Source organism: Oncorhynchus nerka, unplaced genomic scaffold (genome assembly GCF_034236695.1).
Source record: "Oncorhynchus nerka isolate Pitt River unplaced genomic scaffold, Oner_Uvic_2.0 unplaced_scaffold_885, whole genome shotgun sequence".
NCBI classification, from domain to species: domain Eukaryota; kingdom Metazoa; phylum Chordata; class Actinopteri; order Salmoniformes; family Salmonidae; genus Oncorhynchus; species Oncorhynchus nerka.
This window is the reverse complement of record NW_027040407.1, coordinates 144,568-288,746: the sequence shown is the minus strand read 5'-3', so window position 1 is coordinate 288,746 and position 144,179 is coordinate 144,568. Positions and strand designations below refer to the sequence as shown.

General features: G+C 46.5%; 1 protein-coding gene across 1 annotated transcript; it reads left to right on the top strand.

Annotated features, from left to right (window-relative positions):
- The first annotated feature begins 117,973 nt into the window (after positions 1-117,973).
- Positions 117,974-119,862, top strand: ntf3 (neurotrophin 3). The gene has a single exon (XM_029652565.2). The coding sequence runs from the start codon at positions 118,365-118,367 to the stop codon at positions 119,151-119,153; it is 789 nt and encodes a 262-aa protein (XP_029508425.1). The 5' UTR covers positions 117,974-118,364; the 3' UTR covers positions 119,154-119,862.
- The last annotated feature ends 24,317 nt before the right edge of the window (positions 119,863-144,179 follow it).

Sequence of the window (144,179 nt, the reverse complement as noted above, 5' to 3'; positions counted from 1 at the left end):
TGTCAAGGCCTTTAGGTCTATATATCACTGTGTCAAGGCCTTTAGGTCTATATATCACTGTGTCAAGGCCTTTAGGTCTATATATCACTGTGTCAAGGCCTTTAGGTCTATATATCACTGTGTCAAGGCCTTTAGGTCTATATATCACTGTGTCTCTGCCTTTAGGTCTATATATCACGGTGTCTCAGCCTTTAGGTCTATATATCACTGTGTCAAGGCCTTTAGGTCTATATATCACTGTGTCAAGGCCTTTAGGTCTATATATCACTGTGTCTCAGCCTTTAGGTCTATATATCACTGTGTCAAGGCCTTTAGGTCTATATATCACTGTGTCTCTGCCTTTAGGTCTATATATCACTGTGTCAAGGCCTTTAGGTCTATATATCACTGTGTCTCTGCCTTTAGGTCTATATATCACTGTGTCTCTGCCTTTAGGTCTATACATCACTGTGTCTCTGCCTTTAGGTCTATATATCACTGTGTCAAGGCCTTTAGGTCTATATATCACTGTGTCAAGGCCTTTAGGTCTATATATCAAGGCCTTTAGGTCTATATATCACTGTGTCAAGGCCTTTAGGTCTATATATCACGGTGTCAAGGCCTTTAGGTCTATATATCACTGTGTCAAGGCCTATAGGTCTATATATCACTGTGTCAAGTCCTTTAGGTCTATATATCACTGTGTCAAGTCCTTTAGGTCTATATATCACGGTGTCAAGGCCTTTAGGTCTATATATCAAGTCCTTTAGGTCTATATATCACTGTGTCAAGGCCTTTAGGTCTATATATCACGGTGTCAAGGCCTTTAGGTCTATATATCACTGTGTCAAGGCCTTTAGGTCTATATATCACTGTGTCAAGGCCTTTAGGTCTATATATCACTGTGTCAAGGCCTTTTAGGTCTATATATCACTGTGTCAAGGCCTTTAGGTCTATATATCACTGTGTCAAGGCCTTTAGGTCTATATATCACTGTGTCAAGGCCTTTAGGTCTATATATCACTGTGTCAAGGCCTTTAGGTCTATATATCACTGTGTCAAGGCCTTTAGGTCTATATATCACTATGTCTCTGCCTTTAGGTCTATATATCACTGTGTCAAGGCCTTTAGGTCTATATATCACTGTGTCAAGGCCTTTAGGTCTATATATCACTGTGTCAAGGCCTTTAGGTCTATATATCACTGTGTCAAGGCCTTTAGGTCTATATATCACTGTGTCAAGGCCTTTAGGTCTATATATCACTGTGTCAAGGCCTTTAGGTCTATATATCACTGTGTCAAGGCCTTTAGGTCTATATATCACTGTGTCAAGGCCTTTTTAGGTCTATATATCACTGTGTCAAGGCCTTTAGGTCTATATATCACTGTGTCAAGGCCTTTAGGTCTATATATCACTGTGTCAAGGCCTTTAGGTCTATATATCACTGTGTCAAGGCCTTTAGGTCTATATATCACTGTGTCAAGGCCTTTAGGTCTATATATCACTGTGTCAAGGCCTTTAGGTCTATATATCACTGTGTCTCTGCCTTTAGGTCTATACATCACGGTGTCTCAGCCTTTAGGTCTATATATCACTGTGTCAAGGCCTTTAGGTCTATATATCACTGTGTCAAGGCCTTTAGGTCTATATATCACTGTGTCTCTGCCTTTAGGTCTATATATCACTGTGTCTCTGCCTTTAGGTCTATATATCACTGTGTCAAGGCCTTTAGGTCTATATATCACTGTGTCAAGGCCTTTAGGTCTATATATCACTGTGTCAAGGCCTTTAGGTCTATATATCACTATGTCTCAGCCTTTAGGTCTATATATCACTATGTCTCTGCCTTTAGGTCTATATATCACTGTGTCAAGGCCTTTAGGTCTATATATCACTGTGTCAAGGCCTTTAGGTCTATATATCACTATGTCTCAGCCTTTAGGTCTATATATCACTGTGTCAAGGCCTTTAGGTCTATATATCACTGTGTCAAGGCCTTTAGGTCTATATATCACTGTGTCAAGACCTTTAGGTCTATATATCACTGTGTCAAGGCCTTTAGGTCTATATATCACTGTGTCAAGGCCTTTAGGTCTATATATCACTGTGTCTCAGCCTTTAGGTCTATATATCACTGTGTCAAGGCCTTTAGGTCTATATATCACTGTGTCTCTGCCTTTAGGTCTATATATCACTGTGTCAAGGCCTTTAGGTCTATATATCACTGTGTCTCTGCCTTTAGGTCTATATATCACTGTGTCAAGGCCTTTAGGTCTATATATCACTGTGTCAAGGCCTTTAGGTCTATATATCACTGTGTCTCAGCCTTTAGGTCTATATATCACTGTGTCTCAGCCTTTAGGTCTATATATCACTGTGTCAAGGCCTTTAGGTCTATATATCACTGTGTCAAGGCCTTTAGGTCTATATATCAAGGCCTTTAGGTCTATATATCACTGTGTCAAGGCCTTTAGGTCTATATATCAAGGCCTTTAGGTCTATATATCACTGTGTCTCTGCCTTTAGGTCTATATATCATGGTGTCAAGGCCTTTAGGTCTATATATCACTGTGTCAAGGCCTTTAGGTCTATACATCACTGTGTCTCAGCCTTTAGGTCTATATATCACTGTGTCAAGGCCTTTAGGTCTATATATCATGGTGTCTCTGCCTTTAGGTCTATATATCACTGTGTCTCTGCCTTTAGGTCTATATATCACTGTGTCAAGGCCTTTAGGTCTATATATCATGGTGTCAAGGCCTTTAGGTCTATATATCACTGTGTCAAGGCCTTTAGGTCTATATATCACTGTGTCTCAGCCTTTAGGTCTATATATCACTGTGTCAAGGCCTTTAGGTCTATATATCACGGTGTCAAGGCCTTTAGGTCTATATATCACGGTGTCAAGGCCTTTAGGTCTATATATCACTGTGTCTCAGCCTTTAGGTCTATATATCATGGATTTATGGATTTGAGTCCATGTTACAGCCCAGTCAGCTGTTCATTCCACCAATTAAAAACACATGACACATTTTTGACAGTATGACAGTTATTAAAAAAATATGTTCATTTAGACTGCCTATATGGGGCGGCAGGGTAGCCTAGTGGTTAGAACTTTGGACTAGTAACCGGAAGGTTAGACTGCCTATATGGGGCGGCAGGGTAGCCTAGTGGTTAGAACTTTGGACTAGTAACCGGAAGGTTAGACTGCCTATATGGGGCGGCAGGGTAGCCTAGTGGTTAGAACTTTGGACTAGTAACCGGAAGGTTAGACTGCCTATATGGGGCGGCAGGGTAGCCTAGTGGTTAGAACTTTGGACTAGTAACCGGAAGGTTAGACTGCCTTTATGTATGCATTTAGACTCTGCCTTTATGTATGCATTTAGACTGCCTTTATGTATGCATTTAGACTGCCTTTATGTATGCATTTAGACTCTGCCTTTATGTATGCATTTAGACTGCCTTTATGTATGCATTTAGACTGCCTTTATGTATGCATTTAGACTCTGCCTTTATGTATGCATTTAGACTGCCTTTATGTATGCATTTAGACTCTGCCTTTATGTATGCATTTAGACTGCCTTTATGTATGCATTTAGACTCTGCCTTTATGTATGCATTTAGACTGCCTTTATGTATGCATTTAGACTGCCTTTATATATGCATTTAGACTCTGCCTTTATGTATGCATTTAGACTGCCTTTATGTATGCATTTAGACTGCCTTTATGTATGCATTTAGACTGCCTTTATGTATGCATTTAGACTCTGCCTTTATGTATGCATTTAGACTCTGCCTTTATGTATGCATTTAGACTGCCTTTATGTATGCATTTAGACTCTGCCTTTATGTATGCATTTAGACTCTGCCTTTATGTATGCATTTAGACTGCCTTTATGTATGCATTTAGACTGCCTTTATGTATGCATTTAGACTCTGCCTTTATGTATGCATTTAGACTGCCTTTATGTATGCATTTAGACTCTGCCTTTATGTATGCATTTAGACTCTGCCTTTATGTATGCATTTAGACTCTGCCTTTATGTATGCATTTAGACTCTGCCTTTATGTATGCATTTAGACTGCCTTTATGTATGCATTTAGACTCTGCCTTTATGTATGCATTTAGACTCTGCCTTTATATATGCATTTAGACTCTGCCTTTATGTATGCATTTAGACTGCCTTTATGTATGCATTTAGACTGCCTTTATGTATGCATTTATGTATGCATTTAGACTCTGCCTTTATGTATGCATTTAGACTCTGCCTTTATATATGCATTTAGACTGCATTTATGTATGCATTTAGACTGCCTTTATGTATGCATTTAGACTGCCTTTATATATGCATTTAGACTGCCTTTATGTATGCATTTAGACTGCCTTTATGTATGCATTTAGACTGCCTTTATGTATGCATTTAGACTGCCTTTATGTATGCATTTAGACTGCCTTTATGTATGCATTTAGACTGCCTTTAGACTTTTATGTATGCATTTAGACTGCCTTTATGTATGCATTTAGACTGCCTTTATGTATGCATTTAGACTGCCTTTATGTATGCATTTAGACTGCCTTTATGTATGCATTTAGACTGCCTTTATGCATTTAGACTGCCTTTATGTATGCATTTAGACTGCCTTTATGTATGCATTTAGACTGCCTTTATGTATGCATTTAGACTGCCTTTATGTATGCATTTAGACTGCCTTTATGTATGCATTTAGACTGCCTTTATGTATGCATTTAGACTGCCTTTATGTATGCATTTAGACTGCCTTTATGTATGCATTTAGACTCTGCCTTTATGTATGCATTTAGACTGCCTTTATGTATGCATTTAGACTGCCTTTATGTATGCATTTAGACTGCCTTTATGTATGCATTTAGACTGCCTTTATGTATGCATTTAGACTGCCTTTATGTATGCATTTAGACTGCCTTTATATATGCATTTAGACTCTGCCTTTATGTATGCATTTAGACTGCCTTTATGTATGCATTTAGACTGCCTTTATATATGCATTTAGACTCTGCCTTTATGTATGCATTTAGACTCTGCCTTTATGTATGCATTTAGACTGCCTTTATGTATGCATTTAGACTGCCTTTATATATGCATGTGCTCGTGTACATGTGTATGTACACAGGTGAGTCACCTGCCCTCAGGTATCGAAACATTCAGCAGTAACTCCTGTGTAACGATCAGAATTCTGCCCTTCCCATTTCCACTTGACGGAGTGCCTCAGGGGAGGAGGGGGCAGAGCGCCACAGTGGAGGAGGGGGCAGAGCGCCTCAGGGGAGGAGGGGGCAGAGCGCCTCAGGGGAGGAGTGGGTGGAAGTCAGAATGCTGTATTAATCAGCTGAGCACCTGTTTTCCCATGTAGAGCAACCTAATGGCTGGAGCTGTTCCAGTACATGGGAGTGGTGGATATAGTCATTGGAGGCTGTGGTAATACCAGGTAGTACATTCCTACCTTCCAGTAGATCTTCATGGAACACATGGAATGGTTGGAACCAACCCAGCAAACCAAAAAGGGTTCTGTGAAAAAATCTACAACTGTCCAGTTGTGTGGATGATTTTACAATCTTGATTCCAGGGTGCAAAAAACATTCACCTGATGTTACAAGAACGTTCCCAGAACACATTTAATCTGTTCTCTAAAGGTTTTCAGTGTTTCATTAGGTTGTGGGAACATTGTGTTGACATGACAAGAGATAGGTTCCCAGAACACATTTAATCTGTTCTCTAAAGGTTTTCAGAGGGTTTCATTAGGTTGTGGGAACATTGAGGGGATATGACAAGAGACAAACATCCCGATTTGGTTTCTCTCCACGTTCTATGGCAATTCCCATTTCAGGACTATATTGTTGGTGATGTACTTAATAAAGACATCCTATCTGACAGTAGACTGTATCTGAGCCTCAATTTCTTTTTTTTATATTCTAAAGAAACATGTTTGAACAATGTGGGATGGAACCTGTAATCTTCATACCAGCAGCCAGATCATTAATCCTCTGCATCAAGGGATAGGATCAGAAACTGGAGAAACGTTGGAATCCATTTTTAATTTTTAATGTATTTTTTTTACCTTTATTTAACCAGGCAAGTCAGTTAAGAACAAATTCTTATTTTCAATGACGGCCTAGGAGCAGTGGGTTAACTGCCTGTGCAGGGGCAGAACGACAGATCTGTACCTTGTCAGCTCTGGGATTTGAACTTGCAACCTTCCGGTTACTAGTCCAACGATCTAACCACTAGGCTACCCTGCCGGAAGAGTGACGAAATGGCCACCGTTCTCATGCACTGATAGGTAAGTGTTGGGTTCTGTTTTTAGCTTACTAGCTAGCTGCTAACCTGAATGTCCAAGCTAGCGAACACAGATACTTAGCTAGCTAGCATCTTCTGAATTCGGACTGTTTTGTACAGAAACGAGTCTAACAATAGAATCATGTAGATACACTCCACCAGATTCCCAAAGCCTTTATTTCAACTAACTAACGTTAGCTAGTTAAAGCTAGATCTGCAGATTGTTGACATGTTAAGGTGTTTGGTTTGTAGACGATCATGCTAGCTAACTAGGTGGTCGACAGCATTTTCGGCCCACAAAAGCATCGAGCAATAAATGTGGTACAGTAACATCACACAGACATGTATTTGTCAGGGAAATACTGGTGGAGACAGTCTGATTTAGAGGGAACCTGAGATACTGGTGGAGACAGTCTGATCTAGAGGGAACCTGAGATACTGGTGGAGACAGTCTGATTTAGAGGGAACCTGAGATACTGGTGGAGACAGTCTGATTTAGAGTGAACCTGAGATACTGGTGGAGACAGTCTGATTTAGAGGGAACCTGAGATACTGGTGGAGACAGTCTGATTTAGAGTGAACCTGAGATACTGGTGGAGACAGTCTGATTTAGAGGGAACCTGAGATACTGGTGGAGACAGTCTGATTTAGAGGGAACCTGAGGTTTTACAAGTTGTGGTTGTGAAAACCCCAACACAGAAAGAGAGGTAAGAAAGGCTGTATGCCATTTTGTGTTATGCTTTGTGATTCAATAATGATTTTGTTGGTAAACGACCAAAATAGTTAGTTAGCTATGCTTTCCTGTTCAGAACATTGATGACTGATGAATAACCAGCCTGTCTATATACAGTATTGATTCCTATCTAGTGTTAACAGCCCACCAGGATGAATAACCAGCCTGTCTATATACAGTATTGATTCCTATCTAGTGTTAACAGCCCACCAGGATGAATAACCAGCCTGTCTATATACAGTATTGATTCCTATCTAGTGTTAACAGCCCACCAGGATGAATAACCAGCCTGTCTATATACAGTATTGATTCCTATCTAGTGTTAACAGCCCACCAGGATGAATAACCAGTCTGTCTATATACAGTATTGATTCCTATCTAGTCTTAACAGTATTGATTCCTATCTAGTCTTAACAGTATGGATTCCTATCTAGTGTTAACAGCCCACCAGGATGAATAACCAGTCTGTCTATATACAGTATTGATTCCTATCTAGTGTTAACAGCCCACCAGGATGAATAACCAGTCTGTCTATATACAGTATTGATTCCTATCTAGTGTTAACAGCCCACCAGGATGAATAACCAGTCTGTCTATATACAGTATTGATTCCTATCTAGTGTTAACAGCCCACCAGGACCACTGAATGAATAACCAGCCTGTCTATATACAGTATTGATTCCTATCTAGTGTTAACCGCCCACCAGGACCACTAAATGAATAACCAGCGTGGCCAGTCAAGTAAACAATGGCTCATCTGAATGACATATTGGTGAACTATGGTCCATCAAGTCATAGGATGGTTCATTAGCATGACACATGTGACACAGGTTACAACACAACACCACATCCTATTGGATGAAAATGAGACTGTTGTAACCCTGACTTATTCTGTGGTAACGTCTTCTCCTCCATTTAGCTGTAGTCAACAGAGCATTGATGGTGGTAATGTCTCCATTTAGCTGTACTCAACAGAGCATTGATGGTGGTAATGTCTCCATTTAGCTGTAGTCAACAGAGCATTGATGGTGGTAATGTCTCCATTTAGCTGTAGTCAACAGAGCATTGATGGTGGTAATGTCTCCATTTAGCTGTAGTCAACAGAGCATTGATGGTGGTAATGTCTCCATTTAGCTGTAGTCAACAGAGCATTGATGGTGGTAATGTCTCCATTTAGCTGTAGTCAACAGAGCATTGATGGTGGTAATGTCTCCATTTAGCTGTAGTCAACAGAGCATTGATGGTGGTAATGTCTCCATTTAGCTGTAGTCAACAGAGCATTGATGGTGATAATGTCTCCATTTAGCTGTAGTCAACAGGGCATTGATGGTGGTAATGTCTCCATTTAGCTGTAGTCAACAGAGCATTGATGGTGATAATGTCTCCATTTAGCTGTAGTCAACAGAGCATTGATGGTGATAATGTCTCCATTTAGCTGTAGTCAACAGAGCATTGATGGTGGTAATGTCTCCATTTAGCTGTAGTCAACAGAGCATTGATGGTGGTAATGTCTCCATTTAGCTGTAGTCAACAGAGCATTGATGGTGGTAATGTCTTCTCCTCCATTTAGCTGTAGTCAACAGAGCATTGATGGTGGTAATGTCTCCATTTAGCTGTAGTCAACAGGGCATTGATGGTGATAATGTCTCCATTTAGCTGTAGTCAACAGGGCATTGATGGTGGTAATGTCTCCATTTAGCTGTAGTCAACAGAGCATTGATGGTGGTAATGTCTCCATTTAGCTGTAGTCAACAGAGCATTGATGGTGGTAATGTCTCCATTTAGCTGTAGTCAACAGAGCATTGATGGTGATAATGTCTCCATTTAGCTGTAGTCAACAGAGCATTGATGGTGGTAATGTCTCCATTTAGCTGTAGTCAACAGAGCATTGATGGTGATAATGTCTTCTCCTCCATTTAGCTGTAGTCAACAGAGCATTGATGGTGGTAATGTCTCCATTTAGCTGTAGTCAACAGAGCATTGATGATGGTAATGTCTCCATTTAGCTGTAGTCAACAGAGCATTGATGGTGGTAATGTCTCCATTTAGCTGTAGTCAACAGAGCATTGATGGTGGTAATGTCTCCATTTAGCTGTAGTCAACAGAGCATTGATGGTGGTAATGTCTTCTCTCCCATTTAGCTGTAGTCAACAGAGCATTGATGGTGATAATGTCTCCATTTAGCTGTAGTCAACAGGGCATTGATGGTGGTAATGTCTCCATTTAGCTGTAGTCAACAGAGCATTGATGGTGGTAATGTCTCCATTTAGCTGTAGTCAACAGAGCATTGATGGTGGTAATGTCTCCATTTAGCTGTAGTCAACAGAGCATTGATGGTGGTAATGTCTCCATTTAGCTGTAGTCAACAGAGCATTGATGGTGGTAATGTCTCCATTTAGCTGTAGTCAACAGAGCATTGATGGTGGTAATGTCTCCATTTAGCTGTAGTCAACAGAGCATTGATGGTGGTAATGTCTCCATTTAGCTGTAGTCAACAGAGCATTGATGGTGGTAATGTCTTCTCCCCATTTAGCTGTAGTCAACAGAGCATTGATGGTGGTAATGTCTCCATTTAGCTGTAGTCAACAGAGCATTGATGGTGGTAATGTCTCCATTTAGCTGTAGTCAACAGAGCATTGATGGTGGTAATGTCTCCATTTAGCTGTAGTCAACAGAGCATTGATGGTGGTAATGTCTCCATTTAGCTGTAGTCAACAGAGCATTGATGGTGATAATGTCTCCATTTAGCTGTAGTCAACAGAGCATTGATGGTGATAATGTCTCCATTTAGCTGTAGTCAACAGAGCATTGATGGTGATAATGTCTCCATTTAGCTGTAGTCAACAGGGCATTGATGGTGGTAATGTCTCCATTTAGCTGTAGTCAACAGAGCATTGATGGTGGTAATGTCTCCATTTAGCTGTAGTCAACAGAGCATTGATGGTGATAATGTCTCCATTTAGCTGTAGTCAACAGAGCATTGATGGTGGTAATGTCTCCATTTAGCTGTAGTCAACAGAGCATTGATGGTGGTAATGTCTCCATTTAGCTGTAGTCAACAGAGCATTGATGGTGATAATGTCTTCTCCTCCATTTAGCTGTAGTCAACAGAGCATTGATGGTGGTAATGTCTCCATTTAGCTGTAGTCAACAGAGCATTGATGGTGGTAATGTCTCCATTTAGCTGTAGTCAACAGAGCATTGATGGTGGTAATGTCTCCATTTAGCTGTAGTCAACAGAGCATTGATGGTGGTAATGTCTCCATTTAGCTGTAGTCAACAGAGCATTGATGGTGGCTCCATTTAGCTGTAGTCAACAGAGCATTGATGGTGGTAATGTCTTCCTCCCATTTAGCTGTAGTCAACAGAGCATTGATGGTGATAATGTCTCCATTTAGCTGTAGTCAACAGAGCATTGATGGTGGTAATGTCTCCATTTAGCTGTAGTCAACAGAGCATTGATGGTGGTAATGTCTCCATTTAGCTGTAGTCAACAGAGCATTGATGGTGGTAATGTCTCCATTTAGCTGTAGTCAACAGAGCATTGATGGTGGTAATGTCTCCATTTAGCTGTAGTCAACAGAGCATTGATGGTGGTAATGTCTCTCCATTTAGCTGTAGTCAACAGAGCATTGATGGTGGTAATGTCTCCATTTAGCTGTAGTCAACAGAGCATTGATGGTGGTAATGTCTCCATTTAGCTGTAGTCAACAGAGCATTGATGGTGGTAATGTCTCCATTTAGCTGTAGTCAACAGAGCATTGATGGTGGTAATGTCTCCATTTAGCTGTAGTCAACAGAGCATTGATGGTGGTAATGTCTCCATTTAGCTGTAGTCAACAGAGCATTGATGGTGGTAATGTCTTCCATTTAGCTGTAGTCAACAGAGCATTGATGGTGGTAATGTCTCCATTTAGCTGTAGTCAACAGAGCATTGATGGTGGTAATGTCTCCATTTAGCTGTAGTCAACAGAGCATTTGGTGGTAATGTCTCCATTTAGCTGTAGTCAACAGAGCATTGATGGTGGTAATGTCTCCATTTAGCTGTAGTCAACAGAGCATTGATGGTGGTAATGTCTCCATTTAGCTGTAGTCAACAGAGCATTGATGGTGGTAATGTCTCCATTTAGCTGTAGTCAACAGAGCATTGATGGTGGTAATGTCTCCATTTAGCTGTAGTCAACAGAGCATTGATGGTGGTAATGTCTCCATTTAGCTGTAGTCAACAGAGCATTGATGGTGTAATGTCTCCATTTAGCTGTGTAGTCAACAGAGCATTGATGGTGGTAATGTCTCCATTTAGCTGTAGTCAACAGAGCATTGATGGTGATAATGTCTCCATTTAGCTGTAGTCAACAGAGCATTGATGGTGATAATGTCTCCATTTAGCTGTAGTCAACAGGGCATTGATGGTGATAATGTCTCCATTTAGCTGTAGTCAACAGGGCATTGATGGTGGTAATGTCTCCATGTAGCTGTAGTCAACAGAGCATTGATGGTGGTAATGTCTCCATTTAGATCAACAGGCATTGATGGTGGTAATGTCTCCATTTAGCTGTAGTCAACAGAGCATTGATGGTGATAATGTCTTCTCTCCCATTTAGCTGTAGTCAACAGAGCATTGATGGTGGTAATGTCTCCATTTAGCTGTAGTCAACAGAGCATTGATGGTGGTAATGTCTCCATTTAGCTGTAGTCAACAGAGCATTGATGGTGATAATGTCTTCTCCTCCATTTAGCTGTAGTCAACAGGGCATTGATGGTGGTAATGTCTCCTCCTCCATTTAGCTGTAGTCAACAGAGCATTGATGGTGGTAATGTCTCCATTTAGCTGTAGTCAACAGAGTATTGATGGTGGTAATGTCTCCATTTAGCTGTAGTCAACAGAGCATTGATGGTGGTAATGTCTCCATTTAGCTGTAGTCAACAGAGCATTGATGGTGGTAATGTCTTCTCTCCCATTTAGCTGTAGTCAACAGAGCATTGATGGTGGTAATGTCTCCATTTAGCTGTAGTCAACAGAGCATTGATGGTGGTAATGTCTCCATTTAGCTGTAGTCAACAGAGCATTGATGGTGGTAATGTCTCCATTTAGCTGTAGTCAACAGAGCATTGATGGTGGTAATGTCTCCATTTAGCTGTAGTCAACAGAGCATTGATGGTGGTAATGTCTCCATTTAGCTGTAGTCAACAGAGCATTGATGGTGGTAATGTCTCCATTTAGCTGTAGTCAACAGAGCATTGATGGTGGTAATGTCTTCTCATTTAGCTGTAGTCAACAGAGCATTGATGGTGGTAATGTCTCCATTTAGCTGTAGTCAACAGAGCATTGATGGTGGTAATGTCTCCATTTAGCTGTAGTCAACAGAGCATTGATGGTGGTAATGTCTCCATTTAGCTGTAGTCAACAGAGCATTGATGGTGGTAATGTCTCCATTTAGCTGTAGTCAACAGAGCATTGATGGTGGTAATGTCTTCATTTAGCTGTAGTCAACAGAGCATTGATGGTGGTAATGTCTCCATTTAGCTGTAGTCAACAGAGCATTGATGGTGGTAATGTCTCCATTTAGCTGTAGTCAACAGAGCATTGATGGTGGTAATGTCTCCATTTAGCTGTAGTCAACAGAGCATTGATGGTGATAATGTCATTTAGCTGTAGTCAACAGAGCATTGATGGTGGTAATGTCTCCATTTAGCTGTAGTCAACAGAGCATTGATGGTGGTAATGTCTCCATTTAGCTGTAGTCAACAGAGCATTGATGGTGGTAATGTCTCCATTTAGCTGTAGTCAACAGAGCATTGATGGTGGTAATGTCTCCATTTAGCTGTAGTCAACAGAGCATTGATGGTGGTAATGTCTCCATTTAGCTGTAGTCAACAGAGCATTGATGGTGGTAATGTCTCCATTTAGCTGTAGTCAACAGAGCATTGATGGTGGTAATGTCTCCATTTAGCTGTAGTCAACAGAGCATTGATGGTGGTAATGTCTCCATTTAGCTGTAGTCAACAGAGCATTGATGGTGGTAATGTCTCCATTTAGCTGTAGTCAACAGAGCATTGATGGTGGTAATGTCTCCATTTAGCTGTAGTCAACAGAGCATTGATGGTGGTAATGTCTTCTCCCCATTTAGCTGTAGTCAACAGAGCATTGATGGTGGTAATGTCTCCATTTAGCTGTAGTCAACAGAGCATTGATGGTGGTAATGTCTCCATTTAGCTGTAGTCAACAGAGCATTGATGGTGGTAATGTCTTCTCCTCCATTTAGCTGTAGTCAACAGGGCATTGATGGTGGTAATGTCTCCATTTAGCTGTAGTCAACAGAGCATTGATGGTGGTAATGTCTCCATTTAGCTGTAGTCAACAGAGCATTGATGGTGGTAATGTCTCCATTTAGCTGTAGTCAACAGAGCATTGATGGTGGTAATGTCTCCATTTAGCTGTAGTCAACAGAGCATTGATGGTGATAATGTCTCCATTTAGCTGTAGTCAACAGAGCATTGATGGTGATAATGTCTCCATTTAGCTGTAGTCAACAGGGCATTGATGGTGATAATGTCTCCATTTAGCTGTAGTCAACAGGGCATTGATGGTGGTAATGTCTCCATTTAGCTGTAGTCAACAGAGCATTGATGGTGGTAATGTCTCCATTTAGCTGTAGTCAACAGAGCATTGATGGTGGTAATGTCTTCTCCTCCATTTAGCTGTAGTCAACAGAGCATTGATGGTGGTAATGTCTCCATTTAGCTGTAGTCAACAGGGCATTGATGGTGGTAATGTCTCCTCCTCCATTTAGCTGTAGTCAACAGAGCATTGATGGTGGTAATGTCTCCATTTAGCTGTAGTCAACAGAGCATTGATGGTGGTAATGTCTCCATTTAGCTGTAGTCAACAGAGCATTGATGGTGGTAATGTCTCCATTTAGCTGTAGTCAACAGAGCATTGATGGTGGTAATGTCTCCATTTAGCTGTAGTCAACAGAGCATTGATGGTGGTAATGTCAACAGAGCATTGATGGTGGTAATGTCTCCTCCATTTAGCTGTAGTCAACAGAGCATTGATGGTGGTAATGTCTTCCATTTAGCTGTAGTCAACAGAGGCATTGATGGTGGTAATGTCTCCATTTAGCTGTAGTCAACAGAGCATTGATGGTGGTAATGTCTCCATTTAGCTGTAGTCAACAGAGCATTGATGGTGGTAATGTCTCCATTTAGCTGTAGTCAACAGAGCATTGATGGTGGTAATGTCTCCATTTAGCTGTAGTCAACAGAGCATTGATGGTGGTAATGTCTCCATTTAGCTGTAGTCAACAGAGCATTGATGGTGGTAATGTCTCCATTTAGCTGTAGTCAACAGAGCATTGATGGTGGTAATGTCTTCTCTCCCATTTAGCTGTAGTCAACAGAGCATTGATGGTGGTAATGTCTCCATTTAGCTGTAGTCAACAGAGCATTGATGGTGGTAATGTCTCCATTTAGCTGTAGTCAACAGAGCATTGATGGTGGTAATGTCTCCATTTAGCTGTAGTCAACAGAGCATTGATGGTGATAATGTCTCCATTTAGCTGTAGTCAACAGAGCATTGATGGTGATAATGTCTCCATTTAGCTGTAGTCAACAGAGCATTGATGGTGATAATGTCTCCATTTAGCTGTAGTCAACAGGGCATTGATGGTGGTAATGTCTCCATTTAGCTGTAGTCAACAGAGCATTGATGGTGGTAATGTCTCCATTTAGCTGTAGTCAACAGAGCATTGATGGTGGTAATGTCTCCATTTAGCTGTAGTCAACAGAGCATTGATGGTGATAATGTCTTCTCCCATTTAGCTGTAGTCAACAGAGCATTGATGGTGGTAATGTCTCCATTTAGCTGTAGTCAACAGAGCATTGATGGTGGTAATGTCTCCATTTAGCTGTAGTCAACAGAGCATTGATGGTGATAATGTCTTCTCTCCCATTTAGCTGTAGTCAACAGAGCATTGATGGTGGTAATGTCTCCATTTAGCTGTAGTCAACAGAGCATTGATGGTGGTAATGTCTCCATTTAGCTGTAGTCAACAGAGCATTGATGGTGGTAATGTCTCCATTTAGCTGTAGTCAACAGAGCATTGATGGTGGTAATGTCTCCATTTAGCTGTAGTCAACAGAGCATTGATGGTGGTAATGTCTCCATTTAGCTGTAGTCAACAGAGCATTGATGGTGGTAATGTCTCCATTTAGCTGTAGTCAACAGAGCATTGATGGTGGTAATGTCTCCATTTAGCTGTAGTCAACAGAGCATTGATGGTGGTAATGTCTCCATTTAGCTATAGTCAACAGAGCATTGATGGTGGTAATGTCTCCATTTAGCTGTAGTCAACAGGGCATTGATGGTGGTAATGTCTTCTCTCCCATTTAGCTGTAGTCAACAGGGCATTGATGGTGGTAATGTCTCCATTTAGCTATAGTCAACAGAGCATTGATGGTGGTAATGTCTCCATTTAGCTGTAGTCAACAGAGCATTGATGGTGGTAATGTCTCCATTTAGCTGTAGTCAACAGAGCATTGATGGTGGTAATGTCTTCTCCATTTAGCTGTAGTCAACAGAGCATTGATGGTGGTAATGTCTCCATTTAGCTGTAGTCAACAGAGCATTGATGGTGGTAATGTCTCCATTTAGCTGTAGTCAACAGAGCATTGATGGTGATAATGTCTCCATTTAGCTGTAGTCAACAGAGCATTGATGGTGGTAATGTCTCCATTTAGCTGTAGTCAACAGAGCATTGATGGTGGTAATGTCTCCATTTAGCTGTAGTCAACAGAGCATTGATGGTGGTAATGTCTCCATTTAGCTGTAGTCAACAGAGCATTGATGGTGGTAATGTCTCCATTTAGCTGTAGTCAACAGACATTGATGGTGGTAATGTCTCCATTTAGCTGTAGTCAACAGAGCATTGATGGTGGTAATGTCTTCCCTCCCATTTAGCTGTAGTCAACAGAGCATTGATGGTGGTAATGTCTCCATTTAGCTGTAGTCAACAGAGCATTGATGGTGGTAATGTCTCCATTTAGCTGTAGTCAACAGAGCATTGATGGTGATAATGTCTCCATTTAGCTGTAGTCAACAGAGCATTGATGGTGGTAATGTCTCCATTTAGCTGTAGTCAACAGAGCATTGATGGTGGTAATGTCTCCATTTAGCTGTAGTCAACAGAGCATTGATGGTGGTAATGTCTCCATTTAGCTGTAGTCAACAGAGCATTGATGGTGGTAATGTCTCCATTTAGCTGTAGTCAACAGAGCATTGATGGTGATAATGTCTTCTCCTCCATTTAGCTGTAGTCAACAGAGCATTGATGGTGGTAATGTCTCCATTTAGCTGTAGTCAACAGAGCATTGATGGTGGTAATGTCTCCATTTAGCTGTAGTCAACAGAGCATTGATGGTGGTAATGTCTCCATTTAGCTGTAGTCAACAGAGCATTGATGGTGGTAATGTCTTCTCATTTAGCTGTAGTCAGAGCATTGATGGTGGTAATGTCTCCATTTAGCTGTAGTCAACAGAGCATTGATGGTGGTAATGTCTCCATTTAGCTGTAGTCAACAGAGCATTGATGGTGATAATGTCTTCTCTCCCATTTAGCTGTAGTCAACAGAGCATTGATGGTGGTAATGTCTCCATTTAGCTGTAGTCAACAGAGCATTGATGGTGGTAATGTCTCCATTTAGCTGTAGTCAACAGAGCATTGATGGTGGTAATGTCTCCATTTAGCTGTAGTCAACAGAGCATTGATGGTGGTAATGTCTCCATTTAGCTGTAGTCAACAGAGCATTGATGGTGGTAATGTCTCCATTTAGCTGTAGTCAACAGAGCATTGATGGTGGTAATGTCTCTTTAGCTGTAGTCAACAGAGCATTGATGGTGGTAATGTCTCCATTTAGCTGTAGTCAACAGAGCATTGATGGTGGTAATGTCTCCATTTAGCTGTAGTCAACAGAGCATTGATGGTGGTAATGTCTCCATTTAGCTATAGTCAACAGAGCATTGATGGTGGTAATGTCTCCATTTAGCTGTAGTCAACAGAGCATTGATGGTGGTAATGTCTTCTCTCCCATTTAGCTGTAGTCAACAGAGCATTGATGGTGGTAATGTCTCCATTTAGCTGTAGTCAACAGAGCATTGATGGTGGTAATGTCTCCATTTAGCTGTAGTCAACAGAGCATTGATGGTGGTAATGTCTCCATTTAGCTGTAGTCAACAGAGCATTGATGGTGGTAATGTCTTCTCTCCCATTTAGCTGTAGTCAACAGAGCATTGATGGTGGTAATGTCTCCATTTAGCTGTAGTCAACAGAGCATTGATGGTGGTAATGTCTCCATTTAGCTGTAGTCAACAGAGCATTGATGGTGGTAATGTCTCCATTTAGCTGTAGTCAACAGAGCATTGATGGTGGTAATGTCTCCATTTAGCTGTAGTCAACAGGGCATTGATGGTGGTAATGTCTTCCATTTAGCTGTAGTCAACAGAGCATTGATGGTGGTAATGTCTCCATTTAGCTGTAGTCAACAGAGCATTGATGGTGGTAATGTCTCCATTTAGCTGTAGTCAACAGAGCATTGATGGTGATAATGTCTCCATTTAGCTGTAGTCAACAGAGCATTGATGGTGGTAATGTCTCCATTTAGCTGTAGTCAACAGAGCATTGATGGTGGTAATGTCTCCATTTAGCTGTAGTCAACAGAGCATTGATGGTGGTAATGTCTCCATTTAGCTGTAGTCAACAGAGCATTGATGGTGGTAATGTCTCCATTTAGCTGTAGTCAACAGAGCATTGATGGTGGTAATGTCTTCCATTTAGCTGTAGTCAACAGAGCATTGATGGTGGTAATGTCTCCATTTAGCTGTAGTCAACAGAGCATTGATGGTGGTAATGTCTTCCTCCATTTAGCTGTAGTCAACAGAGCATTGATGGTGGTAATGTCTCCATTTAGCTGTAGTCAACAGAGCATTGATGGTGGTAATGTCTCCATTTAGCTGTAGTCAACAGAGCATTGATGGTGGTAATGTCTCCATTTAGCTGTAGTCAACAGAGCATTGATGGTGGTAATGTCTCCATTTAGCTGTAGTCAACAGAGCATTGATGGTGGTAATGTCTCCATTTAGCTGTAGTCAACAGAGCATTGATGGTGGTAATGTCTCCATTTAGCTGTAGTCAACAGAGCATTGATGGTGGTAATGTCTCCATTTAGCTGTCAACAGAGCATTGATGGTGGTAATGTCTCCATTTAGCTGTAGTCAACAGAGCATTGATGGTGGTAATGTCTCCATTTAGCTGTAGTCAACAGAGCATTGATGGTGATAATGTCTTCTCTCCCATTTAGCTGTAGTCAACAGAGCATTGATGGTGGTAATGTCTCCATTTAGCTGTAGTCAACAGAGCATTGATGGTGGTAATGTCTCCATTTAGCTGTAGTCAACAGAGCATTGATGGTGGTAATGTCTCCATTTAGCTGTAGTCAACAGAGCATTGATGGTGGTAATGTCTCCATTTAGCTGTAGTCAACAGAGCATTGATGGTGGTAATGTCTCCATTTAGCTGTAGTCAACAGAGCATTGATGGTGGTAATGTCTCCATTTAGCTGTAGTCAACAGAGCATTGATGGTGGTAATGTCTCCATTTAGCTGTAGTCAACAGAGCATTGATGGTGGTAATGTCTCCATTTAGCTATAGTCAACAGAGCATTGATGGTGGTAATGTCTCCATTTAGCTGTAGTCAACAGGGCATTGATGGTGGTAATGTCTTCTCTCCCATTTAGCTGTAGTCAACAGGGCATTGATGGTGGTAATGTCTCCATTTAGCTATAGTCAACAGAGCATTGATGGTGGTAATGTCTCCATTTAGCTGTAGTCAACAGAGCATTGATGGTGGTAATGTCTCCATTTAGCTGTAGTCAACAGGGCATTGATGGTGGTAATGTCTTCTCCCCCATTTAGCTGTAGTCAACAGAGCATTGATGGTGGTAATGTCTCCATTTAGCTGTAGTCAACAGAGCATTGATGGTGGTAATGTCTCCATTTAGCTGTAGTCAACAGAGCATTGATGGTGATAATGTCTTCTCCTCCATTTAGCTGTAGTCAACAGAGCATTGATGGTGGTAATGTCTCCATTTAGCTGTAGTCAACAGAGCATTGATGGTGGTAATGTCTCCATTTAGCTGTAGTCAACAGAGCATTGATGGTGGTAATGTCTCCATTTAGCTGTAGTCAACAGAGCATTGATGGTGGTAATGTCTCCATTTAGCTGTAGTCAACAGAGCATTGATGGTGGTAATGTCTCCATTTAGCTGTAGTCAACAGAGCATTGATGGTGATAATGTCTTCTCCTCCATTTAGCTGTAGTCAACAGAGCATTGATGGTGGTAATGTCGTCTCTCCCATTTAGCTGTAGTCAACAGGGCATTGATGGTGGTAATGTCTCCTCCTCCATTTAGCTGTAGTCAACAGAGCATTGATGGTGATAATGTCTCCATTTAGCTGTAGTCAACAGAGTATTGATGGTGGTAATGTCTCCATTTAGCTGTAGTCAACAGAGCATTGATGGTGGTAATGTCTCCATTTAGCTGTAGTCAACAGAGCATTGATGGTGGTAATGTCTCCATTTAGCTGTAGTCAACAGAGCATTGATGGTGGTAATGTCTCCATTTAGCTGTAGTCAACAGAGCATTGATGGTGATAATGTCTTCTCCTCCATTTAGCTGTAGTCAACAGAGCATTGATGGTGGTAATGTCTCCATTTAGCTGTAGTCAACAGAGCATTGATGGTGGTAATGTCTCCATTTAGCTGTAGTCAACAGAGCATTGATGGTGGTAATGTCTCCATTTAGCTGTAGTCAACAGAGCATTGATGGTGGTAATGTCTTCTCATTTAGCTGTAGTCAACAGAGCATTGATGGTGGTAATGTCTCCATTTAGCTGTAGTCAACAGAGCATTGATGGTGGTAATGTCTCCATTTAGCTGTAGTCAACAGAGCATTGATGGTGGTAATGTCTTCTCTCCCATTTAGCTGTAGTCAACAGAGCATTGATGGTGGTAATGTCTCCATTTAGCTGTAGTCAACAGAGCATTGATGGTGGTAATGTCTCCATTTAGCTGTAGTCAACAGAGCATTGATGGTGGTAATGTCTCCATTTAGCTGTAGTCAACAGAGCATTGATGGTGGTAATGTCTCCATTTAGCTGTAGTCAACAGAGCATTGATGGTGTAATGTCTCCATTTAGCTGTAGTCAACAGAGCATTGATGGTGGTAATGTCTCCATTTAGCTGTAGTCAACAGAGCATTGATGGTGGTAATGTCTCCATTTAGCTGTAGTCAACAGAGCATTGATGGTGGTAATGTCTCCATTTAGCTGTAGTCAACAGGGCATTGATGGTGGTAATGTCTTCTCTCCCATTTAGCTGTAGTCAACAGGGCATTGATGGTGGTAATGTCTCCATTTAGCTATAGTCAACAGAGCATTGATGGTGGTAATGTCTCCATTTAGCTGTAGTCAACAGAGCATTGATGGTGGTAATGTCTCCATTTAGCTGTAGTCAACAGAGCATTGATGGTGGTAATGTCTTCTCCTCCATTTAGCTGTAGTCAACAGAGCATTGATGGTGGTAATGTCTCCATTTAGCTGTAGTCAACAGAGCATTGATGGTGGTAATGTCTCCATTTAGCTGTAGTCAACAGAGCATTGATGGTGGTAATGTCTCCATTTAGCTGTAGTCAACAGAGCATTGATGGTGATAATGTCTCCATTTAGCTGTAGTCAACAGAGCATTGATGGTGGTAATGTCTCCATTTAGCTGTAGTCAACAGGGCATTGATGGTGGTAATGTCTTCTCCCCCATTTAGCTGTAGTCAACAGAGCATTGATGGTGGTAATGTCTCCATTTAGCTGTAGTCAACAGAGCATTGATGGTGGTAATGTCTCCATTTAGCTGTAGTCAACAGAGCATTGATGGTGGTAATGTCTTCTCCTCCATTTAGCTGTAGTCAACAGAGCATTGATGGTGGTAATGTCTCCATTTAGCTGTAGTCAACAGAGCATTGATGGTGGTAATGTCTCCATTTAGCTGTAGTCAACAGAGCATTGATGGTGGTAATGTCTCCATTTAGCTGTAGTCAACAGAGCATTGATGGTGATAATGTCTCCATTTAGCTGTAGTCAACAGAGCATTGATGGTGATAATGTCTTCTCTCCCATTTAGCTGTAGTCAACAGAGCATTGATGGTGGTAATGTCTCCATTTAGCTGTAGTCAACAGAGCATTGATGGTGATAATGTCTTCTCTCCCATTTAGCTGTAGTCAACAGAGCATTGATGGTGGTAATGTCTCCATTTAGCTGTAGTCAACAGAGCATTGATGGTGGTAATGTCTCCATTTAGCTGTAGTCAACAGAGCATTGATGGTGGTAATGTCTCCATTTAGCTGTAGTCAACAGAGCATTGATGGTGGTAATGTCTCCATTTAGCTGTAGTCAACAGAGCATTGATGGTGGTAATGTCTCCATTTAGCTGTAGTCAACAGAGCATTGATGGTGGTAATGTCTTCCATTTAGCTGTAGTCAACAGAGCATTGATGGTGGTAATGTCTCCATTTAGCTGTAGTCAACAGAGCATTGATGGTGGTAATGTCTCCATTTAGCTGTAGTCAACAGAGCATTGATGGTGGTAATGTCTCCATTTAGCTGTAGTCAACAGAGCATTGATGGTGATAATGTCTTCCTCCCATTTAGCTGTAGTCAACAGAGCATTGATGGTGGTAATGTCTCCATTTAGCTGTAGTCAACAGAGCATTGATGGTGGTAATGTCTCCATTTAGCTGTAGTCAACAGAGCATTGATGGTGGTAATGTCTCCATTTGCTGTAGTCAACAGAGCATTGATGGTGGTAATGTCTCCATTTAGCTGTAGTCAACAGAGCATTGATGGTGGTAATGTCTCCATTTAGCTGTAGTCAACAGAGCATTGATGGTGGTAATGTCTCCATTTAGCTGTAGTCAACAGAGCATTGATGGTGGTAATGTCTCCATTTAGCTGTAGTCAACAGAGCATTGATGGTGGTAATGTCTCCATTTAGCTGTAGTCAACAGAGCATTGATGGTGGTAATGTCTTCTCCCCATTTAGCTGTAGTCAACAGAGCATTGATGGTGGTAATGTCTCCATTTAGCTGTAGTCAACAGAGCATTGATGGTGGTAATGTCTCCATTTAGCTGTAGTCAACAGAGCATTGATGGTGGTAATGTCTCCATTTAGCTGTAGTCAACAGAGCATTGATGGTGGTAATGTCTCCATTTAGCTGTAGTCAACAGAGCATTGATGGTGGTAATGTCTCCATTTAGCTGTAGTCAACAGAGCATTGATGGTGGTAATGTCTCCATTTAGCTGTAGTCAACAGAGCATTGATGGTGGTAATGTCTCCATTTAGCTGTAGTCAACAGAGCATTGATGGTGGTAATGTCTCCATTTAGCTGTAGTCAACAGAGCATTGATGGTGGTAATGTCTCCATTTAGCTGTAGTCAACAGGGCATTGATGGTGGTAATGTCTTCTCCCCCATTTAGCTGTAGTCAACAGAGCATTGATGGTGGTAATGTCTCCATTTAGCTGTAGTCAACAGAGCATTGATGGTGGTAATGTCTCCATTTAGCTGTAGTCAACAGAGCATTGATGGTGGTAATGTCTTCTCCTCCATTTAGCTGTAGTCAACAGGGCATTGATGGTGGTAATGTCTCCATTTAGCTGTAGTCAACAGAGCATTGATGGTGGTAATGTCTCCATTTAGCTGTAGTCAACAGAGCATTGATGGTGGTAATGTCTCCATTTAGCTGTAGTCAACAGAGCATTGATGGTGGTAATGTCTCCATTTAGCTGTAGTCAACAGAGCATTGATGGTGATAATGTCTCCATTTAGCTGTAGTCAACAGAGCATTGATGGTGATAATGTCTCCATTTAGCTGTAGTCAACAGGGCATTGATGGTGATAATGTCTCCATTTAGCTGTAGTCAACAGGGCATTGATGGTGGTAATGTCTCCATTTAGCTGTAGTCAACAGAGCATTGATGGTGGTAATGTCTCCATTTAGCTGTAGTCAACAGAGCATTGATGGTGGTAATGTCTTCTCCTCCATTTAGCTGTAGTCAACAGGGCATTGATGGTGGTAATGTCTCCATTTAGCTGTAGTCAACAGGGCATTGATGGTGATAATGTCTTCTCCTCCATTTAGCTGTAGTCAACAGAGCATTGATGGTGGTAATGTCTCCATTTATTTCAACAGAGCATTGATGGTGGTAATGCCATTTAGCTGTAGTCAACAGAGCATTGATGGTGGTAATGTCTCCATTTAGCTGTAGTCAACAGAGCATTGATGGTGGTAATGTCTCCATTTAGCTGTAGTCAACAGAGCATTGATGGTGGTAATGTCTCCATTTAGCTGTAGTCAACAGAGCATTGATGGTGGTAATGTCTCCATTTAGCTGTAGTCAACAGAGCATTGATGGTGATAATGTCTTCCATTTAGCTGTAGTCAACAGAGCATTGATGGTGGTAATGTCTCCATTTAGCTGTAGTCAACAGAGCATTGATGGTGGTAATGTCTCCATTTAGCTGTAGTCAACAGAGCATTGATGGTGGTAATGTCTTCTCTCCCATTTAGCTGTAGTCAACAGGGCATTGATGGTGGTAATGTCTCCATTTAGCTATAGTCAACAGAGCATTGATGGTGGTAATGTCTCCATTTAGCTGTAGTCAACAGGGCATTGATGGTGGTAATGTCTTCTCCCCCATTTAGCTGTAGTCAACAGGGCATTGATGGTGGTAATGTCTCCATTTAGCTGTAGTCAACAGAGCATTGATGGTGGTAATGTCTCCATTTAGCTGTAGTCAACAGAGCATTGATGGTGGTAATGTCTCCATTTAGCTGTAGTCAACAGAGCATTGATGGTGGTAATGTCTTCTCCTCCATTTAGCTGTAGTCAACAGGGCATTGATGGTGGTAATGTCTCCATTTAGCTGTAGTCAACAGAGCATTGATGGTGGTAATGTCTCCATTTAGCTGTAGTCAACAGAGCATTGATGGTGGTAATGTCTCCATTTAGCTGTAGTCAACAGAGCATTGATGGTGATAATGTCTCCATTTAGCTGTAGTCAACAGAGCATTGATGGTGATAATGTCTCCATTTAGCTGTAGTCAACAGGGCATTGATGGTGATAATGTCTCCATTTAGCTGTAGTCAACAGGGCATTGATGGTGGTAATGTCTCCATTTAGCTGTAGTCAACAGAGCATTGATGGTGGTAATGTCTCCATTTAGCTGTAGTCAACAGAGCATTGATGGTGGTAATGTCTCCATTTAGCTGTAGTCAACAGAGCATTGATGGTGATAATGTCTTCTCCTCCATTTAGCTGTAGTCAACAGAGCATTGATGGTGATAATGTCTTCTCTCCCATTTAGCTGTAGTCAACAGAGCATTGATGGTGGTAATGTCTCCATTTAGCTGTAGTCAACAGAGCATTGATGGTGATAATGTCTTCTCTCCCATTTAGCTGTAGTCAACAGAGCATTGATGGTGGTAATGTCTCCATTTAGCTGTAGTCAACAGAGCATTGATGGTGGTAATGTCTCCATTTAGCTGTAGTCAACAGAGCATTGATGGTGGTAATGTCTCCATTTAGCTGTAGTCAACAGAGCATTGATGGTGGTAATGTCTCCATTTAGCTGTAGTCAACAGAGCATTGATGGTGGTAATGTCTCCATTTAGCTGTAGTCAACAGAGCATTGATGGTGGTAATGTCTCCATTTAGCTGTAGTCAACAGAGCATTGATGGTGGTAATGTCTCCATTTAGCTGTAGTCAACAGAGCATTGATGGTGGTAATGTCTCCATTTAGCTGTAGTCAACAGAGCATTGATGGTGGTAATGTCTCCATTTAGCTGTAGTCAACAGAGCATTGATGGTGGTAATGTCTTCTCATTTAGCTGTAGTCAACAGGCATTGATGGTGGTAATGTCTCCATTTAGCTGTAGTCAACAGAGCATTGATGGTGGTAATGTCTCCATTTAGCTGTAGTCAACAGAGCATTGATGGTGGTAATGTCTCCATTTAGCTGTAGTCAACAGAGCATTGATGGTGGTAATGTCTCCATTTAGCTGTAGTCAACAGAGCATTGATGGTGATAATGTCTTCTCCTCCATTTAGCTGTAGTCAACAGAGCATTGATGGTGGTAATGTCTCCATTTAGCTGTAGTCAACAGAGCATTGATGGTGGTAATGTCTCCATTTAGCTGTAGTCAACAGAGCATTGATGGTGGTAATGTCTCCATTTAGCTGTAGTCAACAGAGCATTGATGGTGGTAATGTCTCCATTTAGCTGTAGTCAACAGAGCATTGATGGTGGTAATGTCTCCATTTAGCTGTAGTCAACAGAGCATTGATGGTGATAATGTCTTCTGTAGTCAACAGAGCATCTCCATTTAGCTGTAGTCAACAGAGCATTGATGGTGGTAATGTCTCCATTTAGCTGTAGTCAACAGGGCATTGATGGTGGTAATGTCTCCTCCTCCATTTAGCTGTAGTCAACAGAGCATTGATGGTGATAATGTCTCCATTTAGCTGTAGTCAACAGAGTATTGATGGTGGTAATGTCTCCATTTAGCTGTAGTCAACAGAGCATTGATGGTGGTAATGTCTCCATTTAGCTGTAGTCAACAGAGCATTGATGGTGGTAATGTCTCCATTTAGCTGTAGTCAACAGAGCATTGATGGTGGTAATGTCTTCTCCTCCATTTAGCTGTAGTCAACAGAGCATTGATGGTGGTAATGTCTCCATTTAGCTGTAGTCAACAGAGCATTGATGGTGGTAATGTCTCCATTTAGCTGTAGTCAACAGAGCATTGATGGTGATAATGTCTCTCATTTAGCTGTAGTCAACAGAGCATTGATGGTGGTAATGTCTCCATTTAGCTGTAGTCAACAGAGCATTGATGGTGGTAATGTCTCCATTTAGCTGTAGTCAACAGAGCATTGATGGTGGTAATGTCTCCATTTAGCTGTAGTCAACAGAGCATTGATGGTGGTAATGTCTCCATTTAGCTGTAGTCAACAGAGCATTGATGGTGGTAATGTCTCCATTTAGCTGTAGTCAACAGAGCATTGATGGTGGTAATGTCTCCATTTAGCTGTAGTCAACAGAGCATTGATGGTGGTAATGTCTCCATTTAGCTGTAGTCAACAGAGCATTGATGGTGGTAATGTCTCCATTTAGCTGTAGTCAACAGAGCATTGATGGTGGTAATGTCTCCATTTAGCTGTAGTCAACAGAGCATTGATGGTGGTAATGTCTCCATTTAGCTGTAGTCAACAGGGCATTGATGGTGGTAATGTCTTCTCCCCCATTTAGCTGTAGTCAACAGAGCATTGATGGTGGTAATGTCTCCATTTAGCTGTAGTCAACAGAGCATTGATGGTGGTAATGTCTCCATTTAGCTGTAGTCAACAGAGCATTGATGGTGGTAATGTCTCCATTTAGCTGTAGTCAACAGAGCATTGATGGTGGTAATGTCTTCTCCCCATTTAGCTGTAGTCAACAGAGCATTGATGGTGGTAATGTCTCCATTTAGCTGTAGTCAACAGAGCATTGATGGTGGTAATGTCTCCATTTAGCTGTAGTCAACAGAGCATTGATGGTGGTAATGTCTCCATTTAGCTGTAGTCAACAGAGCATTGATGGTGATAATGTCTCCATTTAGCTGTAGTCAACAGAGCATTGATGGTGGTAATGTCTCCATTTAGCTGTAGTCAACAGAGCATTGATGGTGGTAATGTCTTCCCCCATTTAGCTGTAGTCAACAGAGCATTGATGGTGGTAATGTCTCCATTTAGCTGTAGTCAACAGAGCATTGATGGTGGTAATGTCTCCATTTAGCTGTAGTCAACAGAGCATTGATGGTGATAATGTCTTCTCCTCCATTTAGCTGTAGTCAACAGAGCATTGATGGTGGTAATGTCTCCATTTAGCTGTAGTCAACAGAGCATTGATGGTGGTAATGTCTCCATTTAGCTGTAGTCAACAGAGCATTGATGGTGGTAATGTCTCCATTTAGCTGTAGTCAACAGAGCATTGATGGTGGTAATGTCTCCATTTAGCTGTAGTCAACAGAGCATTGATGGTGGTAATGTCTCCATTTAGCTGTAGTCAACAGAGCATTGATGGTGGTAATGTCTTCCATTTAGCTGTAGTCAACAGGGCATTGATGGTGATAATGTCTTCTCCTCCATTTAGCTGTAGTCAACAGAGCATTGATGGTGGTAATGTCTCCATTTAGCTATAGTCAACAGAGCATTGATGGTGGTAATGTCGTCTCTCCCATTTAGCTGTAGTCAACAGGGCATTGATGGTGGTAATGTCTCCTCCTCCATTTAGCTGTAGTCAACAGAGCATTGATGGTGATAATGTCTCCATTTAGCTGTAGTCAACAGAGCATTGATGGTGGTAATGTCTCCATTTAGCTGTAGTCAACAGAGCATTGATGGTGGTAATGTCTCCATTTAGCTGTAGTCAACAGAGCATTGATGGTGGTAATGTCTCCATTTAGCTGTAGTCAACAGAGCATTGATGGTGGTAATGTCTCCATTTAGCTGTAGTCAACAGAGCATTGATGGTGGTAATGTCTCCATTTAGCTGTAGTCAACAGAGCATTGATGGTGGTAATGTCTCCATTTAGCTGTAGTCAACAGAGCATTGATGGTGATAATGTCTCCATTTAGCTGTAGTCAACAGAGCATTGATGGTGGTAATGTCTCAACAGAGCATTGATGGTGGTAATGTCTCCATTTAGCTGTAGTCAACAGAGCATTGATGGTGATAATGTCTCCATTTAGCTGTAGTCAACAGAGCATTGATGGTGGTAATGTCTCCATTTAGCTGTAGTCAACAGAGCATTGATGGTGGTAATGTCTCCATTTAGCTGTAGTCAACAGAGCATTGATGGTGGTAATGTCTCCATTTAGCTGTAGTCAACAGAGCATTGATGGTGATAATGTCTTCTCTCCCATTTAGCTGTAGTCAACAGAGCATTGATGGTGGTAATGTCTCCATTTAGCTGTAGTCAACAGAGCATTGATGGTGGTAATGTCTCCATTTAGCTGTAGTCAACAGAGCATTGATGGTGATAATGTCTCCATTTAGCTGTAGTCAACAGAGCATTGATGGTGGTAATGTCTCCATTTAGCTGTAGTCAACAGAGCATTGATGGTGATAATGTCTCCATTTAGCTGTAGTCAACAGAGCATTGATGGTGGTAATGTCTCCATTTAGCTGTAGTCAACAGAGCATTGATGGTGGTAATGTCTCCATTTAGCTGTAGTCAACAGAGCATTGATGGTGGTAATGTCTCCATTTAGCTGTAGTCAACAGAGCATTGATGGTGGTAATGTCTTCTCCTCCATTTAGCTGTAGTCAACATGAATATACAATTATATTGAGTTAGAATATTACCTACCTCCTCTCTCTCAGGTGAGACCATGGCCAGTATATTACCTACCTCCTCTCTCTCAGGTGAGACCATGGCCAGTATATTACCTACCTCCTCTCTCTCAGGTGAGACCATGGCCAGTATATTACCTACCTCCTCTCTCTCAGATGAAACCATGGCCAGTATATTACCTACCTCCTCTCTCTCAGGTGAGACCATGGCCAGTATATTACCTACCTCCTCTCTCTCAGGTGAGACCATGGCCAGTATATTACCTACCTCCTCTCTCTCAGGTGAGACCATGGCCAGTATATTACCTAGTTCCTGTCTCTCTCAGGTGAGACCATGGCCAGTATATTACCTACCTCCTCTCTCTCAGGTGAGACCATGGCCAGTATATTACCTACCTCCTCTCTCTCAGGTGAGACCATGGCCAGTATATTACCTAGCTCCTCTCTCTCAGGTGAGACCATGGCCAGTATATTACCTACCTCCTCTCTCTCAGGTGAGACCATGGCCAGTATATTACCTAGTTCCTGTCTCTCTCAGGTGACCATGGCCAGTATATTACCTACCTCCTCTCTCTCAGGTGAGACCATGGCCAGTATATTACCTACCTCCTCTCTCTCAGGTGAGACCATGGCCAGTATATTACCTAGCTCCTGTCTCTCTCAGGTGAGACCATGGCCAGTATATTACCTAGATCCTGTCTCTCTCAGGTGAGACCATGGCCAGTATATTACCTACCTCCTCTCTCTCAGGTGAGACCATGGCCAGTATATTACCTACCTCATCTCTCTCAGGTGAGACCATGGCCAGTATATTACCTAGCTCCTGTCTCTCTCAGGTGACCACGGCCAGTATATTACCTACCTCCTCTCTCTCAGGTGACCACGGCCAGTATATTACCTACCTCCTCTCTCTCAGGTGACCACGGCCAGTATATTACCTACCTCCTCTCTCTCAGGTGAGACCATGGCCAGTATATTACCTACCTCCTCTCTCTCAGGTGAGACCATGGCCAGTATATTACCTACCTCCTCTCTCTCAGGTGAGACCATGGCCAGTATATTACCTACCTCCTCTCTCTCAGGTGAGACCATGGCCAGTATATTACCTACCTCCTCTCTCTCAGGTGAGACCATGGCCAGTATATTACCTACCTCCTCTCTCTCAGGTGAGACCATGGCCAGTATATTACCTACCTCCTCTCTCTCAGGTGAGACCATGTCCAGTATATTACCTACCTCCTCTCTCTCTCAGGTGACCACGGCCAGTATATTACCTACCTCCTCTCTCTCAGGTGACCACGGCCAGTATATTACCTACCTCCTCTCTCTCAGGTGAGACCATGGCCAGTATATTACCCACCTCCCCTCTCTCAGGTGAGACCATGGCCAGTATATTACCTACCTCCTCTCTCTCAGGTGAGACCATGGCCAGTATATTACCTACCTCCTCTCTCTCAGGTGACCACGGCCAGTATATTACCTACCTCCTCTCTCTCAGGTGAGACCATGGCCAGTATGTTACCTACCTCCTCTCTCTCAGGTGAGACCATGGCCAGTATGTTACCAACTATCAATTAATTGATGGTGAGTTGATTGCTGAATTCATAAGCAATAATATGTTATCAAACCAAAATGGATGTTTATTTGGCGTATGTACAGGATAAGGTGGGGTATATACAGGAATATTTTTTATTTCACCTTTATTTAACCAGGTAGGCTAGTTGAGAACACCTTTATTTAACCAGGTAGGCTAGTTGGGAACAAATTCTCATTTGCAACTACGACCTGGAATATGACATTGTCTCCTGTCCCACTACCAACCAAGCCAGAGTTTGATGTTTTCCCACACAGTGCCAACATTCCCCACAGACTCAGACTCTCCTGTCCCACTACCAACCAAGCCAGAGTTTGATGTTTTCCCACACAGTGCCAACATTCCCCACAGACTCAGACTCTCCTGTCCCACTACCAACCAAGCCAGAGTTTGATGTTTTCCCCCCACACAGTGCCAACATTCCCCACAGACTCAGACTCTCCTGTCCCACTACCAACCAAGCCAGAGTTTCTTCAGGAACTTGGTTGGTAGGAAACAGAACTGGTGCTCATACAGAACTGGTGCTCATACAGAACTGGTGCTCATACAGAACTGGTGCTCATACAGAACTGGTGCTCATACAGAACTGGTGCTCATACAGAACTGGTGCTCATACAGAACTGGTGCTCATACAACTACTACGAAAACTTGGTTTGGAAAGTCCTTTGACACAGTGATTTTATTACATTTCAGTGATATGATTTGTTTTTTCCCATCAGCATTAACACTGTCAGAGTAACAGAACCATGGAGGACTGGACCACTGTCAGAGTAACAGAACCATGGAGGACTGGTCTACTGTCAGAGTAACAGAACCATGGAGGACTGGTCTACTGTCAGAGTAACAGAACCATGGAAGACTGGTCTACTGTCAGAGTAACAGAACCATGGAGGACTGGACCACTGTCAGAGTAACAGAACCATGGAGGACTGGTCTACTGTCAGAGTAACAGAACCATGGAGGACTACTGTCAGAGTAACAGAACCATGAAAGACTGGTCTACTGTCAGAGTAACAGAACCATGGAAGACTGGTCTACTGTCAGAGTAACAGAACCATGGAGGACTGGACCACTCTCAGAGTAACAGAACCATGGAGGACTACTGTCAGAGTAACAGAACCATGGAGGACTGGTCTACTGTCAGAGTAACAGAACCATGGAGGACTACTGTCAGAGTAACAGAACCATGGAGGACCACTGTCAGAGTAACAGAACCATGGAGGACTACTGTCAGAGTAACAGAACCATGGAGGACTGGTCTACTGTCAGAGTAACAGAACCATGGAGGAATACTGTCAGAGTAACAGAACCATGGAGGACTACTGTCAGAGTAACAGAACCATGGAGGACTGGACCACTGTCAGAGTAACAGAACCATGGAGGACTGGTCCACTGTCAGAGTAACAGAACCATGGAGGACTACTGTCAGAGTAACAGAACCATGGAGGACTGGACCACTGTCAGAGTAACAGAACCATGGAGGACTGGACCACTGTCAGAGTAACAGAACCATGGAGGACTGGACTACTGTCAGAGTAACAGAACCATGGAGGACTGGACCACTGTCAGAGTAACAGAACCATGGAGGACTACTGTCAGAGTAACAGAACCATGGAGGACTGGTCTACTGTCAGAGTAACAGAACCATGGAGGACTGGACCACTGTCAGAGTAACAGAACCATGGAGGACTACTGTCAGAGTAACAGAACCATGGAGGACTGGTCTACTGTCAGAGTAACAGAACCATGGAGGACTGGTCTACTGTCAGAGTAACAGAACCATGGAGGACTGGTCTACTGTCAGAGTAACAGAACCATGGAGGACTGGACCACTGTCAGAGTAACAGAACCATGGAGGACTACTGTCAGAGTAACAGAACCATGGAGGACTGGTCTACTGTCAGAGTAACAGAACCATGGAGGACTGGTCTACTGTCAGAGTAACAGAACCATGGAGGGCTGGTCTACTGTCAGAGTAACAGAACCATGGAGGACTACTGTCAGAGTAACAGAACCATGGAGGACTGGTCTACTGTCAGAGTAACAGAACCATGGAGGACTACTGTCAGAGTAACAGAACCATGGAGGACTGGTCTACTGTCAGAGTAATAGAACCATGGAGGACTGGTCTACTGTCAGAGTAACAGAACCATGGAGGACTGGTCTACTGTCAGAGTAACAGAACCATGGAGGACTGGTCTACTGTCAGAGTAACAGAACCATGGAGGACTACTGTCAGAGTAACAGAACCATGGAGGACTACTGTCAGAGTAACAGAACCATGGAGGACTGGTCTACTGTCAGAGTAACAGAACCATGGAGGACTGGTCTACTGTCAGAGTAACAGAACCATGGAGGACTGGTCTACTGTCAGAGTAACAGAACCATGGAGGGCTGGTCTACTGTCAGAGTAACAGAACCATGGAGGACTGGACTACTGTCAGAGTAACAGAACCATGGAGGACTGGACTACTGTCAGAGTAACAGAACCATGGAGGACTGGACTACTGTCAGAGTAACAGAACCATGGAGGACTGGACTACTGTCAGAGTAACAGAACCATGGAGGACTGGACTACTGTCAGAGTAACAGCACCATGGAGGACTGGACTACTGTCAGAGTAACAGAACCACGGAGGTCTACTGTCAGAGTAACAGAACCATCGAGTACTGGACCACTGTCAGAGTAACAGAACCATGGAGGACTACTGTCAGAGTAACAGAACCATGGTGGACTGGACTACTCTCAGAGTAACAGAACCATGGAGGTCTACTGTCAGAGTAACAGAACCATGGAGGACTGGACCACTGTCAGAGTAACAGAACCATGGAGGACTGGACTACTGTCAGAGTAACAGAACCATGGAGGACTGGACTACTGTCAGAGTAACAGAACCATGGAGGACTACTGTCAGAGTAACAGAACCATGGAGGACTGGTCTACTGTCAGAGTAACAGAACCATGGAGGACTACTGTCAGAGTAACAGAACCATGGAGGACTGGTCTACTGTCAGAGTAACAGAACCATGGAGGACTGGTCTACTGTCAGAGTAACAGAACCATGGAGGACTGGTCTACTGTCAGAGTAACAGAACCATGGAGGACTGGTCTACTGTCAGAGTAACAGAACCATGGAGGACTACTGTCAGAGTAACAGAACCATGGAGGACTACTGTCAGAGTAACAGAACCATGGAGGACTGGACTACTGATAATGATTGACGCTCTTGTGAATTGAAATCAAGTTGATTTGGTTGGTTTCTGGTGTAGCAGGTACAACGTCACATCGACACAATGCTGATGGCGACTCATGTAGTGTAGCTGAAAAGTTAGCATGTTCCTCATCATGTAGCTGAAGGGTTAGGATGTTTCTCATAATGTAGTGTAGCTGAAGGGTTAGAATGTTCCTCATCATGTAGTATAGCTGAATGGTTGGGATGTTCCTCATCATGTAGTGTAGCTGAAGGGTTAGGATGTTCCTCATCATGTAGTATAGCTGAATGGTTGGGATGTTCCTCATCATGTAGCTGAATGGTTGGGATGTTCCTCATCATGTAGCTGAATGGTTGGGATGTTCCTCATCATGTAGCTGAAGGTTAGGATGTTCCTCATCATGTAGCTGAATGGTTAGGATGTTCCTCATCATGTAGCTGAATGGTTAGGATGTTCCTCATCATGTAGCTGAATGGTTAGGATGTTCCTCATCATGTAGCTGAATGGTTAGGATGTTCCTCATCATCATGTAGCTGTTCCTCATCATGTAGTGTATGGGTTAGGATGTTCCTCATCATGTAGCTGAATGGTTAGGATGTTCCTCATCATGTAGCTGAATGGTTGGGATGTTCCTCATCATGTTGCTAGCTTAGGATGTTCCTCATCATGTTGCTGAATGGTTGGGTTGTTCCTCATCATGTAGCTGAAGGGTTGGGATGTTCCTCATCATGTAGCTGAACGGTTAGGATGTTCCTCATCATGTAGTGTAGCTGAATGGTTAGGATGTTCCTCATCATGTTGCTGAACGGTTAGGATGTTCCTCATCATGTAGCTGAATGGTTGGGATGTTCCTCATCATGTAGCTGAATGGTTAGGATGTTCCTCATCATGTAGCTGAATGGTTAGGATGTTCCTCATCATGTAGCTGAATGGTTAGGATGTTCCTCATCATGTAGCTGAATGGTTAGGATGTTCCTCATCATGTAGTATAGCTGAACGGTTAGGATGTTCCTCATCATGTAGTATAGCTGAATGGTTGGGATGTTCCTCATCATGTAGCTGAATGGTTGGGATGTTCCTCATCATGTAGCTGAACGGTTAGGATGTTCCTCATCATGTAGCTGAATGGTTGGGATGTTCCTCATCATGTAGCTGAATGGTTGGGATGTTCCTCATCATGTAGTATAGCTGAATGGTTGGGATGTTCCTCATCATGTAGCTGAATGGTTGGGATGTTCCTCATCATGTAGTATAGCTGAATGGTTAGGATGTTCCTCATCATGTAGTATAGCTGAATGGTTAGGATGTTCCTCATCATGTAGTATAGCTGAATGGTTAGGATGTTCCTCATCATGTAGTGTAGCTGAATGGTTAGGATGTTCCTCATCATGTAGTGTAGCTGAATGGTTAGGATGTTCCTCATCATGTAGTGTAGCTGAATGGTTGGGATGTTCCTCATCATGTAGTGTAGCTGAATAGTTGGGATGTTCCTCATCATGTAGCTGAATGGTTAGGATGTTCCCCATCATGTAGTATAGCTGAACGGTTAGGATGTTCCTCATCATGTAGCTGAATGGTTAGGATGTTCCTCATCATGTAGCTGAATGGTTGGGATGTTCCTCATCATGTAGTATAGCTGAATGGTTAGGATGTTCCTCATCATGTAGCTGAATGGTTAGGATGTTCCTCATCATGTAGTGTAGCTGAATGGTTGGGATGTTCATCATCATGTAGTATAGCTGAATGGTTGGGATGTTCCTCATCATGTAGCTGAATGGTTGGGATGTTCCTCACCATGTAGTATAGCTGAACGGTTAGGATGTTCCTCATCATGTAGTATAGCTGAATGGTTGGGATGTTCCTCATCATGTAGTATAGCTGAATGGTTAGGATGTTCCTCATCATGTAGTGTAGCTGAATGGTTAGGATGTTCCTCATCATGTAGTGTAGCTGAATGGTTGGGATGTTCCTCATCATGTAGTGTAGCTGAATGGTTGGGATGTTCCTCATCATGTAGTATAGCTGAACGGTTAGGATGTTCCTCATCATGTAGTATAGCTGAATGGTTAGGATGTTCCTCATCATGTAGTGTAGCTGAATGGTTAGGATGTTCCTCATCATGTAGTGTAGCTGAATGGTTAGGATGTTCCTCATCATGTAGTGTAGCTGAATGGTTGGGATGTTCCTCATCGTGTAGTGTAGCTGAATGGTTGGGATGTTCCTCATCATGTAGCTGAATGGTTAGGATGTTCCTCATCATGTAGTATAGCTGAACGGTTAGGATGTTCCTCATCATGTAGCTGAATGGTTAGGATGTTCCTCATCATGTAGCTGAATGGTTGGGATGTTCCTCATCATGTAGTATAGCTGAATGGTTAGGATGTTCCTCATCATGTAGCTGAATGGTTGGGATGTTCCTCATCATGTAGTATAGCTGAATGGTTGGGATGTTCCTCATCATGTAGCTGAATGGTTAGGATGTTCCTCATCATGTAGCTGAATGGTTGGGATGTTCCTCATCATGTAGCTGAATGGTTGGGATGTTCCTCATCATGTAGCTGAATGTTTGGGATGTTCCTCATCATGTAGCTGAATGGTTAGGATGTTCCTCATCATGTAGTATAGCTGAATGGTTAGGATGTTCCTCATCATGTAGTATAGCTGAATGGTTAGGATGTTCCTCATCATGTAGTGTAGCTGAATGGTTGGGATGTGTTCCTCATCATGTAGCTGAATGTTTGGGATGTTCTTCATCATGTAGTGTAGCTGAATGGTTGGGATGTTCCTCATCATGTAGCTGAATGTTTGGGATGTTCCTCATCATGTAGCTGAATGGTTAGGATGTTCCTCATCATGTAGTGTAGCTGAATGGTTAGGATGTTCCTCATCATGTAGTGTAGCTGAATGGTTAGGATGTTCCTCATCATGTAGTGTAGCTGAATGGTTGGGATGTTCCTCATCATGTAGCTGAATGGTTAGGATGTTCCTCATCATGTAGCTGAATGGTTGGGATGTTCCTCATCATGTAGCTGAATGTTTGGGATGTTCCTCATCATGTAGTATAGCTGAATGGTTAGGATGTTCCTCATCATGTAGCTGAATGGTTGGGATGTTCCTCATCATGTAGCTGAATGTTTGGGATGTTCCTCATCATGTAGCTGAATGGTTAGGATGTTCCTCATCATGTAGTGTAGCTGAATGGTTAGGATGTTCCTCATCATGTAGTGTAGCTGAATGTTTGGGATGTTCCTCATCATGTAGCTGAATGGTTAGGATGTTCCTCATCATGTAGCTGAATGGTTGGGATGTTCCTCATCATGTAGCTGAATGGTTGGGATGTTCCTCATCATGTAGCTGAATGGTTGGGATGTTCCTCATCATGTAGTATAGCTGAACGGTTAGGATGTTCCTCATCATGTAGCTGAATGGTTGGGATGTTCCTCATCATGTAGCTGAATGTTTGGGATGTTCCTCATAGTTTATGGCTGATATGGTTTCCTCCTCCAACAGGTCCAGGAGATCCTCTGCATTATAGGTTGACGTGGGAAAACATGAAACATTTTGTTACAGAACAACTCAATGTCATCTTCCTGTACAGCAAATAAACATTAGTTTGGTTTGATAAGTGTCACGACCTTAGAGAGCCTTTTAATGTCTATATTTGCTTTGGTCAGGGTGTGATATGGGGGTGGGCATTATTCTATGTTTAGATTTTCTATGATTTTCTATTTCTATGTTTTGGTTGGGTATGGTTCTCATTCAGGGACAGCTGTCTATCGTTGTCTCTGATTGGGAACCATACTTAGGTAGCCCTTTCCCCTCCTTTCTTTGTGGGAAGTTGACTTTTTTTATGAGCCTTTAGCTTCACAGTTTGTTTGTTAGTGTTTATTGTTTTGTTCGGCGTCTTTTCTAAATAAAATAATATGAACGCTCACCACGCTGTCGTCTTCATTCAACGGCCGTGACAATAACCCAATGTTGACGGAATAGGAGGAGATTATCCTGAGAATTTACACACCGTTTATGAATTCAACCACCTCATCTTCTTCAACGCTCTCCAGGGTTGTTGACTACAGCTAAATGGGAGAGAAGACATTACCACCATCAATGCTCTGTTGACTACAGCTAAATGAGGGAGAATACATTACCACCATCAATGCTCTGTTGACTATAGCTAAATGGAGGAGACATTACCACCATCAATGCTCTGTTGACTACAGCTAAATGGAGACATTACCACCATCAATGCTCTGTTGACTACAGCTAAATGGAGACATTACCACCATCAATGCTCTGTTGACTACAGCTAAATGGAGACATTACCACCATCAATGCTCTGTTGACTACAGCTTATTACCACCATCAATGCTCTGTTGACTACAGCTAAATGGAGACATTATCACCATCAATGCATTACCACCATTGACTACAGCTAAATGGAGACATTACCACCATCAATGCCCTGTTGACTGTTGACTACAGCTAAATGGAGGAGAAGACATTACCACCATCAATGCTCTGTTGACTACAGCTAAATGGAGACATTACCACCATCAATGCTCTGTTGACTACAGCTAAATGGAGGAGAAGACATTACCACCATCAATGCTCTGTTGACTACAGCTAAATGGAGACATTACCACCATCAATGCTCTGTTGACTACAGCTAAATGGAGACATTACCACCATCAATGCTCTGTTGAGAAGACATTACCACCATCAATGCTCTGTTGACTACAGCTAAATGGAGACATTACCACCATCAATGCTCTGTTGACTACAGCTAAATGGAGGAGAAGACATTACCACCATCAATGCTCTGTTGACTACAGCTAAATGGAGACATTACCACCATCAATGCTCTGTTGACTACAGCTAAATGGAGACATTACCACCATCAATGCTCTGTTGACTACAGCTAAATGGAGACATTAGACATTACACCATCAATGCTCTGTTGACTACAGCTAAATGGAGACATTACCACCATCAATGCTCTGTTGACTACAGCTAAATGGAGACATTACCACCATCAATGCTCTGTTGACTACAGCTAAATGGAGACATTACCACCATCAATGCTCTGTTGACTACAGCTAAATGGAGACATTACCACCATCAATGCTCTGTTGACTACAGCTAAATGGAGACATTACCACCATCAATGCTCTGTTGACTACAGCTAAATGGAGACATTATCACCATCAATGCTCTGTTGACTACAGCTAAATGGAGACATTACCACCACCAATGCTCTGTTGAGTACAGCTAAATGGAGACATTACCACCATCAATGCTCTGTTGACTACAGCTAAATGGAGGAGAAGACGTTACCACAGAATAAGTCAGGGTTACAACAGTCTCATTTTCATCCAATAGGATGTGGTGTTGTGTTGTAACCTGTGTCACATGTGTCATGCTAATGAACCATCCTATGACTTGATGGACCATAGTTCACCAATATGTCATTCAGATGAGCCATTGTTTACTTGACTGGCCACGCTGGTTATTCATTTAGTGGTCCTGGTGGGCGGTTAACACTAGATAGGAATCAATACTGTATATAGAGAGACAATGTTCTGAATAGGAAAACTGACTTACTATTTTGGTCAATTACCAACAAAATCATTATTGAATCACAAAGCATAACACAAAATGTATACAGCCTTTCTTACCTCTCTTTCTGTGTTGGGGTTTTCACAACCACAACTTGTACAACCTCAGGTTCCCTCTAAATCAGACTGTCTCCACCAGCATCTCAGGTTCCCTCTAAATCAGACTGTCTCCACCAGTATCTCAGGTTCCCTCTAAATCAGACTGTCTCCACCAGTATCTCAGGTTCCCTCTAAATCAGACTGTCTCCACCAGTATCTCAGGTTCCCTCTAAATCAGACTGTCTCCACCAGTATCTCAGGTTCCCTCTAAATCAGACTGTCTCCACCAGTATCTCAGGTTCCCTCTAAATCAGACTGTCTCCACCAGTATCTCAGGTTCCCTCTAAATCAGACTGTCTCCACAGTTAAGAACAAATGTATTTTTATTTTTTATTTTTTTAACCTTTATTTAACTAGGCAAGTCAGTTAAGAACAAATTCTTATTTTCAATGACGGCCTAGGAACAGTGGGTTAACTGCCTGTTCAGGGGCAGAACGACAGATTTGAACCTTGTCAGCTTGGGGATTTGAACTTGCAACCTTCCGGTTACTAGTCCAACACTCTAACCACTAGGCTACCCTGCCGCCCCAGATCAGACTGTCTCCACCAGTCCCTGACAAATACATGTCTGTGTGATGTTACTGCTCAATGCTTTTGTTGGGTGGTCCTGGGTGGTCCTGGGTGGTCCTGGGCTGAAAATGCTGTCCACCACCTAGTTAGCTGCATGATGCTTGTTTCTTTTGTCCCTGCTACAGTCGGCAAACAAGTTGGATTGTTGGCTTCATTTTCTCTGTGTTTCTGGCTGCTGTAGCGTTAGCTAGTTTGTTGGCTTCGTTTGCTCTGTGTTTGTTTCTGGCTGCTGTAGCGTTAGCTAGTTTGTTGGCTTCGTTTGCTCTGTGTTTCTGGCTGCTGTAGCGTTAGCTAGTTTGTTGGCTTCGTTTGCTCTGTGTTTCTGGCTGCTGTAGCGTTAGCTAGTTTGTTGGCTTCGTTTGCTCTGTGTTTGTTTCTGGCTGCTGTAGCGTTAGCTAGTTTGTTGGCTTCGTTTGCTCTGTGTTTGTTTATGGCTGCTGTAGCGTTAGCTAGTTTGCAAGTGACTTTTATTTCTCCTTTATTTCTCCTCCGGGTTCATGGCAGCAGGGTCATTTGAGTAGGTGGGATTTAACTCGAAGACACACTTTACCCAGAAGGCCAGCCCGAGGAGGCTTGGGGTCAACCTCCTGGTGTTTGTTCAACGTGAAAACACTACACAACAAATGGGGCGGCAAAGGGTCGCCCAAGACCTGCAGATTCCTGCTTTATAGATTACATTGGATTCCTGCTTTATAGACATTGGATTCCTGCTTTATAGATTACATTGGATTCCTGCTTTATAGACATTGGATTCCTGCTTTATAGACATTGGATTCCTGCTTTATAGACATTGGATTCCTGCTTTATAGACATTCTGGCTGCTTTATAGATTCCTGCTTTATAGACATTGGATTCCTGCTTTATAGACATTGGATTCCTGCTTTATAGACATTGGATTCCTGCTTTATAGACATTGGATTCCTGCTTTATAGACATTGGATTGGAATTGGAATCTCCACTATGTTTCTCTCTCAGATTTAACGGAAATTCTCATTTCAGACAATTGTTAATTGCTCAGGTCTCAACCTCCTGGTTTTCTTTCAAAGTGAAAAACACTACACAAGAAGTAGGGCATCATATAAGACCTCACCCCCAAGACACTACACAAGAAGTAGGGCATCATATAAGACCTCACCCCCAAGACACTACACAAGAAGTAGGGCATCATATAAGACCTCACCCCCAAGACACTACACAAGAAGTAGGGCATCATATAAGACCTCACCCCCAAGACACTACACAAGAAGTAGGGCATCATATAAGACCTCACCCCCAAGACACTCATATAAGACCTCACAAGACAGTAGTAGGGCATCATATAAGACCTCACCCCCAAGACACTACACAAGAAGTAGGGCATCATATAAGACCTCACCCCCAAGACACTACACAAGAAGTAGGGCATCATATAAGACCTCACCCCCAAGACACTACACAAGAAGTAGGGCATCATATAAGACCTCACCCCCAAGACACTGGCTGCTGCACAAGAAGTAGGGCATCATATAAGACCTCACCCCCAAGACACTACACAAGAAGTAGGGCATCATATAAGACCTCACCCCCAAGACACTACACAAGAAGTAGGGCATCATATAAGACCTCACCCCCAAGACCTGTGGATTCCTGCTTTGTATTTGTATTTATTATGGATCCCCATTCCTGGGGTCCAGCAAAATTAAGGCAGTTTTATACCATTTTAAAAACATTACAATACATTCACAGATTTCACAAGACACTGTGTCCCCTCAGGCCCCCTACTCCACCACTACCACATATCTACAGTACTACATCCATGTGTGTGTGTGTGTGTGTGTGCATGTTATCGTGTGTGTTAGTGTCTCTTCACAGTCCCCGCTGTTCCATAAGGTCTTTTATCTGTTTTTTTAAATCTAATTGTACTGCTGGCATGAGTTACATGATGTGGAAGAAGTTAGTAGTTTAGACCGACAGCTCGGTGCATGTCAATACCTCTCATAAATACAAGTAGTGATGAAGTCAATCTCTCCTCCACTTTCAGCATACTATTCATGTTAACTCTCTGTGTACATCTGTGTACATCCCTGCTGCCCTGTTCTGAGACAATTGCAATTTTCCTAAGTCCTTTTTTTGTGACACCTGACCACACGACTGAACAGTAGTCCAGGTGTGACAAAACTAGGGCCTGTAGGACCTGCCTTGTTGATAGTGTTGTTAAGAAGGTAGAAACTAGGACCTGTAGGACCTGCCTTGTTGATAGTGTTGTTAAGAAGGTAGAAACTAGGGCCTGTAGGACCTGCCTTGTTGATAGTGTTGTTAAGAAGGTAGAAACTAGGGCTGTAGGACCTGCCTTGTTGATAGTGTTGTTAAGAAGGTAGAAACTAGGGCCTGTAGGACCTGCCTTGTTGATAGTGTTGTTAAGAAGGTAGAAACTAGGGCCTGTAGGACCTGCCTTGTTGATAGTGTTGTTAAGAAGGTAGAAACTAGGACCTGTAGGACCTGCCTTGTTGATAGTGTTGTTAAGAAGGTAGAAACTAGGGCCTGTAGGACCTGCCTTGTTGATAGTGTTGTTAAGAAGGTAGAAACTAGGACCTGTAGGACCTGCCTTGTTGATAGTGTTGTTAAGAAGGTAGAAACGAAGGCCTGTAGGACCTGCCTTGTTGATAGTGTTGTTAAGAAGGTAGAAACTAGGGCCTGTAGGACCTGCCTTGTTGATAGTGTTGTTAAGAAGGTAGAAACTAGGGCCTGTAGGACCTGCCTTGTTGATAGTGTTGTTAAGAAGGTAGAAACTAGGGCCTGTAGGACCTGCCTTGTTGATAGTGTTGTTAAGAAGGTAGAAACTAGGGCCTGTAGGACCTGCCTTGTTGATAGTGTTGTTAAGAAGGTAGAAACTAGGGCCTGTAGGAACTGCCTTGTTCATAGTGTTGTTAAGAAGGTAGAGCAGGGCCTTACCATGGACAGACTTCTCCCCATCTGAGCTACTGTTGAATCAGTATGGCTACATTATCGATAACATTAATTTGCATGCTGGGAATATTAGGTCAAACTTAAATATTACATTTTCTAAATGTTCTGAAATGTTCTGAGCACCTGCAAGACAAGTCAAATGTACATTGTGGGAACATAAATGGAATATTACGTTAAACCTAAATGAAATAGGCTATGAACATAATACATACTGACTTATTTCATTCTTACAACATTAAGGGAACGTCCTGTGCAACCTAACTTAAACTTGTCAACACAAAACTGAGCATAATTTGCATTTTGGGAACCTATCTCTTGACATGTACCCCTACTGTTTCCACAACCTAATTACATTTTATGAGGACCTTTTATGCACCCTAAAATAAACAGAAACATCCACTCAGCAGGACAGTTTTTGCTGCTAGGAGAGCTGTCTGAAGGCTGTGGGAGCTGATTTTATGAGGACCTTTTATGCACCCTAAAATAAACAGAAACATCCACTCAGCAGGACAGTTTTTGTGTTATGAGAACATTTGCTGCGACCTAACGAATGTTCTCAGAACTTTCACAGAACCAATTTTGGTTTGCTGGGAAAACATTACATTGCGTTACTACATTACCTGGAAAACTAATGCGAACGTCTGGGGAATGTTCTGGTTGTTACAGAATTATCAAAAACATTCTTTGAATATTTTGGGAATGTTATCATCCTAATTTTAGATAAAACACTAGGAGAACTGTCTAAAGGCTAGGAGAACTGTCTAAAGGCTGTGGGAACTGTCTGACTGCTAGGAGAACTGTCTAAAGGCTGTCTGACTGCTAGGAGAACTGTCTAAAGGCTAGGAGAACTGTCTAAAGGCTAGGAGAACTGTCTAAAGGCTAGGAGAACTGTCTAAAGGCTAGGAGAACTGTCTAAAGGCTAGGAGAACTGTCTAAAGGCTAGGAGAACTGTCTAAAGGCTGTTAGCTGTCTAAAGGCTGTTAGCTGTCTGACTGCTAGGAGAACTGTCTAAAGGCTGTTAGCTGTCTAAAGGCTGTTAGCTGTCTGACTGATAAGAGAACTGTCTAAAGGCTGTTAGCTGTCTGACTGCTGTGGGTGCTGTCTGACTGCTAGGAGAACTGTCTAAAGGCTGTTAGCTGTCTGACTGCTAGGAGAACTGTCTGACTGCTAGGAGAACTGTCTAAAGGCTGTGGGAACTGTCTGACTGCTAGGAGAACTGTCTAAAGGCTGTTAGCTGTCTGACTGCTGTGGGAGCTGTCTGACTGCTAGGAGAACTGTCTAAAGGCTGTGGGAACTGTCTGACTGCTAGGAGAACTGTCTAAAGGCTGTTAGCTGTCTGACTGCTGTGGGTGCTGTCTGACTGCTAGGAGAACTGTCTAAAGGCTGTGTTAGCTGTCTGACTGCTAGGAGAACTGTCTAAAGGCTGTTAGCTGTCTGACTGCTGTGGGAGCTGTCTGACTGCTAGGAGAACTGTCTAAAGGCTGTTAGCTGTCTGACTGCTGTGGGTGCTGTCTGACTGCTAGGAGAACTGTCTAAAGGCTGTGTTAGCTGTCTGACTGCTAGGAGAGAAAGGCTGTCTAAAGGCTGTTAGCTGTCTGACTGCTAGGAGAACTGTCTAAAGGCTGTGTTAGCTGTCTGACTGCTAGGAGAACTGTCTAAAGGCTGTGTTAGCTGTCTGACTGCTAGGAGAACTGTCTAAAGGCTGTGTTAGCTGTCTGACTGCTAGGAGAACTGTCTGACTGCTAGGAGAACTGTCTAAAGGCTGTGTTAGCTGTCTGACTGCTAGGAGAACTGTCTAAAGGCTGTTAGCTGTCTAAAGGCTGTTAGCTGTCTGACTGCTAGGAGAACTGTCTAAAGGCTGTGTTAGCTGTCTGACTGCTAGGAGAACTGTCTAAAGGCTGTGTTAGCTGTCTGACTGCTAGGAGAACTGTCTAAAGGCTGTGTTAGCTGTCTGACTGCTAGGAGAACTGTCTAAAGGCTGTTAGCTGTCTGACTGCTAGGAGAACTGTCTAAAGGCTGTTAGCTGTCTGACTGCTAGGAGAACTGTCTAAAGGCTGTGTTAGCTGTCTGACTGCTAGGAGAACTGTCTAAAGGCTGTTAGCTGTCTGACTGCTAGGAGAACTGTCTAAAGGCTGTTAGCTGTCTGACTGCTGTGGGAGCTGTCTGACTGCTAGGAGAACTGTCTAAAGGCTGTTAGCTGTCTGACTGCTAGGAGAACTGCTAGTTTCTGAACTGTCTAAAGGCTGTGTAGCTGTCTGACTGCTAGGAGAACTGTCTAAAGGCTGTTAGCTGTCTGACTGCTAGGAGAACTGTCTAAAGGCTGTGTTAGCTGTCTGACTGCTAGGAGAACTGTCTAAAGGCTGTGTTAGCTGTCTGACTGCTAGGAGAACTGTCTAAAGGCTGTTAGCTGTCTGACTGCTAGGAGAACTGTCTAAAGGCTGTTAGCTGTCTAAAGGCTGTTAGCTGTCTGACTGCTAGGAGAACTGTCTAAAGGCTGTTAGCTGTCTGACTGCTAGGAGAACTGTCTAAAGGCTGTTAGCTGTCTGACTGCTGTGGGTGCTGTCTGAGTGCTGTTTAGCTGTCTGACTGCTAGGAGAACTGTCTAAAGGCTGTTTCTGAGCTGTCTGACTGCTAGGAGAACTGTCTAAAGGCTGTTCTGACTGCTGAGCTGTCTGACTGCTAGGAGAACTGTCTAAAGGCTGTTAGCTGTCTGACTGCTAGGAGAACTGTCTAAAGGCTGTGTTAGCTGTCTGACTGCTAGGAGAACTGTCTAAAGGCTGTTAGCTGTCTAAAGGCTGTTAGCTGTCTGACTGCTAGGAGAACTGTCTAAAGGCTGTTAGCTGTCTGACTGCTAGGAGAACTGTCTAAAGGCTGTGTTAGCTGTCTGACTGCTAGGAGAACTGTCTAAAGGCTGTTAGCTGTCTGACTGCTAGGAGAACTGTCTAAAGGCTGTTAGCTGTCTGACTGCTAGGAGAACTGTCTAAAGGCTGTTAGCTGTCTGACTGCTAGGAGAACTGTCTAAAGGCTGTTAGCTGTCTGACTGCTAGGAGAACTGTCTAAAGGCTGTTAGCTGTCTGACTGCTAGGAGAACTGTCTAAAGGCTGTTAGCTGTCTGACTGCTAGGAGAACTGTCTAAAGGCTGTTAGCTGTCTGACTGCTAGGAGAGAACTGTCTAAAGGCTGTCGTTAGCTGTCTGACTGCTAGGAGAACTGTCTAAAGGCTGTTAGCTGTCTGACTGCTAGGAGAACTGTCTAAAGGCTGTTAGCTGTTGACTGCTGTTTGGAGCTGTCTGACTGCTAGGAGAACTGTCTAAAGGCTGTTAGCTGTCTGACTGCTAGGAGAACTGTCTAAAGGCTGTTAGCTGTCTGAGCTGTCTGACTGCTAGGAGAACTGTCTAAAGGCTGTTAGCTGTCTGACTGCTAGGAGAACTGTCTAAAGGCTGTTAGCTGTCTGACTGCTAGGAGAACTGTCTAAAGGCTGTCTAAAGGCTGTTAGCTGTCTGACTGCTGTGGGAACTGTCTGAAAGGCTGTTAGCTGTCTGACTGCTGGAGAACTGTCTGAAGGCTGTTAGCTGTCTGACTGCTAGGAGAACTGTCTAAAGGCTGTTTAGCTGTCTGACTGCTAGGAGAACTGTCTAAAGGCTGTTAGCTGTCTGACTGCTAGGAGAACTGTCTAAAGGCTGTTAGCTGTCTGACTGCTAGGAGAACTGTCTAAAGGCTGTGGGAACTGTCTAAAGGCTGTTAGCTGTCTGACTGCTGTGGGTGCTGTCTGACTGCTAGGAGAACTGTCTAAAGGCTGTTAGCTGTCTGACTGCTGTGGGTGCTGTCTGACTGCTAGGAGAACTGTCTAAAGGCTGTTAGCTGTCTGACTGCTAGGAGAACTGTCTAAAGGCTGTTAGCTGTCTGACTGCTAGGAGAACTGTCTAAAGGCTGTTAGCTGTCTGACTGCTAGGAGAACTGTCTAAAGGCTGTTAGCTGTCTGACTGCTAGGAGAACTGTCTAAAGGCTGTGGGAGCTGTCTGACTGCTCGGAGAACTGTCTAAAGGCTGTTAGCTGTCTAAAGGCTGTTAGCTGTCTGACTGCTGTGGGTGCTGTCTGACTGCTAGGAGAACTGTCTAAAGGCTGTTAGCTGTCTGACTGCTGTGGGTGCTGTCTGACTGCTAGGAGAACTGTCTAAAGGCTGTTAGCTGTCTGACTGCTGTGGGTGCTGTCTGACTGCTAGGAGAACTGTCTAAAGGCTGTTAGCTGTCTGACTGCTGTGGGTGCTGTCTGAAGGCTGTTAGCTGTCTGACTGCTGTGGGTGCTGTCTGACTGCTAGGATAACTGTCTAAAGGCTGTTAGCTGTCTGACTGCTGTGGGTGCTGTCTGACTGCTAGGATAACTGTCTAAAGGCTGTGGGAACTGTCTGACTGCTAGGAGAACTGTCTAAAGGCTGTTAGCTGTCTGACTGCTAGGAGAACTGTCTAAAGGCTGTTAGCTGTCTGACTGCTGTGGGAGCTGTCTGACTGCTAGGAGAACTGTCTAAAGGCTGTTAGCTGTCTGACTGCTAGGAGAACTGTCTAAAGGCTGTGGGAGCTGTCTGACTGCTAGGAGAACTGTCTAAAGGCTGTTAGCTGTCTGACTGCTAGGAGAACTGTCTAAAGGCTGTTAGCTGTCTGACTGCTGTGGGAGCTGTCTGAAGGCTGTTAGCTGTCTGACTGCTAGGAGAACTGTCTAAAGGCTGTTAGCTGTCTGACTGCTAGGAGAACTGTCTAAAGGCTGTTAGCTGTCTGACTGCTAGGAGAACTGTCTAAAGGCTGTGGGAACTGTCTAAAGGCTGTTAGCTGTCTGACTGCTAGGAGAACTGTCTAAAGGCTGTTAGCTGTCTGACTGCTAGGAGAACTGTCTAAAGGCTGTTAGCTGTCTGACTGCTGTGGGTGCTGTCTGACTGCTAGGAGAACTGTCTAAAGGCTGTTAGCTGTCTGACTGCTAGGAGAACTGTCTAAAGGCTGTTAGCTGTCTGACTGCTAGGAGAACTGTCTAAAGGCTGTTAGCTGTCTGACTGCTAGGAGAACTGTCTAAAGGCTGTTAGCTGTCTGACTGCTAGGAGAACTGTCTAAAGGCTGTGGGAGCTGTCTGACTGCTAGGAGAACTGTCTAAAGGCTGTTAGCTGTCTAAAGGCTGTTAGCTGTCTAAAGGCTGTTAGCTGTCTGACTGCTGTGGGTGCTGTCTGACTGCTAGGAGAACTGTCTAAAGGCTGTTAGCTGTCTGACTGCTGTGGGTGCTGTCTGACTGCTAGGAGAACTGTCTAAAGGCTGTTAGCTGTCTGACTGCTGTGGGTGCTGTCTGACTGCTAGGAGAACTGTCTAAAGGCTGTTAGCTGTCTGACTGCTGTGGGTGCTGTCTGAAGGCTGTTAGCTGTCTGACTGCTGTGGGTGCTGTCTGACTGCTAGGATAACTGTCTAAAGGCTGTTAGCTGTCTGACTGCTGTGGGTGCTGTCTGACTGCTAGGATAACTGTCTAAAGGCTGTGGGAACTGTCTGACTGCTAGGAGAACTGTCTAAAGGCTGTTAGCTGTCTGACTGCTGTGGGAGCTGTCTGACTGCTAGGAGAACTGTCTAAAGGCTGTTAGCTGTCTGACTGCTGTGGGAGCTGTCTGACTGCTAGGAGAACTGTCTAAAGGCTGTTAGCTGTCTGACTGCTGTGGGAGCTGTCTGAAGGCTGTGGGTGCTGTCTGACTGCTAGGAGAACTGTCTAAAGGCTGTTAGCTGTCTGACTGCTAGGAGAACTGTCTGACTGCTAGGAGAACTGTCTAAAGGCTGTTAGCTGTCTGACTGCTAGGAGAACTGTCTAAAGGCTGTGGGAGCTGTCTGACTGCTAGGAGAACTGTCTAAAGGCTGTTAGCTGTCTGACTGCTGTGGGTGCTGTCTGACTGCTAGGAGAACTGTCTGACTGCTAGGAGAACTGTCTAAAGGCTGTTAGCTGTCTAAAGGCTGTGGGTGCTGTCTGAAGGCTGTGGGAACTGTCTAAAGGCTGTTAGCTGTCTAAAGGCTGTTAGCTGTCTGACTGCTAGGAGAACTGTCTAAAGGCTGTGGGAGCTGTCTGACTGCTAGGAGAACTGTCTAAAGGCTGTGGGAGCTGTCTGACTGCTAGGAGAACTGTCTAAAGGCTGTTAGCTGTCTGACTGCTGTGGGTGCTGTCTGACTGCTAGGAGAACTGTCTAAAGGCTGTGGGAACTGTCTGACTGCTAGGAGAACTGTCTAAAGGCTGTGTTAGCTGTCTGACTGCTAGGAGAACTGTCTAAAGGCTAGGAGAACTGTCTAAAGGCTGTTAGCTGTCTGACTGCTGTGGGAGCTGTCTGAAGGCTGTGGGTGCTGTCTGACTGCTAGGAGAACTGTCTAAAGGCTAGGAGAACTGTCTAAAGGCTAGGAGAACTGTCTAGAGGCTAGGAGAACTGTCTAAAGGCTGTGTTAGCTGTCTGACTGCTAGGAGAACTGTCTAAAGGCTGTGGGAGCTGTCTGACTGCTAGGAGAACTGTCTAAAGGCTGTGTTAGCTGTCTGACTGCTAGGATAACTGTCTAAAGGCTGTGGGAGCTGTCTGACTGCTAGGAGAACTGTCTAAAGGCTGTTAGCTGTCTGACTGCTGTGGGTGCTGTCTGACTGCTAGGAGAACTGTCTAAATGCTGTGGGAACTGTCTGACTGCTAGGAGAACTGTCTAAAGGCTGTGTTAGCTGTCTGACTGCTAGGAGAACTGTCTAAAGGCTAGGAGAACTGTCTAAAGGCTGTTAGCTGTCTGACTGCTGTGGGAGCTGTCTGACTGCTAGGAGAACTGTCTAAAGGCTGTTAGCTGTCTGACTGCTGTGGGAGCTGTCTGACTGCTAGGAGAACTGTCTAAAGGCTGTTAGCTGTCTGACTGCTGTGGGAGCTGTCTGAAGGCTGTGGGTGCTGTCTGACTGCTAGGAGAACTGTCTAAAGGCTGTTAGCTGTCTGACTGCTAGGAGAACTGTCTGACTGCTAGGAGAACTGTCTAAAGGCTGTTAGCTGTCTGACTGCTAGGAGAACTGTCTAAAGGCTGTGGGAGCTGTCTGACTGCTAGGAGAACTGTCTAAAGGCTGTTAGCTGTCTGACTGCTGTGGGTGCTGTCTGAGTGCTAGGAGAACTGTCTGACTGCTAGGAGAACTGTCTAAAGGCTGTTAGCTGTCTAAAGGCTGTGGGAACTGTCTAAAGGCTGTGTTAGCTGTCTGACTGCTAGGAGAACTGTCTAAAGGCTGTGGGAGCTGTCTGACTGCTAGGAGAACTGTCTAAAGGCTGTGGGAGCTGTCTGACTGCTAGGAGAACTGTCTAAAGGCTGTTAGCTGTCTGACTGCTGTGGGTGCTGTCTGACTGCTAGGAGAACTGTCTAAAGGCTGTGGGAACTGTCTGACTGCTAGGAGAACTGTCTAAAGGCTGTGTTAGCTGTCTGACTGCTAGGAGAACTGTCTAAAGGCTAGGACTGAAGAACTGTCTAAAGGCTGTTAGCTGTCTGACTGCTGTGGGAGCTGTCTGAAGGCTGTGGGTGCTGTCTGACTGCTAGGAGAACTGTCTAAAGGCTAGCTGTCTGAGAACTGTCTAAAGGCTAGGAGAACTGTCTGAGGCTAGGAGAACTGTCTAAAGGCTGTGTTAGCTGTCTGACTGCTAGGAGAACTGTCTAAAGGCTGTGTGAGCTGTCTGACTGCTAGGAGAACTGTCTAAAGGCTGTGTTAGCTGTCTGACTGCTAGGAGAACTGTCTAAAGGCTGTGGGAGCTGTCTGACTGCTAGGAGAACTGTCTAAAGGCTGTTAGCTGTCTGACTGCTGTGGGTGCTGTCTGACTGCTAGGAGAACTGTCTAAAGGCTGTGGGAACTGTCTGACTGCTAGGAGAACTGTCTAAAGGCTGTGTTAGCTGTCTGACTGCTAGGAGAACTGTCTAAAGGCTGGAGAACTGTCTAAAGGCTGTTAGCTGTCTGACTGCTGTGAGCTGTCTAAAGGCTGTGGGTGCTGTCTGACTGCTAGGAGAACTGTCTAAAGGCTAGGAGAACTGTCTAAAGGCTAGGAGAACTGTCTAAAGGCTAGGAGAACTGTCTAAAGGCTGTGTTAGCTGTCTGACTGCTAGGAGAACTGTCTAAAGGCTGTGGGAACTGTCTAAAGGCTGTGGGAGCTGTCTGACTGCTAGGAGAACTGTCTAAAGGCTGTGTTAGCTGTCTGACTGCTAGGAGAACTGTCTAAAGGCTGTGTTAGCTGTCTGACTGCTAGGAGAACTGTCTGACTGCTGACTGCTAGGAGAACTGTCTAAAGGCTGTGTTAGCTGTCTGACTGCTAGGAGAACTGTCTAAAGGCTGTGTTAGCTGTCTGACTGCTAGGAGAACTGTCTGACTGCTAGGAGAACTGTCTAAATGCTGTGTTAGCTGTCTGACTGCTAGGAGAACTGTCTAAATGCTGTGTTAGCTGTCTGACTGCTAGGAGAACTGTCTAAATGCTGTGTTAGCTGTCTGACTGCTAGGAGAACTGTCTAAAGGCTGTGTTAGCTGTCTGACTGCTAGGAGAACTGTCTAAAGGCTGTGTTAGCTGTCTGACTGCTAGGAGAACTGTCTAAAGGCTGTGGGAGCTGTCTGACTGCTAGGAGAACTGTCTAAAGGCTGTGGGAGCTGTCTGACTGCTAGGAGAACTGTCTAAAGGCTGTGTTAGCTGTCTGACTGCTAGGAGAACTGTCTAAAGGCTGTGTTAGCTGTCTGACTGCTAGGAGAACTGTCTAAAGGCTGTGGGAGCTGTCTAAAGGCTGTGTTAGCTGTCTGACTGCTAGGAGAACTGTCTAAAGGCTGTGTTAGCTGTCTGACTGCTAGGAGAACTGTCTAAAGGCTGTGTTAGCTGTCTGACTGCTAGGAGAACTGTCTAAAGGCTGTGTTAGCTGTCTGACTGCTAGGAGAACTGTCTAAAGGCTGTGTTAGCTGTCTGACTGCTAGGAGAACTGTCTAAAGGCTGTGTTAGCTGTCTGACTGCTAGGAGAACTGTCTAAAGGCTGTGTTAGCTGTCTGACTGCTAGGAGAACTGTCTAAAGGCTGTGTTAGCTGTCTGACTGCTAGGAGAACTGTCTAAAGGCTGTGTTAGCTGTCTGACTGCTAGGAGAACTGTCTAAAGGCTGTGTTAGCTGTCTGACTGCTAGGAGAACTGTCTAAAGGCTGTGTTAGCTGTCTGACTGCTAGGAGAACTGTCTAAAGGCTGTGTTAGCTGTCTGACTGCTAGGAGAACTGTCTAAAGGCTGTGGGAGCTGTCTGACTGCTAGGAGAACTGTCTGACTGCTAGGAGAACTGTCTAAAGGCTGTGTTAGCTGTCTGACTGCTAGGAGAACTGTCTAAAGGCTGTGTTAGCTGTCTGACTGCTAGGAGAACTGTCTAAAGGCTGTGGGAGCTGTCTGACTGCTAGGAGAACTGTCTAAAGGCTGTGGGTGCTGTCTGACTGCTAGGAGAACTGTCTAAAGGCTGTGTTAGCTGTCTGACTGCTAGGAGAACTGTCTAAAGGCTGTGGGAGCTGTCTGACTGCTAGGAGAACTGTCTAAAGGCTGTGTTAGCTGTCTGACTGCTAGGAGAACTGTCTAAAGGCTGTGGGAGCTGTCTGACTGCTAGGAGAACTGTCTAAAGGCTGTGGGAACTGTCTGACTGCTAGGAGAACTGTCTAAAGGCTGTGTTAGCTGTCTGACTGCTAGGAGAACTGTCTAAAGGCTGTGGGAGCTGTCTGACTGCTAGGAGAACTGTCTAAAGGCTAGGAGAACTGTCTAAAGGCTGTGTTAGCTGTCTGACTGCTAGGAGAACTGTCTAAAGGCTGTGTTAGCTGTCTGACTGCTAGGAGAACTGTCTAAAGGCTGTGTTAGCTGTCTGACTGCTAGGAGAACTGTCTAAAGGCTGTGTTAGCTGTCTGACTGCTAGGAGAACTGTCTAAAGGCTGTGTTAGCTGTCTGACTGCTAGGAGAACTGTCTAAAGGCTGTGGGAGCTGTCTGACTGCTAGGAGAACTGTCTAAAGGCTGTGTTAGCTGTCTGACTGCTAGGAGAACTGTCTAAAGGCTGTGGGAACTGTCTGACTGCTAGGAGAACTGTCTGAAGGCTGTGTTAGCTGTCTGACTGCTAGGAGAACTGTCTAAAGGCTGTGTTAGCTGTCTGACTGCTAGGAGAACTGTCTAAAGGCTGTGTTAGCTGTCTGACTGCTAGGAGAACTGTCTAAAGGCTGTGTTAGCTGTCTGACTGCTAGGAGAACTGTCTAAAGGCTGTGTTAGCTGTCTGACTGCTAGGAGAACTGTCTAAAGGCTGTGTTAGCTGTCTGACTGCTAGGAGAACTGTCTGACTGCTAGGAGAACTGCTGTGGCTGTGTTAGCTGTCTGACTGCTAGGAGAACTGTCTAAAGGCTGTGTTAGCTGTCTGACTGCTAGGAGAACTGTCTAACTGTCTGTCTGACTGCTAGGAGGCTGGCTGTTAGCTGTCTGACTGCTAGGAGAACTGTCTAAAGGCTGTGTTAGCTGTCTGACTGCTAGGAGAACTGTCTAAAGGCTGTGTTAGCTGTCTGACTGCTAGGAGAACTGTCTAAAGGCTGTGTTAGCTGTCTGACTGCTAGGAGAACTGTCTAAAGGCTGTGTTAGCTGTCTGACTGCTAGGAGAACTGTCTAAAGGCTGTGTTAGCTGTCTGACTGCTAGGAGAACTGTCTAAAGGCTGTGTTAGCTGTCTGACTGCTAGGAGAACTGTCTAAAGGCTGTGTTAGCTGTCTGACTGCTAGGAGAACTGTCTAAAGGCTGTGTTAGCTGTCTGACTGCTAGGAGAACTGTCTAAAGGCTGTGTTAGCTGTCTGACTGCTAGGAGAACTGTCTAAAGGCTGTGTTAGCTGTCTGACTGCTAGGAGAACTGTCTAAAGGCTGTGTTAGCTGTCTGACTGCTAGGAGAACTGTCTAAAGGCTGTGTTAGCTGTCTGACTGCTAGGAGAACTGTCTAAAGGCTGTGTTAGCTGTCTGACTGCTAGGAGAACTGTCTAAAGGCTGTGGGAGCTGTCTGACTGCTAGGAGAACTGTCTAAAGGCTGTGTTAGCTGTCTGACTGCTAGGAGAACTGTCTAAAGGCTGTGTTAGCTGTCTGACTGCTAGGAGAACTGTCTAAAGGCTGTGTTAGCTGTCTGACTGCTAGGAGAACTGTCTAAAGGCTGTGTTAGCTGTCTGACTGCTAGGAGAACTGTCTAAAGGCTGTGTTAGCTGTCTGACTGCTAGGAGAACTGTCTAAAGGCTGTGTTAGCTGTCTGACTGCTAGGAGAACTGTCTAAAGGCTGTGTTAGCTGTCTGACTGCTAGGAGAACTGTCTAAAGGCTGTGTTAGCTGTCTGACTGCTAGGAGAACTGTCTAAAGGCTGTGGGAGCTGTCTGACTGCTAGGAGAACTGTCTGACTGCTAGGAGAACTGTCTAAATGCTGTGTTAGCTGTCTGACTGCTAGGAGAACTGTCTAAAGGCTGTGTTAGCTGTCTGACTGCTAGGAGAACTGTCTAAAGGCTGTGTTAGCTGTCTGACTGCTAGGAGAACTGTCTAAAGGCTGTGTTAGCTGTCTGACTGCTAGGAGAACTGTCTAAAGGCTGTGTTAGCTGTCTGACTGCTAGGAGAACTGTCTAAAGGCTGTGTTAGCTGTCTGACTGCTAGGAGAACTGTCTAAAGGCTGTGTTAGCTGTCTGACTGCTAGGAGAACTGTCTAAAGGCTGTGTTAGCTGTCTGACTGCTAGGAGAACTGTCTAAAGGCTGTGTTAGCTGTCTGACTGCTAGGAGAACTGTCTAAAGGCTGTGTTAGCTGTCTGACTGCTAGGAGAACTGTCTAAAGGCTGTGTGCTGACTGCTGGAGAACTGTCTGAGAGAACTGTCTAAATGCTGTGTTAGCTGTCTGACTGCTAGGAGAACTGTCTAAATGCTGTGTTAGCTGTCTGACTGCTAGGAGAACTGTCTGAAGGCTGTGTTAGCTGTCTGACTGCTAGGAGAACTGTCTAAAGGCTGTGGGAGCTGTCTGACTGCTAGGAGAACTGTCTAAAGGCTGTGTTAGCTGTCTGACTGCTAGGAGAACTGTCTAAAGGCTGTGTTAGCTGTCTGACTGCTAGGAGAACTGTCTAAATGCTGTGTTAGCTGTCTGACTGCTAGGAGAACTGTCTAAAGGCTGTGTTAGCTGTCTGACTGCTAGGAGAACTGTCTAAAGGCTGTGTTAGCTGTCTGACTGCTAGGAGAACTGTCTAAATGCTGTGTTAGCTGTCTGACTGCTAGGAGAACTGTCTAAAGGCTGTGTTAGCTGTCTGACTGCTAGGAGAACTGTCTAAAGGCTGTGTTAGCTTTCTGACTGCTAGGAGAACTGTCTAAAGGCTGTGTTAGCTGTCTGACTGCTAGGAGAACTGTCTAAATGCTGTGTTAGCTGTCTGACTGCTAGGAGAACTGTCTAAAGGCTGTGTTAGCTGTCTGACTGCTAGGAGAACTGTCTAAAGGCTGTGGGTGCTGTCTGACTGCTAGGAGAACTGTCTAAAGGCTGTGTTAGCTGTCTGACTGCTAGGAGAACTGTCTAAAGGCTAGGAGAACTGTCTAAAGGCTAGGAGAACTGTCTAAAGGCTGTGTTGGCTGTCTGACTGCTAGGAGAACTGTCTAAAGGCTGTTAGCTGTCTGACTGCTAGGAGAACTGTCTAAAGGCTGTTAGCTGTCTGACTGCTAGGAGAACTGTCTAAAGGCTGTGTTAGCTGTCTGACTGCTAGGAGAACTGTCTAAAGGCTAGGAGAACCGTCTAAATACAACACACTGTGGACTGTACCACAACACAATGTGGACTGTACCACAACACAATGTGGACTGTACCACAACACAATGTGGACTGTACCACAACACAATGTGGACTGTACCACAACACAATGTGGACTGTACCACAACACACTGTGGACTGTACCACAACACAATGTGGACTGTACCACAACACAATGTGGACTGTACCACAACACAATGTGGACTGTACCACAACACAATGTGGACTGTACCACAACACACTGTGGACTGTACCACAACACAATGTGGACTGTACCACAACACAATGTGGACTGTACCACAACACAATGTGGACTGTACCACAACACAATGTGGACTGTACCACAACACAATGTGGACTGTACCACAACACAATGTGGACTGTACCACAACACACTGTGGACTGTACCACAACACAATGTGGACTGTACCACAACACAATGTGGACTGTACCACAACACAATGTGGACTGTACCACAACACACTGTGGACTGTACCACAACACAATGTGGACTGTACCACAACACACTGTGGACTGTACCACAACACAATGTGGACTGTACCACAACACACTGTGGACTGTACCACAACACAATGTGGACTGTACCACAACACACTGTGGACTGTACCACAACACAATGTGGACTGTACCACAACACACAAGGCCCTGTGCCCTACAGTGGAACATGGCGTCTTATACATGGTAATTAACCAGAGAGATTTCACTGTGAGGCCTGATTGGAACATGTGCATCCAGTTGATGTTGATGAGATTTCAAACAGTGAATGTTGAGACTGAGAACCCAGAGGAATGACTGAGCCCCTCAATGTAAACTCACTGCTGTGTGGAGGGGATTGCTGCTCCTCCTCCTAACTCTCCTCTTCCTCCCTGGCCTCTCTCTCCTCCTTCCTGCACCAGGCCAGATGGGAACAGCTCTACAAGGATGACAGAGACAGAGAGAGAGAGAGAGAGAGAGAGAGAAGAGAGAGAGAGAGAGAGAGAGAGAGAGAGGAGAGAGAGAGAGAGAGAGAGAGAGAGAGAGAGAGAGAGAGAGAGAGAGAGAGAGTGTGTGCGTAATATGAATAATCTCCTTTATAGAACATCTGGAGTCAGTTTGTCTGAATGAAGCATCTCTGCTTCTCGCTGATAGGCTGCCCCTGATAGGCTGCCCCTGATAGGCTGGCTGTGTTGGGTGTTAGAGTGGCTTAGTGGGCAGTGTGCCAAACCACCAGCCTCAGTCTGTCACCCTGAGACCGGGTTGGTCACAGCAACAACACCACACCATGACGTGTTCTGGGAACAGCAGGGCTGTGTATTTTACTGTGGTGTTAACTGTCTTTCTGTTACAGACCAGGGTCTGGTTAAAGACCATGCTGTTATCACATTAGTGTGGAACTGCAGTAGTCAGGGTTAGAGACCATGCTGTTATCACATTAGTGTGGAACTGCAGTAGTCAGGGTTAAAGACCATGCTGTTATCACATTAGTGTGGAACTGCAGTAGTCAGGGTTAAAGACCATGCTGTTATCACATTAGTGTGGAACTGCAGTAGTCAGGGTTAAAGACCATGCTGTTATCACATTAGTGTGGAACTGCAGTAGTCAGGGTTAAAGACCATGCTGTTATCACATTAGTGTGGAACTGCAGTAGTCAGGGTTAAAGACCATGCTGTTATCACATTAGTGTGGAACTGCAGTAGTCAGGGTTAGAGACCATGCTGTTATCACATTAGTGTGGAACTGCAGTAGTCAGGGTTAGAGACCATGCTGTTATCACATTAGTGTGGAACTGCAGTAGTCAGGGTTAGACACCGAGCTACTTTTATCATGTCAGCTCCTGCTGTAGAGGGTTGAGGTACGGCTGTAGAGGGTTGAGGTACGGCTGTAGAGGTCTGAGGTACGGCTGTAGAGGTCTGAGGTACTGCTGTAGAGGGTTGAGGTACGGCTGTAGAGGGTTGAGTTACTGCTGTAGAGGGTTGAGGTACGGCTGTAGAGGTCTGAGGTACGGCTGTAGAGGGTTGAGGTACTGCTGTAGAGGTCTGAGGTACTGCTGTAGAGGTCTGAGGTACTGCTGTAGAGGTCTGAGGTACTGCTGTAGAGGTCTGAGGTACTGCTGTAGAGGTCTGAGGTACTGCTGTAGAGGTCTGAGGTACTGCTGTATGTAGAGAGTTGAGGTACTGCTGTAGAGGTCTGAGGTACTGCTGTAGAGGGTTGAGTTACTGCTGTAGAGGGTTGAGGTACGGCTGTAGAGGTCTGAGGTACGGCTGTAGAGGGTTGAGGTACGGCTGTAGAGGTCTGAGATACTGCTGTAGAGGTCTGAGGTACTGCTGTAGAGGTCTGAGGTACTGCTGTAGAGGTCTGAGGTACTGCTGTAGAGGGTTGAGGTACTGCTGTAGAGGTCTGAGGTACTGCTGTAGAGGTCTGAGGTACTGCTGTAGAGGTCTGAGGTACTGCTGTAGAGGTCTGAGGTACTGCTGTAGAGGGTTGAGGTACTGCTGTAGAGGGTTGAGGTACTGCTGTAGAGGGTTGAGATACTGCTGTAGAGGGTTGAGGTACTGCTGTAGAGGTCTGAGGTACTGCTGTAGAGGTCTGAGGTACTGCTGTAGAGGTCTGAGGTACGGCTGTAGAGGTCTGAGGTACGGCTGTAGAGGTCTGAGGTACTGCTGTAGAGGGTTGAGGTACTGCTGTAGAGGTCTGAGGTACGGCTGTAGAGGTCTGAGGTACGGCTGTAGAGGTCTGAGGTACTGCTGTAGAGGGTTGAGGTACTGCTGTAGAGGGTTGAGGTACTGCTGTAGAGGTCTGAGGTACTGCTGTAGAGGTCTGAGGTACTGCTGTAGAGGTCTGAGGTACTGCTGTAGAGGTCTGAGGTACTGCTGTAGAGGTCTGAGGTACTGCTGTAGAGGTCTGAGGTACTGCTGTAGAGGTCTGAGGTACGGCTGTAGAGGGTTGAGGTACTGCTGTAGAGGGTTGAGGTACTGCTGTAGAGGTCTGAGGTACGGCTGTAGAGGGTTGAGGTACTGCTGTAGAGGTCTGAGGTACTGCTGTAGAGGGTTGAGGTACTGCTGTAGAGGGTTGAGGTACGGCTGTAGAGGTCTGAGGTACTGCTGTAGAGGTCTGAGGTACTGCTGTAGAGGTCTGAGGTACTGCTGTAGAGGGTTGAGGTACTGCTGTAGAGGGTTGAGGTACTGCTGTAGAGGGTTGAGATACTGCTGTAGAGGGTTGAGGTACTGCTGTAGAGGTCTGAGGTACTGCTGTAGAGGTCTGAGGTACTGCTGTAGAGGTCTGAGGTACGGCTGTAGAGGTCTGAGGTACGGCTGTAGAGGTCTGAGGTACTGCTGTAGAGGTCTGAGGTACTGCTGTAGAGGTCTGAGGTACTGCTGTAGAGGTCTGAGGTACTGCTGTAGAGGTCTGAGGTACTGCTGTAGAGGGTTGAGGTACTGCTGTAGAGGTCTGAGGTACGGCTGTAGAGGGTTGAGGTACTGCTGTAGAGGGTTGAGGTACTGCTGTAGAGGTCTGAGGTACGGCTGTAGAGGGTTGCGGTACTGCTGGTGGTGTAGTAGTGTAGTAGTGTAGTGGTGTAGTAGTGTAGTGGTGTAGTGGTGTAGTAGTGTAGTGGTGTAGTAGTGTAGTAGTGTAGTGGTGTAGTGGTGTAGTAGTGTAGTAGTGTAGTGGTGTAGTGGTGTAGTGTGTAGTGTGTAGTGGTGTAGTGTAGTGTGTAGTGGTAGTGGTGTAGTGTGTAGTAGTGTAGTGGTGTAGTAGTGTAGTGGTGTAGTAGTGTAGTGGTGTAGTGGTGTAGTGGTAGTGGTGTAGTAGTGTAGTGTGTAGTAGTGTAGTAGTGTAGTGGTGTGTAGTGGTGTAGTGGTGTAGTAGTGTAGTGGTGTAGTGGTGTAGTAGTGTAGTGGTGTAGTGGTGTAGTAGTGTAGTGGTGTAGTGTGTAGTGTGTAGTAGTGTAGTGGTGTAGTAGTGTAGTGGTGTAGTAGGTGTAGTAGTGTAGTGTGTAGTGGTGGTGTAGTAGGTGTAGTGGTGTAGTGGTGTAGTGGTGTAGTAGTGTAGTGGTGTAGTGGTGTAGTGGTGTAGTGGTGTAGTGGTGTAGTGGTGTAGTGGTGTAGTGGTGTAGTGGTAGTGGTGTAGTGTGTAGTGGTGTAGTGGTGTAGTGTAGTAGTGGTGTAGTGTGTAGTGGTGTAGTGGTGTAGTGGTGTAGTGGTGTAGTGGTGTAGTGGTGTAGTGGTGTAGTGGTGTAGTGGTGTAGTGGTGTAGTGGTGTAGTGGTGTAGTGTGTAGTGGTGTAGTAGTGTAGTGTAGTGTGTAGTAGTGTAGTGGTGTAGTGGTGTAGTGGTGTAGTGGTGTAGTGGTGTAGTGGTGTAGTGGTGTAGTGGTGTAGTGGTGTAGTGGTGTAGTGGTGTAGTGTAGTGGTGTAGTGGTGTAGTGTAGTGTGTAGTGGTGTAGTGGTGTAGTGGTGTAGTGGTGTAGTAGTGTGTAGTGGTGTAGTGGTGTAGTGGTGTAGTGGTGTAGTGTGTAGTAGTGTAGTAGTGTAGTGTGTAGTGGTGTAGTGGTGTAGTGGTGTAGTGTGTAGTGTGTAGTGGTGTAGTGGTGTAGTGGTGTAGTGGTGTAGTGGTGTAGTGGTGTAGTGGTGTAGTGGTGTAGTGGTGTAGTGGTGTAGTGGTGTAGTGTGTAGTGGTGTAGTGGTGTAGTGGTGTAGTGGTGTAGTGGTGTAGTGTAGTGTAGTAGTGTAGTGGTGTAGTGGTGTAGTGGTGTAGTAGTAGTGTAGTGTGTAGTGGTGTAGTGGTGTAGTAGTGTAGTGGTGTAGTGGTGTAGTGGTGTAGTGGTGTAGTGGTGTAGTGGTGTGTAGTGGTGTAGTGGTGTAGTAGTGTAGTGTAGTAGTGTAGTGGTGTAGTGGTGTAGTAGTGTAGTGGTGTAGTGGTGTAGTGGTGTAGTAGTGTAGTGGTGTAGTGGTGTAGTGGTGTAGTGGTGTAGTGGTGTAGTGGTGTAGTGGTGTAGTGTAGTGTGTAGTGGTGTGTAGTGTGTAGTAGTGTAGTAGTGTAGTAGTGTAGTGGTGTAGTGGTGTAGTGGTGTAGTGTAGTGTGTAGTGGTGTAGTAGTGGTGTAGTGGTGTAGTGGTGTAGTGGTGTGTAGTAGTGTAGTGGTGTAGTGGTGTAGTGGTGTAGTGGTGTAGTGGTGTAGTGGTGTAGTGGTGTAGTGGTGTAGTGTGTAGTAGTGTAGTGTGTAGTGGTGTAGTGGTGTAGTAGTGTAGTAGTGTAGTGTAGTAGTGTGTGTAGTGTAGTAGTGTAGTAGTGTAGTGGTGTAGTGGTGTAGTAGTGTAGTAGTGTAGTAGTGTAGTAGTGGTGTAGTAGTGTAGTAGTGTAGTAGTGTAGTGGTGTAGTGGTGTAGTGGTGTAGTGGTGTAGTGGTGTAGTAGTGTAGTAGTGTAGTAGTGTAGTAGTGTAGTGGTGTAGTGGTGTGTAGTGGTGTAGTGGTGTAGTGGTGTAGTGGTGTAGTGGTGTAGTAGTGTAGTAGTGTAGTAGTGTAGTAGTGTAGTAGTGTAGTAGTGTAGTGGTGTAGTGGTGTAGTGGTGTAGTGGTGTAGTGGTGTAGTGGTGTAGTGGTGTAGTGTGTAGTAGTGTAGTGGTGTAGTAGTGTAGTAGTGTAGTAGTGTAGTGGTGTAGTGGTGTAGTGGTGTAGTGGTGTAGTGTGTAGTGTGTAGTGGTGTAGTGGTGTAGTGGTGTAGTGGTGTAGTGGTGTAGTGGTGTAGTGTGTAGTAGTGTAGTAGTGTAGTGGTGTAGTGGTGTAGTAGTGTAGTGTAGTGTAGTGGTGTAGTAGTGTAGTAGTGTAGTAGTGTAGTAGTGTAGTAGTGTAGTGGTGTAGTAGTGTAGTAGTGTAGTAGTGTAGTAGTGTAGTAGTGTAGTGGTGTAGTAGTGTAGTGGTGTAGTGGTGTAGTGGTGTAGTGTAGTGGTGTAGTGGTGTAGTGGTGTAGTGGTGTAGTAGTGTAGTAGTGTAGTAGTGTAGTAGTGTAGTAGTGTAGTGTGTAGTGGTGTAGTGGTGTAGTGTGTAGTGGTGTAGTGGTGTAGTGGTGTAGTGGTGTAGTGGTGTAGTAGTGTAGTGTAGTGTGTAGTAGGTGTAGTAGTGTAGTAGTGTAGTAGTGTAGTAGTGTAGTAGTGTAGTAGTGTAGTAGTGTAGTAGGTGTAGTGGTGTAGTGGTGTAGTGTGTGTAGTGTAGTGTGTAGTGGTGTAGTGGTGTAGTGGTGTAGTGTGTAGTGGTAGTAGTAGTGTGTAGTAGTGTAGTGGTGTAGTGTAGTGTGTAGTGGTGTAGTGGTGTAGTAGTGTAGTGGTGTAGGATACAGCAGGCTGAGGTAGTCCAGACCAGACCAGTAGTAGTGTAGTAGTGTAGTAGTGTAGTAGTGTAGTAGTGTAGTAGTGTAGTAGTGTAGTAGTGTAGGATACAGCAGGCTGAGGTAGTCCAGACCAGACCAGTAGTAGTGTAGTAGTGTAGTAGTGTAGTAGTGTAGTAGTGTAGTAGTGTAGTAGTGTAGTAGTGTAGTAGTGTAGTAGTGTAGTGGTGTAGTAGTGTAGTGGTGTAGTAGTGTAGTAGTGTAGTAGTGTAGTGGTGTAGTAGTGTAGTAGTGTAGTAGTGTAGTAGTGTAGTAGTGTAGTGGTGTAGTAGTGTAGTAGTGTAGTAGTGTAGTAGTGTAGTAGTGTAGTGGTGTAGTAGTGTAGTGGTGTAGGATACAGCAGGCTGAGGTAGTCCAGACCAGACCAGTAGTAGTGTAGTAGTGTAGTAGTGTAGTAGTGTAGTGGTGTAGTAGTGTAGTAGTGTAGTAGTGTAGTAGTGTAGTGGTGTAGTGGTGTAGTGGTGTAGTAGTGTAGTAGTGTAGTAGTGTAGTAGTGTAGTAGTGTAGTAGTGTAGTAGTGTAGTAGTGTAGTAGTGTAGTAGTGTAGTGGTGTAGTGTAGTAGTGTAGTAGTGTAGTAGTGTAGTAGTGTAGTAGTGTAGTAGTGTAGTGGTGTAGTAGTGTAGTAGTGTAGTGGTGTAGTAGTGTGTGGTGTAGTGGTGTAGTGGTGTAGTGGTGTAGTGGTGTAGTGGTGTAGTAGTGTAGTGGTGTAGTAGTGTAGTGGTGTAGTAGTGTAGTAGTGTAGTAGTGTAGTAGTGTAGTAGTGTAGTAGTGTAGTGGTGTAGTGGTGTAGTAGTGTAGTAGTGTAGTAGTGTAGTAGTGTAGTAGTGTAGTGGTGTAGTGGTGTAGTAGTGTAGTAGTGTAGTAGTGTAGTGGTGTAGTAGTGTAGTAGTGTAGTAGTGTAGTACCAGTAGTGTAGTAGTGTAGTGGTGTAGTAGTGTAGTGGTGTAGTAGTGTAGTAGTGTAGTGGTGTAGTAGTGTAGTAGTGTAGTGGTGTAGTGGTGTAGTAGTGTAGTGGTGTAGTAGTGTAGTAGTGTAGTAGTGTAGTAGTGTAGTAGTGTAGTAGTGTGTAGTAGTGTAGTAGTGTAGTGGTGTAGTAGTGTAGTGGTGTAGTGGTGTAGTGGTGTAGTGGTGTAGTGGTGTAGTAGTGTAGTGGTGTAGTAGTGTAGTAGTGTAGTGGTGTAGTGGTGTAGTAGTGTAGTAGTGTAGTAGTGTAGTAGTGTAGTAGTGTAGTAGTGTAGTAGTGTAGTAGTGTAGTAGTGTAGTAGTGTAGTAGTGTAGTAGTGTAGTAGTGTAGTAGTGTAGTAGTGTAGTGGTGTAGTAGTGTAGTAGTGTAGTGGTGTAGGATACAGCAGGCTGAGGTAGTCCAGACCAGACCAGTAGTAGTGTAGTAGTGTAGTAGTGTAGTAGTGTAGTGGTGTAGTGGTGTAGGATACAGCAGGCTGAGGTAGTCCAGACCAGCAGGAGGTCTCCTTCTACTTGAACAGCAGCCCAGGGCTGTACTGACTCATACCTCTTTAATCTCTCTAGTAAAACCTCAAATCATGTAATGGTTTATTACCACAAATAAAGATCAGGGAAAACACACACACACCCACACAAACACGCACGCACACACACACACACACACACGCACACACGTAAACAATCCCACACACACTGGCAGGTATCTACACAGCACCACGGGCACACACACACCTCTCAGTATGCTCATTGGTCCACACACCTCTCAGTATGCTCATTGGTCCACACACCTCTCAGTATGCTCATTGGTCCACACGCCTCTCAGTATGCTCATTGGTCCACACACCTCTCAGTATGCTCATTGGTCCACACACCTCTCAGTATGCTCATTGGTCCACACACCTCTCAGTATGCTCATTGGCCCACACACCTCTCAGTATGCTCATTGGTCCACACACCTCTCAGTATGCTCATTGGTCCACACGCCTCTCAGTATGCTCATTGGTCCACACACCTCTCAGTATGCTCATTGGTCCACACGCCTCTCAGTGTGAGTCAGAGTATGCTCATTGGTCCACACACCTCTCAGTATGCTCATTGGCCCACACACCTCTCAGTATGCTCATTGGTCCACACACCTCTCAGTATGCTCATTGGTCCACACACCTCTCAGTATGCTCATTGGTCCACACACCTCTCAGTATGCTCATTGGTCCACACACCTCTCAGTATGCTCATTGGCCCACACACCTCTCAGTATGCTCATTGGTCCACACACCTCTCAGTATGCTCATTGGTCCACACGCCTCTCAGTGTGAGTCAGAGTATGCTCATTGGTCCACACACCTCTCAGTATGCTCATTGGTCCACATGCCTCTCAGTATGCTCATTGGTCCACACGCCTCTCAGTATGCTCATTGGTCCACACACCTCTCAGTATGCTCATTGGTCCACACGCCTCTCAGTATGCTCATTGGTCCACACACCTCTCAGTATGCTCATTGGTCCACACGCCTCTCAGTGTGAGTCAGAGTATGCTCATTGGCCCACACACCTCTCAGTATGCTCATTGGTCCACACGCCTCTCAGTGTGAGTCAGAGTATGCTCATTGGCCCACACACCTCTCAGTATGTTCATTGGTCCACACGCCTCTCAGTGTGAGTCAGAGTATGCTCATTGGTCCACACACCTCTCAGTATGCTCATTGGTCCACACGCCTCTCAGTGTGAGTCAGAGTATGCTCATTGGTCCACACACCTCTCAGTATGAGTCAGAGTATGCTCATTGGTCCACACGCCTCTCAGTGTGAGTCAGAGTATGCTCATTGGCCCACACACCTCTCAGTATGCTCATTGGTCCACACGCCTCTCAGTGTGAGTCAGAGTATGCTCATTGGTCCACACACCTCTCAGTATGAGTCAGTTTAATTGGTCCAGGTTGTGACGTCCTCTGCAACGACTGGGCTCAGCTGTAAACGTGTTCAGTCATCATGACTGTGTATTCAGTGTTCAGACATCATGACTGCTGCTGGGGAGTATTCAGTGTTCAGACATCATGACTGTGTATTCAGTGTATGTGTGTTAAGTTTACACTTCTCATGCTGGACCACATCACACACTGACACCGCTAACACACACACACACACACACACACACACACACACACACACACACACACACACACACACACACACACACACACACACACACACACACACACCGCTACACACTGACACCGCTAACACACACACACACACACTGACACCGCTAACACACACACACACACACCGCTAACACACACACACACACACTGACACCGCTAACACACACACACACACCGCTACACACACACACACACACACACCGCTAACACACACACACACACACTGACACCGCTAACACACACACACACACACACACACACTGACACCGCTAACACACACACACACACACACACGCTAAAACACACACACACACACACACACACACACACACACACACACACACACACACACACACCGCTAACACACACACACACACACACACACACAACACACACACACACACACGCACCGCTAACACACACACACACACACACACACACACACACACCGCTAACACACACACACACACACACACACACACACCGCTAACACACACACACACACACCGCTAACACACACACACAAACCGCTAACACACACACACACACACACACCGCTAACACACACACACACACACACTACCAGCTGCTGTTGATTTAACTGAGCCCCATGTGAACATGTGTGAAGTTTTATCAATGACCTTTTTCCAACCAGCAGCAGACTGAGTAGACTGGAGAGACAGGGAATACCAGGCTATGTAGAGACAGGGAATACCAGGCTATGTTGGAGAGACAGGGAATACCAGGCTATGTAGAGACAGGGAATACCAGGCTATGTAGAGACAGGGAATACCAGGCTATGTAGAGACAGGGAATACCAGGCTATGTTGGAGAGACAGGGAATACCAGGCTATGTTGGAGAGACAGGGAATACCAGGCTATGTAGAGACAGGGAATACCAGGCTATGTAGAGACAGGGAATACCAGGCTATGTAGAGACAGGGAATACCAGGCTATGAAGAGACAGGGAATACCAGGCTATGTAGAGACAGGGAATACCAGGCAATGTTGGAGAGACAGGGAATACCAGGCAATGTTGGAGAGACAGGGAATACCAGGCAACGTTGGAGAGACAGGGAAGACCAGGCAACGTTGGAGAGACAGGGAATACCAGGCTATGTAGAGACAGGGAATACCAGGCTATGTTGGAGAGACAGGGAATACCAGGCTATGTTGGAGAGACAGGGAATACCAGGATATGTTGGAGAGACAGGGAATACCAGGCTATGTAGAGACAGGGAATACCAGGCTATGAAGAGACAGGGAATACCAGGCTATGTAGAGACAGGGAATACCAGGCTATGAAGAGACAGGGAATACCAGGCTATGTAGAGACAGGGAATACCAGGCTATGTAGAGACAAGGAATATCAGGCTATGTTGTCCAACTGAAGAGATACTCTGTGTTGTGGATGTGTGGAGAGACAGGGAATACCAGGCTATGTTGTCCAACTAACACCTGAAGAGATACTCTGTGGTGTGGATGTGTGGAGAGACAGGGAATACCAGGCTATGTTGTCCAACTGAAGAGATACTCTGTGTTGTGGATGTGTGTAGAGACAGGGAATACCAGGCTATGTTGTCCAACTGAAGAGATACTCTGTGGTGTGGATGTGTGGAGAGACAGGGAATACCAGGCTATGTTGTTCAACTAACACCTGAAGAGATACTCTGTGGTGTGGATGTGTGGAGAGACAGGGAATACCAGGCTATGTTGTCCAACTGAAGAGGTACTCTGTCTTGTGGATGTGTGGAGAGACAGAGAAGGAGCTAACTAGACAGGGTTATGCAGGAAGGAGCTAACTAGACAGGGTTATGCAGGAAGGAGCTATCTAGACAGGGTTATGCATGAAGGAGCTAACCAGACAGGGTTATGCATCGAGGAGCTAACTAGACAGGGTTATGGATGAAGGAGCTAACCAGACAGGGTTATGCATGAAGGAGCTACTAGACAGGGTTATGTATGAAGGAGCTAACTAGACAGGGTTATGCATCGAGGAGCTAACTAGACAGGGTTATGCATGAAGGAGCTACTAGACAGGGTTATGTATGAAGGAGCTACTAGACAGGGTTATGTATGAAGGAGCTACTAGACAGGGTTATGTATGAAGGAGCTAACCAGACAGGGTTATGCATGAAGGAGCTACTAGACAGGGTTATGCATGAAGGAGCTACTAGACAGGGTTATGTATGAAGGAGCTACTAGACAGGGTTATGTATGAAGGAGCTAACCAGACAGGGTTATGCATGAAGGAGCTACTAGACAGGGTTATGTATGAAGGAGCTAACTAGACAGGGTTATGTATGAAGGAGCTAACTAGACAGGGTTATGCATCGAGGAGCAACTAGACAGGGTTATGTATGGAGGAGCTACTAGACAGGGTTATGTATGGAGGAGCTACTAGACAGGGTTATGCATGAAGGAGCTACTAGACAGGGTTATGCATGAAGGAGCTACTAGACAGGGTTATGCATGAAGGAGCTACTAGACAGGGTTATGCATGAAGGAGCTACTAGACAGGGTTATGCATGAAGGAGCTAACTAGACAGGGTTATGCATGAAGGAGCTAACTAGACAGGGTTATGTATGAAGGAGCTAACTAGACAGGGTTATGCATCGAGGAGCTAACTAGACAGGGTTATGTATGAAGGAGCTACTAGACAGGGTTATGTATGAAGGAGCTAACTAGACAGGGTTATGTATGAAGGAGCTAACTAGACAGGGTTATGTATGAAGGAGCTAACTAGACAGGGTTATGCATCGAGGAGCTAACTAGACAGGGTTATGTATGAAGGAGCTACTAGACAGGGTTATGCATGAAGGAGCTAACTAGACAGGGTTATGCATGAAGGAGCTAACCAGACAGGGTTATGGATGAAGGAGCTAACTAGACAGGGTTATGCATGAAGGAGCTACTAGACAGGGTTATGGATGAAGGAGCTAACTAGACAGGGTTATGGATGAAGGAGCTAACCAGACAGGGTTATGCATGAAGGAGCTAACTAGACAGGGTTATGCATCGAGGAGCTAACCAGACAGGGTTATGTATGAAGGAGCTAACTAGACAGGGTTATGCATCGAGGAGCTAACCAGACAGGGTTATGTATGAAGGAGCTAACTAGACAGGGTTATGCATCGAGGAGCTAACCAGACAGGGTTATGTATGAAGGAGCTATCTAGACAGGGTTATGCATGAAGGAGCTACTAGACAGGGTTATGTATGAAGGAGCTAACTAGACAGGGTTATGCATGAAGGAGCTAACTAGACAGGGTTATGGATGAAGGAGCTAACCAGACAGGGTTATGCATGAAGGAGCTACTAGACAGGGTTATGCATGAAGGAGCTAACTAGACAGGGTTATGGATGAAGGAGCTACTAGACAGGGTTATGTATGAAGGAGCTAACTAGACAGGGTTATGCATGAAGGAGCTAACTAGACAGGGTTATGGATGAAGGAGCTAACTAGACAGGGTTATGCATGAAGGAGCTAACTAGACAGGGTTATGGATGAAGGAGCTACTAGACAGGGTTATGTATGAAGGAGCTAACTAGACAGGGTTATGTATGAAGGAGCTACTAGACAGGGTTATGTATGAAGGAGCTAACTAGACAGGGTTATGTATGAAGGAGCTAACTAGACAGGGTTATGTATGAAGGAGCTAACTAGACAGGGTTATGTATGAAGGAGCTACTAGACAGGGTTATGTATGAAGGAGCTAACTAGACAGGGTTATGTATGAAGGAGCTACTAGACAGGGTTATGTATGAAGGAGCTAACTAGACAGGGTTATGTATGAAGGAGCTACTAGACAGGGTTATGTATGAAGGAGCTAACTAGACAGGGTTATGTATGAAGGAGCTACTAGACAGGGTTATGCATGAAGGAGCTAACTAGACAGGGTTATGTATGAAGGAGCTAACTAGACAGGGTTATGGATGAAGGAGCTAACTAGACAGGGGTTATGTATGAAAGAGGTATCTAACTAGACAGGGGTTATGTATGGAAGGTGTAACTAAAAGGACAGAGGTTATGTATGAAATAACTGGGCAGGGTTATGTATGGAAGAGGTAGATAACAGGACAGAACAGAGGTTATGTATGAAATAGTTAGCCAGCAGAACAGAGGTTATGTAGGAAATAGTTAGCCAACAGAACAGAGGTTATGTATGAAATAGTTAGCCAACAGAACAGAGGTTATGTATGAAATAGTTAGCCAACAGAACAGAGGTTATCTATGAAATAGTTAACCAACAGAACAGAGGTTATGTATGGAAGGTGTAACTAAAAGGACAGAGGTTATGTATGAAATAGTTAGCCAACAGAACAGAGGTTCTCTATTAAATAGTTAGCCAACAGAACAGAGGTTATGTATGGAAGCGGTTGGTAACGGGACAGAGGTTATCTATGAAAAAGCTAACAGGGCTAACATTTATGTATGAAATAACTGGACAGGGTTATGTATGGAAGAGGTAGATAACAGGACAGGGTTATGTATGGAATAGGTAGCTAACAGGACAGGGTTATGTATGGAATAGGTAGCTAACAGGATAGGGGTTATGTATGGAATAACAGGATAGGGGTTATGTATGGAATAACAGGATAGGGGTTATGTATGGAATAACAGGTTAGGGGTTATGTATGGAATAACAGGTTAGGGGTTATGTATGGAATAACAGGATAGGGGTTATGTATGGAATAACAGGTTAGGGGTTATGTATGGAATAACAGGTTAGGGGTTATGTATGGAATAACAGGTTAGGGGTTATGTATGGAATAACAGGTTAGGGGTTATGTATGGAATAACAGGATAGGGGTTATGTATGGAATAACAGGTTAGGGGTTATGTATGGAATAACAGGTTAGGGGTTATGTATGGAAGAGGTAGATAACAGGATAGGGGTTATGTATGGAAGAGGTAGATAACAGGATAGGGGTTATGTATGGAATAACAGGTTAGGGGTTATGTATGGAATAACAGGATAGGGGTTATGTATGGAATAACAGGTTAGGGGTTATGTATGGAATAACAGGTTAGGGGTTATGTATGGAATAACAGGTTAGGGGTTATGTATGGAATAACAGGTTAGGGGTTATGTATGGAATAACAGGTTAGGGGTTATGTATGGAATAACAGGATAGGGGTTATGTATGGAATAACAGGATAGGGGTTATGTATGGAATAACAGGTTAGGGGTTATGTATGGAATAACAGGTTAGGGGTTATGTATGGAAGAGGTAGATAACAGGATAGGGGTTATGTATGGAATAACAGGTTAGGGGTTATGTATGGAATAACAGGTTAGGGGTTATGTATGGAATAACAGGTTAGGGGTTATGTATGGAATAACAGGTTAGGGGTTATGTATGGAATAACAGGATAGGGGTTATGTATGGAATAACAGGATAGGGGTTATGTATGGAATAACAGGTTAGGGGTTATGTATGGAAGAGGTAGATAACAGGATAGGGGTTATGTATGGAATAACAGGTTAGGGGTTATGTATGGAATAACAGGTTAGGGGTTATGTATGGAATAACAGGATAGGGGTTATGTATGGAATAACAGGTTAGGGGTTATGTATGGAATAACAGGTTAGGGGTTATGTATGGAATAACAGGTTAGGGGTTATGTATGGAATAACAGGTTAGGGGTTAACAGGTTAGGGGTTATGTATGGAATAACAGGTTAGGGGTTATGTATGGAATAACAGGTTAGGGGTTATGAAATCTAATCAAATCAAATTGTATTTGTCACATGCCGTGAAATGTTTACTAACAAGCCATTAACTAACAACACAGTTCAAGAATCAAATGTAAATAAACTAGAGTTTAAAAAAGTGACTATGCAGGGGGGTGTTAGGTTCAATGTAAAGTGACTATGCAGGGGGGTGTTAGGTTCAATGTAAAGTGACTATGCAGGGGGGTGTTAGGTTCAATGTAAAGTGACTATGCAGGGGGTGTTAGGTTCAATGTAAAGTGACTATGCAGGGGGTGTTAGGTTCAATGTAAAGTGACTATGCAGGGGGTGTTAGGTTCAATGTAAAGTGACTATGCAGGGGGTGTTAGGTTCAATGTAAAGTGACTATGCAGGGGGTGTTAGGTTCAATGTAAAGTGACTATGCAGGGGGGTGTTAGGTTCAATGTAAAGTGACTATGCAGGGGGTGTTAGGTTCAATGTAAAGTGACTATGCAGGGGGTGTTTAGGTTCAATGTAAAGTGACTATGCAGGGGGTGTTAGGTTCAATGTTAAGTGACTATGCAGGGGGGTGTTTCAATGGTTCAATGTTAGGTTCAATGTGACTATGCAGGGGGGTGTTAGGTTCAATGTAAAGTGACTATGCAGGGGGGGGGTGTTAGGTTCAATGTAAAGTGACTATGCAGGGGGGGGTGTTAGGTTCAATGTAAAGTGACTATGCAGGGGGTGTTAGGTTCAATGTAGTGTGACTATGCAGGGGGGTGTTAGGTTCAATGTAAAGTGACTATGCAGGGGGTGTTAGGTTCAATGTAAAGTGACTATGCAGGGGGGTGTTAGGTTCAATGTAAAGTGACTATGCAGGGGGTGTTAGGTTCAATGTAAAGTGACTATGCGGGGGTGTTAGGTTCAATGTAAAGTGACTATGCAGGGGGGTGTTAGGTTCAATGTTAAGTGACTATGCAGGGGGGGGGGGGGTTAGGTTCAATGTAAAGTGACTATGCAGGGGGTGTTAGGTTCAATGTTAAGTGACTATGCAGGGTGGGGGGTGTTAGGTTCAATGTAAAGTGACTATGCAGGGAAGGGGGGGTGTTAGGTTCAATGTAAAGTGACTATGCAGGGGGTGTTAGGTTCAATGTAAAGTGACTATGCAGGGGGTGTTAGGTTCAATGTAAAGTGACTATGCAGGGGGTGTTAGGTTCAATGTAAAGTGACTATGCAGGGGGTGTTAGGTTCAATGTAAAGTGACTATGCAGGGGGGAGGGGGTGTTAGGTTCAATGTAAAGTGACTATGCAGGGGGTGTTAGGTTCAATGTAAAGTGACTATGCAGGGGGGACTGTTAGGTTCAATGTAAAGTGACTATGCAGGGGGAGGGGGGTGTTAGGTTCAATGTAAAGTGACTATGCAGGGGGTGTTAGGTTCAATGTAAAGTGACTATGCAGGGTGGGGGGTGTTAGGTTCAATGTAAAGTGACTATGCAGGGGGGGGGTGTTAATGGGGAACTGGAGTACAGCAGGGGACTAAGCACCTGATGTTAATGGGGAACTGGAGTACAGCAGGGGACTAAGCACCTGATGTTAACGGGGAACTGGAGTACAGCAGGGGACTAAGCACCTGATGTTAATGGGGAACTGGAGTACAGCAGGGGACTAAGCAAATCAAATCAAATCAAATGTATTTATATAGCCCTTCGTACATCAGCTGATATCTCAAAGTGCTGTACAGAAACCCAGCCTAAAACCCCAAACAGCAAACAATGCAGGTGTAAAAGCACGGTGGCTAGGAAAAACTCCCTAGAAAGGCCAAAACCTAGGAAGAAACCTAGAGAGGAACCAGGCTATGTGGGGTGGCCAGTCCTCTTCTGGCTGTGCCGGGTAGAGATTATAACAGAACATGACCAAGATGTTCAAATGTTCATAAATGACCAGCATGGTCGAATAATAATAAGGCAGAACAGTTGAAACTGGAGCAGCAGCACAGTCAGGTGGACTGGGGACAGCAAGGAGTCATCATGTCAGGGAGTCCTGGGGCACGGTCCTAGGGCTCAGGTCCTCCGAGAGAGAGAAAAGAAAGAGAGAATTAGAGAGAGCATATGTGGGGTGGCCAGTCCTCTTCTGGCTGTGCCGGGTGGAGATTATAACAGAACGTGGCCAAGATGTTCAAATGTTCATAAATGACCAGCATGGTTGAATAATAGTAAGGCAGAACAGTTGAAACTGGAGCAGCAGCATGGCCAGGTGGACTGGGGACAGCAAGGAGTCATCATGTCAGGTAGTCCTGGGACATGGTCCTAGGGCTCAGGTCCTCCGAGAGAGAGAAAGAAAGAGAGAAGGAGAGAATTAGAGAACGCACACTTAGATTCACACAGGACACCGAATAGGACAGGAGAAGTACTCCAGATATAACAAACTGACCCTAGCCCCCGACACATCAACTAATGCAGCATAAATACTGGAGGCTGAGACAGGAGGGGTCAGGAGACACTGTGGCCCCATCCGAGGACACCCCCGGACAGGGCCAAACAGGAAGGATATAACCCCACCCACTTTGCCAAAGCACAGCCCCCACACCACTAGAGGGATATCTTCAACCACCAACTTACCATCCTGAGACAAGGCCGAGTATAGCCCACAAAGATCTCCGCCACGGCACAACCCAAGGGGGGCGCCAACCCAGACAGGCCGACCACAACAGTGAATCAACCCACCCAGGTGACGCACCCCCCCAGGGACGGCATGAGAGAGCCCCAGTAAGCCAGTGACTCAGCCCCGTAACAGGGTAGAGGCAGAGAATCCCAGTGGAAAGAGGGGAATCGGCCAGGCAGAGACAGCAAGGGCGGTTCGTTGCTCCAGAGCCTTTCCGTTCACCTTCCCACTCCTGGGCCAGACTACACTCAATCATATGACCCACTGAAGAGATGAGTCTTCAGTAAAGACTTAAAGGTTGAGACCGAGTTTGCGTCTCTGACATGGGTAGGCAGACCGTTCCATAAAAATGGAGCTCTATAGGAGAAAGCCCTGCCTCCAGCTGTTTGCTTAGAAATTCTAGGGACAATTAGGAGGCCTGCGTCTTGTGACCGTAGCGTACGTGTAGGTATGTACGGCAGGACCAAATCAGAGAGATAGGTAGGAGCAAGCCCATGTAATGCTTTGTAGGTTAGCAGTAAAACCTTGAAATCAGCCCTTGCTTTGACAGGAAGCCAGTGTAGAGAGGCTAGCACTGGAGTAATATGATCAAATTTTTTGGTTCTAGTCAGGATTCTAGCAGCCGTATTCAGCACTAACTGAAGTTTATTTAGTGCTTTATCCGGGTAGCCGGAAAATAGAGCATTGCAGTAGTCTAACCTAGAAGTGACAAAAGCATGGATTAATTTTTCTGCATCATTTTTGGACAGAAAGTTTCTGATTTTTGCAATGTTACGTAGATGGAAAAAAGCTGTCCTCGAAATGGTCTTGATATGTTCTTCAAAAGAGAGATCAGGGTCCAGAGTAACGCCGAGGTCCTTCACAGTTTTATTTGAGACGACTGTACAACCATTAAGATTAATTGTCAGATTCAACAGAAGATCTCTTTGTTTCTTGGGACCTAGAACAAGCATCTCTGTTTTGTCCGAGTTTAATAGTAGAAAGTTTGCAGCCATCCACTTCCTTATGTCTGAAACACATGCTTCTAGCGAGGGCAATTTTGGGGCTTCACCATGTTTCATTGAAATGTACAGCTGTGTGTCATCCGCATAGCAGTGAAAGTTTACATGATGTTTTCGAATAACATCCCCAAGAGGTAAAATATATAGTGAAAACAATAGTGGTCCTAAAACAGAACCTTGAGGAACACCGAAATGTACAGTTGATTTGTCAGAGGACAAACCATTCACAGAGACAAACTGATATCTTTCCGACAGATAAGATCTAAACCAGGCCAGAACATGTCCGTGTAGACCAATTTGGGTTTCCAATCTCTCCAAAAGAATGTGGTGATCGATGGTATCAAAAGCAGCACTAAGGTCTAGGAGCACGAGGACAGATGCAGAGCCTCGGTCCGTTGCCATTAAAATGTCATTTACCACCTTCACAAGTGCCGTCTCAGTGCTATGATGGGGTCTAAAACCAGACTGAAGCATTTCGTATACATTGTTTGTCTTCAGGAAGGCAGTGAGTTGCTGCGCAACAGCCTTCTCTAAAATTTTTGAGAGGAATGGAAGATTCGATATAGGCCGATAGTTTTTTATATTTTCTGGGTCAAGGTTTGGCTTTTTCAAGAGAGGCTTTATTACTGCCACTTTTAGTGAGTTTGGTACACATCCAGTGGATAGAGAGCCGTTTATTATGTTCAACATAGGAGGGCCAAGCACAGGAAGCAGCTCTTTCAGTAATTTAGTTGGAATAGGGTCCAGTATGCAGCTTGAAGGTTTAGAGGCCATGATTATTTTCATCATTGTGTCAAGAGATATAGTACTAAAAGACTTGAGCGTCTCTCTTGATCCTAGGTCCTGGCAGAGTTGTGCAGACTCAGGACAACTGAGGTTTGGAGGAATACGCAGGTTTAAAGAGGAGTCCGTAATTTGCTTTCTAATAATCATAATCTTTTCCTCAAAGAAGTTCATGAATTTATCACTGCTAAAGTGAAAGTCATCCTCTCTTGGGGAATGCTGCTTTTTAGTTAGCTTTGCGACAGTATCAAAAAGGAATTTCGGATTGTTCTTATTTTCCTCAATTAAGTTAGAAAAATAGGATGATCGAGCAGCAGTAAGGGCTCTTCGGTACTGCACGGTACCGTCCTTCCAAGCTAGTCGGAAGACTTCCAGTTTGGTGTGGCGCCATTTCCGTTCCAATTTTCTGGAAGCTTGCTTCAGAGCTCGGGTATTTTCTGTACCAGGGAGCTAGTTTCTTATGAGACATTTTTTTAGTTTTTAGGGGTGCAACTGCATCTAGGGTATTGCGCAAGGTTAAATTGAGATACTCAGTTAGGTGGTTAACGGATTTTTGTCCTCTGGCGTCCTTGGGTAGGCAGAGGGAGTCTGGAAGGGCATCAAGGAATCTTTGTGTTGTCTGTGAATTTATAGCACGACTTTTGATGTTCCTTGGTTGGGGTCTGAGCAGATTATTTGTTGCAATTGCAAACGTAATAAAATGGTGGTCCGATAGTCCAGGATTATGAGGAAAAACATTAAGATCCACAACATTTATTCCATGGGACAAAACTAGGTCCAGCGTATGACTGTGACAGTGAGTGGGTCCAGAGACATGTTGGACAAAACCCACTGAGTCGATGATGGCTCCGAAAGCCTTTTGGAGTGGGTCTGTGGACTTTTCCATGTGAATATTAAAGTCACCAAAGATTAGAATATTATCTGCAATGACTACAAGGTCCGATAGGAATTCAGGGAACTCAGTGAGAAACGCTGTATATGGCCCAGGAGGCCTGTAAACAGTAGCTATAAAAAGTGATTGAGTAGGCTGCATAGATTTCATGACTAGAAGCTCAAAAGACGAAAACGTCATTTTTTTTTTGTAAATTGAAATTTGCTATCGTAAATGTTAGCAACACCTCCGCCTTTGCGGGATGCACGGGGATATGGTCACTAGTGTAGCCAGGAGGTGAGGCCTCATTTAACACAGTAAATTCATCAGGCTTAAGCCATGTTTCAGTCAGGCCAATCACATCAAGATTATGATCAGTGATTAGTTCATTGACTATAATTGCCTTTGAAGTAAGGGATCTAACATTAAGTAGCCCTATTTTGAGAAGTGAGGTATCATGATCTCTTTCAGTAATGACAGGAATGGAGGTGGTCTTTATCCTAGTGAGATTGCTAAGGCGAACACCGCCATGTTTAGTTTTGCCCAACCTAGGTCGAGGCACAGACACGGTCTCAATGGTGATAGCTGAGCTGACTACACTGACTATGCTAGTGGCAGACTCCACTATGCTGGCAGGCTGGCTAATAGCCTGCTGCCTGGCCTGCACCCTATTTCATTGTGGAGCTAGAGGAGTCAGAGCCCTGTCTATGTTGGTAGATAAGATGAGAGCACCCCTCCAGCTAGGATGGAGTCCGTCACTCCTCAGCAGGTCAGGCTTGGTCCTGTTTGTGGGTGAGTCCCAGAAAGAGGGCCAATTATCTACAAATTCTATCTTTTGGGAGGGGCAGAAAACAGTTTTCAACCAGCGATTGAGTTGTGAGACTCTGCTGTAGAGCTCATCACTCCCCCTAACTGGGAGGGGGCCAGAGACAATTACTCGATGCCGACACATCTTTCTAGCTGATATGCACGCAGAAGCTATGTTGCGCTTGGTGATCTCTGACTGTTTCATCCTAACATCGTTGGTGCCGACGTGGATAACAATATCTCTATACTCTCTACACTCGCCAGTTTTAGCTTTAGCCAGCACCATCTTCAGATTAGCCTTAACGTCGGTAGCCCTGCCCCGGGTAAACAGTGTATGATCGCTGGATGATTCGCTTTAAGTCTAATACTGCGGGTAATGGAGTCGCCAATGACTAGAGTTTTCAATTTGTCAGAGCTAATGGTGGGAAGCTTCGGCGTCTCAGACCCCGTAACGGGAGGAGTAGAGACCAGAGAAGACTCGGCCTCTGACACCGACCCGCTGCTTAATGGGGAAAACCGGTTGAAAGTTTCTGTCGGCTGAATGAGCGACACCGGTTGAGCGTTCCTACAGCATTTCCTTCCAGAAACCGTGAGAAAATTGTCCGGCTGCGGGGACTGTGCCAGGGGATTTATACTACTATCTGTACTTACTGGTGGCACAGACGCTGTTTCATCCTTTCCTACACTAAAATTACCCTTGCCTAACGATTGCGTCTGAAGCTGGGCTTGCAGTACAGCTATCCTCGCCGTAAGGCGAGCACAGCGGCTGCAATTAGAAGGCATCATGTTAATGTTACTACTTAGCTTCGGCTGTTGGAGGTCCTGACGAATCGTGTCCAGATAAAGCGTCCGGAGTGAAAAAGTTGAGGAAAAAATAAATAAATATATGAACGGTAATTAAAAAGTGAAAACCGTAAAGTTGTCAGGTAGCAAAATAGGCAAAATAGGTTGGCAACAAAACGCACAGCAACTCGAAAACAAGCCTGCAAGTTGTGACCGGAAGCACCTGATGTTAATGGGGAACTGGAGTACAGGAGGGGACTAAGCACCTGATGTTAATGGGGAACTGGAGTACAGGAGGGGACTAAGCACCTGATGTTAATGGGGAACTGGAGTACAGCAGGGGACTAAGCACCTGATGTTAATGGGGAACTGGAGTACAGCAGGGGACTAAGCACCTGATGTTAATGGGGAACTGGAGTACAGCAGGGGACTAAGCACCTGATGTTAATGGAGAACTGGAGTACAGCAGGGGACTAAGCACCTGATGTTAATGGGGAACTGGAGTACAGCAGGGGACTAAGCACCTGATGTTAATGGGGAACTGGAGTACAGCAGGGGACTAAGCACCTGATGTTAATGGGGAACTGGAGTACAGCAGGGGACTAAGCACCTGATGTTAACGGGGAACTGGAGTACAGCAGGGGACTAAGCACCTGAGGATCAGTGTAACACACGTGTTGTTGCCTACTCTTACCACCTTAGCTTAGTGATGAGCTTTGAGGACACTACGTTGTTGCCTACTCTTACCACCTTAGCTTAGTGATGAGCTTTGAGGACACTATGTTGTTGCCTACTCTTACCACCTTAGCTTAGTGATGAGCTTTGAGGACACTACGTTGTTGCCTACTCTTACCACCTTAGCTTAGTGATGAGCTTTGAGGACACTATGTTGTTGCCTACTCTTACCACCTTAGCTTAGTGATGAGCTTTGAGGACACTATGTTGTTGCCTACTCTTACCACCTTAGCTTAGTGATGAGCTTTGAGGACACTCTGTTGTTGCCTACTCTTACCACCTTAGCTTAGTGATGAGCTTTGAGGACACTACGTTGTTGCCTACTCTTACCACCTTAGCTTAGTGATGAGCTTTGATGACACTATGTTGTTGCCTACTCTTACCACCTTAGCTTAGTGATGAGCTTTGAGGACACTATGTTGTTGCCTACTCTTACCACCTTAGCTTAGTGATGAGCTTTGAGGACACTATGTTGTTGCCTACTCTTACCACCTTAGCTTAGTGATGAGCTTTGAGGACACTATGTTGTTGCCTACTCTTACCACCTTAGCTTAGTGATGAGCTTTGAGGACACTATGTTGTTGCCTACTCTTACCACCTTAGCTTAGTGATGAGCTTTGAGGACACTATGTTGTTGCCTACTCTTACCACCTTAGCTTAGTGATGAGCTTTGAGGACACTATGTTGTTGCCTACTCTTACCACCTTAGCTTAGTGATGAGCTTTGAGGACACTATGTTGTTGCCTACTCTTACCACCTTAGCTTAGTGATGAGCTTTGAGGACACTATGTTGTTGAACGCTGAGCTGTAGTCAATCAACAGCATTCTCACATAGGTGTTCCTTTTGGTGTGCAGCTGAGATTGCGTCATATGTGGATCTGTTGGGGCGGTATGCAAATTGGAGTGGGTCTAGGGTTTCTGGCATAAGGGTGTTGGTGTGAACCATGACCAGCCTTTCAAAACACTTTCATGGCTACAGACGTGAGTGCTACAGGGCGGTAATCATTTAAGCAGGTTACCTTCGCTATCTTGTGCACAGGGACGATGGTGGTCGGTTTGAAACATGTTGGTATTACAGACTCGATCAGGGACAGGTTGAAAATGTCAGTGAAGACACTTGACAGTTGGTCCGCGCATGCTTTGAGTACACATCCTGGTAATCCGTCTGGCCCAACGGCTTTGTTAATATTGACTTGTTTAAAGGTCTTGCTCACATCGGCAACGGAGAGCATGATCACACAGTTGTCTGGAACAGCTGGGGCTCTCAAGCCCTGCCACATACGATGAGTGTCAGAGCCGGTGTAGTAGGATTCATTCTCAGTCCTGTAGTGTCAGAGCCGGTGTAGTAGGATTCATTCTCAGTCCTGTAGTGTCAGAGCCGGTGTAGTAGGATTCATTCTCAGTCCTGTAGTGTCAGAGCCGGTGTAGTAGGATTCATTCTCAGTCCTGTAGTGTCAGAGCCGGTGTAGTAGGATTCATTCTCAGAGCCGGTGTAGTAGGATTCATTCTCAGTCCTGTAGTGTCAGAGCCGGTGTAGTAGGATTCATTCTCAGTCCTGTAGTGTCAGAGCCGGTGTAGTAGGATTCATTCTCAGAGCCGGTGTAGTAGGATTCATTCTCAGTCCTGTAGTGTCAGAGCCGGTGTAGTAGGATTCATTCTCAGTCCTGTATTGACGCTTTCCCTGTTTGATGGTTCGTCTGAGGGCGTAGCGGGACTTTTTATAAGCGTCCGGATTAGTGTGACGCTCCTTGAAAGCAGAAGCTCTGGCCTTTAGCTCGGTGCGGATGTTGCCTGTAATCCATTGCTTCTGGTTGGGAAATGTACGTTCTATCACTGAGGGGACGATGTTGTCGATGCACTTATTGATGAAGCCGATGACTGACGTGATATACTCCTCAATGCCATTGGATGAATCCAGGAACATATTCCAGTCTGCTAGAGGCAGCAGCTACTCTTCCTGGAGTCCAGCAACAATAAGGCAGTTATACAGTTTTTAAAACATTACAATACATTCACAACAGATTAAGTGTGTGCCCTAAGGCCCCTACCACATATCTACAACACCAAATCCTGTGTCTGTGCCTATGTTTGTGTTGCTTCACAGTCCCTGCTGTTCCATAACGTGTGTTTTTATCAGTTTTTTTTATATAATTTTACTGCTATCATGTGTTACTTTATGTGAATATTATGTGAGTTGTGGCTCTATGTAGTACTGTGCGCCTCTCGTAATTTGTTCTGGACTTGGGGACTGTGAAGAGACCTCTGGTGACATGTCTTGTTGGGGTAGTCATGGGTTTCTGAGCTCTGTGTTAGTAGTTTAAACAGACAGCTCGGTGCATTCAACATGTCAATACCTCTCACATAATACCAGTAGTGATGAAGTGAATCTCTCCTCCACTTTGAGCCAGGAGACATTGACTTCCATATTATTAATGTTAGATCTCGTTGTACATCCAGGGGCCAGCCGTGCTGCTCTTTCTGAGCCAATTGCAATTTTCCTGAGTCCGTCTTTGTGGTACCTGACCACACGGCTGAACAGTAGTCCCGGTGCGACAAATCTAGGGCCTTGTAGGACCTGCCTTGTTGACAGTGTTGTTAAGAAGGCAGAGCAGCGCTTTATTATGGACAGACTTCTCCCCATCTTAGCTACTGTTGTATCAATATGTTTTGACCATGACAGTCTCCTCAACTCGATCAGGGGCCTAGACAGCTGCCCTGGGGAATTCCTGATTCTACCTCAATTTTGTTGTAGAGGCTTCCATTAAATAACACCCTCTGTGTTCTGTTAGACAGGTAACTCTTCATCCACAATATAGCAGGGGGTGTAAAGCCATAACACCCTCTGTGTTCTGTTAGACAGGTAACTCTTTATCCACATTATAGCAGGGGGTGTAAAGCCATAACACCCTCTGTGTTCTGTTAGACAGGTAACTCTTCATCCACAATATAGCAGGGTGTGTAAAGCCACAACACATATGTTTTTCCAGCAACAGACTATGATCAGTAATGTCAAAAGCCACACTGAAGTCCAACATAACAGCCCCCACAATATTTTATCATCAATTCCTCTCAGTCATTTGTGTAAGTGCTGTGCTTGTTGAATGTCCTTCTCTATAAGCTGAAAGTCTGTTGACAATTTGTTTACTGTGAAACAGCATTGTATCTGGTCAAACACCATTTCTTCCAAAGGTTTAAGGTTTGGTAACAGGCTTATTGTTGGGCTATTTGAGCCAGAAAAGGGGGCTTTACTATCGTTAGGCAGGGGAAAACTTTAGCTTGCCTCCAAGCCTGAGGGCTCACACTGTCTAGTAGGCTTACATTGAAGATATGGCAAATAGAGGAGTGGAAATATCGTCTGCTATCATCCTCAGTATTTTACCATCCAAGTTGTCAGACCCCGGTGGCTTGTCATTGTTGATAGACAACAATAATTTTTTAACCTCTTCCACACTCACTTTACGGAATTCTACATTTCAATGCTTGTCATAATTAGAATGTCTTTCATAATATGGTATATATCCGATATACTTGGATGTGTAGTGTCAGCTTTTGTTGCTGTCATGTCATGCCTAAGTTTGCTAATCTTGCCATTGAAAAAAATCATTAAAGCAGTTCGCAATATCAGTGGGTTTAGTGATGAACGAGGCATCTGATTCAATGAATGATGGAGCAGAGTTTGCCTTTTTCCCAAAAATGTAATTAAAGCTTTTTAATATCATTATTTATGTAATAGTATAGTTTCTTCTTTTTATTCAGTTTAGTCACATGATTTCTCAATTTACAGTAGGTTTGCCAATCAGTTGGGTTGCCAGACCTATTTGCCATTTATTTTGCCTCATCCCTCTCAACCATATACTTTTTCAAGGGGATTTAACAGTTTTTACAGTCATTTTCTTAGTGGGTGCGTGCTTATTAGTAACTGGGTTAGGCAATTTCATAAATGTGTCAAGTGCAGCATCTGGTTGCTCCTCATTACACACCACAGACCAGCAGCGTCTGGTTGCTCCTCATTACACACCACAGACCAGCAGCGTCTGGTTGCTCCTCATTACACACCACAGACCAGCAGCGTCTGGTTGCTCCTCATTACACACCACAGACCAGCAGCATCTGGTTGCTCCTCATTACACACCACAGACCAGCAGCATCTGGTTGCTCCTCATTACACACCACAGACCAGCAGCATCTGGTTGCTCCTCATTACACACCACAGACCAGCAAATCATCTTTACATTTCCAGGAATCACTACAAAACTTCTTGGTTTTTCTAGATATGGCTACTATGTTGTGATCACTACATCTTGTGGATTTGGATACTACTTTAAAGCAGATTTCTGCAGTATTAGTCAATATGTGATCAATACATGTTGATGATTTCCTTCCTGTGCTTTGTAACTAACCTGGTATGTTGATTGATAACCTGAACCAGGTTGCAGGCACTGGTTACAGTTTGAAGCTCTGTCTTGAGTGGGAAGCCTAATGAAAGCCAGTGAATATTTAAATCCCCCAGAAAATATACCTCTCTGTTGGTATCACATACATTATCAAGCATTTCACACATGTTATCCAGATACTGACTGTTAGCACTTGGTCAATAGCAGCTTCCCACCAGAATGGGCTTTAGGTGAGGCAGATGAACCTGTAGCCATATTACTTCAACAGTATTTAACATTATTCAGATACTGACTGTTAGCGCTTGGTGGTCTATAGCAGCTTCCCACCAGAATGGGCTTTAGGTGAGGCAGATGAACCTGTAGCCATATTACTTCAACAGTATTTAACATTATCCAGATACTGACTGTCTATAGCAGCTTCCCACCAGAATGGGCTTTAAGATGAGGCAGATGAACCTGTAGCCATATTACTTCAACAGTATTTAACATTATCCAGATACTGACTGGTCATATGAACCTGTAGCCATATTACTTCAACAGTATTTAACATTACAGATACTGATTCAATAGCAGCTTCCCACCAGAATGGGCTTTAGGTGAGGCAGATGAACCTGTAGATATTACTGAACTATTTAACATTACCCAGATACTGACTGGTCAATAGCAGCTTCCCAAGAATGGGCTTTAGCAGATGAACCTTCCCACAACAGTATTTAACATTATCCAGATACTGGCTTTATAGGCTTCCCTCCAGAATGGGCTTTATGATGAACCTGTAGCCATATTACTTCAACAGTATTTAACATTACCCAGATACTGACTGGTCAATAGCAGCTTCCCACCAGAATGGGCTTTAGGTGAGGCAGATGAACCTGTAGCCATATTACTGCAACAGTATTTAACATTACCCAGATACTGACTGGTCAATAGCAGCTTCCCACCAGAATGGGCTTTAGGGGAGGCAGATGAACCTGTAGCCATATTACTACAACAGTATTTAACATTATCCAGATACTGACTGTTAACACTTCCCACCAGAATGGGCTGGTCTATAGCAGCTTCCCTCCAGAATGGGCTTTAGGTGAGACAGATGAACCTGTAGCCATATTACTACAACAGTATTTAACATTATCAGTATTTCTAACATTACCAGAATGGGCTTCAGGTGAGAGATGAACCTGACTGGTCACTGGTCTATAGCAGCTTCCCACCAGAATGGGCTTTAGGTGAGGCAGATGAACCTGTAGCCATATTACTACAACAGTATTTAACATTATCCAGATACTGACTGGTCTATAGCAGCTTCCCACCAGAATGGGCTTTAGGTGAGGCAGATGAACCTGTAGCCATATTACTACAACAGTATTTAACATTATCCAGATACTGACTGGTCTATAGCAGCTTCCCACCAGAATGGGCTTTAAGATGAGGCAGATGAACCTGTAGCCATATTACTACAACAGTATTTAACATTATCCAGATACTGACTGGTCTATAGCAGCTTCCCACCAGAATGGGCTTTAGGTGAGGCAGATGAACCTGTAGCCATATTACTACAACAGTATTTAACATTATCCAGATACTGACTGGTCTATAGCAGCTTCCCACCAGAATGGGCTTTAGGTGAGGCAGATGAACCTGTAGCCATATTACTACAACAGTATTTAACATTATCCAGATACTGACTGGTCTATAGCAGCTTCCCACCAGAATGGGCTTTAGGTGAGGCAGATGAACCTGTAGCCATATTACTACAACAGTATTTAACATTATCCAGATACTGACTGGTCTATAGCAGCTTCCCACCAGAATGGGCTTTAGGTGATACTGACTGGTCATAGCATTCCCACCAGAACTTTAGGTGAGGCAGATGAACCTAGCCATATTACTACAACAGTATTTAACATTATCCAGATACTGACTGGTCTATAGCAGCTTCCCTGTAGCCAGAATGGGCTTTAGGTGGGCTTTAGGTGAGACAGATGAACCTGTAGCCATATTACTACAACAGTATTTAACATTATCCAGATACTGACTGGTCTATAGCAGCTTCCCACCAGAATGGGCTTTAGGTGAGACAGATGAACCTGTAGCCATATTACTACAACAGTATTTAACATTATCCAGATACTGACTGGTCTATAGCAGCTTCCCACCAGAATGGGCTTTAGGTGAGACAGATGAACCTGTAGTCATATTACTACAACAGTATTTAACATGAGATCCTCTCTAAGCTTTACAGGAATGTGGTTCTGAATATAAACAGCAACACCTCCACCTTTGGCATTCCTGTCTCTTTCTGACGATGTTGAAAACATGTATTGCTACCACTGTGTACCATCAAATGTATTAATAACTAAGTGAGTTTCAGAGATAGTCAGGATATGAATGTCATCTGTTCACTAGCAAATGATTGATTTCATGAACCTTGTTTCTTAAAGCTACATATGATAACGGGGGCCATTTTTTAACACGTTTCTGGGATGCTTAGCAGAGGTAGACATGCTCTGTTTATTTATGTCAGTGCAGGGTGGGCTGCACACAGTGGACTTCCTATAGGACGGGCTGCACACAGTGGACTTCCTATAGGACGGGCTGCACACAGTGGACTTCCTATAGGACGGGCTGCACACAGTGGACTTCCTATAGGACGGGCTGCACACAGTGGACTTCCTATAGGACGGGCTGCACACAGTGGACTTCCTATAGGACGGGCTGCACACAGTGGACTTCCTATAGGACGGGCTGCACACAGTGGACTTCCTATAGGACGGGCTGCACTCAGTGGACTTCCTATAGGACGGGCTGCACACAGTGGACTTCCTATAGGACGGGCTGCACACAGTGGACTTCCTATAGGACACACCCCCTCAGTGGACTTCCTATAGGACACACCGCCTCAGTGGACTTCCTATAGGAGGACACACCCCCTCAGTGGACTTCCTATAGGAGGACACACCGCCTCAGTGGACTTCCTATAGGAGGACACACCCCCTCAGTGGACTTCCTATAGGACACACCGCCTCAGTGGACTTCCTATAGGACACACCACCTCAGTGGACTTCCTATAGGACACACCCCCTCAGTGGACTTCCTATAGGACACACCGCCTCAGTGGACTTCCTATAGGACACACCACCTCAGTGGACTTCCTATAGGACACACCACCTCAGTGGACTTCCTATAGGACACACCGCCTCAGTGGACTTCCTATAGGACACACCGCCTCAGTGGACTTCCTATAGGACACACCACCTCAGTGGACTTCCTATAGGACACACCACCTCAGTGGACTTCCTATAGGACAAGCCCACCTCAGTGGACTTCCTATAGGACACACCACCTCAGTGCTAACAGTGGACTTCCTATAGGACACACCCCCTCAGTGGACTTCCTATAGGACACACCACCTCAGTGGACTTCCTATAGGACACACCACCTCAGTGGACTTCCTATAGGACACACCCCCTCAGTGGACTTCCTATAGGACACACCGCCTCAGTGGACTTCCTATAGGACACACCACCTCAGTGGACTTCCTATAGGACACACCACCTCAGTGGACTTCCTATAGGACACACCGCCTCAGTGGACTTCCTATAGGACACACCACCTCAGTGGACTTCCTATAGGACACACCACCTCAGTGGACTTCCTATAGGACACACCACCTCAGTGCTAACAGTGGACTTCCTATAGGACACACCACCTCAGTGGACTTCCTATAGGACACACCACCTCAGTGGACTTCCTATAGGACACACCACCTCAGTGCTAACAGTGGACTTCCTATAGGACACACCACCTCAGTGCTAACAGTGGACTTCCTATAGGACACACCACCTCAGTGCTAACAGTGGACTTCCTATAGGACACACCACCTCAGTGGACTTCCTATAGGACACACCACCTCAGTGGACTTCCTATAGGACACACCACCTCAGTGCTAACAGTGGACTTCCTATAGGACACACCACCTCAGTGCTAACAGTGGACTTCCTATAGGACACACCACCTCAGTGCTAACAGTGGACTTCCTATTGGACAAGCCCACCTCAGTGGACTTCCTATAGGACACACCACCTCAGTGGACTTCCTATAGGACACACCACCTCAGTGGACTTCCTATAGGACAAGCCCACCTCAGTGCTAACAGTGGACTTCCTATAGGACACACCACCTCAGTGGACTTCCTATAGGACACACCACCTCAGTGGACTTCCTATAGGACACACCGCCTCAGTGGACTTCCTATAGGACACACCACCTCAGTGGACTTCCTATAGGACACACCACCTCAGTAGACTTCCTATAGGACACACCGCCTCAGTGGACTTCCTATAGGACACACCACCTCAGTGGACTTCCTATAGGACACACCACCTCAGTGGACTTCCTATAGGACACACCACCTCAGTGGACTTCCTATAGGACAAGCCCACCTCAGTGCTAACAGTGGACTTCCTATAGGACACACCACCTCAGTGCTAACAGTGAACTTCCTATAGGACACACCACCTCAGTGGACTTCCTATAGGACACACCACCTCAGTGGACTTCCTATAGGACACACCACCTCAGTGCTAACAGTGGACTTCCTATAGGACACACCACCTCAGTGCTAACAGTGGACTTCCTATAGGACACACCACCTCAGTGCTAACAGTGGACTTCCTATAGGACACACCACCTCAGTGGACTTCCTATAGGACACACCACCTCAGTGGACTTCCTATAGGACACACCACCTCAGTGCTAACAGTGGACTTCCTATAGGACACACCACCTCAGTGCTAACAGTGGACTTCCTATAGGACACACCACCTCAGTGCTAACAGTGGACTTCCTATAGGACACACCACCTCAGTGGACTTCCTATAGGACACACCACCTCAGTGGACTTCCTATAGGACAAGCCCACCTCAGTGCTAACAGTGGACTTCCTATAGGACACACCACCTCAGTGCTAACAGTATAACTCTGGTTCATAGACACATGATTACTGCATACAGCAGCTGTAGGATCAGCAGAGGCATTCAGGGCCGTCAGAGGGACATACATGAGGTTATTTACATTGTGTCTACTAACCCCCCCTGGGATAATGTACATTTGCTGAAGCATTATGACAACTCAGCGACACAATGGTAGGGATTAACTGAGCTGGGCTTGGGTCATTGATAAGTCATTGTCTCAACGCAGCCTTATAATGCTTTGAAAGGATCCAGGAACCCAAATGATTTGCGTGGATCCAACAGCCAAAAGGGACAGAGCTCTGATCCAGAGAGCACGGCCCAGCGGAGGGGGGCCTCGGTGGTCCAGGCTGTGCCCAGGCAGTTGATTGACTAGGACAAGGAGAGGTAGCTGGAGGGAACATCCAAACCCCCAGCAGAAGACAGCTGGTACAGGGCCTCAAAGCGATTTGAAAGTCCGGACGAAGGGGGAAGAAGCCAGAGAACGATTGTTCTCCTTCTTTATGGTTCCGAGACGCAGCCATTTACGCTCACCTGGAGCCCAACAATGAGCATCTATTTACACTCACCTGGAGCCCAACAATGAGCATCTATTTACACTCACCTGGAGCCCAACAATGAGCAGCTATTTACACTCACCTGGAGTCCAACAAGGAGCAGCCTATACACTCACCTGGAGCCCAACAATGAGCAGCCTATACACTCACCTGGAGCCCAACAATGAGCAGCTATTTACACTCACCTGGAGTCCAACAACGAGCAGCTATTTACACTCACCTGGAGTCCAACAATGAGCATCTATTTACACTCACCTGGAGTCCAACAATGAGCATCTATTTACACTCACCTGGAGCCCAACAATGAGCAGCTATTTACACTCACCTGGAGTCCAACAAGGAGCAGCCTATAGACTCACCTGGAGTCCAACAAGGAGCAGCCTATACACTCACCTGGAGTCCAACAAGGAGCAGCCTATAGACTCACCTGGAGTCCAACAAGGAGCAGCCATTTACACTCACCTGGAGTCCAACAATGAGCAGCTATTTACACTCACCTGGAGTCCAACAAGGAGCAGCCTATACACTCACCTGGAGTCCAACAAGGAGCAGCCTATACACTCACCTGGAGTCCAACAAGGAGCAGCCTATACACTCACCTGGAGTCCAACAAGGAGCAGCTATTTACACTCACCTGGAGTCCAACAAGGAGCAGCCTATACACTCACCTGGAGTCCAACAAGGAGCAGCCTATACACTCACCTGGTGTCCAACAAGGAGCAGCCTATACACTCACCTGGAGTCCAACAAGGAGCAGCCTATACACTCACCTGGAGTCCAACAATGAGCAGCTATTTACACTCACCTGGAGTCCAACAAGGAGCAGCCTATACACTCACCTGGAGTCCAACAAGGAGCAGCTCTTTACACTCACCTGGTGTCCAACAATGAGCAGCTATTTACACTCACCTGGAGTCCAACAAGGAGCAGCTATTTACACTCACCTGGAGTCCAACAAGGAGCAGCCTATACACTCACCTGGAGTCCAACAACGAGCAGCTATTTACACTCACCTAGAGTGGAACAATGAGCAGCTATTTACACTCACCTGGAGTCCAACAATGAGCAGCTATTTACACTCACCTGGAGCCCAACAAGGAGCAGCTATTTACACTCACCTGGAGTCCAACAATGAGCAGCTATTTACACTCACCTGGAGTCCAACAAGGAGCAGCCTATACACTCACCTGGAGTCCAACAAGGAGCAGCCTATACACTCACCTGGAGTCCAACAAGGAGCAGCCTATACACTCACCTGGAGCCCAACAAGGAGCAGCTATTTACACTCACCTGGAGCCCAACAAGGAGCAGCTATTTACACTCACCTGGAGTCCAACAATGAGCAGCCTATACACTCACCTGGAGTCCAACAAGGAGCAGCCTATACACTCACCTGGAGTCCAACAAGGAGCAGCTATTTACACTCACCTAGAGTCCAACAAGGAGCAGCTATTTACACTCACCTAGAGTCCAACAAGGAGCAGCTATTTACACTCACCTAGAGTCCAACAAGGAGCAGCTATTTACACTCACCTGGAGTCCAACAAGGAGCAGCCTATACACTCACCTGGAGTCCAACAAGGAGCAGCCTATACACTCACCTGGAGTGGAACAATGAGCATCTATTTACACTCACCTGGAGTGGAACAATGAGCATCTATTTACACTCACCTGGAGTCCAACAAGGAGCAGCCTATACACTCACCTGGAGTCCAACAACGAGCAGCTATTTACACTCACCTGGAGTGGAACAATGAGCAGCTATTTACACTCACCTGGAGCCCAACAAGGAGCAGCTATTTACACTCACCTGGAGTCCAACAACGAGCAGCTATTTACACTCACCTGGAGTGGAACAATGAGCAGCTATTTACACTCACCTGGAGCCCAACAAGGAGCAGCTATTTACACTCACCTGGAGTCCAACAACGAGCAGCTATTTACACTCACCTAGAGTCCAACAATGAGCAGCTATTTACACTCACCTAGAGTCCAACAATGAGCAGCCATTTACACTCACCTGGAGTGGAACAATGAGCAGCCATTTACTAGATATGTGGTGTTTAAACAGTGAAGAGCCCTGCGGTGGTGGTTAAACAGTGAAGAGCATTGATAGATATGTGGTGGTTAAACAGTGAAGAGCCCTGCTAGATATGTGGTGGTTAAACAGTGAACAGCCCTGCTAGATATGTGGTGGTTAAACAGTGAACAGCCCTGCTAGATATGTGGTGGTTAAACAGTGAACAGCCCTGATAGATATCTGGTGTTTAAACAGTGAAGGGCCCTGCGGTGATGGTTGAACAGTGAAGGGCCCTGCTAGATGTGTGGTGGTTAAACAGTGAAGAGCCCTGCTAGATATGTGGTGTTTAAACAGTGAAAAGCCCTGCTAGATATGTGGTGTTTAAACAGTGAAGAGCCATGCTAGATATGTGGTGGTTAAACAGTGAAGAGCCCTGCTAGATGTGTGGTGTTTAAACAGTGAAGAGCCCTGATAGATATGTGGTGGTTAAACAGTGAAGAGCCCTGCTAGATATGTGGTGGTTAAACAGTGAAGAGCCCTGCTAGATATGTGGTGGTTAAACAGTGAAGAGCCCTGATAGATATGTGGTGGTTAAACAGTGAAGAGCCCTGCTAGATATGTGGTGGTTAAACAGTGAAGAGCCCTGCTAGATATGTGGTGGTTAAACAGTGAAGAGCCCTGATAGATATGTGGTGGTTAAACAGTGAAGAGCCCTGCGGTGGTGGTTAAACAGTGAAGGGCCCTGATAGATATGTGGTGGTTAAACAGTGAAGAGCCCTGATGGATATGTGGTGGATAAACAGTGAAGAGCCCTGCGGTGGTGGTTAAACAGTGAAGAGCCCTGCTAGATATGTGGTGGTTAAACAGTGAAGAGCCCTGCTAGATATGTGGTGGTTAAACAGTGAAGAGCCCTGCTAGATATGTGGTGGTTAAACAGTGAAGAGCCCTGCTAGATATGTGGTGGTTAAACAGTGAAGAGCCCTGCTAGATATGTGTTGGTTAAACAGTGAAGAGCCCTGCTAGATATGTGGTGGTTAAACAGTGAAGAGCCCTGCTAGATATGTGGTGGTTAAACAGTGAAGAGCCCTGATAGATATGTGGTGGTTAAACAGTGAAGGGCCCTGCTAGATATGTGGTGGTTAAACAGTGAAAAGCCCTGCGGTGGTGGTTAAACAGTGAAGAGCCCTGATAGATATGTGGTGGTTAAACAGTGAAGAGCCCTGATAGATATGTGGTGGTTAAACAGTGAAGAGCCCTGCTAGATATGTGGTGGTTAAACAGTGAAGAGCCCTGCTAGATATGTGTTGGTTAAACAGTGAAGAGCCCTGCTAGATATGTGGTGGTTAAACAGTGAAGAGCCCTGCTAGATATGTGGGGGTTAAACAGTGAAGAGCCCTGATAGATATGTGGTGGTTAAACAGTGAAGAGCCCTGCTAGATATGTGGTGGTTAAACAGTGAAGAGCCCTGCGGTGGTGGTTAAACAGTGAAGAGCCCTGATAGATATGTGGTGGTTAAACAGTGAAGAGCCCTGATAGATATGTGGTGGTTAAACAGTGAAGAGCCCTGCTAGATATGTGGTGGTTAAACAGTGAAGAGCCCTGCTAGATATGTGTTGGTTAAACAGTGAAGAGCCCTGCTAGATATGTGGTGGTTAAACAGTGAAGAGCCCTGCTAGATATGTGGGGGTTAAACAGTGAAGAGCCCTGATAGATATGTGGTGGTTAAACAGTGAAGGGCCCTGCTAGATATGTGGTGGTTAAACAGTGAAGAGCCCTGCGGTGGTGGTTAAACAGTGAAGAGCCCTGATGGATATGTTGTGATTAAACAGTGAAGAGCCCTGATAGATATGTGGTGGTTAAACAGTGAAGAGCCCTGATAGATATGTGGTGGTTAAACAGTAAAGAGCCCTGCTAGATATGTGGTGGTTAAACAGTGAAGAGCCCTGCTAGATATGTGGTGTGTAAACAGTGAAAAGCCCTGCGGTGGTGGTTAAACAGTGAAGAGCCCTGTGGTGGTGGTTAAACAGTGAAGAGCCCTGATAGATATGTGGTGGTTAAACAGTGAAGAGCCCTGATAGATATGTGGTGGTTAAACAGGGAAGAGCCCTGTTAGAAACTAATATACCCCAGGGACACTTGTGTTAATCCTGAAGGAGTTAAGAGATCAGTCGGCTATAAGCCTACTACATCAGCCAGTCTGCTATACACACAGCCTCAGCACGGGACAGGTGTTTCATCACCTCATTCCTGGCAGGTGAATGTTAGCCTAAGCTATTCTACTAGTGTCTATAGTCCTATTTGTAGCTGTCTGTGGTGTCTGTAGTGTCTGTAACTCTAGCTGTAGCTGTCTGTAGTGTCTGGCTAAATGTAGCTGTCTGTAGTGTCTGTAACTCTAGCTGTAGCTGTCTGTGGTGTCTGTAACTCTAGCTGTAGCTGTCTGTAGTGTCTGTAACTCTAGCTGTAGCTGTCTGTAGTGTCTGGCTAACTGTAGCTCTCTGTGGTGTCTGTAACTCTAGCTGTAGCTGTCTGTAGTGTCTGTAACTCTAGCTGTAGCTGTCTGTGGTGTCTGTAACTCTAGCTGTAGCTGTCTGTGGTGTCTGTAACTCTAGCTGTAGCTGTCTGTAGTGTCTGTAACTCTAGCTGTAGCTGTCTGTAGTGTCTGGCTAACTGTAGCTGTATGTAGTGTCTGTAACTCTAGCTGTAGCTGTCTGTGGTGTCTGTAACTCTAGCTGTAGCTGTCTGTAGTGTCTGGCTAACTGTAGCTGTCTGTAGAGTCTGTAACTCTAGCTGTAGCTGACTGTGGTGTCTGTAACTCTAGCTGTAGCTGTCTGTAGTGTATGTACCTCTAACTGTAGCTGTCTGTAACTCTAGCTGTAGCTGTCTGTGGTGTCTGTAGCTCTATCTGTCTGTAGTGTCTGTAACTGTAGCTGTCTGTGGTGTCTGTAACTCTAGCTGTAGCTGTCTGTGGTGTCTGTAACTCTAGCTGTAGCTGTCTGTGGTGTCTGTAACTCTAGCTGTAGCTGTCTGTAGTGTCTGTAACTCTAGCTGTAGCTGTCTGTAGTGTCTGGCTAACTGTAGCTGTATGTAGTGTCTGTAACTCTAGCTGTAGCTGTCTGTGGTGTCTGTAACTCTAGCTGTAACTGTCTGTAGTGTCTGGCTAACTGTAGCTGTCTGTAGTGTCTGTAACTCTAGCTGTAGCTGTCTGTGGTGTCTGTAACTCTAGCTGTAGCTGTCTGTAGTGTCTGGCTAACTGTAGCTGTCTGTAGTGTCTGGCTAACTGTAGCTGTCTGTAGTGTCTGTAACTCTAGCTGTAGCTGTCTGTAGTGTCTGTAACTCTAGCTGTAGCTGTCTGTAGTGTCTGGCTAACTGTAGCTGTCTGTAGTGTCTGTAACTCTAGCTGTAGCTGTCTGTAGTGTCTGTAACTCTAGCTGTAGCTGTCTGTAGTGTCTGGCTAACTGTAGCTGTATGTAGTGTCTGTAACTCTAGCTGTAGCTGTCTGTGGTGTCTGTAACTCTAGCTGTAGCTGTCTGTAGTGTCTGGCTAACTGTAGCTGTCTGTAGTGTCTGTAACTCTAGCTGTAGCTGTCTGTAGTGCCTGTAACTCTAGCTGTAGCTGTCTGTGGTGTCTGTAGTGTCTGGCTAACTGTAGCTGTCTGTAGTGTCTGTAACTCTAGCTGTAGCTGTCTGTAGTGTCTGTAACTCTAGCTGTAGGTGTCTGGTATGTCTGTAGTGTCTGGCTAACTGTAGCTGTCTGTAGTGTCTGTAACTCTAGCTGTAGCTGTCTGTGGTGTCTGTAACTCTAGCTGTAGCTGTCTGTAGTGTCTGGCTAACTGTAGCTGTATGTAGTGTCTGTAACTCTAGCTGTAGCTGTCTGTGGTGTCTGTAACTCTAGCTGTAGCTGTCTGTAGTGTCTGGCTAACTGTAGCTGTCTGTAGTGTCTGTAACTCTAGCTGTAGCTGTCTGTGGTGTCTGTAACTCTAGCTGTAGCTGTCGGTAGTGTCTGGCTATCTGTAACTGTCAGTAGTGTCTAGCTAACTCTAGCGGTAGCTGTCTGTGGTGTCTGTAACTCTAGCTGTAGCTGTCTGTAGTGTCTGGCTAACTGTAGCTGTCTGTAGTGTCTGGCTAACTGTAGCTGTCTGTAGTGTCTGTAACTCTAGCTGTAGCTGTCTGTAGTGTCTGTAACTCTAGCTGTCTGTGGCTGTCTGTAACTGTCTGTAACTCTAGCTGTAGCTGTCTGTAGTGCCTGTAACTCTATCTGTAGCTGTCTGTGGTGTCTGTAACTCTAGCTGTAGCTGTCTGTAGTGTCTGTAACTCTAGCTGTAGGTGTCTGGTATGTCTGTAGTGTCTGGCTAACTGTAGCTGTCTGTAGTGTCTGTAACTCAAGCTGTAGCTGTCTGTAGTGTCTGGCTAACTGTAGCTGTCTGTAGTGTCTGGCTAACTCTAGCTGTCTGTAGCTGTCTGTGGTGTCTGTAGTGTCTGGCTAACTGTAGCTGTCTGTAGTGTCTGTAACTCTAGCTGTCTGTCTGTAACTAACTGTAGCTGTCTGTAACTCTTGCTGTAGCTGTCTGTGGTGTCTGTAACTCTAGCTGTAGCTGTCTGTAACTGTGTCTGTAACTCTGGCTAACTGTAGCTGTCTGTAGTGTCTGGCTAACTGTAGCTGTCTGTAGTGTCTGGCTAACTGTAGCTGTCTGTAGTGTCTGTAACTCTAGCTGTAGCTGTCTGTAGTGTCTGGCTAACTGTAACTGTCTATAGTGTCTGGCTAACTGTAACTGTCTATAGTGTCTAGCTAACTCTAGCGGTAGCTGTCTGTGGTGTCTGTAACTCTAGCTGTAGCTGTCTGTAGTGTCTGGCTAACTGTAGCTGTCTGTAGTGTCTGGCTAACTGTAGCTGTCTGTAGTGTCTGTAACTCTAGCTGTAACTGTCTGTAGTGTCTGGCTAACTGTAACTGTCTATAGTGTCTGGCTAACTGTAGTTGTCTGTAGTGTCTGGCTCTAGCTGTAGCCGTCTGTAGTGTCTGTAACCCTAGCTGTAGCTTTCTGGTGTGTCTGTAGCTGTCTGTAGTGTCTGTAACTCTAGCTGTAGCTATCTGTGGTGTCTGTAACTCTAGCTGTAGCCGTCTGTAGTGTCTGTAACCCTAGCTGTAGGTGTCTGGTAGCTGTCGGTAGTGTCTGTAACTCTAGCTGTAGCCGTCTGTAGTGTCTGTAACCCTAGCTGTAGCTGTCTGGTGTGTCTGTAGCTGTAGCTGTCTGTAGTGTCTGGAGCCCTACCTATAGCTGTCTAGTGTCTGTAGCCCTACCTATAGCTGTCTCTGGTGTCTGTAACCTAGCTGTAGCTGTCTGTGTCTGTAACCCTACCCTGGTATGAATGTAGCCCTAACTGTCTGTCGTGTGTCTGTAACCCTACCTGTATAGTGTCTGGTGAATCTGTAGCCCTAACTGTAGCTGTCTGTGGTGTCTGTAACTAGCTGTAGCCGTCTGTAGTGTCTGTAACCCTAGCTGTAGCTTTCTGGTGTGTCTGTAGCTGTCTGTAGTGTCTGTAACTCTAGCTGTAGCTATCTGTGGTGTCTGTAACTCTAGCTGTAGCCGTCTGTAGTGTCTGTAACCCTAGCTGTAGCTGTCTGGTGTGTCTGTAGCTGTAGCTGTCTGTAGTGTCTGGAGCCCTACCTATAGCTGTCTAGTGTCTGTAGCCCTACCTATAGCTGTCTATTGTCTGTAGCCCTACCTATAGCTGTCTAGTGTCTGTAGCCCTACCCATAGCTGTCTAGTGTCTGTAGCCCTACCCATAGCTGTCTAGTGTCTGTAGCCCTACCTATAGCTGTCTAATGTCTGTAGCCCTACCCATAGCTGTCTAGTGTCTGTAGCCCTACCTATAGCTGTCTAGTGTCTGTAGCCCTACCCATAGCTGTCTAGTGTCTGTAGCCCTACCTATAGCTGTCTAATGTCTGTAGCCCTACCTATAGCTGTCTGTAGTGTCTGGAGCCCTACCTATAGCTGTCTAGTGTCTGTAACCCTACCCATAGCTGTCTAGTGTCTGTAGCCCTACCTATAGCTGTCTATTGTCTGTAGCCCTACCTATAGCTGTCTATTGTCTGTAGCCCTACCCATAGCTGTCTATTGTCTGTAGCCCTACCCATAGCTGTCTAGTGTCTGTAGCCCTACCTATAGCTGTCTATTGTCTGTAGCCCTACCCATAGCTGTCTATTGTCTGTAGCCCTACCCATAGCTGTCTAGTGTCTGTAGCCCTACCCATAGCTTTCTAGTGTCTGTAGCCCTACCTATAGCTGTCTAGTGTCTGTAGCCCTACCCATAGCTGTCTAGTGTATGTAGCCCTACCTATAGCTGTCTATTGTCTGTAGCCCTACCTATAGCTGTCTAGTGTCTGTAGCCCTACCCATAGCTGTCTAGTGTCTGTAGCCCTACCTATAGATGTCTAGTGTCTGTAGCCCTACCCATAGCTGTCTAGTGTCTGTAGCCCTACCCATAGCTGTCTAGTGTCTGTAGCCCTACCTATAGCTGTCTAGTGTCTGTAGCCCTAGCTCTTGCAGTGTGTGTTCTTTGTATCCCTAGCGTTGACTGTCTGTTGCTTTCTGTAGTGTCTGTAGCTCTAATTCTAGGTGTCCCTGGCACAAAATAGCCCTGGCACAAAATAGCCCTGGCACAAATCAGCCTTGGCACAAAATCAGCCCTGGCACAAAATCAGCCTTGGCACAAATCAGCCCTGGCACAAAATAGCCCTGGCACAAAATAGCCCTGGCACAAATCAGCCCTGGCACAAAATAGCCCTGGCACAAATCAGCCCTGGCACAAATCAGCCTTGGCACAAATCAGCCCTGGCACAAATCAGCCCTGGCACAAATCAGCCCTGGCACAAATCAGCCCTGGCACAAATCAGCCCTGTTACAAATCACCCCTGGCAAAAATTAGTGGAATAGTTGGTTTATGAATGGAAACCAAGCTGTAACCTTGTAGCTCTGTATGTGTGGTCTGTATCCTAGTATCACCAGACTGTCTGTCTGTATCCTAGCATCACCAGACTGTCTGTCTGTATCCTAGTATCACCAGACTGTCTGTCTGTATCCTAGTATCACCAGACTGTCTGTCTGTATCCTAGTATCACCAGACTGTCTGTCTGTATCCTAGTATCACCAGACTGTCTGTCTCTATCCTAGTATCACCAGACTCTCTGTCTGTCTGTATCCTAGTATCACCAGACTGTCTGTCTCTATCCTAGTATCACCAGACTGTCTGTCTGTATCCTAGTATCACCAGACTGTCTGTCTGTATCCTAGTATCACCAGACTGTCTGTCTGTCTGTATCCTAGTATCACCAGACTGTCTGTCTGTCTGTATCCTAGTATCACCAGACTGTCTGTCTGTATCCTAGTATCACCAGACTGTCTGTCTGTATCCTAGTATCACCAGACTGTCTGTCTGTATCAAAGTATCCAGTGTCCTGTTGGACATTCCAACCCAGCATGCAGCATTGCAGTGTCCTGTTTGACATTCCAACCCAGCATGCAGCATTGCAGTGTCCTGTTTGATATGACAACCCAGCATGCAGCATTGCAGTGTCCTGTTTGACATTCCAACCCAGCATGCAGCATTGCAGTGTCCTGTTGGACATTCCAACCCAGCATGCAGCATTGCAGTGTCCTGTTGGACATTCCAACCCAGCATGCAGCATTGCAGTGTCCTGTTGGACATTCCAACCCAGCATGCAGCATTGCAGTGTCCTGTTGGACATTCCAACCCAGCATGCAGCATTGCAGTGTCCTGTTGGACATTCCAACCCAGCATGCAGCATTGCAGTGTCCTGTTTGACATTCCAAGTGTCCTGTTGGACATTCCAACCCAGCATGCAGCATTGCAGTGTCCTGTTGGACATTCCAACCCAGCATGCAGCATTGCAGTGTCCTGTTGGACATTCCAACCCAGCATGCAGCATTGCAGTGTCCTGTTGGACATTCCAACCCACATTCCTGTTGGACATTCCCCAGCATGCAGCATTGCAGTGTCCTGTTGGACATTCCAACCCAGCATGCAGCATTGCAGTGTCCTGTTGGACATTCCAACCCAGCATGCAGCATTGCAGTGTCCTGTTGGACATTCCAACCCAGCGTGCAGCATTGCAGTGTCCTGTTGGACATTCCAACCCAGCATGCAGCATCGCAGTGTCCTGAGGCATTACTAATAACAGAGGTCCTGTGGTATACTTCCTATTCTGTGGGCACGATCACCACCCAGTAAACAGTGATTCTTCACGGAAGATTCACAAATCAATATCACAAGACCAGGTTATTTCAAAGTTAAGCGGATAAGTGTTCCTCCCCTCCTCTGGCCAGATCACAGCGGTTAACGGGACGCTCTGTATGAAACCATTGTCTTGAAATGAAACAATTCCTGGGGGCCGAAAGCAAGCCTGGTTTTTTTAGGTCATTTTCTATTTTGGTTCTGTGGGGAGCTGTTCTCTTGTCGTTCTGGAAAGCATCACAAAGCTCTACATTAAGCGTCTCTGTGGCTGCCCCCCCTCCAGCCCAGAGACACTATTGGATCATAAGTGACTCTCTATAGCTGCTCCCCTCTTGGCCCTACAGACCGGAGATACACAACATGACCAAAAGTATATGGACACTACAGGTTACCTTCCATCTTAAGTCATGTCCTCAAAACGTTCAGTGACAGAGGCCCAACAAGGAGGAGACCGTAGCTGGATTTGTCTCCCGATTCAATCTTTGGTGTGACTGAAGCCTGCTTGTTTTAAGTGGGGTACATGGGTTCCCCTCCTCTCCATCTCCCCATCCAAATCTGTAGTTGGTTGCATTTCCTAAAGCCTAACCAATTCACTTTTACGTGATATGCTGTCACATTGTCAAAGAATTCGGACGGGAGATTGAGTGTTACAAATTGTACGAATCAATGGGTCCTGAATTCCTACAGGCTTTAATCATTTTTGAATTGTCAAATGATGTCTCACCTTTGAGTGTTCATGTTGATCAATATTTTGACATACTGGCCTATTGTAAATGATCGGTTAGCAGATGCCTATTGTAAATGATCGGTTAGCAGATGCCTATTGTAAATGATCGGTTAGCAGATGCCTATTGTAAATGATCAAAGGAATGGCTGATCAAATCAAATGTTATTGGTCACATACACACATGGTTAGCAGATGCTAATGGTCACATACACACATGGTTAGCAGATGCTAATGGTCACATACACACATGGTTAGCAGATGCTAATGGTCACATACACACATGGTTAGCAGATGCTAATGGTCACATACACACATGGTTAGCAGATGCTAATGGTCACATACACACATGGTTAGCAGATGCTAATGGTCACATACACACATGGTTAGCAGATGCTAATGGTCACATACACACATGGTTAGCAGATGCTAATGGTCACATACACACATGGTTAGCAGATGCTAATGGTCACATACACCACATGGTTAGCAGATGCTAATGGTCACATACACACATGGTTAGCAGATGCTAATGGTCACATACACACATGGTTAGCAGATGTTATTAGTCACATACACATGGTTAGCCGATGCTAATGGTCACATACACACATGGTTAGCAGATGCTAATGGTCACATACACACATGGTTAGCAGATGTTATTAGTCACATACACATGGTTAGCAGATGTTATTAGTCACATACACATGGTTAGCAGATGCTAATGGTCACATACACACATGGTTAGCAGATGCTAATGGTCACATACACACATGGTTAGCAGATGTTATTAGTCACATACACATGGTTAGCAGATGCTAATGGTCACATACACACATGGTTAGCAGATGCTAATGGTCACATACACACATGGTTAGCAGATGCTAATGGTCACATACACACATGGTTAGCAGATGCTAATGGTCACATACACACATGGTTAGCAGATGCTAATGGTCACATACACATGGTTAGCAGATGCTAATGGTCACATACACACATGGTTAGCAGATGCTAATGGTCACATACACACATGGTTAGCAGATGCTAATGGTCACATACACACATGGTTAGCAGATGCTAATGGTCACATTCACACATGGTTAGCAGATGCTAATGGTCACATACACATGGTTAGCATATGCTAATGGTCACATACACATGGTTAGCAGATGTTATTAGTCACATACACATGGTTAGCAGATGTTATTAGTCACATACACATGGTTAGCAGATGCTAATGGTCACATACACACATGGTTAGCAGATGCTAATGGTCACATACACACATGGTTAGCAGATGTTATTAGTCACATACACATGGTTAGCAGATGCTAATGGTCACATACACACATGGTTAGCAGATGCTAATGGTCACATACACACATGGTTAGCAGATGCTAATGGTCACATACACACATGGTTAGCAGATGCTAATGGTCACATACACACATGGTTAGCAGATGCTAATGGTCACATACACATGGTTAGCAGATGCTAATGGTCACATACACACATGGTTAGCAGATGCTAATGGTCACATACACACATGGTTAGCAGATGCTAATGGTCACATACACACATGGTTAGCAGATGCTAATGGTCACATTCACACATGGTTAGCAGATGCTAATGGTCACATACACATGGTTAGCATATGCTAATGGTCACATACACACATGGTTAGCAGATGCTAATGGTCACATACACACATGGTTAGCTGATGCTAATGGTCACATACACCACATGGTTAGCAGATGCTAATGGTCACATACACACATGGTTAGCAGATGCTAATGGTCACATACACACATGGTTAGCAGATGCTAATGGTCACATACACACATGGTTAGCAGATGCTAATGGTCACATACACCACATGGTTAGCAGATGCTAATGGTCACATACACACATGGTTAGCAGATGCTAATGGTCACATACACACATGGTTAGCAGATGCTAATGGTCACATACACACATGGTTAGCAGATGCTAATGGTCACATACACACATGGTTAGCAGATGCTAATGGTCACATACACACATGGTTAGCAGGTGTTATTGGTCCCATACACATGGTTAGCAGATGCTAATGGTCACATACACACATGGTTAGCAGATGCTAATGGTCACATACACACATGGTTAGCAGATGCTAATGGTCACATACACACATGGTTAGCAGATGCTAATGGTCACATACACACATGGTTAGCAGATGCTAATGGTCACATACACACATGGTTAGCAGGTGTTATTGGTCACATACACATGGTTAGCAGATGCTAATGGTCACATACACACATGGTAAGCAGGTGTTATTGGTCACATACACACATGGTTAGCAGATGCTAATGGTCACATACACACATGGTTAGCAGATGCTAATGGTCACATACACACATGGTTAGCAGGTGTTATTGGTCACATACACATGGTTAGCAGATGCTAATGGTCACATACACACATGGTTAGCAGGTGTTATTGGTCACATACACACATGGTTAGCAGATGCTAATGGTCACATACACACATGGTTAGCAGATGCTAATGGTCACATACACACATGGTTAGTAGATGCTAATGGTCACATACACACATGGTTAGCAGGTGTTATTGGTCACATACACATGGTTAGCAGATGCTAATGGTCACATACACACATGGTTAGCAGGTGTTATTGGTCACATACACACATGGTTAGCAGATGCTAATGGTCACATACACACATGGTTAGCAGATGCTAATGGTCACATACACACATGGTTAGCAGGTGTTATTGGTCACATACACATGGTTAGCAGATGCTAATGGTCACATACACACATGGTTAGCAGGTGTTATTGGTCACATACACACATGGTTAGCAGATGCTAATGGTCACATACACACATGGTTAGCAGATGCTAATGGTCACATACACACATGGTTAGCAGGTGTTATTGGTCACATACACATGGTTAGCAGATGCTAATGGTCACATACACATGGTTAGCAGCTGCTAATGGTCACATACACACATGGTTAGCAGATGCTAATGGTCACATACACCACATGGTTAGCAGATGCTAATGGTCACATACACACATGGTTAGCAGATGTTATTGGTCACATACACATGGTTAGCAGATGCTAATGGTCACATACACATGGTTAGCAGATGCTAATGGTCACATACACCACGTGGTTAGCAGATGCTAATGGTCACATACACCACGTGGTTAGCAGATGCTAATGGTCACATACACACATGGTTAGCAGATGCTAATGGTCACATACACACATGGTTAGCAGATGCTAATGGTCACATACACACATGGTTAGCAGATGCTAATGGTCACATACACACATGGTTAGCAGATGCTAATGTGTAGCGAAATGCTTCTAGTTCCATCCGTGCAGTAATAACCAACGAGTCATCTAACAATTTCACGACAACTTCCTCATACACACAGTGTAAAGGAATGAATAAGAATATGTACATATAAATATATGGATGGCTGATGGCCGAACGGCAAGATGCAGTAGATGGTATAGAGTACAGTATATACATATGAGATGAGTAATGTAGGGTATGTAAACAAGATGCAGTAGATGGTATAGAGTACAGTATATACATATGAGATGAGTAATGTAGGGTATGTAAACAAGATGCAGTAGATGGTATAGAGTACAGTATATACATATGAGATGAGTAATGTAGGGTATGTAAACAAGATGCAGTAGATGGTATAGAGTACAGTATATACATATGAGATGAGTAATGTAGGGTATGTAAACAAGATGCAGTAGATGGTATAGAGTACAGTATATACATATGAGATGAGTAATACATAGACTAGATGCAGTAGATAGTATAGAGTACAGTATATACATATGAGATGAGTAATGTAGGGTATGTAAACAGGATGCAGTAGATGGTATAGAGTACAGTATATACATATGATATGAGTAATATAGGGTATGTAAACAAGATGCAGTAGATGGTATAGAGTACAGTATATACATATGATATGAGTAATGTAGGGTATGTAAACAAGATGCAGTAGATGGTATAGAGTACAGTATATACATATGATATGAGTAATATAGGGTATGTAAACATTATATAAAGTGGCATTGTTTAAAGTGACTAGCGATGCATTTATTACATCCAATTTCCATTATTAAAGTGGCTGGAGTTGAGTCAGTGTGTTGGCAGCAGCCACTCAATGTTAGTGATGGCTGGTTAACAGTCTGATGGCCTTGAGATAGAAGCTGTTTTTCAGTCTCTCGGTCCCAGCTTTGATGCACCTGTACTGACCTCACCTTCTGGATGATAGCGGGGTGAACAGGCAGTGGCTCGGGTGGTTGTTGTCCTTGATGATCTTTTTGGCCTTCCTGTGACATCGGGTGGTGTAGGTGTCCTGGAGGGCAGGTAGTTTGCCCCCGGTGATGCGTTGTGCAGACCTCACTACCCTCTGGAGAGCCTTACGGTTGTGGGCAGAGCAGTTGCCGTACCAGGCGGTGATACAGCCCGACAGGATGCTCTCGATTGTGCATCTGTAAAAGTTTGTGAGTGTTTTTTGTTGACAAGCCGAATTTCTTCAGCCTCCTGAGGTTGAAGAGATGCCTTCTTCACAACGCTGTCTGTGTGGTTGGACCATTTCAGTTTGTCTCTGATGTGTACACCAAAAACTTAAAAAATTCCACCCTCTCCACTACTGTCCCGTCGATGTGGATAGGGGGCTGCTCCCTCTGCTCTTTCCTGAAGTCCACAATCATCTCCTTAGTTTTGTTGACGTTGAGTGTGAGGTTATTTTCCTGACACCACACTCTGAGGGCCCTCACCTCCTCCCTGTAGGCCGTCTCGTCGTTGTTGGTAATCAAGCCTACCTGCAAACTTGATGATTGAGTTGGAGGCGTGCATGGCCACGCAGTCGTGGGTGAACAGGGAGTACAGGAGAGGGCTGAGAATGCACCCTTGTGGGGCCCCAGTGTTGAGGATCAGCGGGGTGGAGATGTTGTTTCCTACCCTCACCACCTGGGGGCGTTCCGTCAGAATGTCCAGTATCTAGTTGCACAGGGAGGGTCGAAACCCAGGGTCTCGAGCTTAATGACGAGTTTGGAGGGTACTATGGTGTTAAATGCTGAGCTGTAGTCGATGAATAGCATTCTTACATAGGTATTCCTCTTGTCCAGATGGTTTAGGGCAGTGTGCAGTGTGGTTTCGATTGCATCGCCTGTGGACCTATTGGGGCGGTAAGTAAATTGGAGTGGGACTAGGTTGTCAGGTAGGGTGGAGGTGATATGGTCCTCGACTAGTCTCTCAAAGCACTTCATGATGACGGAAGTGAGTGCTACGGGACGATAGTCATTTAGCTCAGTTACCTTAGCTTTCTTGGGGACAGGAACAATGGTGGACCTCTTGACGCATGTGGGAACAGCAGACTGGTATAGGGATTGATTGAATATGTCCGTAAACACACCAGCCAGCTGGTCTGCGCATGCTCTGAGGACGTATCTAGGGATGCTGTCTGGGCTGTTAGCCTTGCGAGGGTTGACACGTTTAAATGTTTTCCTGGTGTTGGCTGCGGTGAAGGAGAGCCTGCAGCTTTTGGGCCGTGTCACTGGCACTGTATTGTCCTCATAGCGAGCAAAGAAGTTGTTTAGTCTGTCTGGGAGCAGGACATCGGTGTCCGCGATGGGGCTGGTTTTCCTTTTGTAATCCGTGATTGACTGTAGACCCTGCCACATACCTCTCATACCTCTCAATACATACAATTGTGAACATATTGTAATTTCTAATGCTAATGCAGAGGCACCAATACATTGTCCAGTCCACTTATTGTATGCTGTTTCTATGTCCCTTACGTCTAACATTCTAAGGCGTCTCAGGTTTGACTCATTCTGCTGAAGAAGTGTATCAGAAGTGTATTCTGTAATTAGTTACAAAACAGTAGAAATGCAGTGTTGTGTTGCCGCTGTTTCTCTGATATCCAACAGTCCATTACCAGCTCTGTTGACCATGAGAGCATTTTGCCAGAGAAAATGAGTTGAGGCCTACTATTTAGGCTCGAAATGACATGTGGTCCATTGTTTACCTGGTCATCAATGACATGTGACCCGTTGTTACCTTGCTACGTGGCAACGACCTTGTGGTCGTGTGTGTTTCAAAGAGCTGTCAGTCAAGGCGAAGCTCATGAATATAAGCTCCCCACCCACTCAGTCTGTTCTTTCAGACTTCCTGATAGTTAGAGATGAGAGAAAAGGTACAGTTTCTTTCATTCTGAGCATAAAAATATTATTGGTAATGTTTTGGTCATTTATTTTTACTTGGGAACTAGGATGACTGTACTGGGCCTTTAAAGAAAGTTAACATTCAGAGAAAGTTAAGAAACAACATTCTTCTGTGGGAATTCCTGGTCGGTCATACATCTTGGTTTTGCCCGAAGCATTTGTTCTAAGGGACTCACAGTGAAAATCTTTGCATTTCTGGAAACGTAAGACTGTCTTCTTTCCAAAACTATCAATTCCAAGCATATTCGAGCATCTTTTCGTGACAAAATATTGCGCTTAAAACGGGCACGTCTTTTTATCCAAAAATGAAATACTGCCCCTAGAGTACTACAACATTCTTCTGTGGGAATTCCAGTACTTCAGCATAACTTTTTCTGCAGGTCTCCTCGTGGTTCTATTTCTGCAGGTCTCCTCATGGTTCTATTTCTGCAGGTCTCCTCATGGTTCTATTTCTGCAGGTCTCCTCATGGTTCTTTTTCTGCAGGTCTCCTCATGGTTCTATTTCTGCAGGTCTCCTCATGGTTCTTTTTCTGCAGGTCTCCTCATGGTTCTATTTCTGCAGGTCTCCTCATGGTTCTATTTCTGCAGGTCTCCTCATGGTTCTATTTCTGCAGGTCTCCTCATGGTTCTTTTTCTGCAGGTCTCCTCATGGTTCTATTTCTGCAGGTCTCCTCGTGGTTCTTTTTCTGCAGGTCTCCTCATGGTTCTTTTTCTGCAGGTCTCCTCATGGTTCTATTTCTGCAGGTCTCCTCATGGTTCTTTTTCTGCAGGTCTCCTCATGGTTCTTTTTCTGCAGGTCTCCTCATGGTTCTATTTGAAGTCATGTTCTCAGAACATTAAGAAAACCGTAAAAACCACCAGAAAACATGAGTAACGTTCAAAGAACATTCTAAGAATGTAATTTAAAAACATATACATTCCATTATCAGCATCAACAAAGCTCTCTATCCTCCATCGTGTTAAGTGTGTTCAGGTGTGTTGTCTGCAACCACTAATTGGCTACACCAGATCCTAATGAGTGCTTGTTTCCTTTGAAATGAGGTCTGTTTGAATAGAATGAAATGAACAGCTTTGTATGCGTAAACAAACATGGCATGCTAGCTCCAGCCTGGAGGCACAGTGGACTAGGTCCATGGATAGAGAATACAGGGCCTTCAGAAAGTATCCTTACCACTTATTCCACCTTGTGTTGTTACAGCCTGAATTCAAAATCAATTCAATTATATATTTTTCTCACCCATCTACACACAATACCTCATAATGACAAAGTGAAAACAGGTTTTTAGATACTTAGTAGAAGCACCTTTGGCAGTGATTACTGCTGTGAGTCTTTCTGGGGAAGTTTCTAAGAGCTTTCCACACCTAGATTGTGCAATATTTGCCCATTTTTCTTCAGAATTCTTCAAACTCTGTCAAAACTGTAACTTGGCCACTCAAGAACAGTCACTGTCTTCTTGTTAAGCAATTCCAGTGTAGATTTGGCCTTGGGTTTTAGGTTATGAGGAAGAGGACTGGAACTGGGGCCGAGGTCGGGGACTGGAACTGGGGCCGAGGTCGGGGACTGGAGCTGGGGCCGAGGTAGAGGGCTGGAGCTGGGGCCAAGGTAGAGGGCTGGAGCTGGGGCTAAGGTAGAGGACTGGAGCTGGGGCCAAGGTAGAGGGCTGAGGCTGTGGTAGAGGGCTGGAAGTGGGGTATAATGCCAAAGGCAGTGGCTGAAACTGGGAGAGTTTCTATCCACTAGCAGTCCTGTGGTCTAAAATATTAGGTCAGAACTCTGTCTCTGTGCCCTGACTGGACCAGTCTACCCTTTACCATGTCTTTATCTGTCAGCCCTTTACCATGTATTTATCTGTCAGCCCTTTATCAGTCTGCCCTTTCCATGTCTTATCAGTCTGCCCTTTACCATGTCTTTATCTGTCAGCCCTTTATCAGTCTGCCCTTTCCATGTCTTTATCAGTCTGCCCTTTACCATGTATTTATCTGTCTGCCCTTTACCATGTATTTATCAGTCAGCCCTTTATCAGTCTGCCCTTTACCATGTCTTTATCAGTCAGCCCTTTATCAGCCTGCCCTTTACCATGTCTTTATCAGTCTGCCCTTTACCATGTCTTTATCTGTCAGCCCTTTATCAGTCTGCCCTTTACCATGTCTTTATCAGTCTGCCCTTTACCATGTCTTATCAGTCTGCCCTTTTCCATGTCTTTATCAGTCTGCCCTTTACCATGTCTTTATCAGTCAGCCCTTTATCAGTCTGCCCTTTTACCATGTCTTTATCAGTCTGCCCTTTACCATGTCTTTATCAGTCTTTACCATGTCTTTACCCATGTCTTTATTTAACAGTCTGCCCTTTACCATGTCTTTATCAGTCTGCCCTTTACCATGTCTTTATCAGTCTGCCCTTTTCCATGTCTTTATCAGTCTGCCCTTTACCATGTCTTTACCATATCTTTAACAGTCTGCCCTTTACCATGTCTTTAACAGTCTGCCCTTTACCATGTCTTTATCAGTCTGCCCTTTACCATGTCTTTATCAGTCTGCCCTTTACCATGTCTTTATCAGTCTGCCCTTTACCATGTCTTTATCAGTCTGCCCTTTACCATGTCTTTATCAGTCTGCCCTTTACCATGTCTTATCAGTCAGCCCTTTACCATGTCTTATCAGTCAGCCCTTTATCAGTCTGCCCTTTACCATGTCTTTATCAGTCTGCCCTTTACCATGTCTTTATCAGTCAGCCCTTTACCATGTCTTTGTCAGTCTGCCCTTTACCATATCTTTAACAGTCTGCCCTTTACCATGTCTTTAACAGTCTGCCCTTTACCATGTCTTTATCAGTCTGCCCTTTACCATGTCTTTATCAGTCAGCCCTTTACCATGTCTTTGTCAGTCTGCCCTTTACCATATCTTTAACAGTCTGCCCTTTACCCCTTTACCATGTCTTTATCTTTACCATGTCAGTCTGCCCTTTACCATGTCTTTATCAGTCTGCCCTTTACCATGTCTTTAGTCAGTCTGCCCTTTTACCATGTCTTTATCAGTCAGCCCTTATCACCCCTTTCCATGTCTTTAACAGTCTGCCCTTTACCATGTCTTTTTATCAGTCTGCCATTTACCATGTTTTTACAGTCTGCCCTTTACCATATCTTTATCAGTCTGCCATTTACCATGTCTTATCAGTCTGCCCTTTACCATGTCTTTATCAGTCTGCCCTTTACCATGTCTTATCAGTCAGCCCTTTATCAGTCTGCCCTTTACCATGTCTTTATCTGTCTGCCCTTTACCATGTCTTTATCAGTCTGCCCTTTACCTTTTATGTCTTTTATCTTTATCAGTCAGCCCTTTAGTCTGCCCTTTACCATGTCTTTATCAGTCAGCCCTTTACAGTCTGCACTTTACCATGTCTTTATCTGTCTGCCCTTTACCATGTCTTTATCAGTCAGCCCTTTACCATGTCTTTATCAGTCAGCCCTTTACCATATTTAACAGTCTGCCCTTTACCATGTCTTTATCCATGTCTTTAGTCTGCCCTTTACCATGTCTTTATCAGTCTGCCCTTTACCATGTCTTTAACAGTCTGCCCTTTACCATGTCTTTATCAGTCTGCCCTTTACCATGTCTTTATCAGTCTGCCCTTTACCATGTCTGCCTCAGTCTGCCCTTTACCATGTCTTTATCAGTCTGCCCTTTACCATGTCTTTATCAGTCTTTACCATGTCTTTATCAGTCTGCCCTTTACCATGTCTTTATCAGTCTGCCCTTTACCATGTCTTTAGTCTGCCCTTTACCATGTCTTTATCAGTCTGCCCTTTACCATGTCTTTATCAGTCTGCCCTTTACCATGTCTTTAACAGTCTGCCCTTTACCATGTCTTTAGTCTGCCCTTTACCATGTCTTTATCAGTCTGCCCTTTACCATGTCTTATCAGTCTGCCCTTTATGTCTTTATCAGTCTGCCCTTTACCATGTCTTTATCAGTCTGCCCTTTACCATATCTTTATCAGTCTGCCCTTTACCATGTCTTTATCAGTCTGCCCTTTACCATGTCTTTATCAGTCTGCCCTTTACCATGTCTTTATCAGTCAGCCCTTTACCATGCCCATGTCTTTAACAGTCTGCCCTTTACCATGTCTTTATCAGTCTTTAACAGCTGCCCTTTACCACCATGTCTTTATCAGTCTGCCCTTTACCATGTCTTTATCAGTCTGCCCTTTACCATGTCTTTATCAGTCTGCCCTTTACCATGTCTTTATCAGTCTGCCCTTTTTACCATTTACCATGTCTTTATCAGTCTGCCCTTTACCATGTCTTTATCAGTCTGCCCTTTACCATGTCTTTATCTGTCAGTCCTTTATCAGTCTGCCCTTTACCATGTCTTTATCAGTCTTCATTCTTTTTCTGTAACTGGGGTATCCACAGGTCTTTTGGGTTGTAGAGTGCATAGTTTTTCAGTCAATAATTTTCTTCTTTGTCAGTCTGCCCTTTACCATGTCTGCCATTTACCATGTCTTTTTCAGTCTGCCCTTTACATGTCTTTAACAGTATCCCTTTACCATGTCTTTAACAGTCTGCCCTTTACCATGTCTTTTGGGTTGTTTATCAGAGTGCATAGTTTTTGCCAATAATTTACCATGTCTTCTTCTGTAAATGGGGTTATCCACTTTATCTGTCTTTTGGGGTTTACCATGTCTTTAGAGTGCATAGTTTTCTTTAACAATAATTCTTCTTGTCTTTATCAGTCTGCCCTTTACCATGTCTGCCCTTTACCATGTCTTATCAGTCTGCCCTTTACCATGTCTTTATCAGTCTGCCCTTTACCATGTCTTCAGTCAGCCCTTTACCATGTCTTTATCAGTCTGCCCTTTACCATGTCTTATCAGTCTGCCCTCTATGTTTCTTGTATGTCTTTATCAGTTTGTTCAGTCTGTCTTCTGTTCTTTGGAGTCTGCTGATTCAGGATTTGTAACATCCACAGTCTTTCTTGTTGTCTCCCTTCTTTGTTCTGGGCTCTTTGTTTTCTTCTGTAAATGAGGTTTGGGGTTGGAAAGTGATTTCTCCCCATTATGGAGAGCCAAATGATGAGGTTTGTAAAGTGATTTCTCCCCATTATGGAGAGCCAAATGATGAGGTTTGTAAAGTGATTTCTCCCCATTATGGAGAGCCAAATGATGAGGTTTGTAAAGTGATTTCTCCCCATTATGGAGAGCCAAATGATGAGGTTTGTAAAGTGATTTCTCCCCATTATGGAGAGCCAAATGATGAGGTTTGTAAAGTGATTTCTCCCCATTATGGAGAGCCAAATGATGAGGTTTGTAAAGTGATTTCTCCCCATTATGGAGAGCCAAATGATGAGGTTTGTAAAGTGATTTCTCCCCATTATGGAGAGCCAAATGATGAGGTTTGTTTCATTCATTACAATTCTCCCAGAAGTGGTTTAATTCTATGAATTCCTCAATTCCATCCAGCTGATTTCTAATGTTCTGTTCCTTTGTTCTTAGGGTGTGTTTGTATTGCTTCAGTGTATCCCCATTTTGAAGGCCTATATTTTTGTTGTCTGGTTCTCTGTGTTTTTGATTAGATATATTTCTCAATGACTTCTTTAGATTTCATTATCAAACCATTTTTCATTCTCTCATGGGGCCTCTGGAGGGTAGAGAAGGGACTCAGCGCTGAGGGGGACATGGGGCCTCTGGAGGGTAGAGAAGGGACTCAGCGCTGAGGGGGATATGGGGCCTCTGGAGGGTAGAGAAGGGACTCAGCGCTGAGGGGGACATGGGGCCTCTGGAGGGTAGAGAAGGGACTCAGCGCTGAGGGGGACATGGGGCCTCTGGAGGGTAGAGAAGGGACTCAGCGCTGAGGGGGACATGGGGCCTCTGGAGGGTAGAGAAGGGACTCAGCGCTGAGGGGACATGGGGCCTTTGGAGGGTAGAGAAGGGACTCAGCCCTGAGGGGACATGGGGCCTTTGGAGGGTAGAGAAGGGACTCAGCCCTGAGGGGACATGGGGCCTCTGGAGGGTAGAGAAGGGACTCAGCGCTGAGGGGGACATGGGGCCTCTGGAGGGTAGAGAAGGGACTCAGCGCTGAGGGGACATGGGGCCTCTGGCGGGTAGAGAAGGGACTGAGCGCTGAGGGGACATGGGGCCTCTGGAGGGTAGAGAAGAGACTCAGCGCTGAGGGGACATGGGGCCTCTGGGGGGTAGAGAAGGGACTCAGCGCTGAGGGGGACATGGGGCCTCTGGAGGGTAGAGAAGGGACTCAGCGCTGAGGGGACATGGGGCCTCTGGAGGGTAGAGAAGAGACTCAGCGCTGAGGGGACATGGGGCCTCTGGCGGGTAGAGAAGGGACTGAGCGCTGAGGGGACATGGGGCCTCTGGAGGGTAGAGAAGGGACTCAGCGCTGAGGGGACATGGGGCCTCTGGAGGGTAGAGAAGGGACTCAGCGCTGAGGGGACATGGGGCCTCTGGAGGGTAGAGAAGGGACTCAGCGCTGAGGGGACATGGGGCCTCTGGAGGGTAGAGAAGGGACTCAGCGCTGAGGGGACATGGGGCCTCTGGGCTCTGCTACTGCTGCTGTTCTGCTGCCACGGTGCCATGGCAACCGTTTTTGTTAGTCTGCTGCTGTTGCTAGCTAGCTCTAATTTAGCTCAAAAACAGCAAAAAGAGTAAAACATCTTCAAACTAAAAAACAACAGAAGATATATTTAAAGTTAGAGTCCGTGATCCTTTTTGGTTTACTCACTCAGTTTAGTTGTTTGATGTAGTTTTATTAACTCCCCTTGCTAGGTTTGTTCTAGCTATATTTTTCTGGCTAGCTTGTTAGCCTATTGGCTAGGTTTATGTTGTGTAGCTAGCTATTGAAGTCAAAACCTCTTCACTTGAGGCGCAAAGTAAAAATTTTATATATTCTGATTGAATAGAGTTGTTGTTCATCACTTCTTGTCTTGAATTATTTTGAGATTAGAGTGTTTGTCTCATTCTGTAGCTCTCTCTGTCATTCAGAATCTGGATGACAGTAATGATCTGTGCCTCAGTGAGAGTCATTATCTACCTGCCAGGGTCTCTGTAGCCAACAGGAATAAACTAGTTCTGCAGGGTGTATCAGAGCAGTGTGTACTACTACTGTATTGGTTTCTCTCAGCGCTGCAGAGGTAGGATCCCGTTTCTTCCCTCGGGACATCTACTGCCGTCACACTTCCTGATCTGTATGGTGGAGGGTGAAGACATCCCCTAGATGCTGGTCCTGGGTCAGTTTTATATTGTCCCCCACTTATGGTTAAGGTTAGGATTGGGGAAGGTGAAGCTGATCCTAGATCTGTTCATAGGTGGGAACTTAAACTTCAACCCATGTGTTGCAAACACGTCAGACTTGTAAGAGTTTGGACAGGTTTCCTCTCGGCGTGGCGTCTGGAGTCTATAGTAGCAGCAGAGCTACACCTCTCGGCGTGGCGTCTGGAGTCTATAGTAGCAGCAGAGCTACACCTCTCGGCGTGGCGTCTGGAGTCTATAGTAGCAGCAGAGCTACACCTCTCGGCGTGGCGTCTGGAGTCTATAGTAGCAGCAGAGCTACACCTCTCGGCGTGGCGTCTGGAGTCTATAGTAGCAGCAGAGCTACACCTCTCGGCGTGGCGTCTGGAGTCTATAGTAGCAGCAGAGCTACACCTCTCGGCGTGGCGTCTGGAGTCTATAGTAGCAGCAGAGCTACACCTCTCGGCGTGGCGTCTGGAGTCTATAGTAGCAGCAGAGCTACACCTCTCGGCGTGGCGTCTGGAGTCTATAGTAGCAGCAGAGCTACACCTCTCGGCGTGGCGTCTGGAGTCTATAGTAGCAGCAGAGCTACACCTCTCGGCGTGGCGTCTGGAGTCTATAGTAGCAGCAGAGCTACACGCTGCTGCTAATGTTACATTATATTAGCAGAGACCAGTGATTCACACACCCGCTTTGACCCTTGACCTCAAATAGTAGAAATAGAATCTCATTCTAGTTCTGTGCCTCAAATGTTGTTGTGACCAAATGAGCAACTGGATGCCCCAGGCTACAGATTAGTGTTTCAAGGAACTGGCCTCAACCCAGCAGAATGTCTACATCCCTAATAGACTGTAAACCACTAGCTGATGAACTGTACAACTCTGAATAACTCTGGTCTCAGCCCCAGGTATCCCCATCACACAGAGGTAAACTTCACCAGCTCCTAGTCCCCCTCCTGTTTCATGTTCCCACTCCTCCCCCTCCTCCTCCTCCTCCTCCTAGGCCCCCTCCTGTTTCATGTTCCCACTCCTCCCCTCCTCCTCCTCCTCCTCCTCCTAGGCCCCCTCCCCTCCTCCCTGTAGTCCGCCTCCCCCTCCCCCCCTCCTCCTCCTAGTCCCTGTTCCCCCCTCCTCCTCCTAGTCCTTCTCCCCCCACCTCCTCCCTAGTCCCTCCCCCTCCCCCCCTCCTCCTCCTAGTCCCTCTCCCCCTCCCCCTCCTAGTCCCCCCTCCCCCCCCTCCTAGGCCCCCTCCCCTCCCCTCCCCCTCCTGTTTCATGTCCCTCTCCCCCCTCCTCCTAGTCCCCCTCCTCCTCCTCCTAGTCCCCCTCCTCCCCCTCCTCCTCACCCTCCTCCTCCTCCTCCTAGTCCCCCTCCTCCTCCTCCTAGTCCCTCTCCCCCTCCTCCTCCTAGTCCCCCTCCTCCTCTGAGTCCCCTTCCCCTCCTCCTCCAGCTCCTAGTCCCCCCCCTCCCCCCCCCTCCTCCTCCTCCTACCCCCCCCTCCTCCTATGTCTAGTCCCCATCCCCCCTCCTCCTAGTCCCCGTCCTCCTCCTCCTAGTCCCCCTCCCCTCCCCTCCCCCCCTCCCCTCCTCCTAGTCCCCCTCCCCTCCTCCTCCTAGTCCCCCTCCTCCTCCTCCTAGTCCCCCTCCTCCTCCAGCTCCTAGTCCTCCTCCCCCTCCTCCCCCCTCCTCCTCCTCCCCCTCCCCCTCCTCCTCCTCCCCCCCCCTCCTCCTTCTCCCCTCCTCCTAGTCCCCCTCCACCTCCTAGTCCCCCTCCTCCCCTAGTCCCCCCTCCTCCTCCTATTCCCCTCCTCCTCCAGCTCCTAGTCCCCCTCCCCCCTCCTCCTCCCCCTCCCCTCCTCCTAGTCCCTCTCCCCGTCTAGTCCCCCTCCCCTCCCCTCCTAGTCCCCCCCTCCTCCCCCTCCCCTCCTAGTCCCCATCCCCTCCTCCTATCCCCCTCCTCCTCCTCCTAGTCCCCCTCCTCCTCCTCCTCCTAGTCCCCCTCCTCTCCCCCCTCTCCTCCTCTCCTAGTCCCCCTCCCCTCCTCCTCCTAGTCCCTGTCCCCCTCCTCCTCCTCCTCCTAGTCCCCCTCCCCTCCTCCTCCTAGTCCCCCCTCCTAGTCCCCCTCCTCCTCCTAGTCCCTGTCCCCCTCCTCCTCCTAGTCCCTCCTCCTCCTCCTCCTCCTAGTCCCCCCTCCTCCTCCTCCTAGTCCCCTCCTCCTCCTCCCCCTCCCCTCCTAGTCCCCCTCCTCCTCCTCCTCCTAGTCCCCCTCCCCTCCTCCTCCTCCTAGTCCCTTCCCTTCCTCCTCCTCCTAGTCCCCATCCCCCTCCTCCTCCTCCTAGTCCCTTCCCCTCCTCCTCCTTGTCCCCCTCCCCCCTCCTCCTCCTCCTCCTAGTCCCTCCTCCCCCCCATCCTCCTCCTCCTAGTCCCCCTCCTCCCCCGTCCCCTCCTCCTCCTAGTCCCCCTCCCCCTCCTCCTAGTCCCCCTCCCCTCCTCCTCCTCCTAGTCCCCCTCCTCCTCCTAGTCCCCCCTCTCCCCTCCTCCTAGTCCCTCTCCCACCTCCTCCCCTCCCCCCCCCTCCTCCTAGTCCCCCTCCTCCTCCTAGTCCCCCTCCCCCTCCTCCTCCTCTCATCCCCCTCCCCTCCTCCTCCCCTCCTCCTAGTCCCTCCTCCTCCTCCTCCTAGTCCCCTCCCCCTCCTCCTCCTAGTCCCTCTCCCCCTCTTCCTCCTAGTCCCCTCCCCCTCCTTCCTCCTAGTCCCCATCCCCCTCCTCCTAGTCCCCCTCCTTCTCCTAGTCATTTTGACATAATTTTCTAGATTCAGAACATAAAATCAATCAATGAAATGTATTTATAAAGCCCTTTTTACATCAGCCTCCTGTCACAAAGTGCTGTACAGAAACCCAGCCTAAATCCCAAACACAGGCAGAAGCCCTACTCGGTGGCTAGGAAAAACTCCTCCTAGAGGGGGAGAGGGAAGGCCAGTCCTCTTCTGGCTGTGCCCTCCTGGAGATTATAACAGAACATGGCCAAGATATTCAAATGTTCCCTCCTCCTCCCTATGACCAGCAGGGTCAAATCCTTCCTCTTCTGGCTGTGCCGGGTGGAGATTATAACTCCTAGTCATTTTGACATAATTTTCTAGATTCAGCAAAAAGTCAGCACCTCAGGAGAAAATGTCAGTTGGCTTTTCATCAGCCGATCACTCACAAAGTATCTCTACCACTCCTGCTGTCTCTAAAGTTGAAAACAGCAGGTCTGGGACAGGTTGCACATCCGGTGAACAGGTCAGCACCTCAGGCTAAATGTCAGTTGGCTTTTCACAGAATATCATTCAAAGTTAGAGACCAGCAGGTGCGGGTTGAGAGAGTCGAAAACAGCAGGTCAGGGACAGGTCAGCAGGTCTGGGACAGGTTAGCAGGTCTGGGACAGGTAGCAGTTCTGGGACAGGTAGCAGGTCTGGGACAGGTAGCAGATCCGGGACAGGTAGCAGGTCTGGGACAGGTAGCAGGTCTGGGACAGGTAGCAGGTCTGGGACAGGTAGCAGGTCCGGGACAGGTAGCAGGTCTGGGACAGGTAGCAGGTCCGGGACAGGTAGAATGTCCGGTGAACACGTCAGGGTTCCATAGCCGCAGGTACAACAGTTGAAACTGGAGCAGCAGCACGGCCAGGTGGACTGGGGACAGCAAGGAGTCATCATGCCAGGTAGTCCTGAGGCATGGTCCCAGGGCTCAGGTCCTCCGGGAGGGGAGGGAGAGGGAGAGAATTAGAGAGAGCACACTTAAATTCACACAGGACACCCGATAAGACAGGAGAAATACTCCAGATATAACGGACTGACCCTACCCCCCTGACCCAAACTATTGCAGCATAAATATTGGAGGCTGAGACAGGAGGGGTCGGCTGACACTGTGACCCCATCCGATGATACCCCCGGACAGGGCCAAACAGGAAGGATATAACCCCACCCACTTTGCCAAAGCACAGCCCCCACACCACTAGAGGGATATCTTCAACCACCAACTTACTACCCTGAGACAAGGCCGAGTATAGCCCATGAAGATCTCCCCCACGGAATAAACCCGAGGGGGGTGGGGCCAACCCAGACAGGAAGATCATGTCAGTGACTCAACCCACTCAAGTGACGCACCCCTCCTAGGGACGGCATGGTAGAGCACCAGTAAGCCAGTGACTCAGCCCTCCTAGTTACAGCATGGAAGAGCACCAGTAAGCCAGTGACACACCCCTCCTAGGGACGGCATGGAAGAGCACCAGTAAGCCAGTGACTCACCCCTCCTAGGGACGGCATGGAAGAGCACCAGTAAGCCAGTTACTCACCCCTCCTAGGGACGGCATGGTAGAGCACCAGTAAGCCAGTGACTCACCCCTCCTAGGGACGGCATGGTAGAGCACCAGTAAGCCAGTGACTCACCCCCTAGGGACGGCATGGAAGAGCACCAGTAAGCCAGTGACTCACCCCTCCTAGGGACGGCATGGAAGAGCACCAGTAAGCCAGTTACTCACCCCTCCTAGGGACGGCATGGAAGAGCACCAGTAAGCCAGTTACTCACCCCTCCTAGGGACGGCATGGAAGAGCACCAGTAAGCCAGTGACTCACCCCTCCTAGGGACGGCATGGTAGAGCACCAGTAAGCCAGTGACTCACCCCTCCTAGGGACAGCATGGTAGAGCACCAGTAAGCCAGTGACTCACCCCTCCTAGGGAACACGGCATGGAAGAGCACCAGTAAGCCAGTGACTCACCCCTCCTAGGGACGGCATGGAAGAGCACCAGTAAGCCAGTTACTCACCCCTCCTAGGGACGGCATGGTAGAGCACCAGTAATGTTCCAGGACTCACCCTCCTAGGGATTTTGGCATGGAAGAGCACCAGTAAGCCAGTTACTCAGCCGTTCCAGGCAGAGACCTCAAGAGTGGTTCATGTCCAGTGCCTTTCCATTCATAAATCAACATTCATAATGTTCCAGGACTAATTCTATTAGCATTTTGGCATGATTCTAGATTCAGAACATAAAACAACATTCATAATGTTCCAGGACTAATGCCATTAGCATTTTGTCATGATTCTAGATTCAGAACATAAAACAACATTCATAATGTTCCAGGACTAATTCTATTAGCATTTTGTCATGATTCTAGATTCAGAACATAAAACAACATTCATAATGTTCCAGGACTAATTCTATTAGCATTTTGTCATGATTCTGGATTCAGAATATAAAATGTTGATAATGGTCCAGGCGATTAATAAATTATAACTGATCTGAATTAGTAACTGAATCTAGTGGTGTAATTATTGATTATAGGTGATTAATAACTGATATTATGTCTCTACTCCACAGATCTGACAGGTGAATCTAGTGGTGTAATTATTGATTATAGGTGATTAATAACTGATATTCTGTCTCTACTCCACAGATCTGACAGGTGAATCTAGTGGTGTAATTATTGATTATAGGTGATTAATAACTGATATCCTGTCTCCTCTACTCCACAGATCTTACAGGTGAATCTAGTGGTGTAATTATTGATTATAGGTGATTAATAACTGATATCCTGTCTCCTCTACTCCACAGATCTGACAGGTGAATCTAGTGGTGTAATTATTGATTATAGGTGATTAATAACTGATATCCTGTCTCTACTCCACAGATCTGACAGGTGAATCTAGTGGTGTAATTATTGATGATAGGTGATTAATAACTAATATCCTGTCTCCTCTACTCCACAGATCTTACAGGTGAATCTAGTGATGTCCATGTTGCTGTATGTGTTGTTCCTAGCGTACCTCTACGGTATCCAGGCAACGCACATGGAGCGCCAGCAGCCCCCGCCCACCCAGGACCCCATCAACTCCCTCATCATCCAGCTGCTGCAGGCGGACCTGACCCGCGGCCGGGGGAGGCAGGGTGAGGGCCAGGACAGGCAGGCCCAGGACACATTGCCACCGTTGGGCCTGCTCGCCATTGACACCCCTCTGGACGACAGTAGATTCCTGGAGAGGCGCAGCTCGCTGTACCAGCCCAGGTCGTCTGACCTGCTGGAGCAGCAGAAACACTACAACTCTCCCCGGGTCCTGCTGAGTGAGCGGGCGCCCCTGCAGCCTCCTCCGCTCTACTCTATAGATGACTACGTGGGCAGCTCTGACAGAACCAACAAGACCCGCAGGAAGAGATACGCAGAACACAAGAGTTACCGCGGGGAGTACTCCGTCTGTGACAGCCAATCACAGTGGGTGACAGACAAGACGAATGCGGTGGACATCAGGGGTCGTCAGGTCACCGTCCTGGATCAGATAAAGATGGGAACCGCCGAAAGCAACTTTGTTAAGCAGTACTTCTATGAGACCAAGTGTCGGACTGCCAAACCTTTTAAGAGCGGCTGTCGCGGCATCGATGACAAACACTGGAATTCGCAGTGTAAGACCTCTCAGACATACGTCCGAGCTCTGACCCAGGACCGGACCTCTGTGGGCTGGCGCTGGATACGGATAGACACTTCCTGTGTCTGTGCGTTGTCACGGAAACACCGCAGGACGTAAACACACAACCCGACCATAGACATTATGGAATATATTTCCTTATTGTGAAGGGGGGGCTGTACATATAAATTATTATTTAAGTTATGTGAAATACATGTAGTTTCTACATGGTTATATATGATATATAAATATATTTGTTATTTATTGAAGTCATCATCAAAGGAAAAAAAATATATAAAAAAATAAACCAAGAACTCCTAACATGCGGCTCCACAGCCACCACACAGCCTAGCATCTTCAGACTCAGACCATGGGGCTGGACAGTACAGCCTAGCATGGAGAGACTCTACCATGGGGCTGGACAGTACAGCCTAGCATCTTCAGACTCAGACCATGGATCTGGACAGTACAGCCTAGCATCTTTAGACTCAGACCATGGATCTGGACAGTACAGCCTAGCATCTTTAGACTCAGACCATGGGGCTGGACAGTACAGCCTAGCATCTTCAGACTCAGACCATGGATCTGGACAGTACAGCCTAGCATGGAGAGACACTACCATGGGGCTGGACAGTACAGCCTAGTGTGGAGAGACTCTACCATTGGGCTGGACAGTACAGCCTAGCATCTTCAGACTCAGACCATGGATCTGGACAGTACAGCCTAGCATGGAGAGACTCTCCCATTGCGCTGGACAGTACAGCCTAGCATGGAGAGACTCTACCATGGGGCTGGACAGTACAGCCTAGCATGGAGAGACTCTACCATTGCGCTGGACAGTACAGCCTAGCATGGAGAGACTCTACCATTGGGCTGGACAGTACAGCCTAGTGTGGAGAGACTCTACCATTGGGCTGGACAGTACAGCCTAGCATGGAGAGACTCTACCATTGTGCTGGACAGTACAGCCTAGCATGGAGAGACTCTACCATGGGGCTGGACAGTACAGCCTAGTATGGAGAGACTCTACCATTGGGCTGGACAGTACAGCCTAGTATGGAGAGACTCTACCATTGGGCTGGACAGTACAGCCTAGCATCTTCAGACTCAGACCATGGATCTGGACAGTACAGCCTAGCATGGAGAGACTCTACCATTGCGCTGGACAGTACAGCCTAGCGTGGAGAGACTCTACCATTGGGCTGGACAGTACAGCCTAGTGTGGAGAGACTCTACCATTGGGCTGGACAGTACAGCCTAGCATGGAGAGACTCTACCATTGCGCTGGACAGTACAGCCTAGCATGGAGAGACTCTACCATTGGGCTGGACAGTACAGCCTAGCGTGGAGAGACTACCATTGGGCTGGACAGTACAGCCTAGTGTAGAGAGACTACCATGGGGCTGGACAGTACAGCCTAGTATGAAGAGACTCTACCATTGGGCTGGACAGTACAGCCTAGCATGGAGAGACTCTACCATTGGGCTGGACAGTACAGCCTAGTGTGGAGAGACTACCATGGGGCTGGACAGTACAGCCTAGCATGGAGAGACTCTACCATTGGGCTGGACAGTACAGCCTAGCATGGAGAGACTCTACCATGGGGCTGGACAGTACAGCCTAGTGTGGAGAGACTACCATGGGGCTGGACAGTACAGCCTAGCATGGAGAGACTCTACCATTGGGCTGGACAGTACAGCCTAGCATGGAGAGACTCTACCATTGGGCTGGACAGTACAGCCTAGTGTGGAGAGACTACCATTGGGCTGGACAGTACAGCCTAGTGTGGAGAGACTACCATGGGGCTGGACAGTACAGCCTAGCATGGAGAGACTACCATTGGGCTGGACAGTACAGCCTAGTGTGGAGAGACTACCATGGGGCTGGACAGTACAGCCTAGCATGGAGAGACTACCATTGGGCTGGACAGTACAGCCTAGTGTGGAGAGACTACCATGGGGCTGGACAGTACAGCCTAGCATGGAGAGACTACCATTGGGCTGGACAGTACAGCCTAGTGTGGAGAGACTACCATGGGGCTGGACAGTACAGCCTAGCATGGAGAGACTACCATTGGGCTGGACAGTACAGCCTAGTGTGGAGAGACTACCATGGGGCTGGACAGTACAGCCTAGCATGGAGAGACTCTACCATGGGGCTGGACAGTACAGCCTAGTGTGGAGAGACTCTACCATGGGGCTGGACAGTACAGCCTAGCATGGAGAGACTCTACCATTGGGCTGGACAGTACAGCCTAGTGTGGAGAGACTACCATGGGGCTGGACAGTACAGCCTAGCATGAAGAGACTCTACCATTGGGCTGGACAGTACAGCCTAGCATGGAGAGACTACCATGGGGCTGGACAGTACAGCCTAGCATGGAGAGACTCTACCATTGGGCTGGACAGTACAGCCTAGTGTGGAGAGACTCTACCATGGGGCTGGACAGTACAGCCTAGTATGGAGAGACTCTACCATGGGGCTGGACAGTACAGCCTAGTGTGGAGAGACTCTACCATTGGGCTGGACAGTACAGCCTAGCATGGAGAGACAACGTGCCTTGTTGATATACCTAGGGCAGCAGATGAAAAAGAAGATCACTAGGGGATATGACATCACCAGGTGTGAAGTAGGGGATCTACACTGTCATTCAGCTCATTCTATGACATCACTGCTCTGACTGTTGAAAACAGAAATCTGGTCCAAATGTTATTGTGGACTAAATATGTATTGTCTGGCTGTATGGACAAACTACTGTCTGGCTGTATGGACAAACCACTGTCTGGCTGTATGGACAAACTACTGTCTGGCTGTATGGACAAACCACTGTCTGGCTGTATGGACAAACTACTGTCTGGCTGTATGGACAAACTACTGTCTGGCTGTATGGACAAACCACTGTCTGGCTGTATGGACAAACCACTGTCTGGCTGTATGGACAAACTACTGTCTGGCTGTATGGACAAACTACTGTCTGGCTGTATGGACAAACCACTGTCTGGCTGTATGGACAAACTACTGTCTGGCTGTATGGACAAACCACTGTCTGGCTGTATGGACAAACCACTGTCTGGCTGTATGGACAAACCACTGTCTGGATGAATGGACAAACCACGAACATGTACGGGTATTTGACAGACCTGCTGACAGACGACAGACCTGCTGACATACGACAGACCAGACATGTTTGGGTTTTCCATGATGTAGTAACTAAAGGTTTTGCTGTATCATCCAGGCTCAATACATGAGGTCTGATATGGTACTTTGGTACCAGGCCTCTGGCCTGGAAGAGTTGTGGCTGTAGGGAGGCTGGGCAGTATGTATAGAGCACATGGAGCAGGTCTGTCTGGCCTCATTAGGTCATGTTCCGCTAATGTTATCAGGACCAAAGCCTCTCAGCCCCCTCCTCTCCCTGTTAATCTGGTCCTGTCTGACCGTCTCCAACCTCTAACCCGAAACCCAACGTCTAATCCTAAAGCTACCTCCACTCTCTAAGCCTAAAGCCACCTCCACTCTCTAAGACTAAAGCTACCTCCACTCTCTAAGCCTAAAGCCACCTCCACTCTCTAAGCCTAAAGCCACCTCCACTCTCTAAGCCTAAAGCCACCTCCACTCTCTAAGCCTAAAGCCACCTCCACTCTCTAAGCCTAAAGCCACCTCCACTCTCTAAGCCTAAAGCTACCTCCACTCTCTAAGCTTAAAGCCACCTCCACTCTCTAAGCCTAGAGCCACCTCCACTCTCTAAGCCTAAAGCCACCTCCACTCTCTAAGCCTAAAGCCACCTCCACTCTCTAAGCTTAAAGCCAACTTCTAACCCTGGTGAATGCTCACCTCTATGTTTGGTGATACCCCGCCCTGAGAACAGTGGAACAGTATGATAGACCCTGGTAGAACCTCAGAACCTGGTAGAATCTAGTAGAACCCGAGTGAACCCGGTAGAACCTGATAGAGCTCTGTGATGTCGAGGACAAGCAGCAGGTAGGTTGAGGTGTTGAGGCAGGTTAGCAGGTAGGTAGCAGGTATCAGGCTCACATCAGACTGTGCCATAGCTAATGACATGGTGTCTTAGGGAGTGGAAAGCTGCCTAACGTTATGTTCATATGTGCAGAGCTAGGATTGAAACCCCTAAGCTACCCTGTAAGATGCTTTACGACAGGCTTCAGATCACTCTCTGTCGGGTGGGCTTTTACCTAAATCATGCATTGATGTCATTTGGAAGTCTGGAGGACAGAGTTGTGTGTTGCGTAAGACCTCAGACTTCCTGTTGGGTACGAGGTCAGACAGCAATGCCAGAGAGCTATTCATAAGACTTCCAGGTCAGAGGTTAGAGTTTAGAGGTCAGTTGGCTCCGGCTCAGACACTAAATCTGACACCTGTCTATCAAACTAACCCTACCAAACAAACAACCCAGACCCCTAACCCTACCTAACCCTGACCCCCAACCCTACCTCAGTAACCCTACCTAACCCTGACCCCTAACCCTACCTAACCCTGACCCCTAACACTACCTCAGTAACCCTACCTAACCCTGACCCCTAACCCTACCTCAGTAACCCTACATAACCCCGACCCCTAACACTACCTCAGGGTCAGAGAACACTGAGAAGACCTGTCAACCTCAATGTATTGGGAGGAACCTCCACACAACCATCACAGAACATAATTTACTTTGAATTTTTACCCCTTTTTCTCCCCAGTTACGTGGTATCCAACTGATAGTTACAGTCTTGTCCCATCGCTGCAACTCCCTTACGGACTCGCGGCGACGGACTCGAGGCGAAGGTCGAGAGCCGTGCGTCCTCCGAAATACAACCCAGCCAAGCCGCACCAGGATCTCTAGTGGCACAGCCTTAGACCACCACTCGGGAGGCCCCTCATAACATCCATACAACCATCACTGAACATTCATTCAACCATCTCCTAACATTCATACAACCTCATAACATCCATACAACCTTCTCATAACATTCATACAACCTTCTCATAACATCCATACAACCATCACAGAACAACCATACAACCATCACAGAACAACCATACAACCATCACAGAACAACCATGCAACCATCACAGAACATTTACACAAATTGTAAAATTCCATCCCCCAGGCCACATAGAGACAGCTAAACCAGACCAACTCAGGCAGCCAACACAGAGTTAACAAAGGTACTAAAACGTTGATGCAGGGAGGGGGATTGACAGGCTGACAAAGTAAGGAATGAGAGTTTAAACCAGAGGTTATATTTAAGAAGGAGTTTCATAGATTCTCCAACTCCAGTAGGATTATACAGCTATACGATGTTGATACGGGCACCACTAGAAACCATCTGACCCAAATATAGACCTTTAACAACCTGACCATGGAGCTCCTTTACACCAGCAGAGGGGAGGAGGGGAGAGGAAGGGGAGATTCAGACAACAGGGAAATATCAGAAGGGTGGAACCACTGGCCTATATTATGGAACAGAGAAGGGATTATAAGAAGCTGACTGACAGCAGAGACGCGGGGGTGGAAACAGATGGGGTTAGAACCAATGACCTATAGGGTAGAACAAAGAGGGGGTTAGAACCAATTCCCTATAGGGTGGAACAGAGAGGGGGTTAGAACCAATGACCTATATTATGGAACAGAGAAGGGATTATAAGAAGATATAAGAGACCAGGGGGTGGAAACAGATGGGGTTAGAACCAATGACCTATAGAGCGGAACAGAGAGGGGGTTAGAACCAATGACCTATAGAGCGGAACAGAGAGGGGTTAGAACCAATTCCCTATAGGGTGGAACAGAGAGGGGGTTAGAACCAATGACCTATAGAGCGGAACAAAGAGGGGGTTAGAACCAATGACCTATAGAGTGGAACAGAGAGGGGGTTAGAACCAATGACCTATAGAGTGGAACAGAGAGGGGGTTAGAACCAATGACCTATAGAGCGGAACAGAGAGTGGGTTAGAACCAATGACCTATAGAGTGGAACAGAGAGGGAGTTAGAACCAATGACCTATATTATGGAACAGAGAAGGGATTATAAGAAGATATAAGAGACCAGGGGGTGGAAACAGATGGGGTTAGAACCAATGACCTATAGAGCGGAACAGAGAGGGGGTTAGAACCAATGACCTATAAAGCGGAACAGAGAGGGGGTTAGAACCAATGACCTATAGAGCGGAACAGAGAGGGGGTTAGAACCAATGACCTATAGAGCGGAACAAAGAGGGGGTTAGAACCAATGACCTATAGAGTGGAACAGAGAGGGGGTTAGAACCAATGACCTATAGAGTGGAACAGAGAGGGGGTTAGAACCAATGACCTATAGAGCGGAACAGAGAGGGGGTTAGAACCAATGACCTATAGAGCGGAACAGAGAGGGGGTTAGAACCAATGACCTATAGAGCAGAACAGAGAGTGGGTTAGAACCAATGACCTATAGAGTGGAAACAGATGGGGTTAGAACCAATTACCTATAGGGTGGAAAAGAGAGGGGGTTAGAACCACTGGCCTATATTATGGAACAGAGGGGGTTAGAACCACTGGCCTATATTATGGAACAGAGAGGGGGTTAGAACCACTGGCCTATATTATGGAACAGAGAGGGGGTTAGAACCACTGGCCTATATTATGGAACAGAGAGGGGGTTAGAACCACTGGCCTATATTATGGAACAGAGGGGGTTAGAACCACTGGCCTATATTATGGAACAGAGAAGGGATTATAAGAAGCTGACTGACAGCAGAGACCCGGGGGTGGAAACAGATGGGGGTAGAACAAAGAGGGGGTTAGAACCAATTCCCTATAGGGTGGAAAAGAGAGGGGGTTAGAACCAATTCCTTATAGGGTGGAAAAGAGAGGGGGTTAGAACCAATGACCTATAGAGTGGAACAGAGAGTGGGTTAGAACCAATGACCTATAGAGCGGAACAGAGAGGGGGTTAGAACCAATGACCTATAGAGCGGAACAGAGAGGGGGTTAGAACCAATGACCTATAGAGCGGAACAGAGAGGGGGTTAGAACCAATGACCTATAGAGCGGAACAGAGAGTGGGTTAGAACCAATGACCTATAGAGTGGAACAGAGAGTGGGTTAGAACCAATGACCTATAGAGTGGAACAGAGAGGGGGTTAGAACCAATGACCTATAGAGCGGAACAGAGAGGGGGTTAGAACCAATTACCTATAGAGCGGAACAGAGAGGGGGTTAGAACCAATGACCTATAGAGTGGAACAGAGAGTGGGTTAGAACCAATGACCTATAGAGTGGAACAGAGAGTGGGTTAGAACCAATGACCTATAGAGTGGAACAGAGAGTGGGTTAGAACCAATGACCTATAGAGTGGAACAGAGAGTGGGTTAGAACCAATGACCTATCGAGTGGAACAGAGAGGGGGTTAGAACCAATGACCTATAGAGTGGAACAGAGAGGGGGTTAGAACCAATGACCTATAGAGTGGAACAGAGAGGGGGTTAGAACCAATGACCTATAGAGTGGAACAGAGAGGGGGTTAGAACCAATGACCTATAGAGCGGAACAGAGAGGGGGTTAGAACTAATGACCTATAGAGTGGAACAGAGAGGGGGTTAGAACCAATGACCTATAGAGCGGAACAGAGAGGGGGTTAGAACCAATGACCTATAGAGCGGAACAGAGATGGGGTTAGAACCAATGACCTATAGAGCGGAACAGAGAGGGGGTTAGAACCAATGACCTATAGAGTGGAACAGAGATGGGGTTAGAACCAATGACCTATAGAGCGGAACACTTTAATACCCACCGATACACTTTAATACCCACCGATACACTTTAATACCCACCGATACACTTTAATACCCACCGATACACTTTAATACCCACCGATACACTTTAATACCCACGATACACCTGGACAGGTCTGAAACTGTACCCACACACAGAGGATCTCCTACATCCATTGTTGACGCTGTAGTAGATTCTAGAACCCATTGGACATTCTGTCACATGGTTTCTGTTGGTTTGGAGGACATTGGAGTGCCCTGCTGTTACCGTGCCAACCCAATGTCACTCTGGCTGCTTCTAACCACTTGGTGTTCAGAGACGCATACAACCTCCTAGTGCTGAATCCAATGCATTTCCTGGACGAGGAATGTTGTTTTCTTCTTTAGAGTTCCCAGCTATTTAATGAGGAGAATGTGCCAAACATAGCACATTTAAGGACAGCTAAAGGATAGGTGACCCCGAGCCCCCCCCCCAGCCCCCCAGCCCCCCCCAGCCCCATGTAGGACTGAAGTCAACGTGACAAAACATGAGTTCTAGTGAAGAGTCTGTTGGATGGTAGGAGTTCTGTTAGCGACCTATTAGATGGCTGGTGTAAACTGACTATACTGCCTGTACTGTGTTCTGTCTGTCTTTTACTCTGTACTTCTGGATGTTTAGTTGTTTGGGTAAATCTCCGGTGCTGTCCTGACCTCCAGCCTGCTCCATCACAGTACAGTGTTCTGTTAAACACACTGAGAACTGACCCCAGAGCAGCGCTTAAAGACTCTGTCCTCTATTGATCTGACTCTACTGAGAACTGACCCCCAGAGCAGAGCTTACAGATGCTATCCCTTTGACTCTACCCTCGCCAACAGATCAGGACTCACAGCCCATCTGTCTGTCTGTCTGTCCGTCCGTTCATCTGTGTGGTGAAACATGAATAAACATGACTATGTTTTCTATAACTCAGTCTCTACCTGTGTGTGTTATTACTGAGTTACATCCTGTGGGTCTGTGACTGTCCAGCAGTAGGTTCCAATGACAGAGACAGAAAGAGGCAGGGAAAAGGAGAGAGAGAGAGGGAGGGAGGGAGAGAGAGAGGCTGCCAGAGAGGGAGGAAGAGAGAGAGAGAGGCTGCCAGAGAGGAAGGGAGAGAGAGAGGCTGCCAGAGAGGGAGGGAGGGAGAGAGAGAGAGAGGCTGCCAGAGAGGGAGGGAGAGAGAGAGGCTGCCAGAGAGGGAGGAAGGGAGAAAGAGAGAGAGAGGCTGCCAGAGAGGGAGTGAGAGAGAGAGAGAGAGGCTGCCAGAGAGGGAGGGAGGGAGGGAGAGAGAGAGGCTGCCAGAGAGGGAGGGAGGGAGAGAGAGAGAGGCAGGGAGGGAGAGAGAGAGAGAGAGAGGCTGCCAGAGAGGGAGGGAGGGAGAGAGAGAGGCTGTCAGAGAGGGAGGGAGGGAGAGAGAGAGAGAGGCAGGGAGGGGAGAGAGAGAGAGAGAGGGAGGAAGGGTGAGAGAGAGAGGCAGGGAGGGAGAGAGAGAGAGAGGCAGGGAGGGAGAGAGAGGCTGGGAGGGAGAGAGAGAGAGAGGCGAGGGAGGTAGGGAGAGAGAGAGAGAGAGAGGCTGCCAGAGAGGGAGGAAGGGAGAGAGAGAGGCTGCCAGAGAGGGAGGAAGGGAGAGAGAGAGAGAGGCTGCCAGAGAGGGAGGAAGGGAGAGAGAGAGAGAGGCTGCCAGAGAGGGAGGAAGGGAGAGAGAGAGGATGGCATAGAGGGAGGAAGGGAGAGAGAGAGGATGCCAGAGAGGGAGGAAGGGAGAGAGAGAGGATGCCAGAGAGAGAGGAAGGGAGAGAGAGAGAAAGAGAGAGAGTGAGCGAGAGAGAGACAAAGAGAGGAAGTGAGTGAGAGCGAGCCAGAGGGAGAGCAAGAAAGAGAGGTGGTGAGAGGAGGAGGGAGAGAGAAAGAGAGAGGGGGATACAGTTGAAGTCAAGTTTACATACACCTTAGCCAAATACATTTGAACTCAGTTTTACACAATTCCTGACATTTAATCTTAGTAAAAATTTCCTGTCTTAGGTCAGTTACGATCACCACTTTATTTTAAGAATGTGAAATGTCAGAATAATAGTAGATAGAATTATTTATTTCAGCTTTGATTTCTTTCATCAGATTCCCAGTGGGTCAGAAGTTTACATACACTCAATTAGTATTTGGTAGTATTGCCTTTGAATTGTTTAACTTGGGTCAAACGTTTCAGGTAGCCTTCCACAAGCTTCCCACAATCTGTTGGGTGAATTTTGGCCCATTCCTCCTGACAGAGCTGGTGTAACTGAGTCAGGTTTGGAGGCCTCCTTGCTCGCAAACGCTTTTTCAGTTCTGCCCACACATCTTCTATGGGATTGAGGTCAGGGCTTTGTAATGGCCACTCCAATACCTTGACTTTGTTGTCCTTAAGTCATTTTGACACAACTTTGGAAGTATGCTTGGGGTCATTGTCCATCTGGAAGACCCATTTAAGACCAAGCTTTAACTTCCTGACTGATGTCTTGAGATGTTGCTTCAATATATCCACATCATTTTCTTTCCTCATGATCCCGTCTATTTTGTGAAGTGCACCAGTGTAACGGTTTTCTTCTGGGGAAAGAGAGGCGGACCAAAATGCAGCGTGGTTAGTTTTGTACATCTTTAATAAAGAGGTTAGTTTATCTTTAATAAAGATGAAAGTACAACAATCTACAAAACAAGAAACGTGAAAAAAACGAAACAGTCCTATCTGGTGCCACAAACACAAAGACAGGAACAATCACCCACAAAACCCAACACAAAACAGGCTACCTAAATATGGTTCCCAATCAGAGACAATGACTAACACCTGCCTCTGATTGAGAACCATATCAGGCCAAACATAGAAATAGACAAACCAGACACACAACATAGAATGCCCACCCAGCTCACGTCCTGACCAACACTAAAACAAGGAAAACACACAAGAACGATGGTCAGAACATGACAACCAGTCCCTCCTGCAGCAAAGCGCTGCCACCCCCGTGCTTCACGGTTGGGATGGTGTTCTTTGGCTTGCAGGCCTCCCCCTTTTTCCTCCAAACATAACGATGGTCATTATGGCCAAACAGTTCTATTTTTGTTTCATCAGACCAGAGGACATTTCTCCAAAAAGTACGATCTTTGTCTCCATGTGCAGTTGTAAAACCGTAGTCTGGCTTTTATATGGCCGTTTTGGAGCAGTGGCTTCTTCCTTGCTGAGCGGCCTTTCAGGTTATGTCGATATAGGACTCGTTTTACTGTGGATATAGATACTTTTGTACCTGTTTCCTCCAGCATCTTCACAAGGTCCTTTGCTGTTGTTCTGAGATTGATCTGCACTTTTCTCGAGGAGACAGAACGCGTCTCCTTCCTGAGCGGTATGACGGCTGCGTCATCCCATGGTGTTTATACTTGCTTACTATTGTTTGTACAGATGAACGTGGTACGTTCAGGCGTTTGGAAAGTGCTCCCAAGGATGAACCAGACTTGTGGAGGTCTACATTTTTTTATCTGAGGTCTTGGCTGATTTATTTTGATTTTCCCATGATGTCAAGCAAAGAGGCACTGGGTTTGAAGGTAGGCCTTGAAATACATCCACAGGTACACCTCCAATTGACTCAAATGATGTCCATTAGCCTATCAGAAGCTTCTAAAGCCATGACATCATTTTCTGGAATTTTCCAAGCTGTTTAAAGGCACAGTCAACTTAGTGAATGTAAACTTCTGACCCACTGGAATTGTGAAACAGTGAATTATAAGTGAAATAATCTGTCTGTAAACAATTGTTGGAAAAATTACTTGTGTCATGTACAAAGTAGATGTCCTAACAGACTTGCCGAAACTATAGTTTGTTAACAAGACATTTGTGGAGTGGTTGAAAAATGAGTTTTAATGACTCCAACCTAAGTGTATGTACTTCTGACTTCAACTGTAGGTAGAGAGGGAGGTAGAGAGAGGTAGAGAGGGAGGTAGAGAGAGGTAGAGAGGGAGGTAGAGAGAGAGGTAGAGAGGGAGGTAGAGAGAGAGGTAGAGAGGGAGGTAGAGAGGGAGGTAGAGAGGGAGGTAGAGAGAGAGGTAGAGAGGGAGGTAGAGAGAGAGGTAGAGAGAGAGGTAGAGGGGGAGGTAGAGAGGGAGATAGAGAGGGAGATAGAGAGGGAGATAGAGAGGGAGGCAGAGAGAGGTAGAGAGAGAGGTAGAGAGGGAGGTAGAGTGGGAGATAGAGAGGGAGGTAGAGAGAGGTAGAGAGAGAGGTAGAGAGAGAGAGGTAGAGAGGGAGATAGAGGGAGAGGTAGAGAGGGAGAGGGAGGTAGAGAGGGAGGTAGAGAGGGAGGTAGAGAGGGAGATAGAGGGAGGTAGAGAGAGAGGTAGATAGAGGGAGAGGTAGAGAGGGAGAGGGAGGTAGAGAGGGAGGTAGAGAAGGAGATAGAGGGAGGTAGAGAGGAGGTAGGTAGAGAGAGAGAGAGAGAGAGAGAGAGGTAGAGAGAGAGAGAGAGAGAGAGAGGTAGAGAGGGTGATACAGAGGTAGAGAGAGAGGCTGCAGCAGGACTCCATTACCCATCACCAGTCCCATTCTAGCCTGACCCAGCCCAACTCCTCCTTCCAGTCAGTATGTTAACCTAACCCAGCCACATCCCCTCTCACCTAGACCAACCCCAGGCTCTCTCCCCCAGCCTGACCCAGCCACATCCCCTCTCACCTAGACCAACCCCAGGCTCTCTCCCCCAGCCTGACCCAGCCACATCCCCTCTCACCTAGACCAACCCCAGGCTCTCTCCCCCAGCCTGACCCAGCCACATCCCCTCTCACCTAGACCAACCCCAGGCTCTCTCCCCCAGCCTGACCCAGCCACATCCCCTCTCACCTAGACCAACCCCAGGCTCTCTCCCCCAGCCTGACCCAGCCACATCCCCTCTCACCTAGACCAACCCCGGGCTCTCTCCCCAGCCTGACCCAGCCACATCCCCTCTCACCTAGACCAACCCCAGGCTCTCTCCCCCAGCCTGACCCAGCCACATCCCCTCTCACCTAGACCAACCCCAGGCTCTCTCCCCCAGCCTGACCCAGCCACATCCCCTCTCACCTAGACCAACCCCAGGCTCTCTCCCCAGCCTGACCCAGCCACATCCCCTCTCACCTAGACCAACCCCAGGCTCTCTCCCCCAGCCTGACCCAGCCACATCCCCTCTCACCTAGACCAACCCCGGGCTCTCTCCCCAGCCTGACCCAGCCACATCCCCTCTCACCTAGACCAACCCCAGGCTCTCTCCCCCAGCCTGACCCAGCCACATCCCCTCTCACCTAGACCAACCCCAGGCTCTCTCCCCCAGCCTGACCCAGCCACATCCCCTCTCACCTAGACCAACCCCAGGCTCTCTCCCCCAGCCTGACCCAGCCACATCCCCTCTCACCTAGACCAACCCCAGGCTCTCTCCCCCAGCCTGACCCAGCCCAACTCCTCCTCCCAGTCAGTATGTTAACCTAACCCAGCCACATCCCCTCTCACCTAGACCAACCCCAGGCTCTCTCCCCCAGCCTGACCCAGCCACATCCCCTCTCACCTAGACCAACCCCAGGCTCTCTCCCCAGCCTGACCCAGCCACATCCCCTCTCACCTAGACCAACCCCAGGCTCTCTCCCCCAGCCTGACCCAGCCACATCCCCTCTCACCTAGACCAACCCCAGGCTCTCTCCCCCAGCCTGACCCAGCCACATCCCCTCTCACCTAGACCAACCCCAGGCTCTCTCCCCCAGCCTGACCCAGCCACATCCCCTCTCATCTAGACCAACCCCAGGCTCTCTCCCCCAGCCTGACCCAGCCACATCCCCTCTCACCTAGACCAACCCCGGGCTCTCTCCCCCAGCCTGACCCAGCCACATCCCCTCTCACCTAGACCAACCCCAGGCTCTCTCCCCAGCCTGACCCAGCCACATCCCCTCTCACCTAGACCAACCCCAGGCTCTCTCCCCCAGCCTGACCCAGCCACATCCCCTCTCACCTAGACCAACCCCAGGCTCTCTCCCCCAGCCTGACCCAGCCACATCCCCTCTCACCTAGACCAACCCCAGGCTCTCTCCCCAGCCTGACCCAGCCACATCCCCTCTCACCTAGACCAACCCCAGGCTCTCTCCCCAGCCTGACCCAGCCCAACTCCTCCTCCCAGTCAGTATGTTAACCTAACCCAGCCACATCCCCTCTCACCTAGACCAACCCCAGGCTCTCTCCCCCAGCCTGACCCAGCCACATCCCCTCTCACCTAGACCAACCCCAGGCTCTCTCCCCCAGCCTGACCCAGCCACATCCCCTCTCACCTAGACCAACCCCAGGCTCTCTCCCCCAGCCTGACCCAGCCACATCCCCTCTCACCTAGACCAACCCCAGGCTCTCTCCCCAGCCTGACCCAGCCACATCCCCTCTCACCTAGACCAACCCCAGGCTCTCTCCCCCAGCCTGACCCAGCCACATCCCCTCTCACCTAGACCAACCCCAGCTCTCTCCCCCAGCCTGACCCAGCCACATCCCCTCTCACCTAGACCAACCCCAGCTCTCTCCCCCAGCCTGACCCAGCCACATCCCCTCTCATCTAGACCAACCCCAGGCTCTCTCCCCCAGCTCCAGTCCTGCCCAGCGGAACGAGGCCAGAGATTTGGACATCGCTCCAGGATGCAGTCCTGTTGAGTTGGGAATTGGGCTGTCAATCCTCGGACCCCCCCGCCCACAGCAGGAACAGGAAGTCCAGCAGCAGTGAGCCATAAATATCATGAGTGTGAAGTCTTAGATTACGTCCCAAATGGCAACCCATCCCCTATATAGTGCACTGCTTTAGACCAGGGCCCTATAGCACCCTATTCCCTATATAGTGCACTGCTTTAGACCAGGGCCCTATAGCACCCTATTCCCTATATAGTGCACTACTTTAGACCAGAGCCCTATAGAACCCTATCCCCTATATAGTGCACTGCTTTAGACCAGGGCCCTATAGCACCCTATTCCCTATATAGTGCACTACTTTAGACCAGAGCCCTATAGAACCCTATCCCCTATATAGTGCACTGCTTTAGTCCAGGGCCCTATAGCACCCTATTCCCTATATAGTGCACTACTTTAGACCAGAGCCCTATAGAACCCTATCCCCTATATAGTGCACTGCTTTAGACCAGGGCCCTATAGCACCCTATTCCCTATATAGTGCACTACTTTAGACCAGAGCCCTATAGAACCCTATTCCCTATATAGTGCACTACTGTTGAACAGGGCCCTATAGCACCCTATTCCCTATATAGTGCACTACTTTAGACCAGAGCCCTATAGCCCCCTATTCCCCTATATAGTGCACTACTGTTGACCAGGGCCCTATAGCACCCTATTCCCCATAGAGTGTGATGCATTTGAACAGGGCCCCTAGGGAACCCTATTCCCCATAGAGTGTGATGCATTTGAACAGGGCCCCTAGGGAACCCTATTCCCCATAGAGTGTGATGCATTTGAACAGGGCCCATAGGGAACAGGGTGCTCTTTGGGACACTCCCTGTGTGCTCTGTATTTCCTGGAAGACCCCTGACAACAGTTAAAGCCTCTCAGAGAGTTAACACTCATCCCTGTCAAGACTCCCTCCTGACAACAGTTAAAGCCTCTCAGAGAGTTAACACTCATCCCTGTCAAGACTCCCTCCTGACAACAGTTAAAGCCTCTCAGAGAGTTAACACTCATCCCTGTCAAGACTCCCTCCTGACAACAGTTAAAGCCTCTCAGAGAGTTAACACTCATCCCTGTCAAGACTCCCTCCTGACAACAGTTAAAGCCTCTCAGAGAGTTAACAGTCATCCCTGTCAAGACTCCCTCCTGACAACAGTTAAAGCCTCTCAGAGAGTTAACACTCATCCCTGTCAAGACTCCCTCCTGACAACAGTTAAAGCCTCTCAGAGAGTTAACACTCATCCCTGTCAAGACTCCCTCCTGACAACAGTTAAAGCCTCTCAGAGAGTTAACACTCATCCCTGTCAAGACTCCCTCCTGACAACAGTTAAAGCCTCTCAGAGAGTTAACACTCATCCCTGTCAAGACTCCCTCCTGACAACAGTTAAAGCCTCTCAGAGAGTTAACATTCATCCCTGTCAAGACTCCCTCTGAGAGGCTTCTGTCTTCTTTTTTTTCAGTGATCCCTGTCTCTCCTGTTGTGTCCTCTTCTAGGCCAGTGATCCCTGTCTCTCCTGTTGTGTCCTCTTCTAGGCCAGTGATCCCTGTCTCTCCTGTTGTGTCCTCTTCTAGGCCAGTGATCCCTGTCTCTCCTGTTGTGTCCTCTTCTAGGCCAGTGATCCCTGTCTCTCCTGTTGTGTCCTCTTCTAGGCCCGTGATCCCTGTCTCTCCTGTTGTGTCCTCTTCTAGGCCAGTGATCCCTGTATCTCCTGTTGTGTCCTCTTCTAGGCCAGTGATCCCTCTCTCCTGTTGTGTCCTCTTCTAGGCCAGTGATCCCTGTCTCTCCTGTTGTGTCCTCTTCTAGGCCAGTGATCCCTGTCTCTCCTGTTGTGTCCTCTTCTAGGCCAGTGATCCCTCTCTCCTGTTGTGTCCTCTTCTAGGCCAGTGATCCCTGTCTCTCCTGTTGTGTCCTCTTCTAGGCCAGTGATCCCTGTCTCTCCTGTTGTGTCCTCTTCTAGGCCAGTGATCCCTCTCTCCTGTTGTGTCCTCTTCTAGGCCAGTGATCCCTGTCTCTCCTGTTGTGTCCTCTTCTAGGCCAGTGATCCCTGTCTCTCCTGTTGTGTCCTCTTCTAGGCCAGTGATCCCTGTCTCTCCTGTTGTGTCCTCTTCTAGGCCAGTGATCTCTCTCTCCTGTTGTGTCCTCTTCTAGGCCAGTGATCCCTCTCTCCTGTTGTGTCCTCTTCTAGGCCAGTGATCTCTCTCTCCTGTTGTGTCCTCTTCTAGGCCAGTGATCCCTCTCTCCTGTTGTGTCCTCTTCTAGGCCAGTGATCTCTCTCTCCTGTTGTGTCCTCTTCTAGGCCAGTGATCCCTCTCTCCTGTTGTGTCCTCTTCTAGGCCAGTGATCCCTCTCTCCTGTTGTGTCCTCTTCTAGGCCAGTGATCCCTGTCTCTCCTGTTGTGTCCTCTTCTAGGCCAGTGATCCCTCTCTCTCCTGTTGTGTCCTCTTCTAGGCCAGTGATCCCTGTCTCTCCTGTTGTGTCCTCTTCTAGGCCAGTGATCCCTCTCTCTCCTAGGCCAGTGATCCCTCTCTCTTCTAGGCCAGTGATCCCTCTCTCCTGTTGTGTCCTCTTCTAGGCCAGTGATCCCTGTCTCTCCTGTTGTGTCCTCTTCTAGGCCAGTGATCCCTCTCTCCTGTTGTGTCCTCTTCTAGGCCAGTGATCCCTGTCTCTCCTGTGGTGTCCTCTTCTAGGCCAGTGATCCCTCTCTCCTGTTGTGTCCTCTTCTAGGCCAGTGATCCCTGTCTCTCCTGTTGTGTCCTATTCTAGGCCAGTGATCCCTCTCTCTCCTGTTGTGTCCTCTTCTAGGCCAGTGATCCCTGTCTCTCCTGTTGTGTCCTCTTCTAGGCCAGGGATCTCTCTCTCCTGTTGTGTCCTCTTCTAGGCCAGTGATCCCTCTCTCTCCTGTTGTGTCCTCTTCTAGGCCAGGGATCCCTCTCTCTCCTCTTGTGTCCTCTTCTAGGCCAGTGATCCCTCTCTCTCCTGTCCTTTCCTCTTGTTGTGTTACTGAGGCTTGAATGGTGACCTCATGGGTAAATCACTGCCCAGGCACATTCTGTAGTCTGGCAAACAACACAAACATGACAACAGTCCCACCAGCTGACATGATACCCAACCCCCCCATCAGAGCCTCAGGGAAGAGCATTGACAGGCCCAGCAGCTCCATCAGTCACCCCGGGGTAGCACGACACCCCCATCAGCTCCATCAGTCACCCCGTGGTGGAACGACACCCCCAGCAGCTCCACCAGTCACCCCGTGGTGGAACGACACCCCCAGCAGCTCCATCAGTGGAACGACACCCCCATCAGCTCCATCAGTCACCCCGTGGTGGAACGACACCCCCAGCAGCTCCATCAGCACCCCCATCAGCTCCATCAGTCACCCCGTGGTGGAACGACACCCCCATCCATCAGCTCCATCAGCACCATCAGTGGAACGACACCCCCAGCAGCTCCATCAGTCACCCCGTGGTGGAACGACACCCCCACAGCTCCATCAGTCACCCCGTGCTCCCCATCAGCTCCATCAGTCACCCCGTGGTGGAACGACACCTCCATCAGCTCCATCAGTCACCCCGTGGTGGAACGACACCCCATCAGCTCCATCATCAGTGGAACGACACCCCCATCAGCTCCATCAGTCACCCCGTGGAACGACACCCCCATCAGCTCCATCAGTCACCCCGTGGTGGAACGACACCCCCATCAGCTCCATCAGTGGAACGACACCCCCATCAGCTCCATCAGTGGAACGACACCCCCATCAGCTCCATCAGTCACCCCGTGGTGGAACGACACCCCCATCAGCTCCATCAGTCACCCCGTGGTGGAACGACACCCCCATCAGCTCCATCAGTGGAACGACACCCCCATCAGCTCCATCACCCCGTGTGGAACGACACCCCCATCAGCTCCATCAGTCACCCCGTGGTGGAACGACACCCCCATCAGCTCCATCAGTCACCCCGTGGTGGAACGACACCCCCATCAGCTCCATCAGTCACCCCGTGGTGAACGACACCCCCATCAGCTCCATCAGTCACCCCGTGGTGGAACGACACCCCCATCAGCTCCATCAGTCACCCCATCAGTGGTGGAACGACACCCCCATCAGCTCCAGTCACCCCGTGGTCCACCACCACCCCGTGGTGGACGACACCCCCATCAGCTCCATCAGTCACCCCGTGGTGGAACGACACCCCCATCAGCTCCACCAGTCACCCCGTGGTGGAACGACACCCCCATCAGCTCCATCAGTCACCCCGTGGTGGAACGACACCCCCATCAGCTCCATCAGTCACCCCGTGGTGGAACGACACCCCATCAGCTCCAGTCACCCCGTGGTGGAACGACACCCCATCAGCTCCATCAGTCACCCCGTGGTGGAACGACACCCCCATCAGCTCCATCAGTCACCCCGTGGTGGAACGACACCCCCATCAGCTCCATCAGCTCCATCAGTCACCCCGTGGTGGAACGCTCCACACCCCCCATCAGCTCCATCAGTCACCCCGTGGTGGAACGACACCCCCATCAGCTCCATCAGTCACCCCGTGGTGGAACGACACCCCCATCAGCTCCATCAGTCACCCCGTGGTGGAACGACACCCCATCAGCTCCATCAGTCACCCCGTGGTGGAACGACACCCCCATCAGCTCCATCAGTCACCCCGTGGTGGAACGACACCCCCATCAGCTCCATCAGTCACCCCGTGGTGGAACGACACCCCCATCAGCTCCATCAGTGGGTGGAAACGACACCCCCATCAGCTCCATCAGTCACCCCGTGGTGGAACGACACCCCCATCAGCTCCATCAGTCACCCCGTGGTGGAACGACACCCCCATCAGCTCCATCAGTCACCCCGTGGTGGAACGACACCCCCATCAGCTCCATCAGTCACCCCGTGGTGGAACGACACCCCCATCAGCTCCATCAGTCACCCCGTGGTGGAACGACACCCCCATCAGCTCCATCAGTCACCCCGTGGTGGAACGACACCCCCATCAGCTCCATCAGTCACCCCGTGGTGGAACGACACCCCCATCAGCTCCATCAGTCACCCCGTGGTGGAACGACACCCCCATCAGCTCCATCAGTCACCCCGTGGTGGAACGACACCCCCATCAGCTCCATCAGTCACCCCGTGGTGGAACGACACCCCCATCAGCTCCATCAGTCACCCCAGTGGTCAGTGGGAACGACACCCCATCAGCTCCATCAGTCACCCCGTGGTGGAACGACACCCCCATCAGCTCCATCAGTCAGCTCCATCAGTGGAACGCACACCCCCATCAGCTCCATCAGTCACCCCGTGGTGGAACGACACCCCCATCAGCTCCATCAGTCACCCCGTGGTGGAACGACACCCCCATCAGCTCCATCAGTCACCCCGTGGTGGAACGACACCCCCATCAGCTCCATCAGTCACCCGTGGTGGAACGACACCCCCATCAGCTCCATCAGTCACCCCGTGGTGGAACGACACCCCCATCAGCTCCATCAGTCACCCCGTGGTGGAACGACACCCCCATCAGCTCCATCAGTCACCCCGTGGTGGAACGACACCCCCATCAGCTCCATCAGTCACCCCGTGGTGGAACGACACCCCCATCAGCTCCATCAGTCACCCCGTGGTGGAACGACACCCCCATCAGCTCCATCAGTCACCCCGTGGTGGAACGACACCCCCATCAGCTCCATCAGTCACCCCGTGGTGGAACGACACCCCCATCAGCTCCATCAGTCACCCCGTGGTGGAACGACACCCCATCAGCTCCATCAGTCACCCCCATCAGTGGAACGACACCCCCATCAGCTCCATCAGTCACCCCGTGGAACGACACCCCCATCAGCTCCATCAGTCACCCCCATCAGCTCCATCAGTGGTGGTGGGCGACACCCCCATCAGCTCCATCAGTCACACCCCCATCAGCTCCAGTCAGTGGAACGACACCCCCCCCATCAGCTCCATCAGTCACCCCGTGGTGGAACGACACCCCCATCAGCTCCATCAGTCACCCCGTGGTGGAACGACACCCCCATCAGCTCCATCAGTCACCCCGTGGTGGAACGACACCCCATCAGCTCCATCAGTCACCCCGTGGTGGAACGACACCCCCATCAGCTCCATCAGTCACCCCGTGGTGGAACGACACCCCCATCAGCTCCATCAGTCACCCCGTGGTGGAACCCCCATCAGCTCCATCAGTCACCCCGACACCTCCATCAGCTCCATCAGTCACCATCAGCTCCATCAGTCACCCCGTGGTGGAACGACACCCCCATCAGCTCCATCAGTCACCCCGTGGTGGAACTGACACCCACTCAGCTCCATCAGTCACCCCGTGGTGGAACGACACCCCCATCAGCTCCATCAGTCACCCCGTGGTGGAACACACCCCCATCAGCTCCATCAGTCACCCCGTGGTGGAACGACACCCCCATCAGCTCCATCAGTCACCCTGGTGGAGAGACACCCCATCAGCTCCATCAGTCACCCCGTGGTGGAACGACACCCCCATCAGCTCCATCAGTCACCCTGGTGGACACGACACCCCATCAGCTCCATCAGTCACCCCTGGTGGAACGACACCCCAGATCAGCTCCATCAGTGGAACGGACCCCCAGAGCTCCATCAGTCACCCGAGGAACGACACCCCCAGGCTCCATCAGTCACCCAGTGACAGACCCCATCAGGACCATCAGTGGAGAGAGACCCCCAGAGCTCCATCAGTCACCCAGTGGTGGAACACACCCCCAGAGCTCCATCAGAGACCCAGAGGACTCTACAGACACCCCCAGAGCTCCACAGTCACCCAGACCAGAGGAACGGACACTCCAGTCACCCCGAGACAGACCATCAGCTCCATCAGTCACCCCGTGGTGCAGCCACCCCCATCAGCTCCATCAGTCACCCCTGACTGCCGACACCCCATCAGCTCCATCAGTCAGGACAATGGTGGAACAAACCCCCATCAGCTCCATCAGTCACCCCGTAGTCTTAAATTAGACACCCCCATCAGCTCCATCAGTCACCCCGTGTGAGAAGGTTTAATGTGACTGAGTGTCACCTGTTGGCATGGAACGACACCCCCATCAGCTCCATCAGTCACCCCGTGGTGAACGACACCCCCATCAGCTCCATCAGTCACCCCGTGGTGAACGACACCCCATCAGCTCCATCAGTCACCCCGTGGTGGAACGACACCCCATCAGTCCATCAGTCACCCCGTGGGTAGTAGTCACCCGTGTGTGTGGAACGTGTGGTGTGTGTGTCAGCTCCATCAGTGTGTGGTGTGTGTGTGACACCCCATCAGCTCCATCAGTCACCCCATGTGGTGTAGTACACCCCCCATCAGCTCCATCAGTCACCCCGTGTGTGGAAGACACCCCATCAGCTCCATCAGTCACCCCGTGTAACTGTGTACGACACCCCTCAGCTCCATCAGTCACTGTGTAGTAACTGACACCCCCATCAGCTCCAGTCAGTCACCCCGTGTGTGTGTAACTGTGTAGTAACTGTCACCAGTGTGTAGTAACTGTACCATGTGTGTGTAGAACTGTGTCAGTAATCAGTCACCCCGTGGTGTAACGTACCTCCATCAGCTCCACCAGTCACCCTGTGTGGAACTGTACCCCCATCAGCTCCACAGTCACCCTGTGGTGGAACGTAACTGTGTAGTAACTGTCACCTGTGGTGTAGTAACTGTGTAGTAACTGTACCTCAGTCACCCGTGGCAGCGTTTTCTTTATTAGTGGGAGAGTGCCACTTCTGACAAGCTGTTGCTGAAATAGCTACCATCTCTGAGACGTGTGTCACGCTGTAACATGGGAGGATCACTGGACACACACTGGCTATAATAGTGATCAGTGGACAAACAACGGGACATCACACAGAGACATGGACTCAGAGGGACTCTACAGAGAGTTCTAACCAGAGGACTCTACAGAGAGACAGACCAGAGACTCTACAGAGAGACAGACCAACTCTACGGAACTCTGTGACAGACCAGAGTCTAACTGTACTCTACAGACACACAGAGACAGACCAGAGGACTCTACAGAGACACAGAGTGTAGAACTGTGTAGTAACTCTACAGAGTGAGAGACAGACCAGAGGACTCTAGAGAGACTGACCAGAGGACTCTGTCAGTAACTGACCAGAGTTCCCACTCTAGTAACTGTGAGAGACAGACCAGAGGACTGTATTAACTGAGTCCAGGAGACAGAGAGAGACTGAGGACTGTACAGTGAGTAACTGTGAGGACTCTACAGAACTGTGATGTTCCAGAGGACTTACTGAGTCCAGACCAGAGAGGACTCTACAGAGATGACTAGGACCAGACCAGACTCTGTAGACACATGGAGAGACAGACCAGAGGACTCACAGAGATGACAGACCAGAGGACTCTACAGACACACAGAGACAGACCAGAGGACTTCAGAGACACAGAGAGACAGACCAGATGTCTTCTACGGACACACAGAGAGTCTACAGACCAGAGGACTCTACAGAGACACACAGAAGGCTGCATGCCTACCAGACCAGGCCTCAGGTCAGTTCTGACTGCCTTGACTAGGACAGTAGCTTATAGTAGGACAATACTGGAACAAATGCAAATAACATGATGTCTATTTGAATTAGTAGTCTTAAATTAGTAGTACTAATAGACAATGATGTCATTGTGTGAGAAGGTTTAATGTGACTGAGTGTGGAGCTGTTGGCATGGTAACTCACTATTAGTGTTTAACTGTGAATTTACCAGCTGTGTGTGTGTGTGTGTGTGTGTCATGATGTCATTCTGTAGTGTGTGGTGTGTGTGTGTGTGTGTGTGTGATGTCATTCTGTAGTTGCTAACTGGGGAGCATGTGGGTACCTGTGTGTGTGAACTGTGTATAACTGTACCTGTGTGTGTAGTAACTGTGTAGTAACTGTACCTGTCATGATGTCATTAACTGTAGTAACTGTACCTGTGTGTGTAGTATCATGATGTCATTAACTGTAGTAACTGTGTAGTAACTGTACCTGTGGGTGTATTAACGGTACCTGTGTATAAACTGATATGATGTCATTGTGTAGTAACTGTACCTGGGTATGTTAACTGTAGATCATGATGTCATTAACTGTAGTAACCTGTGGGGTAACTGTGTAGTAACTGATGTCATTCTGTAGTAACTGTGTAGGGGTGTATGTTAGTATCATGATGTCATTCTGTAGTTCACGTGTGTTATGTAGATCATGATGTAACTGTGTAGTTACTGAGGGGTGTTATTAGATCATGATGTCATTCTGTAGTTCTGTGGGTAGTAACTTAGATTAACTGTATGTCATTCTGTAGTCCACTGGGATGTTATTAGATCTGAGTGTAGTAACTGTGTCAGTAGTCACTGTGGGGTATGTTATTAGATCTGATGTAGTAACATTCAGTAGTTCACTGTGTATGTTATTAGATCATGATGTAGTTCTGTACCTGGGGGTATGTTATTAACTGTACCATGATGTCATTAACTGTGTAGTAACTGTACCTGTGTGGGGGATGTTATTAGATCATGATGTCATTCTGTAGTTCACGAGGGGATGTTAGTAGATCATGATGTCATTCTGTAGTCCACGGGGGATGTTAGTAATCATGATGTCATTCTGTAGTCCACGTGGGGATGTGTAGTATCATGATGTCATTCTGTAGTAACTGTAGGGGATGTTATGAGATCATGATGTCATTCTGTAGTCCACTGGGGGATGTTAGTAGATCATGATGTCATTCTGTAGTCCACGTGTGGAGTAACTGTAGATCATGATGTCATTCTGTAGTCCACGTGTGTTATTAGATCAGATGTCGTAACTGTGTAGTAACATGATGTCCTTCCTGTCCAGGATGGACCATGTTATTAGATCATGATGTCATTCTGTAGTCTACGAGGGGATGTTATTAGATCATGATGTCCAACTTTAGTTCAGAGACATGTGCATCTCAGATCATGATGTCTTCTGTAGTTCTTGTACACTAAGATGTTATTCAGATCATGATGTCATTCTGTAGTCCAAAGGGGGATGGGATTAGATCATGATGTCATTCTGTAGTCCACGAGGGGGCATCTTTCTAGAGCATGATGTCTGATGTCTGAAGATCACTTATCATGATTTGAGATCATGATGTCATTCTGTAGTCCACGGGGGGATGTTATTAGATCATGATGTCATTCTGTAGTCCATGGGGGGAGGATATGAGATCATGATGTCATTCTGTAGTCCATGGGGGGGAAGATATGAGATCATGATGTCATTCTGTAGTCCATGGGGGAGGATATGAGATCATGATGTCATTCTGTAGTCCATGGGGGGAGGATATGAGATCATGATGTCATTCTGTAGTCCACGAGGGGGATGTTATTAGATCATGATGTCATTCTGTAGTTCACGAGGGGGATGTTATTAGATCATGATGTCATTCTGTAGTCCACGAGGGGGATGTTATTAGATCATGATGTCATTCTGTAGTTCACGAGGGGGATGTTATTAGATCATGATGTCGTTCTGTAGTCCACGAGGGGGATGTTATTAGATCATGATGTCATTCTGTAGTCCACGAGGGGGATGTTATTAGATCATGATGTCATTCTGTAGTCCACGAGGGGGATGTTATTAGATCATGATGTCATTCTGTAGTTCACGAGGGGGATGTTATTAGATCATGATGT

Excerpts from the sequence above, each read along its gene's own strand:
- ntf3 (XM_029652565.2), top strand. The coding sequence starts at position 118,365 with ATGTCCATGTTGCTGTATGTGTTGTTCCTAGCGTACCTCTACGGTATC.